General features: G+C 38.4%; 1 protein-coding gene across 4 annotated transcripts; it reads right to left on the bottom strand.

Annotated features, from left to right (window-relative positions):
* Window positions 1-32,478: 32,478 nt before the first annotated feature.
* On the bottom strand, window positions 32,479-126,222 carry SEPTIN14 (septin 14). Of its 4 annotated transcripts, none has more exons than XM_047839536.1 (11): window positions 126,126-126,222; window positions 125,421-125,489; window positions 113,386-113,506; window positions 112,356-112,551; window positions 94,862-95,048; window positions 92,281-92,442; window positions 59,164-59,260; window positions 57,713-57,881; window positions 48,502-48,634; window positions 39,073-39,241; window positions 32,479-32,650 (listed from the first exon to the last, which is right to left on the bottom strand). In XM_047839536.1, the coding sequence occupies exons 2-11, from the start codon at window positions 125,472-125,474 to the stop codon at window positions 32,577-32,579; spliced, it is 1,362 nt and encodes a 453-aa protein (XP_047695492.1). In that variant the 5' UTR covers window positions 125,475-125,489; window positions 126,126-126,222; the 3' UTR covers window positions 32,479-32,576. The 4 variants fall into 4 exon arrangements, with proteins under 4 accessions (XP_047695492.1, XP_047695494.1, XP_047695496.1 ...); XM_047839538.1 differs by having other exon boundaries at window positions 92,299-92,442; XM_047839539.1 differs by lacking the exons at window positions 32,479-32,650; window positions 39,073-39,241 and adding an exon at window positions 49,680-49,755 and having other exon boundaries at window positions 48,521-48,634.
* Window positions 126,223-144,179: the final 17,957 nt, after the last annotated feature.

The raw sequence follows: 144,179 nt of genomic DNA, 5'->3' as shown, positions 1-144,179 counted from the left end.
GTTTGTTCTCCATGTGTAGTGTTTATGTGGTGTTTTTGTGGCACACATGTTGTAGGTATGGTGGGTGTGGTGTATATGTCATGTATCTGATTGTCCTTGCAGTAAATTTGGGCTTAATATTTTTCTTATGTGTGGTGTTTGTATGAAGTGTATGTGCTGTGTGTGTGTATGGTATATGTTTGATTTGTGTGACTGTGGCATGTGCATCAAGTTTGAAGTATGTGATGTGTAAATGGAATGTGGGTGTGGTAGGTTTGGCGTGTTTTTGATATGTGGACTATAGGTATTATATGTGTGTAATGTGTGTGCTGTATATGTTGTTTTTTGTGTGTGTTGTCTGTGTGTGTGGCTTATGTGTGGTGTCTGTGGTCTACAGGTGTGAGGTAGATGGGTGGTATTATGTGACTAGATATGGTGTATATGTGCAATGTGTGCGCAGTGTGTGTGTGTGGTGAAATTGTGTTGTATATGTTTTGTTTGTGGTGTATATTTAGTGTGTGGTTTGGTTTAAATGTGATGGGTTTGTGGAGTAACTATGGTATATGTCTGGCATATATTGGTATGTATTATATGTGTGTTGTTGGTATAGTTTTTGTATGGTAAAATATGACGTATGGGTTATATAAATTCCATGTGTGGTGTGTCATCTATGTTTGCTGTTTGTAGCATGTTTGGTTTCTTTGTCATGTGTGATATATGTATGATTTGTATTTGTGGTATATGTGTGTACGTGTTATGGCTCATAGGTGGTATGTTTTTGATAGGTGGTTTGTCATGTGTGGTTAACATGTGTTGTGTGTATTGTGTATGTATAGTGTGTTTGTGATGTGTGTGTCTAGTTTCTATGTGTGGTATGATTTTGGTGTTTCTGTGGAATTTGTACTACATCTGTAGATATATTCATGTGTGGGCATTGATGTGTATGGCATGTATGTTGCAGTTGTGTGGTGTGTGTCTGGTATTTGTGTGAGACACATATGTCTTGTGTCAGTGTGAAGTAGGTGTGATTTATGTGCAGTATTGTGATGTGCACTTGTGAGGTGAAATTGTGGTGAATATGTTAGGTGTGCGTAGAGTATATTTGTTGCATGTGTGGGGGAATATGTCTGCTGTGTGTGGTTTGTCCATTGTGTATGTGTGTTGTAAAGCTGTTTGTTATTCCTGTAGTGTTTGTGTGGTGTGTCTGGTATTGTGTGGTGTGTTTGTGGTGCATATTTAGTGTGTGTGGTGCATGTATGATATGTGTGAGTTTTATGTTGGGAGTTTTTGGTTGATATGTGGTGTGTCTTTGGTATGTTTGTGGTTGTTTGCTGTATGTGTTTTGGGTGTGTTATATATAATGCTTGCTTGACATGTTTGAGTGATGTGTATGCAGTGGTGTGTGTGGCATGTGTGTGGTCAATGTGTAGTTATGTGTTTTTTTGTGTTGAGGGAGTGGTGTGAGTAATATAAGCATGTCATATGTGTGACATATGTGAGGTATGTGTGCAATATGTGTGCTGTTTGGGTGACATATGTGTATTTTGTGTATGGTGTATTGTGGTGTGTATGTTGTGTGGTGTATATGAAATCTTTGTGGTATATTTGGTTTGTGTGTCACATGTATGGTGCATATGTGGTTGTGATGTTTCTGTGCATATTGGCATGTGTGGTGTTTGTGTGTGATTTATGTAATGTGTGTGGTGTGTGTTGGGGTTCATAAACTGTGTGTGTGGTATATTGGTGGAGCATAAGTAATCCATGTGTTGTGTATGTGTCATCTATGTTTGACATGGGAGTAAAGTGTGTTTCCATGCTGTGTATATGAGGTGAGTGTGGTATGTGTGTGGCATGTGTGTGGAATATCTTGTATTGTATATGTAAAGATTTTTTGGTGTATATGTGATATGTGTGATATTTGTGTGTGTGGTGTATCTATGGTGTGAATGTGGTGTATTTGTATTTGGGGAGGGTGAGCCATATTGTGCAATGTGTATACTGTTCATGTGTGTAAGTTCTGTGTGACGAAAGGTTGTGTGTGTAGTGTGCATGTACCAACATATTATAGGTGAGGTAATAATGAATGTGTAGTGTCTGTGGCATATGTGTGCTGTGTGTATGCATTGTTATACGTGTCAGAATGATTGGTGTATGTGTGATGTGTGCCTTTGGGTATATATATAATGTGTGTGCTGTGACATTGTGGTGAATATGTGTTCTAGTATATATGTTGGGTTCTTGTGTGTGGTATTTGTGAAACATGAGTGTTGTATGTGAAGTATGTTGTGTGTGGAGTGAAATTATGATGTACATGTGGTGTGTGGTTCCTATAGCATGGTTGTATGGAATATAAATAGTGTGCATGTATTAATGTGTAACTATTGTGTATGTGAGGGGAGCGAATGGTGTGTGATATGCATATATGGTGCGTTTTTCTGTGTGTAGTATGTATGAAAAATAAGTGGAACCTGGTATGCATTTATGAAATATGAGTTGTGTGTGGTGTGTGTGTGCTGAGTACATATGAGGTATATGTGTTATGTATTGTGGTGAAGGTGTGGTGTGGTGTGTGTGAGTGTGATGTATGAGTCCCTGTGAGTGGTATTTTTGTAGTGTGAGTGAGAGGGTGTTGAATGTGTAGTGTGTGCACACTGTATGTGTAGGGATTGTGCTTTGTTTATAGTGTGAGTTTGGGTATGTGGGGGTATATCTAAGGAGTGAGAGCTGTGTAGAGGGAGATCACAGTGAGTGTTGGCATTAGGTTGTTTATAGTGTGGTGTAAGTAAACTCAGTGTCATATGTGAGTTTAAAGTGTGGTATATATGTGGAGAATATGTGAGGTGTGGACTTTGCCGTGTAAGTGTATGTATGATTGGCAAATGTATGGTATGTGTGTTTCTGGTACGATCTTGTTTCCCAAAGCTAGAAGTGTTTGAAAACCTATGCGGAGCCTAGCTGAAAACTGCCACATACTGAACTCTGAAACAGCACGGTGGGGAATCACTCTTTCAGCTAAACTGCGGTTTCATTATGTTGGCAGGGTTTGAAAAGCAATGTGGGCAACTAGCAGGGAAGTGCCAATGACTCCACTCTGTGAAACCTCAGTGTGGTACCACCATCTTTCCCTATAAATTTCACGAAGGGGGAAGCATTGGAAAACCTATGCCGAGCCCGCTTGGACAGTGCCAGTTACTGAACTCTGTGAAAGAAACTACACTGTGGGAAACCATCCTTCAATGAACATGTTCTTTCACTAAGGAGGAAGTCTTATTGAAGAGCCCTGTGGGGCCAAAACGGCAAGTCTCCTCGACTCAACTTTGGGAAGGAAACCCATAGGTAGAGTCTCTTTCAACTGACACCCCATTTCCCTAAGGAAGAAGTGTTTACTGAGAAGACCTGCAAAGCCTACAATGCAAACCCTCGACGCTCAACAAGGTAAAGCAAAGAGGCGGGGAATCCCGTTTTCAACTAAAATCTCATCCCTCTAAGTTACTTTGAAGTCATTGCAGGGCCTCACGGTTAAGTGCCCCATCTTCATCTCCGAAAAGCAACATTGTGCGGAAACCGTCCTTCAACAGACCAACATCAGTAAGTACCACGTAGTCAGAAATGTGTCAATAGCTATGTGGGGACTAAGGGAAAGAGTGGCATACACTCATCTTGAGAAACGACACTGTGGTAAAACCACCTTTCCGCTGACAACTCGTTTCACACCGTCAGAAGGGTTTGAAAACCTAGGTTGGCAACACAGGGAAAGTGCCATATACTGAACTCGGTCAAACGAAACTATGGGGAATCCTTTTCTGAGACAGCATCTTCACTCATGTAAGAAGTGTTTGCAAAGGCCTGCGGGGTGGGGAGCCATGAAGAAAGTGCTCTCTCCATTCCTCTCTGAAGAATCAAGGTGGTGACACCATCTTGCAACTAACATCTGATTTGCTAATTTACAAGTGTTGGAAAACTCATTCTGGGTCTAAAAAAGAAAGTCCCCTATGCTGATTTTGAGGAAAGAACACTGTATGAGTGTGTGCATGTGTGTGTGGGGCTGGTATGGAGGGATAAGACCCCTTCTGGAGCGAAAAACTCATGTCATGAAGTTAGAAGTGTTTGAAAACCTATGCAGGGCGTGCATGGAAAGTGGCATCCATGGAACTGTGTGGAAAAATGGTGCGGTGATGCCATCTTTCAACTCACATGGGGTTTCAACAAGTGACAAGTGTCAGGAAAATTACCCGTGGCCTATACAGAGAGTGCCACACGCTTATGTTGTGAAACAACACTGGGGAGAATCCTTCCTGTGACTACCCTCTTGTTTCCCAAAGCTAGACGTGTTTGAAAACCTGTGTGGAGCCTACATGGAAAGAGACACATACTGAATCTGAATTCACATACTGAATTCTGTGAAGCAGCATGGTGGAGAATCCCTCTTTCAGCTGACCTGTGGTTTCACTGGGTTGGCAGAGATTAAAAACCCACTCGGGCAACTAACAGGGAAGTGCCATGGAATCCACTCTGTGAAACTTCAGTATGGTACCAACATATTTCCCTCTACCTTCATGAAGGAGGAAGCCTTGGAAAGCCTATGCCATGCCCGCTAGGAAAGTGCTAGTTACTGAACTCTGGGAAAGAAACTACACTGTGGGGAAACCATCCTTCAATGAACATGTTGTTTCACTGAAGAGGAAGTGCTTGTTGAAGAGCACAGTGGGGCCTACAAGGCAAGTCCCGTCTACTCACCTCTGGGAAGCAGACCTTGAGGGGAAAGCCTCTTTCAACTAACATCTTTCACTAAGGACACTGTGTGTGTTGAAAAGGCCTGCGGGGCTGACACAGCCCATCCCCTGTACTCAATTCCGTGAAGCATACCTGTGGGGAGGGCCTCTTTCAAATGACACCCCCTTTTCACTAAGCAGGAAGTGTCTGTTTACTTTTTTTATTATTTTTTTTCTTTAGGAAGTGTTTGTTTAGAAGCCCTGCAGGGCCTACGAGGCAAGCCCATACGCTCAACTCTGTGAAGCAAACAGGCGGGGAATCCAGATTTCAACTAATTTCTCCTTCACCTAAGTTACACGGGTTTGAAATCCTTGCAGGGCCTCACAGTAATGTGCCCCATGTTCATCTCCCGGAAGCAAGGCTGTGTGCAAACCGACCTTCAACTGGTGTCAGTTGGTACCAGTAAGTCAGAAGTGTGGGAGTAGGTGTGCCGGCCCAATGCGTGGGCTGTCATACACTCATCTTGAGAAATCACACTATGGTGACTCCACCTATCCACTGAAATTTTGTTTCACAGTCAACAGGGTTTGAAAACCTAGGTGGAGCAATACAAGGAGAGTGTCGTATGCTGAACTCGGTCAAAAGACACCCTAGGGAATCCTTCTCTGAGACCCCATCTTGCTTCACTCATGTCAGTACTGTTTGCAAAGGCCTGCGGGGAGTGGAGCTGTGAGGGAAGTGCCGTCTACGTGCCTCTCTGAAGAATCAAGGTGCTGACACCATCTTGAAACTAACATCTGGTTTCGCTAACTTACAAGTGTTGGAAAACTTATGCTGGCCAACAAGGAAAGTTCCTTATGCTGATTTTCAGGAAAGAACACTGTGTGAGTGTTTGTGGGGAGGTGGCGGAGTGGGGCGATAAGACCCCTCTTGGAAGGAACATCTCATTTCACACAGCTACAAGTGTTTGAAACCTAGGCGGGGGCTGAATGCGAGGTGTCAACCATGGAGCTGTGTGGAACCACGGTGCAGCGATACCATCTTTCAACTCACATGGGTTTTCACCAAGTGACAAGTGTCTGGAAAACTACCCACGGCCTATGCGGAGAGTGCCACATACTCCTGTGGTGAAACAACACTGGGGTGAATCCTTGCTGTGACGACCCTCTCATTTCCCAAAGCTAGACGTGTTTGAACACCTGTGCGGAGCCAGGCTGGAAAGAGCCACAGAGTGAACCCGGTGACATAGCACGGTGGGGAATCCCTCTTTCAGCTAACCCCTGGTTTCACTAGGTTGGCAGGCTTTAAAAACACCCATGGGCAACTAGCAGGGCAATGCCATGGACTCCACTCTGGGAAACCTCAGTGTGGTACCACCATCTTTCCCTCTACCTTCACGAAGGAGGAAGCCTTGGAAAACCTCTGCTGTGCCTGCCTGGAGAGTGCCTGTGCCTAAAGTCTGCAAGAGAAACTTCAATTGGGGAGACCAGCTTTCAACGAACATGTTCCACTAAGGGGGAAGTGCTTGTTGAAGAGCACTGCGGGGCCGACATGGCCCGTTCCCTCTACTCGACTCCAGGAAGTAAACTTGTGTGGAGGGCCTCAATCAACTGACACCCCGTTTCACTAAGTGGGAAGTGTTTGCTGAGAAGCCCTGCGAGGCCAACGAGGCAAGCCCCGTACGCTCAACTCTGTGCAGCCAACAGGCGGGGAATCCAGATGTCGACCAACTTCTCCTTCCCCTAAGTTACAAGGATTTGAAATCCTTGCAGGGCCTCACAGTAATGCGCCCCATGTTCATCTCCCAGAAGCAAGGCTGTGAGGTAACCGACCTCACCTGGCCTCAGTTGATACCAGTAAGTCAGAAGTGTGGGAGTAGGTGTACTGGCCCTAGGCATAGACTGTCATACACTCATCTTGAGAAACCACACTATGGTGACTCCACCTATCCACTGACACCTCATTTCACACAGTCAAAAGGGTTTGAAAACCTAGGTGGAGCATTACAAAGACAGTGCCGTATGCTGAACTCGGTCGAAAGACACTATGGGGACTCCTTCTCTGAGACCCCATCTTGCTTCACTCATATCATTAGTTTTTGCAAAGGCCCACGGGGCGCAGAGCTTTGAGGGAAGTGCTGTCTACACGCCTCTCTGAAGAATCAAGGTGGTGACACCATCTTGCAACTAACATCTGGTTTCGCTAATTTACAAGTGTTGGAAAACTTATGCTGGCCGACAGGGAACGTTCCCTATGCTGATTTTCAGGGAAGAACACTGTGTGAATGTGTTTGGGTGGGGGCGATAAGACCCCTCTTTGAACAAACATCTCGTTTCACATGGTTACAAGGGTTTGAATACCTAGGGGGGCGTGCATGGGAATTGGCATCCACAGAACTTTATGGAACATCAGTGCGGCAATAACATCTTTCAACTCACATGGGGTTTCACCAAGTGACAAGTGTCTGAAAAACTACCTGCGCCCCATGCGGAGTTTGCCACACACATGTGAAACAACACTGGGGTGAAACCGTCCTGCAACTCCCTTCTCTTTTCCAAATCTAGACGTATTGGAAACCTATGCGGAGCCTAGTTGGAAAGTAACACCTACTGAACTCTGTGAAACAACAGTGTGGACAATTCTTCTGTCAGCTAACCCCTGGTTTCACTATGTTGGCAGGGTTTGAAAACCCATGTGGGCAACTAGCAGGGAAGTGCCATGGACTCCACTCTGTGAAACCTCAGTGTGGTACCGCCACTTTTCCCTCTACCTTCATGAAGGAGGAAGCCTTGGAACACCTATGCCCTGCCCACAAAGTGCCAGTTACTGAACTCTGGGAAAGATTCTCCACTCTGGGGAAACCATCCTTCATGGAACATGTTGTTTCTCTAAGGAGGAATTGCTTGTTTAAGAGCACTGCGGTGCCTACAAGGCAAGTCCCTTCTACTTCACCTCTGGGAAGCAGACCTTGTGGGGAAAGCTTCTTTCAACTAACATCTCGTTTGTCTAAGGGGCATTGTGTGTTGAAAAGGCTAGCTGGACTGACTAGACCTGTCCCCTCTACTCATCTCCGGTATGCAAACCTGTGGGGAGGGCCTGTTTCAATTGACACCCCGTTTTACTAAGCAGGAAGTGTTTGCTGAGAAGCTTTGCGGGGACTAAGAGCCAAGCCCTGTACTCTCAACTCTGTGAAGCAAACAGGCGGGGAATCCATATTTCAACTAACTTCTCATTTCCCTACATTACAACTGTTTGAAATCCTTGCAGGGTCTCACAGTAATATGTCTCTTGTTCATCTCCGAAAAGTAAGGCTGTGCGGAAACCGACCTTCCACTGGCATCAGTTGGTACCAGTCAGTCAGAAGTGTGGGAGTAGGTGTACCGGCCATATGCATAGAGTGTCATATACTCATCTTGAGCAACCTCACTATGGTGACTCCACCTATCCACTGGTAACTCTTTTCACACAGTCAGAAGGGTTTGAAAACCTAGGTGGGGCAATACAAAGAGAGTGACGTATACTGATCTTGGTCAAACGACACTATGCGGAATCCTTCTCTTAGCATCTTGCTTCACTCATGTCAGTAGTTGTGCAAAGGCCTGCAGGGTGGGGAGCTGTGAGGGAAGTACCGTTTAAGCACCTCTCTGAAGAATCAAGGTGGTGACACCATCTTGCAACTAACATCTGGTTTTACTAATTTACAGTGTTGGAAAACTCGTGCTGGGCCTACAAGGAAAGTTCCCTGTGCTGATTTTCAGATAAGAACTCTGTGTGTGTTTGGGGGGGATAATACCCCTCTTGGAACAAACATCACGTGTCCCTTAGTTAGAAGTGTTTGAAAACCTATTTGGGGCATGCATGGGATTTGTCTTCCACGGAATTGTGTGGAACAACATTGCTGCAATTCCTTCTTTCAACTCACAATGTGTTTCACCAAGTGACTGGCTCCAGGGCCTGGTCATCACAGAAAAGCCCTATTAATGAAGAGGTTACCTATGACCCCCCTCTACACGTTACAGCCCACATGATTTCTTACTGTTCTTCAAAATGAATGGATCTCCATTTGTGAGGGAGGGAGGCCAACTTGATATCCATGTAGACCCTAGCTAGCTAAGCAACACCATGTGCTCAGGGAGAGAAGGGCCAGGTTTCATCTGAGATAAATTGGTTGTGATTTATGGTTTTTGTGTGTGTTTTTTATGTATATGTGACACACATATGTTGTGTGCGTGATTATGTTGTTTGAGTTGTGTGCATGGAGTATGTGTGGTGTGTCAGTGTTATATAAAAGGTTTATTTGTGTTCATGTGTGCTGTATGTATGGCATATGAGTTGTGATAATGGTATATCTTTTGTGTGTTCGTTCTCCATGTGTAGTGTGTGTTTATGTGATATTTTTCTGGCATGCATGCTGTGTGTGATGTTTTTGTGGTGTATGTGTTGTGTGTGTGTGGTACACGTGTGGCGTGTGTGTCTCTTATGTATTGTATGTGGATATGTGTGGTGTTATTTGTCTTGTAGATTTGCTGGTGTGCATTTGGTGTGTGTATTTTTTGGGGGTTATATATCTTGTGAATATTTGGCATCTATGTAGTACATGTGTTGTCTATGTGCTCTGCGTTCTATATTTTTGGTGTATATGTGTGATTGTTGAGTGTGTGGTATTTGGTGGAGTATGTGTGTCCTATATATTGTGTTTCTGGTATATGTATGCTATGCCTGTGTGTTCAGTATGTGTTGTGTGTATCATTGAGTGTGTACTATATGTATAGTGTATATGTGATGGAAGGGTGATATGCGAGGTGTTTTTGACATGTATGTGGTGTGTGTATGCATGCCCACATGTTTGTGGTATATATGCAATGTATGTGCAGTATATGTCTGGTGTGGGTATAGTGTTTGTGTGTTTCTGTGTGACATGTATGATTTATGTAGTGTATATAGTGTGTGTGCATGTGTCTGTGGCATGTGCGTTGTGGTGTGATGTATCGTGTGCATGGAATTTATGTGTGTTGTGTTTCTTGTAAATATATTTTGTCTGTTTAGTATAAATGATATGACATGCTCCATATGTGTCTTTTATGTGCAGGATATGAGTGGTGTGGGTGTTGTGTGTATGTGTTGTATGTATAGTTCATGTGCAGTGTGTGGTATATGTGCAATCTTTGTGTGGTGTTTGTGTGTTTTGTGATGTGTGTAATACATATTTGTGGTGGAATGCAGTATATGCTTTGTGGCATGGAATGGAAGTGGTATAGTTGTGGGTTGCGAAGTGTCTTGTGGTGTGCATGGTATGTATTTGGCGTGTGTTTGTGTAGAATGTGTGCAGGGAAATTGGGTTGTCTGTGTGTGTAGGATAGATGTGTTATGTATGTGATGTGTGGGAGTATGTGTGGTATGAGTTGTGGTATATGTGGGGTTTGTATGCAGTATGTGTGGAGTTTGTGTATATGGTATCTGCGTGGTTTATCTCTGTTGAGTGTGAGGTGTAGTGTCATGATTCTCTGCTTGTAGTATATGTGGGCATATTGTGTTTCATACTTGTGGTGTTCATGTGTGGTACATGTGATGTGTATGTGTGTCTGTGATATGGGTTTGATATGTGTAGTAGGTGCGGCATAGGTGAATCAATTGTGTGTGTGTTGGTTATAGGTAATGTATGTATGGTAGGTGTGATATGTTTTGATGTGTAGAATATGTGTGCTGTATCTGTTGTCTTTGTTGTGTGTGGTTTGTGTGTGCAGTGTATGTGTGGTTTATGTTTATGTGAGGAGTATGTGTTGTATGTGTGAGTTAAGTATGGTGAATATGTGCATGTGTATGTGTGTTGTGTGTGTGGTGAGATATATGCTGTGTGTGGTGTCTATTTAGCATGTGGTTTTGTATAAATGTGATATGTGTTTGTGGTGTAACTATGGTGCATGTGTGACATATCTGTATGTGCTAATATGTGCTGTCGTTTCAGTTTGTGTTACCATATGGGTTATATGAATTCTGTGTCTGGCCTATGTTTGCTGTTGGTAGCCTGTTTGGTTTGTGTGTCCTGTGGGATATATGTATGGCTAGTGTTTGTGGTATATGTGTGCACGTGTTTGGGCTTATGTCATGTGTCATGTGTGGTGTGCATGTCATATGTGTCATTAACATGTGGTGTACGTGTTGGGTGTGTGTGTGTATATATATATAGTGTGTTTGTGATGTGTATGCCGACTTTCTATGTGTGTGGTTCTATGTGTGCTATGTGTTTCTATGTGTGGTATGTTTTTTGTGTATCTGTGGACTTTTACTGTGTCTGTAGATTTTTAAAAATATTTATTTGAGAGACAGAGAGAGCACAAGCAGGAGAGGGGCAGAGAGAGAGGGATTCACAGAATCTGAAGCAGGCTCCAGGCTCTGAGCTGTCAGCACAGAGGCTGATGTGGGCCTCGAACCCATGTGAGACCATAACCTGAGCCGAAGTCGGACGCTTAACTGACTGAGCTGCCCAGGCGCCCCAAGTATCTGGAGAATTTTTGATGCATGTGCCTACATGTGATAGTTGTGTGGTGTGTGTCTGGCATTTGCCTATGAGATATATGTCTTTTTTATGTGTGTATTGGGTGTGATTTTTTTTTAGCAGTGTGTTGTAGTGTGCATTGGTGAATGTGGTGACATTGTGGCAAATAGATTAAGTGAACTTAATGTATTTTTGTCACGTGGATGGTATATATGTGTACATATTTATCTATTGTGCATATGTGGTGTAAATCTGTGCTACACCTGTATTGTTTGTGTGGTGTGTTTGTGGTGCTTGTTTAGTGTGTGTGGTGCATATCTCTTGTGTGTTTTATGTTAGGTGATCTGGTTTATATGTGGTGTGTGTGTGTGGTGAGTGTGGTGTGTGGTTGGTGTTTGTTTTATGTGTGTTGTGTGTGGTATATGCAATCCTTGTTTGAAGGGACTGAGTGATGCGTGTGTGGCGGTCTGTTTGTTATGTGTGTTTTGTGTGCAGTGAGTGTGTAGTTATGTGTTTTTGCGTGTTGGAGTGATGTATGTGAGCAATATATGCATGTCTTAGGTGTGGTGTATGTGAGATGCATGTGCAATATGTGTGGTGTTTGCATGACGTGTATTTTCTGTGTTTTTGTGTATTACGGTGTGGTGTATTTGAACTGTTTGTGATATAATTGGTTTGTGTGTCACATGTGTGGTGTATGTGTGGTTGTTCTTTGTGATGTATGTGTGCATGTTTGCATGTGTGGTGTGTCTGTGGTAGAAGTAATTACGTGTGTGGTGTGTGTTGGTAGGTGTATGCTGTGTGTGTGGTATATTTGTGGTGTGTGTGTAATGTATGTGTTTGTGTATGTGTAGTGTGTGTTTGGCCTGGGTGTAAAAGGATTTTCTTTGTGGTGTATGTAAGTAGTGTGTGTGGCATGTGTGCAGCATTGATGTAGACTAGGTCTATTTGTATCAGTAAGGATTTTTTGGTATGTGTTAATCATGTGTGATATTTGTGTGTGTGGTGTATCTGTGGTGTGAACGTGGTGTTTGTGTAGTTTGTGATTGTGTGCCATGTGGATGGTTATCGTATGACATGTATGTTGTTTGTGCGTGTGGTATATATGTCGTGTGTGGCATATGTGTTGAATATGTGTCATGTGTGTTATATTTTTGTACAGGCATGTTATATGTGCAGTAATACTGTATGTGTAATGTGTGTGGTATATGCATGCTGTATGTATATATTGCTGTATGTGTCATAATGTTGGGTGTATGTGTGGTGTGTGTGCGTTTGTGGTATATGTGGAATGTGTGTGTTGTAACATTTGGAATATGTGTGGTGGTATTTAAGTTGAGTGTCTTGTGTGCGGTGTCTGTGAAATATGAGTGTTGTAGGTGTGGTTCATGGGAAGTATGTGTAGGGTGTGTGGTGAAACTGATGTACCTGTTTGTGTTGGTGTTTATGTGGTGGTTCTGTGGAGTATATGTGGTGTGTGTGTATTTATGTGAAAGAATAGTGTATCTGTTGTGTGAGAGTGGTGTGTGTTTTTGTGTATGGTGCATGTGTTTTCTGTGTGTGTTGTATATGGAAAATAAGTGGAATCTGGTATGTGTGTATGGAATATGTGTTGTGTGTGGGGAGTGTGTGCTGAGCATGCATGAGGTATATGTGTTGTGTATTTGTGGTGAAGGTGGGGTGTGGTGTGTGTGTGAAGTATGTGTTCCTGTGAGTGATATTTGTGTGGTGTATTTGAGTGTGTGTGTGTGTGTTGAATAAGGTGTTGTGTGGTGGGTAGGTGTGAGTGTGAAGTATGTGCCCCTGTGAGTGGTATTTGTGTGGTGCATTTGAGTATGTGTGTTGAATATGTGCAGTGTGTCTGCAGTATAGGTGTATGGTTTGTGATTTGTGTGTATTTGTGTGTGTAACATCTGTGGTGTGTGCAGTGTGTGTATAGATCTTAGTATTGGTTATAGTGTGGTGTATGTGAATTGTCTGTGTGTGTGTGGTATATATGAGTTGTGAATGTGGTTTACATGTGCAGTATACACAGAGTAAGTGTGGTCTGTGTAGTGTGTATAGGTGTTATTTGTGTGTAATTGTGGTACAGTGATTGACATATGTAAGGTATATGTGTTTAAACACACATATTTAAGGTGTGGTGATATTATAATGTCTTTGTGATGTATATGCTGTGGAATTGTGTATGTAAGGTATGTTTGTGAAATATATGTCTTCTATATATGGTACATATGAGTGTATGGTGTTGTGGTGTAAAATTGGGGTGGCTATGCTTTGTGTCATGTCTATTTAGCATGGGTGTGGTATACATGGAGTGTGTGGGAGGTATACCTATGGTGTACATGTGGTGTATGTCTGTGTTGTATGTGAGTTTTTTGGTGTGTGTGTCATATGTATTCATCAGTGTCATATGTATTCTGTGTGTGTGTGTGCATAATGAATGTTTGGTATGTGTGTTGTGCATTTGATGTTGGCTTAGGTGCTTTGTTTCTGTGTGTGTGGTATCTGTGTTCTGTGAGTGGTGTTTCTGTGTTTATATACATGTGGAAACATAAGTTGTGTGATGTGGTGTGCTTTTGCTCTAGAGGTTGTATGTGTGGTCTGTGTGGGGGGGACTTGTGTGGTTATTTTGTGGTATATGTGTCATGTATGTGGTATATATGTTTACCATATGTACGGTGTGTGTCACGTGAAGTATGCGTGTTGTAGATGGGCAGCATCTGGGTGCGTGTGTAGTATATACAATGAAAATGATTGGTTTATGTGTCTTTGTGTGTGGAATTGGCAGTGTGTGTGGTGTCTGTGGTGTAGGTGTTGTGAGTCTGTTCTGTGTATGTCATGTATATTTGTGTCCTTGTGGTATATTTGTGGCATATGGGTAGTGTGTGTGTCATATATTTGTGTGGCATGAGAGCATATGTGTCCTGTATGAGGGATATGGCATATGTGTGGGGTGCGAGAGTTGTACATGTGGAGGTTTTTGTGTGGTATCTGTGCAATGTATGCAGGCTATGTGTGTGTTGTACATGTAGCATTTCTGTGTATGCTTGGTTGGTGTGTCATATGTGTGGTGTGTTCATGGTGTATGGGTAGCATGGGTGTTTGTGTGTGGTGTGTACATAAGGTATATGTGTTGTGTTTCTGTGGTGTGCACAGTGTATGAGTTGTGAATGTCTGGTATATGTGTGTGAGTGCAGTATATGTGTGTATGGGAATGGTATTTGTGTGGTATAAGTTAGGCTGTGTGTGATATATAGGTTTTGTGTCTGTTGTGTGTGCTGTGTGTATTTGAATTCTGTGTGCTGTACATGTGGTGAATGTGACAGACAGGTGGTGTGTGTGCAGTAAAAACGTGATGTACATATTGCTGTTTGTGGCATTTATTTGGCATGTTTTGGAGGGTATATGTGTGGGTGTGGGTGTGTTTCTGTGGTATATGGCGTTGTAAGTCAGTCTAATTTATATGTGTTCTTTGTGTAGCATGTGTGAGGTCAATGTGTGGTGTGGTGGTATAGGTATGGTGTGGGTGATGTAGAGGTGTGTTTGTGTTCTGGGCCTGTGTTTGGAAAAAGTGCGGTTGGTGATTATTCTATGTGTGATGTATGTGTGATATTTGTGTAGTGTGTGAGTGGTGTTTGTGGGATGTCTAGGAGTATATGTAGGATGTGCGGTCTGTGTGTGGTTTATATCATGTATGTGTTTTATGATATGTGGTTAGTGTTTGGTGTGTATGCATTACATATGTGGTGTGTGTATTCACCCAGTGTATGTGCAGTATATGAGTTCTGTGTGTGTGTGCATGTTTCTGGTGAGTGTTGGCATTTTGAAGATTGGGGCATTGTGTATGTGTATATGTATTGTATACTTGATAAACGTGTATTGGATGTGTGGTGTGTCTGTGATAAATGTGTGGTGTGTGGGGAGCATATGCATTTAATCTGTGTTGTATTCATTGGTGTGGTACATTTGAATGGGGTGTGTGGTGTGTGTGATGTAAGTGATATATGTGTGGCGCATGTGTGGTGTGTGTGTGTGTGTCAATGTGTCATGTTGTTTGGTGACACTACTCTGTGTGGTGTTTGTGGTGTATATGTTATGTATCTGTTCTGTGCACATGGTGTGTTTGTGAATATGTTTTCTAATTGTGATGCATATAGAGTTTACTGTGTGTGCAATGAAATTGTGATTTCCATATTGTGCATCTGAGGTGTATATTTGGTGTATGTATGCCCTATATCTATAGTGTATCTATAGTGTCAGTCTGTTTTAGATGTGTGTTGTGTGCATGAGGTGTGTGTTGTAGGCGTGGTGTGTGCAATATGTGTGTGTAATGTTTGTGTTGTATTTTTGTTGATGTATGTGTGGTTGGTGTATATTTGTGTGTGTGTGATATGTGTGGTGTGTGAGTAGTGTTTGAATTGTGTTTGTGAGTGTGTATAGTAAATGTGTGATGTTTGTACTGTGTGTGTGTCATATGTATGTTTGTTTATGTAAGTTTGGTGTGTGTGGGTCTGTGTGTGATGTGAGTGTGATGCATGTGATATATGTGTTGTATGTGGTGTGTATGTAGTTTGTATCTGGTGAGTATGTGAAGATCAGTTTGGTGGTGTGTGTGTTGTATGTGTATATGGAATATATGTGTGCTGTATTTGTGATCTATATGTGGGATGTCTATATGTGTGGTATTTGTATGATTTCTGTGTAGCTCTTGTGTGGTGAAGGTTGGGTGTGTTTGATGGCTATATAATTGTGTATGTGTTGTGGGTGTGACATGTGGCACACATATCACCTGTGTTGTGTATATGTGGATTTTGTATTTGTAATGTGTGTGTGTGTGTGTGTGTGGTTCAGAATTTTGGTATATGTGGAATGTGTTGGAGTTGTGTTTGGTGTGTGGTGTATTTATCTAAGGGGTGTGTGTATGTATATGGTTTATAAGCAGTATTTCTCTGGTGTATGTGTATTCCTGTGCATGTTATATGGAAAACGTGTGCATGGAATATGTGTGCTGTGTATGTGGTGTGATGTACATGTGGCATTTGGTCTGTGTGATTTATGTTTTGTGTATGTGATGCATGTGTGTTGTGTACTTTCCATGTAAACTGTTGGTGTGGTATATATGCGGTGTGTGTCTTTATGTGATTTATAAGCAGTATAAGAAAGAGCACATGAGAGTTCTATGTACGAAGTGTGGCTGTGTGGTACTTTATGTGTGTTGTGGTTTGTTTTGTAAATGTGGTATATGTTGGGGGCTTATGTGTTATATAGGCAGTGTGTAAGGATTATGTGTGCTCTTTGTGGTGTATAAATGCTATATGTCTGGTGTGTGTTTGGTGCATAGATCTTAGTGAGTGTTGGCTACATGTTGGTTATTTTGTGGTATATGTGAAAGACGTTAGTTTGGTGTGTTTGTTGAAAGATGGTTTGCCAAAGTGCTCTTTGACATAGTTGAGTACATGGCACTTTCTGCATAGGCCCTGCATAGGTTTTCAAACACTTCTTAGTTAAACAAGATGTTAGTGAAAGATGGGGTTTCTCTGAAGTATTTTTTCAGGGAGTTGAGTATGTGTCACTTTCCTCATAGTTCCCTGCATAGGTTTTCAAACACTTCAACTTTAGTGAATCAAGAAGTTAGTTGGAAGATGATTTCTCCACAGTGTTTTTTTCACAGAGTTGAGTGTATGGCACTTTCCTTACAGACCCCACATAGGTCTTAAACACTTCAAAATCAGTGAATCAAGAAGCTAGTGGAAATATGGTTTTTCAACATTATTTTACAGAGTTGAGCACATGGTACTTTCCTCGTTTTTCCTCGCAAAATTTACACACACTTCTATTTTAGTGAAAAATTATGTTAGTTGAAACGCGGTTTTTACTCTGTGTTATAGCACAGAGTTGAATGTATGGCACTTTCCCTATGCTTTACCGCATAGGATTTCAAAAACTTCTAACCTACAAAAACAAAATTAGTGGAAAGATTATTTCTCCACAGTGTTGTTCCACAGAGTTGGGTATAGGGGCACTTTCCTTATACTTCCTTGCGAAGGATTTCAAACACTTAATAACTACTTTTATTTTTTTTTTTAATTTTTTTTCAACGTTTATTTTTATTTTTGGGACAGAGACAGAGCATGAACGGGCGAGGGGCAGAGAGAGAGGGAGACACAGAATCGGAAACAGGCTCCAGGCTCCGAGCCATCAGCCCAGAGCCTGACGCTGGGCTCGAACTCACGGACCGCGAGATCGTGACCTGGCTGAAGTCGGACGCTTAACTGACTGCGCCACCCAGGCGCCCCTTAACTACTTTTAAAAGAATTAGTTGAAAGATCCTTGGTTTCTCCAGTATTGTTTCACAAAGTATAGGGAACTTTTCTTGTTTCCCACATAGATTTTCAAATCTAACTTAAGGAAACATGATGTCAGCTTTAAAATAGTTTCTCCCCAGTGTTCTTTCACATAGTTGAGTATATGCCACTTGCCTTGAGTTTCTAATAAAAGTGCTTAAACTCAACTCAGTGACACAATACTATGCAAAAACAATATTTCAACTAAAATCTTGTTTGAATGAGTTAGAAGTGTTTGAAACCCTATGCAGGAAGCTATAAGGAAAGTGGTATACAGAGCGGGCGGGTCAACATTGTGGAGAAGTAGGGGGATCCATACTTCCTGCGTCTCTCAAACAAAGAAGTGCTGAAGCCAAAGGGCTTTGAACCCCAAGAGTCTGGGAGGAAAAGAGACTGAATCTACTGGGAAGAAAATGAGACAACTTGAGAAACCATAGGTGAGTGATAGCAAACTGGGGGAAATAAAAACAGCCATGAAGGCATGGAGGGGAGGGATCGCCTTCTGTGGAGACACAAAGGGAACAGAAAGAGTGGCTGGGAAGTGGAGGACAGTATCTGGATAAGAGAAAAAAACCTCAGTCTGGGACTGAGACGGATGCTATCTCTAACTGCAGGGCTTTCTTTGAACTGGGGCCATCTCCCTGTTCATGCACCTAGGGAGAAGGGGAGCCATCCCTGGGTTTGCTGGTGAAAGAGTGGCACAGTCCACAGTAGGAGAAAGCGGTACCCTCCTTGGAGGGCTGCACAATATGACAAAGCCTGTCTGTGTCTGCCACCCACGGGCTCAGTGGCTAAGTCGAGGAAACAGTCCGCAGTAGGAGAAAGCAGCCCCTCCCTGGAATGCTGTGAGAAAAGACAAAGCCTGCCTGCATCCGCCACCCCCGGGCTCCATGGCGAGTTCAGTGGCACAGTCCACAGAAAGAAAAGGCTGTCCTCCCTGAAATGTGGCAGCACATACAAAACCAGCCAAGATCACATATCGAGCTGCACAGAGAGGGGATTCCGTGCCAGAGCACACAGAGGGGGACTTTGAATCCTAGACAAGCGTTAGGCCAGGGGAGTTGGTGGAGTGAGAAAGACCAACATGTCTGCACCCATGGCACAGTGAGGACGAATCAAAAGGAGTCCATCGGGTCATGGAGAAGAAATGGGGGGATTGCCAGTTTCCCCACTACCACCACCAAAGCGGGGCCTTGGGGATCAATCCTGGGGCCCATAGTGGAGGTGGAACCAACCTACACCAAACCAGACCCCTCTGTGTCAGGTAAATGCGTATCTGCTGGAGCCAGATAAATGCTGTGCAACCATACAGCTCCATCATCCAGATCAGTGATGCTGCATAGCTCATATTAATTGCAGGGCAATTCTTTTTATTTAGATATATTCTCCTTTTCTATCTCTTTCCTCCTCTAGGCTGGTTAATCTGTTGGTTTGTTTAAGCAGACATATTTAATCCATTCCATTGATATATGTTCTACATCTCCTTATGTACTTTCCTTCTCTCTGTCTGGAATAATCAAGACACAGTTTCTCTGGGTAGCTTTATCTTCATTTCTTTTTCCCTGCCTCCTTTATTTTCCTTTCTCTCTGGGTTAAGCCATTTAGTCTCTCTTCCAGTCAATGTTTATTTTCTCTTTGTCCCCGCCCATCATTTCTCTGTGTGTGCTCTTCCATCAGCACTGTCTCCACCCTGCTCTTTATTTGTAGCTGGTATTTCTGTTATTTTGTTTTAGAACTGTTTTTTTTTGTTTGGTTGTTTGTGTATGTGTGTGTGTGTGTGTGTTAATTCATTTGTGTTATTTGTATTTTTTTTCATGTTTCCTGTTTGCCTGTTTTTTTTTTTCCTTTTCAGGGCTACTTCAAGGAACAAATCACAGGACACCTCATGAAGGATCCAAAACATCACTACAAGTAGAGAAATAAAATAGCCAAAGTCACAATAGAGAACAAGTAAAGTTCTCCAAAATCTACCTCCTGAAGGGCCAGGCTCTAGATAGTGTATGACCTCCCTTTAATATAGCAGTGTTTGAAGGTGCAGAGCACAAAAAAACTTTTAAAACTCATAAGGGACAGAAAACTAGCCAAAATGATGAAACAGAAGAATTCTACTCAAAAGGAATTCCAGGACAAGGTGACAGCTAAAGAAGTGATCAAAACAGATATAAGCAATATAACTGAAAAAGAATTTAGAATAATAGTCATAAGACTAATCATTGGGCTTGAAAAAGGCTTAAAAGACAGCAGATAATCTATTACTGCAGAGATCAAGGAAGTAAAAAATAGTCATGAGGAATTAAAAAATGCTATAAATGAGATGCAAAATAAAATGGAGGTGGCCACAGTGCGGATTGAAGAGGCAGAAGGGAGAATAGGTGAATTAGAAGATAAAATTATGGAAAAAGAGGAAGCTGAGAAAAAGAGAGATTTAAAAACTCCAGGAACAAGAGGGAAGAATCAGAGAACTAAGTGGTGCAATCAAACGGAACAATATCCATGTCATAGGAATTCCAGAAGAAAAGAGAAAGGGGTTGAAGGTGTACTTGAAAAAATCACAGCTGAGAATTTCCCCAATCTGGGGAAGGAAACAGACATTGAAATCCAAGAGGCACAGAAAACTCCCTTCAGACACAACTTGAAGCGATCTTCTGCATGATATATCATAGTGAAACTGGCACAGTAAAAGGATAGAGAATTCTGAAAGTAGCTAGGGATAAACAAATCTTAACATACAAAGATTGAAACATAAGAATAGTAGCATACCTATCTACTGAAACTTGGCAGGCCAGAAAGGAATGGTAGGAAATCTTCAATGTGGTGAATAGGAAAATATGCAGCCAAGAATCCTTTATACAAGATTGTCATTCAGAATAGGAAACATAAAGGTTTTCCCAAACAAAAACTGAAGGAATTCATCACCACTAAACCATCCTACAAATATCTTAAGGGGGGTTGTGTGAGTGAAATGTTGCAAAGACCACAAAGTACCAGAGAAATCACTACAAACATGAGACCTACAGATAACACAATGATTCTAAACCCATACCTTTGAGTAATAAAATTGAGTGTGAATGGGCTAAATGGTCCAATTGAAAGTCCGAGGGTATCAGAATGCATAAAAAATAAGACCTATCGTTGGCTCTCTGCAAGAGATTCATTTCAGACCTGAGGACACTTTCAGATTGAAACAGCAGAATATAATTTCTTTATAAGTGCATATGGAATATTCTCCAAGATAGAGCACATACTGGGTCACAAAAAAGCCCCCCATAAATATAAAAGAATTATTAGGGAATACTATGAAAAATTATATGCCAACAAAATGGATAAACTGTAAGAAATGGACAAATTTCTAAACACCCACACACTACCAAAACTCAAACATGAAGAAATAGAAAATTTGAACAGACCCATAAATAGTGAAGAAATTGAATCAGTCATCAAAAATCTCCCAACAAATAGTCCAGGACCAGATGGCTTCCCAGGGGAATTCTACCAGATATTTAAAGCTGAGTTAATACCTATCCTTGTCAAGCTATTCCTGAACATAGAAAGAGAAGCAAAACTTCCAGACTCATTCTATTAAGCCATTACTTTGATTCCCAAACGAGACAGAGACCCAGCAAAAAAAGAACTTCAGGCCACTATCTCTGATGAATATGGATGCAAAAATTCTCAATAAGATACTAGCAAATTGAATTCAACAGCATGTAAAAAAGATTATTCACCATGATCAAATGGGATTCATTCTTGGGCTGCAGGGCTGATTCAATATTTGCAAGTCAATCAATGTCATTCATCGCTTTAATAAAATAAAAGGTAAGAACCATGTGGTCCTGTCAATAGATGCAGAAAAAGCATTTGACAAAATACAACATCCTTTCTTGATGAAAATCTTCAAGAAACTTGGATGAAAGAACATACCTAAATATCATAGAAGCCCACAGCTTTTATGAAAAGCCCACAGCTAATATCATCCTTAATGGGGAAAAACTGAAATCAGCAACACGACAGGGAAGTCCACTCTCACCATTTTGTTTACCATAGTATTGGAAGTCCTAGCATCAGCAATCAGACAACAAAAGGAAATCAAAGGCATCAAAATTGGCAAAGATGAAGTAAAACTTTCACTTTTTGCAGATGACATGATACTCCACATGGAAAACCTGACAGAACCAAAAGTCTGCTAGAACTGATGCATGGGTTCAGCAAAGTAGCAGGATATAAAATCAATGTACAGAAATCAGTTGCATTCTTATACACCAATTATGAAGCAACAGAAAGACAAAGAAACTGATACCATTCACAATTGCACCAAGAAGCATGAAATACCTAGGAATAAACCTAACCAAAGATACAAAAGATCTGTATGCTGAAAACTATAGAAAGCTTAAGAAGGAAATTGAAGAAGACATAAAGAAATGGAAAAACATTCCATGCTCATGGATTGGAAGGATAAATATTGTTAAAATGTCAATAATACCCAAAGCAATCTACACGTTCAATGCAGTCCCAATCAAAATTGCACCAGCATTCTTCTCGAAGCTAGAACAAGCAATCTTAAAATTTGCATGGAACCACAAAAGACCCCGAATAGCCACAGTAATTTTGAAGAAGACCAAAGCAAGAGGCATCACAATACCAGACTTTAACATCTACTACAAAGCTGTAATCATCAAGACAGCATGGTATGGGAAAAAAAACAGACACATAGACCAATGGAATTGAATAGAGACTCCAGAATTGGACCCACAAATGTATGGGCAAGTATTCTTTGACAAAGCAGGAAAGAATATCCAATGGAAAAAAGTCTTTTTAACAAATGGTGCTGGGAGAGATGGAAAGCGACATGAGAAGAATGAAACTAGACCACTTTCTTACACCATTCACAGAAATAAACTCAAAATGGATAAAGACCTGAATGTGAGACAGGAAACCATAAAAACCCTAGAGGAGAAAGCAGGAAAACACCTCTCTGACCTCAGCCACAGCAATTTCTTACTTGACACATCTCCAAAGGCAGGGGGATTAAAAGCAAAAATGAACTATTGGGACCTCATGAAGATAAAAAACTTCTGCACTGCCATCTGGATGTCTTCTTTAGAAAAGTGTCTATTCATGTTTTTTGCCCCTTTCCTGGATTATTTGTTTTCTTGGGTGTGGAGTTTGGTGAGCTCTTTATAGGTTTTGGATACTAGCTCTTTGTCCAATAGGTCATTTGCAAATATCTTTTCCCATTCTGTTGGTTGCCTTTTAGTTTTGTTGATTGTTTTCTTTGCAGTGCAGACGCTTTTTCCTGTGGTTGATTTCAAGCTTCATCGCAGTGTGGTCTGAAATTATGCATGGTATGATCTCAATTCTCGTATACTTATGAAGGGGTGTTTTGTGACCTAGTAAGTGATCTATCTTGGAGAATGTTCCATGTACACTCGAGAAGAAAGTATATTGTGTTGCTTTGGGATGCAGAGTTCTAAATATACCTGTCAAGTCCATCTGATCCAATGTATAATTCAGGGCCCTTGTTTATTGATTCTGTGTCTAGATGATCGATCCAATGTTGTAAGTAGAGTATTAAAGTCCCCTGCAATTACCACATTCTTATCAATAAGGCTGCTTATGTTTGTGATTGTTTTATATATTTGGGGGCTCCTGTATTCGGCACATAGACATTTATAATTGTTAGCTTTTCCTGATGGATAGACCCTATAATTATTATATAAAGCCCTTCTTCATCTCTTGTTACAGACTTTATTGGAAGTCTAGTTTGTCTGATATAAGTATGGCTACTCCAGCTTTCTTTAGACTTCCAGTAGCATGATAGTTCTCCATCCCCTCACTTTCAATCTGATGGTGTCCTCATGTCTAAAATAAGTGTCTTGTAGACAGCAACTTGATGGGTCTTGTTTTTTTTTTATCCATTCTGATACCCTATGTCTTTTGGTTGGTGCATTTAGTCCATTTACATTCAGTGTTATTATTGAAAGATATGGGTTTAGAGTCATTGTGATGTTTGTAGGTTTCATGCTTGTAGTGATGTCTCTGGTCCTTTTTGGTCCTTGCAACATTTCACTCACAGAATCCCCCTTAGGATCTCTTGTAGGGCTGGTTTAGTGGTGACGAATTCCTTCAGTTTTTGTTAGTTTGGGAAGACCTTTATCTCTCCTTCTAGTCTAAATGACAGACTTGCTGGATAAAGGATTCTCGGCTGTATATTTTTCCTGTTCATCACATTGAAGATTTCCTACCATTCCTTTCTGGCCTGCCAAGTTTCAGTAGATCTGTCACAAGTTTTATCAGTCTCCCTTTATGTTAGAGCGTGTTTATCCCTAGCTGCTTTCAGAATGTTCTCTTTATTCTTATATTTTGTCAGTTTCACTGTGATAATGTCACACAGAAGATAGATTCAAGTTACTTCTGAAGGAAGTTCTCTGTGCCTCTTGGATTTCAATGCCTGTTTCTTTCCCCAGATCGGGGAAGTTCTCAACTATGATTTCTTCTAGTACATCTTCAGCCCTTTTCTCTCTCTCTCTTCCTCTTCTGGAATCCCTATTATACGGATATTGTTGTGCTTGATTGCATCACTTAGTTCTCTAATTCTCCCCTCATACTCCTGGATTTTTTTTTATCTCTCTTTTTCTCAGCTTCTTCTTTTTTCATAATTTTATCTCCAAATTCACCTATTCTCTCTTCTGCCTCTTCAATCCGAGCTGCGGTCACCTCCATTTTATTTTGCACCTCATTTATATCATTTTTTAGCTCCTCCTGACGTTTCTTGGTCCCTTGATCTCTGTAGTAATAGATTCTCTGCTGTCCTCTATACTTTTTTCAAGCCCAGCAATTAATTTTATGAGTATTATTCTAAGTTCATGGTCTGTTATATTGCTTAAATCATTTTTTATCAATTCGTTAGTTGTCACTACTTCCTGGAGTTTCTTTTGAGGAGAATTCTTCCATTTCATCATTTTGGATAGTCCCTGCAGTGGCACCAAACTTCAGGGCACTTCCCCTGTGCTGTCTGGAGTAACTTGTGTTGGTGGGCAGGGCCACAGTCAGACCCGATGTGTGTCCCCAGCCCACTGCTGGGGCCACAGTCAGACTGTTGTGTACCTTATCTTCCCCTCTCCCAGGGGCAGGACTCACTGTGGAGTAGTGTGGCCCCTGTCTGGGTTACTTGCACACTGCCAGCTTGTGGTGCTTCTTTGATGGCATCTGGCATATTAGCTGGGGTGGATCTGCCAGGTGCACAGGGGCGGGAGGGGCAGGCTTAGCTCACTTTGCCATTGGTGGTTCCCTGTGGGAGGGGCCCTGCAGCACCAGGAGGGAGGTAGACCCGTCAGAGGGATGGAACCACAGAAGTACAGCATTGGGTGTTTGCGTGGTGCAAGCAAGTTCGGTGTCAGGAACTGGTTCCCTTTGGGATTTCAGCTGGGGGATGGGAGAGAGAGATGGCGCTGGCCAGCGCTTTTCTTCCCCACCAAGCTGAGCTCTGTCTTCCGGGACTCAACAACTCTCCCTCCCGGTGTCCTCTTGCCCTCCCACTCTCCGAGTAGAGCTGCTTTTAACATTCCAGATGTTAAGTCCTGCTGGCTGTCAGAACTCACTCCATCTAGCCCCTCCAGTTTTTCAAGTCAGACTCAGTGGCTCTGCCTTGCCAGGAAGGCTGTCCTTCCACCGCCCCAGCTCCCTCCAGCCAATCTGTGTAGCACGCACTGCCTCTCTGCCCTTCCTACCCTCTTCCGTGGGCCTCTTGTCTATGCTTGGCTCTGGAGAGTCCGTTCTGCTAGTCTTCTGACAGTTTTGTTCGTTATTTAGGCAGATGTCGGTGGAATCTAAGTGATCAGGAGGACACGGTGAGCCCAGCATCCTCCTACACTGCCATCTTCTTATTCTCAGTTTTGTTTTTTTTTTTTTTTTCAAAATCATGGTTATTTTATTGAAGTGTTCCACCATTTGGAGATGTTAAGGCTAAAATAGGACCGGAGTGCCTGGGTGGCTGAGTCGGTTAAGCATGTGGACTCGGTTCCAGCTCAGGTCCTAATCCTCATGTTGCCTCGCATCGGGCTGAGCTGCCAAAGCAGACCACGCTTGGGATTCTCTGCCCCTCCTCTGCTCGTTCAAAGAACCTGAACTAGGACTCAATGTAGAATAAAGGGGTTAAGGCATTCAGAGGGAAAGGCATTCACAGGCATTCAGAGGGAAAACCGGTCCTTGGCTTCTTACTACCCGTGGGCTAAAGGTTGTACACAACACTCCATTAGAACAAATGGCTGTGGGGGGAGCCAGCCTGCTGGAGGGATGGGTGGGCTGGAAGCCGCAGCTCAGGTCCAGGACAGCAGGCTGGGAAGTTAAGCTTTCCAAGCTCTAGGGCATTGAGGATTTCCTCAGACAAGGTTATTCTCAGTTTTTAAGAGTCTCCTATGGTCTGGCTCCCTCCTTCTCTTTTTTTTTCTACCCCTCCCCCATGGTCTTCTGTTAAGTTTCTCAGGATCCACATAGGAGTGAAAACATATGGCATCTGTCTTTGTCTATATGACTTATTTCACTTAGCATGACACTCTCCAGTTCTATCCACATTGCTACAAAAGGCCATATTTCATTCTTTCTCATTGCCAAGTAGTATTCCATGGTGTATATAAATCACAATTTCTTTATCCATTCATCAGTTGATGGATATTTAGGCTCTTTCCATAATTTGGCTATTGTTGAAAGACATGGCATCCATTCAGGTTTGCATCTCAGTTATAACGTTTTTAATTTTGGCCTGTGTAGTTTTTAGTTCTCTTGTCTCTGCAGTAAGGGATTCTTTAGTGTCTTCTATGCTTTTTTCAAATCCAGTTATCCATATAATTCTGGTTTTAAATTCAATTGTGACGTATTACTTATGTCTGTATTGATTAAACACCTGACATCACTTCTTCCTGTGCTTTCTTTATGAATGAATTCTTTTGTCTTGTCAATTAAGAGGTAAAGAATAAAATGAAATAACAAAGAAAGCTATATCCTAGGTTTTGCTTGTTTTGCTTTGTTTTGCTTGTTTAGAAAAGTTTGGTTCAGGAGAGGAGTTAAGATGGCAGGAAGAAGGGTGATGCTGGGCTCTCCATCCTCATTTCTCACTGTTTATTGCAGTCAGTTCACTTGGAACACCCAGGAAATTGATCTGCAGACTGGCAGAAGGATCTCCATTGTTGGAGGAAGACATTGTGGAAAGTTCAAGGTGCATGGAAGTGAATTGGAGAGAAAAAGAGCATTGCCACGGAGGGAAGGGAACCCTTTCTTTGGAAAGGCAAAAGGGAGAGTGATAAACAGGCATTGAAAGAATGTGATATCGGGTTTGCACAAGAGGAAAACCTCTCTGGACCTCAGACTGTGGAGCTAGAGGTACTGAGTACTGCAGGGATTTTTTGCAAGCAGCATGTGGAGTTCAAACCATGAGGTTTTGGAAGTGCATGACTTTCTCCAGAGTGGAACTGTGGCATGCACTCCTGTGCAGAAGGAAGGAGTTGGCCCTAGAGTGCAAATGTGGTGTAGTGATCTCTGGGGCACAATGGGAAAGCACTCTCCTTCCTGGAGTACTTTGGACAGAGGGTATATTTCCTCTCCAAGATCAAAAGACCCTGTAGGTGCCAGAAAAGGGCTTTTCTTTGGCAGGTGACAGAGGCACTCATAGAGGGCTTATTGTTTTAGTGGTGGTACACTTTAAATTCTTCACAATGTGCAGGTGTAGAACTGTTTTTCTGATACAAAGTACATCATACACAGCATGGAGAGGCTCTACTCAAGAGGAGGAGGGCAGTCCATTTAGTTCTGGTCCTTAAGATCTTGAGTTTTAAATCCCAGCCACACGCTGAAGAAAAAAGCACACGAGAGCTGTGGCACAGAGTCAGCTGACTGCCCTCCCTACTTTGTGAGGGCTTCCAGAACAATGGAGGGTGTGAGACCCCTTATCTGGGAATGAGAGATAAGGGTGGCACCATTGTCCCCCAACACCAACATGGTAGGACTTCAGAGGGCAACACAGTGGCCCCCAGTAGAGGCAGGACCCACATACTCCAAACCTGCCTCCCCGTGCCTGGTAACTGCTTATTTACTGGGACAAGATTGACTCTGATCCTCTTCTCCAGAAGACCATCACAGGTAGTGCACCCTATTCACCAAGTGTACTGAAAATAGAGTCCTTCAAGGCATCACTTGATGTTTTGGTGGAAATAGAACCAGTCGTTCTTTCTTTCTTTCTTTCTTCTTTCTTTCCTTCTTTCTTTCTCTTCCTTTCTTCTTTCTTTTTTCTTTCTTTTTCCTTCCTTCCTTCCTTTCTTCCTTCCTTTCTTCTTTCCTTTTCTTTCTTTCTTCCTTTCCTTTCTTCCTTTCTTCTTCCTCTTCTTCCTCTTCCTCTTTTTTTTAATTTTTTAATCAGGTTCATAGTTTTTTGTTTGTTTTTTTTCATTTCCTTTTCTCCCTTGTTTTTTCTTTTTCTTGCTTCTTTCTGTTCTTTTCTTTGGAATCAGGCTTGTAGGTTTTTGATTGCCTGTTTGGTTTTTTATTCAATCATTTTCCTTTTCTCTTTATTTTTGGATAAGGCTTTTTTTCCCCCTACTTTTTCCCGTTTTATTCAAACAAATCAAAGAACACATAGTTAAAGTCCAAACACTCCCAACTACAAGCAAGGAGGAACTCTGCAGTGGACTGACCAGTGAGACGGAGCAGCCAAAACACAATAGCGGATCACACACAGCATACAGCATTCAGGAAAACTTCCTAAAGTGTCAGGCCTGGACAATGTATGAAGTTTTTTAATATAGCACTGCTCTTTGGTGTAGGAAACCCAAGAAACTTTCAAAACATGCAAAAGAGGCTCTTGTGTGGCTCAGTTAATTAAGCGTCTGACTCTTGATTTTTTCCCCAAGTTATGATCTTGCAGTCATGCAATCGAGCCTCACATTAGCCTCCCCACTGGGTATGGAGCCTCCTTCACATTCACTCTCTCTTCCTCTGCCCCTTTCTTTTCTCACTCTTTCTCTCTCTCAATATAAATAAAATAAACATTCCAAACATACAGAAGACAGAAACCTAGCCAAAATCACAAGACAAAGAATTTCTCCCCAAAAGAATAGTCAAGAATAAATCACAGCCAGATTAAGGAAGGCAATTGTTGGGATGACCACTGGGTGTTCCATGTAAGTATATGTTATATGAATCAATAAATTCTACTGAAACCAATACTACACTATATGTTAATTAACCTGAATTGAAATTTTAATAAAGGAAATTACAGCCAGGGACTTGCTCAAAACAGATATAGGCAAAATATGTGAACAAGAACTTAAAACAACAGTCATAAGACTATGAGATGAACTTGAATAGAAAGCATAGAAGACACCAGAGAAACCCTTGCTACTGAGATCAAAGACCTAAAAACTAGTCAGGCTGAGATAAAGAAGGCTATAACTGAGATGTAAAATTGACTAGAAACAGTCACAAGAAGGATTTAAAAATCAGAGAAGAGAATAAATGATAAGAAGATAAAATAATGGAAAACAAGGAAGCTGAAAAGAAGAGGGAAAGGAAACTATTGGATCATCAAAGGGGACTTAGGTAACTCAGTGATTCAATCCAGCAAAACAATATCCATATCACAGGAGTCCGAGAAGAAGAAGAGTGAGAAAAGGGGATAGAAAGCTTATTGGAACAAATTATACCTGAGAACTTCTCTAATCTGGGGAAGGGAACAGGCATTCAAGTCCAGGACGACAGAGAACCCCCCCACACACACAAAATCAACAAAAACAGGTGAACACCATGATATATCACAGTGAAACTTTCAAAATACAAAGACAAGGAGAATTCTGGAAGCAGCAGGGGACAAAAGGCTCTTAACCTACAAGTGTAGACATATAAGGTTAGTAGCAGACCTGTCCACTGAAACTTGGCAGGCCAGAAGGGAGTGGCAGGAAATATTCAACATGTTCAGTAGGGGAAAAATATGCAGCCAAGAGTTCTTTATCCAGCAAGGCTTTCATTCAGAATAGGAGAGATAAAGAGTTTCCCAGAAAAACAAAACCAAACAAGTCTATGACCACTAAAGCATCCTTGCAACAAATTTTAAGTGGGACTCTTTGGGTGGAGAAAAATAAAACCCAACATAACAAAGACTACAAAGAACCAGAGAACATTACCAGAAACACCAGCTCTACAATGGCACTATATTTGTATCTTTCAATAATTGCTCTGAATGTACATGGACTAAAGGCTCCATTCAGAAGATGGAGTATCAGAATGGATTACAAAACAAGATCCATCTATATGTTGCCTACAAGAGATTCACCTTAGACCAAAGACACCTGCAAATTGAAAGTGAGGGGATGGAGAACCATCTATCAGGCTAATGAATGTCAAAAGAAAGATGGAGTAGACAAACTTATATCATACAAGCTAGATTTTAAAACAAGCAACAAAGAAGGGCATTATATTATAATTAAGGAGTCTATCCACCAAGATCTAACAATTGTAAACAATTATGTCTCCAGCTTGGAACACCCAAATATATAAATCAATTAGTAACAAACATGAGAAAACTCATTGATAATTAATGCAATAATAGTAGAGGACTTTAACACCCCACTTACAATTGATAGATCATCTAAGCAGAAAATCAACAAGGAAACAATGGCTTTGAGTGACTCACTGGACTGGATGGACTTAGATATATTCAGAACTTTTCATCCTAAAGCAACAGAATACACATTCTTCTGGAGTGCACATGGAACATTTTCCAGAATAGATTGCACACTTGGTCACAAATCAGCTCTCAATAGGTAGAAAAAGGTTGAGATCATACCATGCATATTTTCAAATCACAATGGTATGAAGCTTGAAATCGCCACACACACAAAATTGGAAAGCCTAAAAATACATGGAGGTTAAAAATCGTCCTACTAAAGAATGAATGGCTCAATCAGGAAATTAAGGAATAAATAAAAAATACATATAAATCAATTAAAATGGAAACACTACAGTCTGGAACCTTTTGGGATGCAAGAAAGACAGTCCCAAGAGGAAAGTATATTATGATTCAGGCCTATCTCAAGAAGCAAGAAAGGTCCCCGATACACAGTCTAACCTTATACTTAAAGGATCTAGAAAAGGAACAGCAAATAAAGCACAAAGTCAGCAGAAGAAAAGGAATATTAAAGATTAGAGCAGAAATAAATGATCTAGAAACCATAAAATACATTAAAACATATCAATAAAACCAAGAGCTGGTTCATTGAAAGAATAAACAAAATTGACAATACCCTAAATAGACTTCTCAAAAAGAAAAGAGAAAGGACACAAATAGATAAAATCACAAATGAAAGAGGCAAGATCACAACCAACACCACAGAAATACAGAAATTATAAGAGAATACTATGAAAAAGTATATGCTAACATAGTAGGCAATCTGAAAGAAATGTACGAGTTCCTAGACACTCACAAACTACCAAAATTGAAATAAGAAGAAACTGAAAATTTGAACAGACCCATAAAGAAATTGAGTCACCATACAAAAATCTTCCAGCAAACAAAATTCCTGGTCCAGATGGCTTCCCAGGGGACTTGTACCAGACATTTAAGGAAGAGTTAATACCTATTCTCAAACTGTTCCAAAAGATACAAATGGAAATAAAACTTTCAAGCTCATTCTATGAGGCCAGAATTACCTTGATTCCAAAACCAGACAAAGACCTCACTAAAAAAAGAATTAAAAGCCAATTCCCTGATGACCCTGGATGCAAAAATTCCCAAAAGGTACTAGAAAATAGAATCCAACAGTACATTAAATGAATTATTCACCATAATCAAGTGGAACTTATTCCTGGGATGTAGGGATGACTCAATATTCACAAATCAATCAACGTGATACACCACATCAGTAAAAGAAAGGATAAGAACCATATGAGTCTCTCAATAGATGCAAAAACAAATGCATTTGACAAATTACAGTATCCATTCTTGATTAAAAAAAAACAACAAAGTAGGGATAGATGGAACATCTTAACATCAGAAAGGCCATATACAAAAGACCCACAGCTAATATCATCCTCAATGGGGAGAAAAACTGAGAGCCTTTCCCTTACAATCAGGAACAAGACAAGGTTATCAACTTTCACCATTACTATTTAACATAGTACTGGAAGTCTTGGCCTCAGCATTCAGACAACAAAAAGAAATAAAAGGCATCCAAATTAGAAAGGAAGAAGTGAAACTTTCACTATCTGAAGAGGACAGGATAATCTATGTGAAAAACCTGAAAGCCTACCCCGCAAAATTGCGTGAGCTAATAGATAAATTCAGCAAAGTCGCAGGGTAAAAAATCAACATGCAGAAATCTGTTGCAGTTTTATACACAAATAATGAAGTGACAGAAAAAGAAATCAAGGAATAGACTCCATATACAATTGTACCATGAATAAGATAACTAGAAATAAACCTAACTAAAGAGGTAAAAGATCTGTACTGATAACTCTAGAAGAATTATGAAAGAAATGGAAAAACTTTTCATGCTTATGGATTGGAAGAACAAACACTGTTAAAATGTCTATATCGCCCAAAGTAATCTACACATTTAATGCAATACCTATCAAAATACCACCAGCATTCTTTGCAGAGCTAGAACAAACAATCCTAAAATCTGTATGGAAACAAAAAATACCCCCAATAGCCAAAGCAATCCTGCAAGAGAGAAAAAAACTACAGGCAGCATGATTCCTGATATCAAGCTATATTACAAAGCTGTAGTCAAGACAGTATGGTACTGGTACAAAAACAGACACATAAATCCATGGAACAGAATAGAAAACCCAGAAATGGACCCACAACTAAATGCTCAACTCATCTCTGACAAAGCAGGAAAAAAGATACAATGGGGAAAAACAGTCTCTTTAACAAACGCTGTTGGGAAAAACGACAGTTACATGCAAAAGAATGAAACTGGACCACTTTCTTACAACATACACACACAAAAATATTCAAAAATTGGATGAACTACCTAATGTGAGACAGGGAACCATCAAACTCCTAGAGCAGAAAACAGGCAGGAACCTCTTTCACCGCAGCCAGAACAACTTCTTACTAGACACGTCACTGAAGACAAGGGAAACAAAAGCAAACATGAACAATTAGGACTTAAAAAGCTTCTGCACAGTGAAGGAAACAATCAACAAAATTAAAAGGCAGCTTACGGAATGGGAGAAGATATTTGCCAACGACATATCTGATAAAGGGTTAGTTTGCAAATCCATCAAGAACTTATCATCAAATTTAAGACCCAAAAAACTAAAATTCCAGTTAAAAAATGGGTAGACCACATGAATAGACACTTCTCCAAAAAAAAATCCAGATGACTAACAGACACATGAAAAGATGCTCATCATCACTCATCATCAGGGAAATACAAATCAAAACCACAATGAGATACCACCTCACACTTGTCAGAATGGCTAACATTAACAACACAAGAAACAACATTGTTGGTGAGGATGCAGAGAAAGGGGAATCCTCTTGCTCTGTTGGTGGGAATGAAACTGGTGTAGCCACTCTGGATAACATTATGGAGGTTTCTCAAAAAACTAAAAATAGAATTATCTTATGATCCAGAAATTGCACTATTAGGCATTTACCCAAAGCATACACAAATACAGATTCTAGGGGTGCCTGGGTGGCTCAGTCAGTTAAGCATCCAACTTCAGCTCAGGTCATGATCTCACAGTTCATGAGTTCAAGCCCCTCTTTGGGCTCTGTGCTAACAGCTCAGAGCCTGGACCCTGCTTTGGATTCTGTGTCTCCCTCTTTCTCTGCCCTTCCCCTGCTTGTACTCATGCTCTCTCTTTCTCTCTCTCTCTCTCAAAATAAACATTAAAAAATTTAAAATACAGATTCTAAGGGGTGCATGCACCCCAATGTTTATAGCAGCATTATCAATAATAGCCAAACTAGGGGAAGAGTCCAAATGTCTATTCTGATGAGTGGATTAAGATGTGGCATATATATACACTGGAATACTAATCAGCCATTTTAAAAAAATGAAATCTTGCCCCTTGCAACATGGATGGAGCTAGAATGTGCTATACTAAGCTCAATAAGTCAGTTAGAGAAAGAAATGCCATATGATTTCGCTCATATGTGGAATTTAAGAAACAAAACGGATGAACATATAGGAAGCAGGGAGATGGGAAGAGGAGACAGGGAAACCACAAGAGAAGGAAACAAATCACTCTATCTTTTAATAATAGAAAACAAACTGAGGGTTGATGGAAGGAGGTGGATGGAAGATGGGTTAGAGGGTGTTGTATGTAAGTGATGAATCCCTGAATTCTACTCCCAAAACCAATATTACACTGTATATTTACTAAAATTTCAATTAAAAATAAATATATGAACAATAAAAAGGAGAGAATCTTGATTCAAAAAATAAGTAAAAATTGGGGTGCCTGGGTGGCTCAGTCAGTTAAGTGTCCGACTTTGGTTCAGGTCATGATCTTGCAGTTCATGGGTTTGAGCCCCATGTAGGGCTCTGTCTGACAACACAAATCCTGGAGCTTGCTTCAGATTCTGTGTGTGTTTCTCTGCCCCTCTTCCACTCACACTCTGTCTCAAAAATAAACATTAAAAAAATTTTAATAAGTAAAAATAATAAAATGTAAAATAAAATAAAGTAAAAAATAAATAACAAAATAAAATTTAAAATGAAAATAATTTGCTTCTTCTGTATCCAAAAAAAAAAAAATCCCCAAGGAAAACTAGATCTTGTTTCCCCTAGAACTGAAGATTTGCAGCACTCTACAATCAGTAGAGTTGGTGCATAGGAGGGATTTGTCCTAGCCCTCTGGGGGAGGGGCCTGCTGCTCTGATTCTCAGGTGGACTTGCCCTAGAGGAGATACACTTGCAGGGTGCTTCCAGTGGTGTTTGGTGAAAGTAGCTCTGGCTTCCACTTGGTGGCACTGTTTTGCTCACTGAACTGGATCAGTGTTGTTGGGGGTGGGGGTAGTGAATGGCTTAGCCTAGCTCTCTTGTCTCTGGAGCAGGGAGCTCTTACCTGCCACTCAGGAAGCCCTTACAGATGAGCAATCATCTTTACTGTGTCCCCAGCTTCCATCAGATCCCCACCCTCACCCTGTCTGTGTCTGAGCTGTCTGCCTTCCAGGCAGCAAGCACTCCTGTATTTTATCTCAGGCATGGCTGTGATTCTAAACTCCAAACATCAGAGACACTTGTGGCGAGGACCGATGCTGATCTTCTGGGGAGGGTCTTGCTGCACTGTGGCCAGTGCAGTCTTGTCCAAAACTATGGTCACACAACCATCCTCCAGTTCGGAGTTTATGGTACATAGCAGCACAAAACTGGTGCCAAGGCTGCTGTCCTCAGCCAGCATCTTTGTTATGTTATTGAACGGGGCAGCTCAATGGCATCCACAGGATCTTTTGTGCACAGAAAGGCCAAATCACCTCTGCCAAATGCACTCCAAGCAGGGGAACTTTTTCCTCCCCATGCAACCCTCAGACCATGCTGTCCACTCCTGGGTCTCTGCCCTCCTTCCCCACTCAGCACTGCTGAGCCCACTGGGTGCGACCCTCCTGGTGGTGCTGACTGCAGAAACTTCAGACTCTGCACTCTACTGTTTATAAAAAACTTGTATTTAAACCCTCTCCTTTTTCCAGTCAGTGGTTTGGGGGAAGTTTTTTTGTGCAATCCCCTGCATTTGTTTTCACTCTTGTTTTCACTCTTTCTCTCTTGCTCCTCTCTCCATGATGACAGGAAGTTTCTTAGCTAATCCTATGTTGGTAATTATTTTGCAATATATAAATGTATCAAATCAACACATTGTACACCTGAAATTTACACAATGTTCTATGTTAACTATATCTCAAAAAAGATGAAAAAATGATAGACTTTGGTGTCTATTTCCTAATATTAAAGAGGTCAACACTTTTACTGAACATTGTAATAAAAGTCATAGTCAACTCAGTAAGGCAAGGAAATAGAAGTAAACTCTTTTGAATCAGAGATGATATGGTCACATACCTAGTAAATCCAAATAAATCTACAAAAAAATCTACTTCAACTTATTAATAAATTTAACAAGTTTTATAAAAGTGACAAAATACAGAATCATTGCATTAAAATTATTGCACTGTATATTACTAGTAGTGATCAAATGGAAACTGAAATTTTTAAAAAGGCAATTTGCATTAATATCAAAATAGTGTAGCAAATAAAAAAAAGGAAAGCCAAATTATACTTATAAGTCTTTAGTAACTCTGACTTATGAAAACTGTGCTACATAAATTTGGAACTTCTGTTTTACATAAAAATGGATCTGAAAGAGAAAAGTAATTGTAATCATAAATTAAAGGATATATGTGAAACACACTATTTTACAAAACTGTTATACAAAGAGCAAATGTATGCCTTATTTTCCTAAATTATAACTTGTTCTCTGCCATTAGAAAAGAAATTGTTTAAATACACAGTTTATGTAAGGTAAACCTTTATAATCTCTAAAAGAAACTATGGACTGTCACATTATTACCAGAAAGTCCATTCTAATGTGCAATAGTGATAATTTTTACAAAGTTAATGTTATTATTTTTTATACATGTCTCAACCTTGCTGACTCCAGTTTTAATAACATTAGATTGTGTTGAAAGAGTAAGAAGATGAAAGTCCCTTAGTAGTATAATCCAGCATTTGAAAAGCACTAAGTTACATTGTCTATCTTCTGAAGATTAATGATCTAGATTAAACTATCCATACCTATAATACAGCTAAAGTATTGTTAACGTATTCATTTATCAAATAAACAGGTGCCAGCCACTGTGTGGTCAGGCAAAGCAAAAGTGAGCAAAATGTAAAAGTGAGCAAAAAAAAAGACCCTAGTCCTAGTACAGTTTCTATTGAAAGCTTATATAGATTTCTTTCCTCTCCCAAATTATAAAATCTGTAAAATGATTTAATATCATATTTAAAAATCCTATGCATGTGGGATGCCTGGGTGGCTCAGTTGTTTGAGCATCCAGCTCTTGATTTTGGCTTGGGTCATGATACCAGGGTCATGGGATCAAGCCCTACATTGGGCTCAGCGCTGAACGTGGAGCCTGCTTAAGATTTTCTCTCTCCCTCTTTCCCTCTCCCCACTCGTGCACTCTCTTTTTCTCTGTTTCTAAAAAAATAATAAAATTAAAATAAAATTAAAATCCTGTGGATGTACCTCCCTTTCCCCATATTTTTAAATAAACTTTTCAATAAGTAAATATAACCAGACACTATTATATTCTGAAGCTAAATTATAATACCCTGATATCCTTTTAAAAAGAAAAAAGTTCTGTCTTTGAAATTATGCAGTAATAAAATTACAACAGAAACAAATATTCTCTTAGGAACATGAGAAAATATCATGCACTATGCCAGATGTTGTTGAAATAAACATATAAATGCCCTCAAATGTAGCATTTTTATTTTTGAGAAAGAGAGAGAGAGCACATGAGCAAGGGAGGGGCAGAGGAAGAGAGAGAACTTTAAGACCACATAGGGCTCAACCTCAAGACCCTGAGAACATGACCTGAGCCAAAATCAAGAGTCAATTAACCAACTTAGCAACCCAGGCACCCCTCAAAAGTAGCATTTTAACAGAAGGAGTCATGGTGAAGGCTAGCTACACAAATATTAGAATATTCAGTCAGAAAGAAAATTTTGAATTAGCAAAAAAAATCCAACTTATTTTCTAAAAGCTTGGTAACTTTAGTTTTAATATATACATAAAATCTATAAATCATCATCCAAATATTACTTATGGTGCTCCATTGTTCTCTGGCTCTACCCAACTTCTAAGACTTTTATTCTAATAGTTTTACAAGGTCTGACCTCAAAGCATAGAAGTTCTAACAAAACTCAGTCTTTTATTGTAATAACTATCAAGAAATTATTAGGAATTTAGTAAAGGAAGTGAGCATAAGATTAGATTTTTATACATATGGCTTGCCAGAAGCCAAGCTATCCAACCAGCCTGATGGCAGGGCCCAGGCGGTGGACGGATCGGGACCATCCCCATCCTAATCTAAATACCTCTTAATTCTAAAATGCCTCCTGGGGGCCAAGTGGGCCTAGGGGTTGGAGTAACCTGTGCCCATAGATACACTCCTTTGTTGCCGGAGTGGGGGTTTTAAATCCATTCGTCCCTCCTTGGCTGGGAAATGTATGAGGCTATCCTTCCTTTAGGTAGAAGAATCTTTATAGGGAGTGGCAAGGGCTAAATGTAGGGCTGCACAATTTCCTTGAGGAACCTTATTTCTTTCCCAAAGGTTCTTTTCCCAGGGGCCTATCAAGGGCAATTCCCCAACAGACAATTCCCCAGGTACTTTATTAAGGCCAAATTACATAAAAGTGGGAGTACAAATGGATTTGAAAGCCCCACTCTGGCAACAAAGGAGTGTATCTATGGGCACAAGTTACTCCAACCCCTAGGTCCACTTGGCCCCCAGGAGGCATTCCAGATGATGATTGAACCTAGTCGGTTAAAGTACAGAATGGTTCATTATTTCCTAGGTGCATTGTCTCTCTGAGAATGTATAAGGCCTGGGTTCCTAAGGCCCTTTTGGCTCCCTCCTGGCACCTCGGACCAAGGCGAACACTTTTGTTCCTCAAACCACAAATGGTTCAGTGAAACAACTAAGAGGTCATGTTCCTGTAACTGTTCCACTTGAGGTGTTGAGAGATAGATGACCTTTCATGAAAACAGCAAAGCAAATGCTTTATAGATTATAGATAAACGTAGATACATAATGAAAATATTGTAAGAAATTAATCAATAAGCAAAGGGCAGGAGGGAATGTTATGAGAAAATAACCATGTTACTCCTTAAAAGGTGATTACACATAGGAACATTTTTAGAATTAGGTAATGCTAGAAAACATAGATGATGCACACTACAAGGTAATTGCTAACAAATATAATGCCACATTTGCCACAATAAAGCAGCCAGTTCAACACACTGCTGTTGTCTGTGTCCATTTTTATTTTTGATTTTTTTTTTCATTTTTTTGCCAACGCTGTTCAGCCTTCAGGAACCCCTGGACCTGCTGGAGCTTGACTCTGGCAATGGCTCATGAACAAATCCCCTATATATATAGTTATAGTTGTTATAGTTGTTATAGTTTTATAGTTATAGAGTAGTTATAGTTATAGTTTTGCACTGGAGCCATAGCCAGAGCTATGGTATTAAAAAAACAAACAAAAACAGCTAATCAACACTACTTACACTATGCTATGCATTTCTTTGATTTTTTTTTTTCATTTTAGCAAATATTTATTGAGTGGAAACTGTGTTAGTTTTTGTTAAAAACACTGAAGACACAAAATTTAATATGATGGCCAGGGTACCTGCTCTTGGGAAGTTCTCATTCTAATTGGGGAAGAGTTAAGTGTTATAAAGATAATCTCACAGAAAGATAGACTTGAGAGCGATAGGGCTCTATAATACACAGAATGGTAAGAGAGGGCTATTTCTTACGATCTTTCTCCTTCTTTATATTGGTGCACACCAGAGTCTGTAATGTTCCAGAAACAGCCTTCAGTTTATAAAAATCCATTATTTCTTCTTCCAATTGTCTTCTCTTCTCCTCAAGTTTCATTGTCTCCTCTTGTTGGACTCGTTTAAGATGCTCAAACTTTTCTTGTAACTGTAAAACAAATGCGCAGCTGTGACTCAATGCACACTATGGTAGCACATTCCCAGGGACTTGATGGTGTTTTCACTGGTTATTAAATATAACCTAATCATCAGAGTAGAGCATGATCTTAGTAACAGTCTCTAAATTTCATGTTTAAAGTAGAAAATCATATATGAAATTTCTTTCTTAATTTTAATTTTAAATGTGTCCCCATTGAGCCAAATGTAATAGATGCAAAATTATGAAAAATACTCAATTTAAAAATTTTTACTAATGTATAATTTTTTACTCTATACTTTTCCACTAATCTCTCTGAGTAAAAATTGATAGATCCATGTCCTGTAAAGATACATACATTAAATTATGACATGGATTATAAGTTTTTTGTCTATACTTTAATTGATAAAGTCATTTCAAAAGAAAGTCTGATAATTTCCTTGTTAAGATTAGTACAATTATAGGAAGAAAAAAACCTCATTCAGTTACTTGTTACTACTGAGATCTTTAATCTGTGGGATTTAAGCCAAATTAATCATAAGAAAGAGATAATACCACCTTAGTTTCCATTAGAGACAGGCCTGGGTCTTTAGTAAGACATTATTCAACATAAGGATTGCTTGTATGCATCAGAGATAGTATATTTTTGAATTTTTGCTAATCCAAAAAAATTATAAAGGACCAACTAATTTTCAGTTTAACTTTTTGAAAAACAGGCTAGGGGCTTAAATTGCCACAATATTAATTAGCTGCCTTATATGGCTGTGAAGAACACAAGCATGGTGTTGATATTACCCTAGATGCCCATTAGAATGGTTCAGTAAGTTTGTAAATCTCCTAAAGCACAGGCTACCCACAGATCAATTGCATCACACTATCTGGAAATGAAACCTGAGCATCAGTCCTTTTAGAAAATCCCCAGGTAATTTTAGTGTGCAGCAAAGTTTGAGATCCATGGTCTTTCTTTTTTTCTTTCTTCCTCTTTCTTTCTTTCTGAGAGACAGAGAGAGAGTGAGTGGGGGAGGGACAGAGAGGGAGAAAGAGAATCTCAAGCAGGTTCCATGCTGTGAGCATGGAACCCAACGTGGAGCTTGATCTCATGAACTGTGAGATTGTGACCTGAGCCAAAATCAAGTCTGATGCTTAACCGACTGGGCTACCCAGGTGTCCCAAATCCATGGTGGGTTTTTTTAAAATTTTTTTTAATGTTTATTTATTTTTGAGAGATAGAGTAGGGGAGGGTCAGGGAAAGACAGAGACACAGAATCTGAAGGAGGTTCCAGGCTCCAAGCTGTCAGCACAGCTGACATGGGGCTTGAACCCATGAGCCATGACATCATAACCTGAGCTGAAGTCAGATGCTTAATCGACTGAGCCACACAGGCACGCATAAGTAAAGATTACATTCCTTCTGCTGAAGTCAGATAGAATTACATTTTCATGCCTGAGAAGGAAATGAATACTGACACACAGTTGAAAAGACTGGGGATGTGAGAGTGTGGTATCTATAAATGATGGCAAAAATCAGTGAGAAAACTCACTTAAAGATGGGAAGGTGAGACTTGGAAGGAAGATGGCAGTGGAGTAGGAGGAACTGAGGCTCACCTTCTCCCACAAACACAACTAATTAACTATCCAATCATCATAAATGTGCCAAAAATAAACCTGAAGACTGACAGAACAAACTCCACAATTAAAGGGAGAGAAGAGATCACATCAAAGAAGATAGTAAGTGTGGAGATGTGATTTAGAGGAGAAATGGATATCAGGTGCTGTGAAGGGAACCTGATATCAACAACCTGATACCAACAGGTAGCTGTTGGTCATGGAAAAGGGAGAGAGTGAGGGGAGCACATGGAGGAACGCACAAGGAGAATGTTTCCTCAAAGCCACTGGCTTGGAAAATAAAATGGGTTGAACTATGTGAGTTCTTACAACTTGTGAGGCTTAGATCCTGGAGTTTTCAAGATCAGGAAGTTTGGCTCTGATAGAGCCCTGAAAGCACTGTCCTGCTCCTGGAGAGAAGATAGGCAAAGAACACAGGGGCAGATGGCATGGAAACAGTGATCTGAAGAACACCTGGGGCACATAATTGGAAAGATTATTTGTCCTTCTTAGAGCTTCTCTGAGAGACAGCGTTCACTAACACATCTCTCCAGGAACAAAGGAGCTGACTGGCACAATTTCCCTTCTCCATCCTTCAGCAAAAACACAGAGCCACCTGCTGGAAGCAGTGCAGCACTGACACTGGCTGCCTAACTTCCATATACCAAGCCCCATGCATTCTACCAGGACTGCCTTCTCAGTCAAGCTTGCCTCAGTCCCAGTGTGGCAGGCCCCTCTCTCAGAACACCAGCACAAACGTCTGCCCAGATCACATCTCCTGACCAAGGAGTACTGCAGGGCCTCACTTCTAGCGGAACTGATGTCAGGTCTCATTTCACAAGCAGACTAGAGCATATCTAGTTAAAACTCACCACATTCAGGCCTGAGACCAAACATTACCTACTGCAGGCAAGGAGAGCCTCTGCAGATGAGTAGCCTGAAGGATAGAGCAGCCAGAAAACAACAGCAGAGTGCACACAGTACAAACTGCACATACTTCAGGAAGTACCAGGCCTGAGCACTACCTGACCTCTTCTTTATTAGGCCATTACTTTCAGGAGGAGGAGACACAACTGGCTTTTCTAACACAGAGAAAAAAGGAGAGATTTAGACAAAATGCCAAAACAGAGTAATTTATCCCAAATGAAAGAACAAGATAAAGCCAAATCAGAGAGCTAAGTAAAACAAATATAGGTAACATGCCTGACGGAAACTTTAAAGGAACAATCATAAGGATACTCTATTCAGAAAAGAATAGAAGACATCAATGAGACCCTTACCACAGAGATAAGAGAGTTAAAAAGAACCAGAGATGAAGATTGAAATAAACACGATGGGAAAGAAGCTTGATGCAATGAAGAGCAGACTGAAAGAAGCAGTGGAATAATATAGTGTCCTAGAAGGGAGAATAATGGAAAATAAAGAAGCTGAAGAAAAGAAAGAATTATGCAACACAAGAATAGAATCAGGGAACTCAATGAATCCATCAAATGTAATAACATTCATTTTATGAAAGATATGAATCTCGTTCATCAGCGTTGTATAGTTTCTCTTCTTATAGAAGAATAGAAACAATGGGGGGTGGGGTTAGAAAATTTATGTGAGGAAATAGCTGAAAATTTCCCTAATCTGGGGAAGGAAACAAATATCTAGATCCAAGAGGCACACAGAACTCCCATCAAAATCAACAAAAGCAACTCAACACCAAGACATATTGTAATAAAATTTGTAAAATATAAAGACAGAGAAAACATCTTACAAGCAGAAGTCTTTACAAGGGAAGACCCATAACGCTAGCTGGATATTTCTCAATATAAACTTGGCAAGCCAGAAGGAAGTGGCATGATATATTGAAAGTGATGAATGGGAAAAATCTGTGGCTAAGGATACTCTATCCAGAAAAGCTTTCATTTAGAATAAAGAGATAAGGAGTTTCCCAGCAAACAAAACCAAAGGAGTTCGTGGCCACTAAACCAGCCCTGCAATAAATATTAAATGGAACTCTTTGAATGGAAAGGAGGGACCAAAAGTGACAAAGAAGAAAGGATCAGAAAAAATCTTCAGAAACAGTAACAAAACAAGTAATGAAATGACACTGACTACACATCTATCAATAACTACTTTGAATGTAAGTGAACTAAGTATTCCAATCAAAAGATATAGGGTGACGGATAAAAAAGAAAAAACCGAGACCCATCTATGTGCTGTCTTCAAAAGACCCATTTTCAACTTAAAGACACATACAGATTGAAAACAAGGGGATGGAGAAACATCTTTCATGCAAATGGATGTCAAAGAAAGCCAGAGTAGCAATACTTGTATCAGACAAAATAGACTTAAAACAAAGACTATAACAAGAGATGAAAGAAGGCACAATATCAAAATACAGAAGACATTCCAAATATAATATCTAACAGTTGTAAATATTTATACACCCAACATGATAGCCCCCAAATATATTAAAAATTGAAACAAACATAAAGGTACTCATTGATAATACAATAATAGTAGGGGACTTTAACACCCCACTTTATACCATTCAGCTACTGGAAGACATTTCAGTTGTTCCAAGTTTTGGCAATAATGAATACATCTCTTTTAAACATCTGTGTATAGGTTTTTGTGTGGACATAAGTTTCATTTCCTCTAGGTAAATACCAAGGAGTACAATTGTTGAATTATAGTGAAAAGGGCATGACTAGTTTTTTAAGAAAACACCAAACTCTTTCAAAGTACATGAAAACGTATGAGAAAACAAGAGTCCAAAACATCTGGAATGCAGCAAAAGCAGTTCCAGAGGGCTGTTTATAGCAATATAGGCCTACCTCAAGAGAAAGAAAAATCTAAGCAACTTAACCTTACACTAAAGAAACTAGAAACACAACAGCAAACAAAACCCCAAACTAGCTGAAGGAAGGAAATAATCAAGATTATAACAAAAATAAATGATATAGAAACTAAAAACAAAACAAAACAGGTCACAGCAATGAAACTGGGAACTGGTTCTCTGAAAAAAAAATAAAATTGATAACCCCCTAGCCAGAATTATCAAAAAGAAAAGAGAGAGGAAAGGACTCATATAAATAAAATCACAAATGAGACAGGAGAAATAACAACCAACACCACGAAACACAAACAATTACAAAAAAATGTTATGAAAAATTATATGCCAACAAATAGGATAATTTGGAAGAAATGGATAAATTGCTTAACATATTAACCGCCAAAGCTGAAACAGCAAGAAATAGGAAACTTGAACACATCGATAACCAGCAAAGAAATTGTATCAGTAATCAGAAAACTCCCAGCAAACAAAAGTCCAGGGCCAAATGGCTTCACAGGAGAACTCTAGCAAACATTTTAAAAAGAGTTAATACCTATTCTTCTCAAATTAGTCCAAAAGAGTAGAAATGGAAAGAAAACTTCCAAACTCATTCTATGAGGCCAGTGATTACCCTGATTCCAAAACCAGACAAAGACTCCACTAAAAGAGATCTACAGGCCAGTATCTCTGATGGTTGCAAAATTTCTCAAAAAATATTGTTAAATCCAATCCAACAATACATTAAAGAATAATTCATCGGGGCGCCTGGGTGGCACAGTCGGTTAAGCGGCCGACTTCAGCCAGGTCACGATCTCGCGGTCTGTGAGTTTGAGCCCCGCGTCAGGCTCTGGGCTGATGGCTCAGAGCCTGGAGCCTGTTTCAGATTCTGTGTCTCCCTCTCTCTCTGCCCCTCCCCCCATTCATGCTCTGTCTCTCTCTGTCCCAAAAATAAATAAACGTTGAAAAAAAAAAAAAATTAAAAAAAAAAAAAAAAAAAAAAAAAAAAAAAAGAATAATTCATCATGACCAAGTGGGATTTTACCTGGATTAATGGTGGTTCAATATTTGCAAGTCAATCAATGTGACACATTACATTAATAAAAGAAAAGATAACCATATGATCCTCCCAATCGATGTAGAAAAAGAATTTGACCAAGTACACATTCATTCTTGATGAAAACCCTCAACAAAACAGGCATAGAGGGTATAGACTTCAACATAATAATGGCCATATAAGAAAAATGTACAGCTAACATTATCCTTAAAGGGGAAAAACTGAGAGTCCTAGCTACAGCAATCAGATAACAAAAAGAAATAAAAAAGAATTCATATAAGCAAGGAAGAAGTAAAATTTTCACTAAATGCAGACTGCATGAAACTCTAGAAAACCCAAAAGACTCCACGAAAAAAACCTGCTAAAATGAATAAACAAATAAATGAATTTAGTAAAGTTGCAGGATACAAAATCAACATACACAAATCTATTGCACTTATACACAAATAAAACAGCAGAAAGAAATTGAAAACAATCCCATTTATAATTGCACCAAAATAATAAGATACCTAGGAATAAACCTAAACAAAGAAGTAAAACAATTGTATTCTGAAAACTAATGCTGATGAAAGAAATTGAAGATAACATCAAGAAATGGATTGGAAGAACAAATGTTAAAATGTTTATACTACCCAAAGCAATCTACACATGTAATGCAATCCCTATTAAAATATCAACAGTTTTTTTCATAGATAGAACTAACAATCCTAAAATTTGTATGGAACCACAAAAGACACCAAACAGCCAAAGCAATCTTGAAAAAGAAAAGCAAAGCTGGAGATACCACAATTCCAGACTTCAAGTTATATTACATATTTTCAGTGATCAAAATGCTTTGTTACTGGCACAAAATAGATACATATATCAAGAGAAAAGAATAGAAAACCTAGAAATAAACCCACAACCATATGGTGAATTAATCTTCAACAAAGCAAGAAAGAATATCCAGTGGAAAAACATAGTCTTTTCAACAAATGGTGTTGGGAAAACAGGACAGCAACATGCAAATGAATGAAACGGAACCGCTTTCTTACACCATACACATAAAACAGTTCAAAATGGATTAAGGACCTAAATGTGAGACCAAAAACCATAAAATCTGAGAAAAGAACATAAGCAGTAACCTCTTTGACATCAGCCATAACAACTTTTTTCTAGATATGTCTCCTGAAGTATTGGAAACAAAAGCAAGAATAAACTCTCGGGACTTCATCAAGATAAAAAGCTCCTTCACAGTGAAGGAAACAATCAACAAAATTCAAAGGCAACTTAAGGAATGAGAGAAGATATTTGCAAATGACAAATCTGCTAAAGGGTTAGTATCCAAATTATATAAAGGAATTATAAAAGTCAACATCCCCCCAAAAAACAAACAATCCAATTAAAAACTGGGGAGAAGACATGAACAGACAATTCTCCAAAGAAGGCATGCAGATGTCCAACAGACAGGTGACAAGATGTTCATCATCACTTAGCATCAGGGAAGTGCAAGTAGAAACTACAATGAGACATCACCTCACACCTGTCAGAATGGCTAAAATCAACAACACAAGAAACAAGTGTTAGTGAGGATGTGGAGAAATAGAAATCTTCATGCACTGTGCAAAGGTGCAGCCATTCTGGAGAAAAGTATGGAGGTTCCTCAAAAAGTTAAAAATAGAACTACCCTATGATCCAGCAATTGCACTACTGATTTTTACCTGAAGAATACAAGAACACTAATTCAAAAGGATACACACAGCAGCATTATTTACTATAGCTAATATATGGATGCAGTCCATGTGCCCATTCATTGATTAATAAATAAAGATGGGGTATATATATTGCAATGGAATATTATTCTGCCATGAAAAAGAATGAAATCTTGCCATTTGCAATGACATGGATGTAGCTAGAGACTACAACTAAGCAAAGTAAGTCAGAGAAAGCCAAATACCATATGATTTCACTCACATGTGGAATTTGTTAAACAAAACAAGTGAGCGGAGAGAAAGTTCAAGAAACAGACTCTTAATTATAGAGAGCAAACTGATAGAGACAGGAGGGTGTGGGGGGATTGGTTAAAGAGGTGATTGGGGATTGGGAGTGCACTTGTGATGATCCCAGGGTAGCATATGGAAGTGTTGAATCACTATATTGTACACTTGAAACTAATATAACACTGTATGCTGGGGCGCCTGGGTGGCTCAGTCAGTTGAGCGTCCGACTTCAGCTCAGGTCATGATCTCATAGTTTGTGAGTTAGAGGCCCACATCAGGCTCTGTGCTGACAGCTCAGAGCCTGGGTCTCCCTCTCTCTCCGTCCCTCTCCCGTCATGTTCTGTCTCTTTCTCTCAAAAATAAGTAAACGTTAAAAAATTTTTTAAAAATAGCATTGTATGCTAACTGAAATTAAAATAACAGATTTAAGAAGATGAGAAGAAAGATGATGAAATCTCTAGTAATGTGGGAAATGTACAAACATCAATTTTAAGTATTTGTAAATTATAAAGTTGTAAGTTTGAATTCTAATTTATCTGCTACATGTGCTTAAAAAGTTTGCTTTACCTCTGTGAGTCTCCACTTTCCTTGTCAGTTAATCATAACTTCTGTCTACTTATCATGTTTTCAATAACTAAGCTGCTCCTTTTGTGAGCAAGTCTGGTGGGCCCATTTCCTTTCATTTTACTCTTTGTGGTTGCTTTTACTATCCCGGTCATTTTATTTCTACCAGAAATTTAATTTTTTTTCTACAAAAATTAATCTCTGTTCTCTGTTAAGAATTTCATCACTCTGCCAACCAATTTTAAGTTATGTTTGGTTTTTCTTGAAGGAAATATAACTGAAGAATGGGAGAATAACTGATGACCAGAGGACAAAAATGAAACAGATGTACACAGTTAAGTGCCATAACTAAGGGGAATAATGTAGGGAAGAAATAGAGAATGTAAATGGCTGATTTGGTTTCTGATAACCTCCTACTTTGGGTTTAAGTTATCATGAGATCCAGTTATGCTTTCTGTTCTTGGATTCCATAAGATACCCTTGAATAATTCCAAAATTTTACCTTTATACTGAAGCTAAAAGAATTTTTATTACCTATAATTCAACTGTCCATGATTGAGACATCTGTTACAGAACACCTAATCACTACATTGTTTCTATTGAGAAAGAAGTTCATGTTCAATGTACCTATTTCTGCTCAAAACTAAAATATTAAGTTAAAACCACAATCATTTGAAAGGTATTTATGATTCCAAATATATTTTTTGTTAAAAAGGTATTGGTGCAAATAATCAAAACTATATAAGTTGTCTTTTTTTTTCAATTTCTTGGAAACATAAAGGAATGAAATGAAAAAAAAAATCCAAATAATTCACCAACTTAATGTTTTCTAATTAATTAAGATGTGTGTTATTCAACACTTACCTGCTTATTTATAAAAGTGAAAATTTTTTATAATGCAGTAGTAGCATTAGAAAGTAATAACTCTTCACACATATCAATAGCTTGAATTTTTTATAAATTAAAATTTATTCATGAAAATTCATATTATAAAATAAAATAAAGGTAAATAGGTTTTACAAAATTATTTTCATTTTTTCTAAAAATACAAATTGTCTATATGTTCTAAAAAATAAAATTGTTGACTATAATTTTTAAAGCTTGTATTCAAAACCTATACTGTAAACAGCTACTTCAAAAGTAGCAAGTCTCCTCCAAAATCATCAACTAAACCTTTGATATTAAAACTCCAAATTAATAATACACATTAAAATGAACACAAATTGGATTATATCAGTGTACTTGCCTCTTTTTCAGATTCTTTAAATGTTGTTTCTTTATCCTTTACTCGCTGCATAAACTTTTGTTTCAATTCTTCTTCTTCCCTCTGACATTGATCATGGAACTTTTGTCTTTTATCTTCATAGATCTCTTGAAAACTATAAAAAATATTTTATTATTGTCATATTAAAATGGTATATAAATAAACCTGTAAAAATATATACTGTACAGTACATAAACTATATACTGTAAAATATAATGTAAAAAAATTTATATCATGAGATGTAAAAAAGTGGAGTGCAGTATTGAATACATGGACAGCCTACCTAAAGAGTACTAGAATTTTGAAACACTTATATCAGTGATTTCTTATTATCAACACTTTTCATTATATCACAACTCTTCACATCTTTTGATAATAAAATTTCAGGACCTCTACTTTATAAAATTCTTATTTAAAATGAAGCATCATCATCCTCCTCCTCATCATTATCATCATCATAGCTATAATTATCAAAACAGTATGGTACTGGCACAAAAATAGACAAATAAATGGATCATAATTAAGATCCCCAAAACAAACCCAAGTTTATATGGTCAATTAATCTATGACAAAGGAGGAAAGAATACACAATGGGTAAAAGTCTCTTCAATAATTGGCACTGAAAAACTGAACAGCTAGGTGCAAAAGAATGAAAATGGACTACGTTCATATACCATACACAGAAACTCGAAATTAATTAATTACCTAAAGCGAAACTTGAAACCATAAAACTCCTAGAAGAAAACATAAGCAATAATCTCTTGGACATTGGTCAACATTTTTCTGCCAACATTTTTCTAGCTATGTCTCCTCAGGGAAAGGGAACAAAGGCAAATATAAACTATTTTGACTACACCAAAATAAAAGACTTTTGTACAGTGGAGGAAACCATCAACCAAATTAAAAGGCAACCTACTGAATGGGATAAAACATTTGCAAATAATATATCTGATATGAGGTTAGTAACAAAAATATATAAAGAACTTCCACAACTCAACACCAAAAAGAAAAAAATAAACTGATAAAAAATGGGCAGAGGATGTGAATAGACATTTTTCCAATGAAAATATACAGATGGCCAACAGACACATGAAAAAATGCTCAACATTACTATCATCAAGGAAATGCAAATCAAACCACAATGAGACATAATCTTACACCTGTCAGATGTTGGTATGATGTGGCAAAAAGGGAATCCTCATGCACTGTTGGTTGGAATGTAAATTGGTACAAGTGCTGTGGAAAAAAAATATGGAGGTTCCTTAAAAAGTTAAAAATAGAAATACCATAGGTTCCAGTAATTCCACTACTGGTTATTTACCCCCCAAAATGAAAACATTAATTCAAATATATATATTATATAAATATATATAATATATTATATATATAATATAAATATATATTAAATTTATTATATATTATATATATTTATATTATATATTATATATTATATATTTATATATATGAAATCAAATATATATTTGGATATATATTTGATTATTTGGATCTAAATAATATATATTTGGATCCATATATATTCAAATATATATATTTGAATCCTTAAGTGTGTTTCAGCATTATTTACCATAGCCAAGACATGGAGGCAACCTGTTTCCATCAATAGATGAATGGATAAATAAGATGTGGGGTATGTCTGTGTGTATGCATGTGTGTGTGTGTAAATAATATTACTCAGCCTTAAAAAAGAATAAGATCTTGCTATTTGTGACAACAGGGATGGACCTAGAGGGTACTAAGTGAAATGTCATAGAAAGAAAAATACCGTATGATTTCACTTATATGTGGAATGTAAAAAACAAAGCAGATGAACAAACAAGCAAACAACAAAAGGAGGAACCGACAAATAAATATGAACAAACTGGTGCCTACCAAAGGCCAGGGGAATGGGAGATGGGAAAAACGGGTGAAAGGGAGGGGGTAGAGGCTCCTGGTTATGAAATAAGTAAGTCAAGTGGGTGATAGGTACACCATAGGAAATAAAGTCAATGGTATCATAATGGTGTTGTATGGTGACAGATGGTAACTACACTTGTAGTGAGTGTAGCAGAATGTAAAAGTTGTCAAGTCATTATGTGTACACCTTAAACTAATGTAACGTGTATCACTATAGTTAATTTTTAAAAATTATTTTATGAGTGAGAAAAATCTGGTTTTCACATCTTACTTTTTAAAAAAAATTTTTTTAACGTTTATTTATTTTTGAGACAGAGAGAGACAGAGCATGAACAGGGGAGGGGCAGAGAGAGAGGGAGATACAGAATCTGAAACTGGCTCCAGGCTGTGAGCTGTCAGCACAGAGCCCGACGCGGGGCTTGAACTCACGGACCTGAGATCATGACCTGAGCCGAAGTCAGACGCTTAACCGACCAAGCCACCCAGGCGCCCCATGGTTTTCACATCTTTCTTAGAAAGTCTACCTCTTCTCCCAAAATAAAAATTAAATATTAAGTCAGACATCTTTCAAAATATAATTCAGTTAAAATAACCAGTTCAATTTTGTTTGTCTTCAAAATACCTGAAAAAAGCAGCATACCTGGATCATACCACACTCTCATCATTTGCAGCACAAAAACTATTCTACTTAAATATCACTAAATACACCTACTCTCAAACTATTTTCACTTGAATTCTACAACATTCCACTGTGGCTTTTCCTCTCTCTTTCGTCCAACATTCAATGTCCTTTGTCATCCTTCTTAATATTCTTTGCCAGCTTTTATCAATAAAGGCTTTGCCAATATTTGGAAACCTCCTTCATGTACATCTATTTCATATAAAATACAAAATTAAAAACAATATAATGTTTTTCTTTTGGATACACATTTCAGCATATATACATATTGGATACATTGGATACTCTTTTTTGAGCATATAAATGAGCCCTTTAATTATGTTGCTCCTAACAACTCTCTCCAAGTCTGAAGATGATTAAAAAACAAAATTTGAGATGATCCATTTGGATACAACATGGCAGAGAAGTAGGGGGATCTGAAGTTCCTTCATCTCTCAAACACAGCAGTGTTGAGGCCAAAGGACTTTGAACTCCAAAAGTCTGGGCGACCAAGTAACAGAGATGCCTCCAGGCACCCACTGGGACAAACTGGCAGGCCATTGGTGTGTGATTACAAACTGGGAGAGATAAAACGGGCAGCAGAGGAATGGAGGGGAAAGATCACCTTCTGTGGAGAGACAAAGGGAAGAGAAAGAGAGGGTGGGAAAGCATAGGACTGTATCTGGACAAGAGAAAAACCACAGACCAGGACTGAGAAAGATCCAATCTCTTAACTGTGGGGCTTTCTCCGGATTGGACAAGCTGCCCTGTTTGCACACCTGGGGAAGAGGAGAGCCAGTCCCAAGCTCAGTAACTAGTTCAGAGGTGCAGTCTACAGAGGGAGAAAGCAATTCCCTCCCTGGAGTGGTGTGGGAAGAAGGTATATAGCCATTCAGAGGAAAAAGACTGCCTGCACCTGCCAGCCAGAGACCATATATCTGGCAGTGCAAAGAGGCACTTCCCAAAACTTAGGGTGTATAGAGTGGGAACCTTTAGACATCGGGGTTTAAGTCCCAGCCAAGATGCAGGGAGGCACAGAAGTCAGTGGAGCAGGACAAACCACCTTGTTTGAGCCCATAGCACAGTGAAGACAGCCTGAACAGAGTGGTTTGGGACACACTGTCCATGGAGGAGAGACTAGGGTGCCATTTTTCTCCCCATCACCAATAACGTGGGGCTTCAGGGAATGAACAGTGAGCCCAGAGTGGAAGCAGGACCCGCCTACACCAAACCATGCCCCTCTGTGCCTGGTAACTGTGTATCTACGAGAGCAGGATTGACACTGATGAACCAGACAGCCCCTCCTCCAGACCAGCACTGTTGCATTGCCTGATTTAATTTTCAGACAATTCTTATTATATAGACACAGTCTTCCTTCTTTTTCTCCTTCTTATCTCTCCCCTTCTCGAGTCTGGTTATTCTGATTGTTGGTTTGTTTAAGCAGACATATTTAATCTATTGGCTTTATATATGTTATACACCTCCTTCTTTATTTTCCTTTCTCTCTCTCTGGATTAATCCATTCAGTTTCTCTGGTCAATTTTCCTTTCTTTCTCCCCAACCCTGTCATTTCTCTCTTAGTATGGGATAAGGCTTCTTCCATAAGCACTACCTCCACCATATTGTTTACTTGTGGCTGGTGTTTCTGTGGGCTTTTCTGGGTTTTTTTGTTTGTTTGTTTGTGGGTTTGTGTTTTGTTTGTCTGTTTTCCTTTCCAGGGTTACTTCCATCAACAAATCAAAGTAAACCTGGTGAAGGGTTGAAGCATCACTATGAGAAGTAGAGAGATAAAGTAAACCAAAGTCACAACAACTGAGAGCAAGTAACACACTCCAAAAGACACCTATGGAAGGGACAGACCCTGGACAGTGTATGACACCTCTTTAATATAGTACTTCTCGCAGGTGCAGGGCATGTAACAAACTTTTAAAACACATAAAGGAGAGAAAACCAGTCAAAATGACAATTCTCCTCAAAAGAAATTCCAGGAAGAAATGACAGCTAAAGAATTGATAAACGTTATAACTGAACAAGAATTTAGGATAATCATCATAAGATTAATCGCTGGGCTTGAAAAAAACGTACAACAGAGAAGCTATTGTTGCAGAGATCAAGGAACTAAAAAATAGCCATGATGAATCTAAAAAAGCCATAAATGAGGTGCAAAATAAACTAGAGGTGATGACAGTGAAGATTGAAGAGGCAGAGGGGAGAATAAGTGAAATAGAAGATAAAATTATGGGAAACAATGAGGCTGAGAAAAAGGGAGTTTTAAAAATTCAGGACCACAAGGGAGGAATTAGACAAAGTGATTCAAAGAAAAGGAATAATATCCCTATTATAGGAGTTCCAGAAGAAGAAAGAGAGAAGGGGGTGGAAAGTGTACTTGAACAATCATAGCTGAGAAATTCCCCAATCTGGGGAAGAAGATAGACATTGAAATCCAGGAGGCACAGGGAACTCCCTTCAGAGATAACTTGAATTGATCTTGTGCACAACATGTCATAGTGAAACTGGCAAAATACAAGGATAAAGAGAAAATTCTGAAAGAAGCCAGGGACAAACGAGTCTTGACATACAAACAGAGACATATAAGGGTAGTAGGAGACCTATATACTGAAACTTGGCAGGCCAGAAAGGAGTGGCAGGAAATTTTCAATGTGCTGAATAGGAAAAATATCCAGTCAAGAATCCTTTATCCATCAAGCCTGCCATTCAGAACAGAAGCAGAGATAAAGGTTTTCCCAGACAAAGACTGAAAGGAATTCATCACCACTAACCAGCCCTACAAGAGATCCTAAGGGGACACTGTAAGTGGAATGTTGCAAAGACCACAAAGGACCAGAAACATCACTACAAGCATGAAACCTACAGATAACACAATGACTCTGAATCCATATCTTTCGTTAATAACACTTAATGCAAATGGACTACATGCCACAATCAAAAGACATAGGGTATCAAAATGGATTAAAAAAAAAAGACCCATCTGTTTGCTGTCTACAAGAGACCCATTTGAGACCTGAGACCTTTCAGATTGAAAGTGAGGGGGTGAAGAACCATGTATCATGCTCCTGGAAGTCAAAAGAAAGCTGGAGTAGCCATACTTATGTCAGACAAACTACACTTTCAATTAAAGGCTGTAACAAGAGATAAATATAAATGTCTATGTACTGAATTCAGAAACACCCAAATATATAAAACAACTAATCACAAACATAAGCAACCTTATTGATAAGAATGTGGTAATTGTAGGGGACTTTAATACCCCACTTACAACAATGGACAGATCATCTAGGCAGAGTATCAGTAAAGAAACAATGGCCCTGAATGATACATTGGACCAGATGGACTTGACAGATATATTCAGAACTTTTCATGCAAATGCAGAATACACATTCTTCTCGAGTGCACATGGAACATTCTCCAAGATAGATCACATACTGGGTCACAAAACAGCCTTCAATAAATATAAAAGTGAGATCATACCATGCACACTTTCAGATCACAATGCTATGAAACATGAAATAAACCACAGGAAAAAGACTGGAAAACCTCCAAAAGCATGGAGGTTAAAGAACATCTTGCTAAAGAATGAATGGGCCAACCAGGCAATTAGAGAAGAAATTTAAAAATACATGGAAACAAATGAAAATGAAAATACAACAATCCAAATGCTTTGGGATGCAACAAAGGCAGTCCTGAGGGGAAAATAAATTGACATCCAGGCCTATCTCAAGAAACAAGAAAAATCCCCAAAACAAAATCTAACAGCACACCTAAAGGAACTAGAAGCAGAAGAGAAAAGACACCCCAAACCCAGAAGAATAAGAAGAGAAATAATAAAGATCAGAACAGAAATAAACATTATAGAATCCAAAAAAAAAAAAATAGTAGAACAGATCAATGAAACGAAGAACTGGCATTTTGAAAAAGTAAACAACATTGATAAACCCCTAGCCAGACTTCTCAAAAGAAAAGAGAGGGGACCCAAATAGATAAAATCATAACTGAAAATGGATTTATTACAACCAATCCCTCAGAAATATAAGCAATAATTAAGGAATACTATGAAAAATTATATGCCAACAAAATGGACAACCTGGAAGAAATGGACAAATTCCTAGATACACACACACTACCAAACTGAAACAGGAAGAAATAGAAAATTTGAACAGACCTATAACTAGTGAAGAAATTGAATCCGTTATCAAAAATGTCTCCCCCAAATATGAGTCCTGGACCAGATGGCTCCCCTGGGGAATTCTAGCAGACAGTTAAAGCAGAGTTAATGCCTATCCTTCTCAAGCTGTTCCAAAAAAAATAGAAACAGAAGGAAAAATTCCAGACTCATTCTATGAAGCCAGCACTACTTTGATTCCTAAACCAGACACAGACTGAGCAAAAAAAAAGAGAACTACGGGCCAATATCCCTGATGAACATGGATGCAAAAATTCTCAACAAGATACCATCATATCCAATTCAACAGCATATTAAAAGAATTATTCACCATGATCAAGTGGGATTCATTCCCGGGCTGCAGGGTGGTTCAATATTCACAACACAATCAATGTGATACATCACATTATTAAAAGAAAAGATAAGAGTCATATGATCCTGTCAATCGATGCAGAAAAAGCATTCGACAAAATACAGCATCGTTTCTTAATAAAAACCCTCGAGAAAGTCGCAATAGAAGGAACATACTTAAACATCATAAAAGCCATTTGTCAAAAGCCCATAGCTAATGTCATCCTCAGTGAGGAAAAACTGAGAGCTTTCCCGCTGAGATCAGGAACACGACAGGGATGTCCACTCTCACCGCTGTTGTGTGATATAGTGTTGGAAGTCCTAGCACCGGCAATCAGACAACAAAAGGAAATAAAACTCATCAAAACTGGCAAAGAAAAGTCAAACTTTCACTTTTCGCAGACGACATGATACTATACATGGGAAACCTGACAGACTCCATCAAAAGTCTGCTAGAGTGGATAGATCAATTCACCACAGTTCCAGGGTACAAAATCAGTGTACAGAAATCGGCTGCATTTTTATACATCAATAATGTAGCAACAGAAAGAGAAATAAAGAATATGATCCCCTTCACCTTTGCACCAAGAATCATAAAATACCTAGGAATAAACCTAACCAAAGACATAAAAGATCTGTATGCTAAAAACTATAGAAAGCTTATGAAGGAAATGTCAGAAGATACAAAGAAATGGAAAAACATTCCATGCTCATGGATTGGAAGAGTAAATATTGTTACAATGTCAATACTACCCAAAGCAATCTACACATTCAATACAATCCCAATCAAAATTGCACCAGCATTCTTCCCAAAGCTAGAACAAACAATCCTAAAATTTGTCTGGAACCACAAAAGACCCCAAATAGCCAAAGTAATTTTGAAGAAGAAGACCAAAGCGGGAGGCATCACAATCCCAGACTTTAGCCTCTACCACAAAGCTGTAATCATCAAGACAGTACGGTATTGGCACAAAAACAGACTCCTAGACCAATAGAATCGAAACCCAGAATTGGACCCACAAATGTATGGACAACTAATCTTTGACAAAGATTAGTGCAGCCACTCTGGAAAACAGTGTAGAGGTTCCTCAGAAAATTAAAATAGATCTACCCTATGACCCATCAATAGCACTGCTAGAAACTTACCCAAGGGATACAGGAGTGCTGATGCATAGGGGCACTAGTACCCCAATGTTTATAGCAGCACTTTTATTTTTTTTTTAAATTTTTTTTTCAACGTTTATTTATTTTTGGGACAGAGAGAGACAGAGCATGAACGGGGGAGGGGCAGAGAGAGAGGGAGACACAGAATCGGAAACAGGCTCCAGGCCCTGAGCCATCAGCCCAGAGCCCGACGCGGGGCTCGAACTCCCGGACTGCGAGATCGTGACCTGGCTGAAGTCGGACGCTTAACCGACTGCGCCACCCAGGCGCCCCAAGCAGCACTTTTAACAATAGCCAAATTATGGAAAGAGCCTAGATGTCCATCAACTGACGAATGGATAAAGAAGATGTGATTTATATATACAATGGAATACTACTTGGCAATGGGAAAGAATGAAATCTGGCCATTTGCAGCAACATGGATGGAACTGGAGGGTATTATGCTAAGTGAAATAAGTCAGGCAGAGAGAGACAGATACCATAGGATTTCACTCATATGTGAATCTTGAGAAACTTAACAGAAGACTGTGGGGAAAGGAAGGGGGAAAATAGTTATAAACAGAGAAGAAGGGAGACAAAACATAAGAGACTCTTAAATACAGAGAAGAAACTGAGGGTGTTCAAGAGGGGAAAATGGGTGATGGGCTTGAGGAGGGAACTTGTTGGGATGAGCACTGGGTGGTGGATGTAAGCAATAGGCCACAGGAATCGACCCTAAAAACCAAGAGCACACTTTACACACTGTATGTAAGCCAATTTGACAATAAATTATATTTTGAAATAAAAATAAAAAATAAGACATTAAAAAAATCAGTATGACCCAGAATGTGAAAAGTAGTTAATCTCATTCCCAAATGATTGCATATCATCGTTGTAGGGGGTTTCTAAATCACCCATTAGCTTGTTCTGACATGATCTCTACTCACCTAAGTGGCTTGTTGTCTGGGCCCACATCAGTAAAGCCCATTTTCTCCAGTTTGCAGCACCTATAACGTTCATAGTGCTGAGTGTGAGTTTGTTCTTTCAGGTCTTCCATATTTATACAAAGAAGCATATCCCGGAGCTTGACAAAGTCACAGTGATTTTCATTTTCCACTAGGTAGAAAAATAAGAAAGTAACAACACTCATTATCAATCCTTTGCACCCAATCAGTATTCTAGAGTGGATATGTGCATGAAAAACATTTAAAATAACAACTAAGAGATCGTTCTGTTAAATAGCTATAATTCTTTGTAACTATAATTATATGGGACATATCTATTATAGGCAGAGTTTATTTTGGGACCAGGAAAGTTGCTTTAAGTTTATTAGTCAAAGAATAAATAAAAAACAGTGAAATAATGTTATATTAGTGTACACAGTTTTCATTAATAATTGTTAGTATTTTACAAACTGTCCCCCAAGGTATTTCACTGAGTGCTAACACAGAATATAATATTTCACTAATGAAACACTTTAATTAATGTAAATCCTGCTGACATGAAAACATTAAAAGTTATGCATGTTTGAGTTCTCTATTTCTATTTATACCCCATATTTATGAGACCAAATTAGTCAATATTCAAAATCAACCAATTAGTTTATATGGCTCTTTCCTGTGTTTGTCATATCCAGACTACTGGGCACAATATATACTTTATTGTGCATGATATTGTAACCAAATTTAATATACATTAAAATATATTGTTTTTAAGTGTGCTTCATAAGTTTAATTTTTAATATATCAATTAAAACATTTTTGAAACTAGTATAAGTGGAGATAATCCAATCCCCAATAATCTGTATTACAATCATATAAACCAGAGAATAAATGACTGCCTATTAGAATATTTCAATTCATCATGATGTTAGATAGCTAATATAAGTATATAGGTATGAATTTTCCAAAAGTAAATCACATTTCTTTTTTTTTTTTTAAATAGCTTACCATCCTTTTTCTTTGGTGGCCACTTAAAAATGCTTTACAAATTAAGTAGTCATTAATTCATGTAACAGGTTTTAAAGACTGGCATTTATACTTTAATAGTGTTCAAAGTTCTTTCGTTCAAAGCACTTTCCAACATTCTGAATGTAGTAGTTTATGCAGAGAGAGATACTATGTATATGTCAGGTTGGGGTAAATGAGGAGGTTCTACCAAACCTCTAAGAAATTTTGTCTAAAGCATCACCTGGTAAACTGTGAGAATGAATTATAGTCAAAGTGAGAATTCAGTTAAATGTAAAAGAATCTGTGCTTCTAATTAGTAACTCTCAATTTACTATTTAGCAGCAATTACCACTACTGACTCAAGTTAAAATATTTTAGGACTATGAGAATACACACACACACACACACAGTCTTTCCAGAGCAAGCCTGCTCACTTTTATCACATTTACCTTGTAAAACTCCCCAAGGGTACTGACGGCCTCTGACCATTCTTTTTCCAACTTTCACTTCATCCATACTCCCTACTACAGCAAAAGGTAATTGTCCCTAGAAAGTAAGAACAACTTTCATTATGTTCCCTTATACCAATAAGGCCTACTCTGTTACCTATTTCCGTTGTGAAAATCAAAAGAAATAATATTATATTTACTCAAACAAGTTTATCTACCCTGCCTCAGATTTTGTGACTTGCAGTAAATTTGTGCAAATTAATTTCTGCAAGCATTATTGTCAGGTCATGCACATAAATGAAAACTACCGAGTAGAGGCTAAAGCAAGGCATTCTGCTGTGGGGAATACAAATAAAAAATATTTTTACTAGACACATTTTTTTCACATTGTCTTTACCCCAAAACAAAAAATGTTGAGGAAATAATATGTAAACCACTTTTTAAAATGTTTATTTATTTTTAAGAGAGAGAACAGGGTAGGGGCAGAGAGAGGAAGATAGAGGATCTGAAGTCAACTCTTTGCTGACAGCAGAAAGCCCAAGGTGGGGCTCCAACTCATTAATTGCAAGATCATGACCTGAACCTAAGTTGGACACTTAAACGAGTCACCTAGGTGCCCTATCTGTAAACCACTTTTAACTCCAATATACAAGTTAAATGGAAAATATTGAGAAAAAACTGTAATAATTAATGGATATACAATTAGGGTATATTAATAAATACCACCATACATGTATCAATAAATTCTAAACATAATTAAAGTGTCTTTCTGGGAGGTGAGAATCAGAGAGATTCTGAAAATTAATGTGCAACCAAACGGAGATTTGGGAAGATAATAAGCAAAGTAGGAAGAATAATCACAGGTAAAAATGAGGTTTTCAACAGGCTGTAAAGACAGCAGAAATATTCAAGATAAATTCATGATCTGTCAGAAGTTATATAGATTGAATAGAAAGGTTGATATACAAGAAATGTCTAAGATAAAAATTAGTCAGCATCAATATAAATACTTAATACCTAACAATATTTAATTTATTAATTGATTTTGATGAAAAAGTATTCCCTATGAATTCTTAGAGGTACAATTAGATAGGAAAGGCCAAAATATTTAGGACAAAATCTGAAGAAAATTTAACACAGAAGAATAAATATAAATTTTACAGTACTCAGCTTTTCAATTCAGAAGTCTGTTTAGTTTGTGAAATCTTACAATAAATGGTGTATGAAAAATACCAAAAGAGAAATGGAAGAAACATAATTTTTATCAATTATTTGTTATAGATAGACCCTGTGTATCAGGCACTTCACAAAGACTATGGCATTTATACCTCACAAAAAGCCTCAATAGTCATATGAATAATCCCATAGTGTAGATACATTAAAAACCTCAGGGAATATAGAAATTCTATAAATTCTACAGGATTTTATTAATTTTTTAAAATAGTTTTCCTCTTTTTTAAAGTTTTTATTTAAATCCCATTAGTTAACATACAGTGTAATATTAGTTTCAGGTGTACAATATAATGATTCAACACTTCCATACAGCACTTAGTGGTCATTCCCCCTACCCATTCCCCTCTGGTAACCATTGGTTTGTCATCAATAGTTAAGAGTCTGTTTCGTGGCTCCTATCTTTTCCTTTGCTCATTTGTCTTGTTTCTTAAATTCTGCATATGAGTGAAATTTTATGGCATTTGTCTTTCTCTGACTTATTTCCCTTAGCACTATACTCTCCAGCTTCATCCATGTCATTACAAATAGCAACATTTCACTCTTTCTATGGCTGAATAATATTTAATTTTATATATGTACCATATCTTCTTTATCCATTCATCTATTGATGGATACTTGGGCTGCTTCCACAATTTGGCTATTGTAAATCATGCTAAAATAAAAATAGAGGTGTATGTATCCATTTGAATTAGTGTTTCTGCACTTGGGGCGTTCATACCAGTAGTGTGATTGCTAGATTTTACGGTACTTCTATTTTCAACTTTCTAAGTGAACTCCATACTGTTTTTCTGTTTTGCTTCTTAAAATCCCATATTATTTTTGCTTCCATTTACATGGTAAATGTTTTTCATAGTCCACTTTTATTTACTTTAAAATTTTTATTTTAATTTTTAATTCTTTTTTAATTAAATATAATTTATTGTCAAATTGATGTCCATACCACACTCAGTGCTCATCCCAACAGGTGCCCTCCTCAATGCCCATCACAAAATTTCCTTCTCCCCCCATCCCCCATCAACCCTGAGTTCTCAGTATTTAGAACCTCTTATGGTTGGTGTCCCTCTCTCTAACTTCCCCCCCTTCACCACCCCCCTAGTTGCCTGTCAAGTTTCTCAGGATATATGGTGAAATCCTATGGTATCTGTCTCTCTCTCTGCCTGACTTATTTCACTTAGCATAATACCCTCCAGTTCCATCCATGTTGCTGCAAATGGCCAGATTTCATTCTTTCTCATTGCCAAGTAGTATTCCATTGTATATATAAATCACATCTTCTTTATCCATTCGTCAGTTGATGGACATCTAGGCTCTTTCCATAATTTGGCTATTGTTAAAAGTGCTGCTATAAACATTGGGGTACTAGTGCCCCTATGCATCAGCACTCCTGTATCCCTTGGGTAAGTTTCTAGCAGTGCTATTGATGGGTCATAGGGTAGATCTATTTTAATTTTCTGAGGAACCTCTACACTGTTTTCCAGAGTGGCTGCACTAATCTTTGTCAAAGATTAGTTGTCCATACATTTGTGGGTCCAATTCTGGGTTTCGATTCTATTGGTCTAGGAGTCTGTTTTTGTGCCAATACCGTACTGTCTTGATGATTACAGCTTTGTGGTAGAGGCTAAAGTCTGGGATTGTGATGCCTCCCGCTTTGGTCTTCTTCTTCAAAATTACTTTGGCTATTTGGGGTCTTTTGTGGTTCCAGACAAATTTTAGGATTGTTTGTTCTAGCTTTGGGAAGAATGCTGGTGCAATTTTGATTGGGATTGTATTGAATGTGTAGATTGCTTTGGGTAGTATTGACATTGTAACAATATTTACTCTTCCAACATTTATTTATTTTTGGGACAGAGAGAGACAGAGCATGAACGGGGGAGGGGCAGAGAGAGAGGGAGACACAGAATCGGAAACAGGCTCCAGGCTCTGAGCCATCAGCCCAGAGCCTGACGCGGGGCTCGAACTCCCGGACCGCGAGATCGTGACCTGGCTGAAGTCGGACGCTTAACCGACTGCGCCACCCAGGCGCCCCAATATTTACTCTTCCAATCCATGAGCATGGAATGTTTTTCCATTTCTTTGTATCTTCTGACATTTCCTTCATAAGCTTTCTATAGTTTTTAGCATACAGATCTTTTATGTCTTTGGTTAGGTTTATTCCTAGGTATTTTATGATTCTTGGTGCAAAGGTGAAGGGGATCATATTCTTTATTTCTCTTTCTGTTGCTACATTATTGATGTATAAAAATGCAGCCGATTTCTGTACACTGATTTTGTACCCTGGAACTGTGGTGAATTGATCTATCCACTCTAGCAGACTTTTGATGGAGTCTGTCAGGTTTCCCATGTATAGTATCATGTCGTCTGCGAAAAGTGAAAGTTTGACTTTTCTTTGCCAGTTTTGATGAGTTTTATTTCCTTTTGTTGTCTGATTGCCGGTGCTAGGACTTCCAACACTATATCACACAACAGCGGTGAGAGTGGACATCCCTGTCGTGTTCCTGATCTCAGCGGGAAAGCTCTCAGTTTTTCCTCACTGAGGATGACATTAGCTATGGGCTTTTGACAAATGGCTTTTATGATGTTTAAGTATGTTCCTTCTATTGCGACTTTCTCGAGGGTTTTTATTAAGAAACGATGCTGTATTTTGTCGAATGCTTTTTCTGCATCGATTGACAGGATCATATGACTCTTATCTTTTCTTTTAATAATGTGATGTATCACATTGATTGTGTTGTGAATATTGAACCACCCTGCAGCCCGGGAATGAATCCCACTTGATCATGGTGAATAATTCTTTTAATATGCTGTTGAATTGGATATGATGGTATCTTGTTGAGAATTTTTGCATCCATGTTCATCAGGGATATTGGCCCGTAGTTCTCTTTTTTTTTGCTCAGTCTGTGTCTGGTTTAGGAATCAAAGTAGTGCTGGCTTCATAGAATGAGTCTGGAATTTTTCCTTCTGTTTCTATTTTTTTTGGAACAGCTTGAGAAGGATAGGCATTAACTCTGCTTTAACTGTCTGCTAGAATTCCCCAGGGGAGCCATCTGGTCCAGGACTCATATTTGGGGGAGACATTTTTGATAACGGATTCAATTTCTTCACTAGTTATAGGTCTGTTCAAATTTTCTATTTCTTCCTGTTTCAGTTTGGTAGTGTGTGTGTATCTAGGAATTTGTCCATTTCTTCCAGGTTGTCCATTTTGTTGGCATATAATTTTTCATAGTATTCCTTAATTATTGCTTATATTTCTGAGGGATTGGTTGTAATAAATCCATTTTCAGTTATGATTTTATCTATTTGGGTCCCCTCTCTTTTCTTTTGAGAAGTCTGGCTAGGGGTTTATCAATGTTGTTTACTTTTTCAAAATGCCAGTTCTTCGTTTCATTGATCTGTTCTATTTTTTTTTTTTTTTTGGATTCTATAATGTTTATTTCTGTTCTGATCTTTATTATTTCTCTTCTTATTCTTCTGGGTTTGGGGTGTCTTTTCTCTTCTGCTTCTAGTTCCTTTAGGTGTGCTGTTAGATTTTGTTTTGGGGATTTTTCTTGTTTCTTGAGATAGGCCTGGATGTCAATTTATTTTCCCCTCAGGACTGCCTTTGTTGCATCCCAAAGCATTTGGATTGTTGTATTTTCATTTTCATTTGTTTCCATGTATTTTTAAATTTCTTCTCTAATTGCCTGGTTGGCCCATTCATTCTTTAGCAAGATGTTCTTTAACCTCCATGCTTTTGGAGGTTTTCCAGTCTTTTTCCTGTGGTTTATTTCATGTTTCATAGCATTGTGATCTGAAAGTGTGCATGGTATGATCTCACTTTTATATTTATTGAAGGCTGTTTTGTGACCCAGTATGTGATCTATCTTGGAGAATGTTCCATGTGCACTCGAGAAGAATGTGTATTCTGCATTTGCATGAAAAGTTCTGAATATATCTGTCAAGTCCATCTGGTCCAATGTATCATTCAGGGCCATTGTTTCTTTACTGATACTCTGCCTAGATGATCTGTCCATTGTTGTAAGTGGGGTATTAAAGTCCCCTACAATTACCACATTCTTATCAATAAGGTTGCTTATGTTTGTGATTAGTTGTTTTATATATTTGGGTGTTTCTGAATTCAGTACATAGACATTTATATTTATCTCTTGTTACAGCCTTTAATTGAAAGTGTAGTTTGTCTGACATAAGTATGGCTACTCCAGCTTTCTTTTGACTTCCAGGAGCATGATACATGGTTCTTCACCCCCTCACTTTCAATCTGAAAGGTCTCAGGTCTCAAATGGGTCTCTTGTAGACAGCAAACAGATGGGTCTTTTTTTTTTAATCCATTTTGATACCCTATGTCTTTTGATTGTGGCATGTAGTCCATTTGCATTAAGTGTTATTAACGAAAGATATGGATTCAGAGTCATTGTGTTATCTGTAGGTTTCATGCTTGTAGTGATGTTTCTGGTCCTTTGTGGTCTTTGCAACATTCCACTTACAGTGTCCCCTTAGGATCTCTTGTAGGGCTGGTTAGTGGTGATGAATTCCTTTCAGTCTTTGTCTGGGAAAACCTTTATCTCTGCTTCTGTTCTGAATGGCAGGCTTGATGGATAAAGGATTCTTGACTGGATATTTTTCCTATTCAGCACATTGAAAATTTCCTGCCACTCCTTTCTGGCCTGCCAAGTTTCAGTATATAGGTCTCCTACTACCCTTATATGTCTCTGTTTGTATGTCAAGACTCGTTTGTCCCTGGCTTCTTTCAGAATTTTCTCTTTATCCTTGTATTTTGCCAGTTTCACTATGATATGTTGTGCACAAGATCAATTCAAGTTATCTCTGAAGGGAGTTCCCTGTGCCTCCTGGATTTCAATGCCTGTTTCCTTCCCCAGATCAGAGAAGTTCTCAGCTATTATCTGTTCAAGTACACCTTCAGCACCTTTCTCTCAATTTCTTCTGAAATTCCTACCATACAGGTATTGCTCCATTTCATCGCATCATTTAGTTCTCTCTCACCTTGTACTCCTGGATTTTTTTATCTCTCTTTTTCTCAGCTTCCTCTTTTTCCATAATTTTATCTTCAATTCACCCATTCTCCCCTCTGCCTTTTCAATCCACGCTGTGGCCACCTTCATTTTATTTTTACCTCATTTATAGCATTTTTTAATTCATCATTATTATTTTTTCGTCCCTTGATCTCTGTAGCAATAGATTCTCTGCTGTCTTCTATGCTTTTTTCAAGCTCAGCAATTAATTTTATAACTATTATTCTAAATTCTTAGTTATATTGCTTAAGTCGGTTTTGATCAATTCGTTAGCTGCTGCTACTTCCTGGAATTTCTTTCCAGTAGAATTCTTCCATTTCATCATGTTGGCTAGTTTTCTGTCCTTTATGTGTTTTAAAAGCTTGTTGTATTCTCTGCACCTGCAAGCACTGATACATTAAAAGGGGGGAGGTCATACACTCCAGGGCCTGGCACCTCAGGAAGTGGTTTTTTTGAGATTGTTGCATGCTCTCTGTTGTGACTTTGGTTATTTTATTACCCTACTCATAGTGATATTTTGGACCCTCCACCAGATGTGCTTTGATTTGTTCCTTGGTGTAACCCTGTAAAGGAAAACAAACAGGAGACAAAACACACAAACACCCAAACCAATAAAGAAAAACAAAAAAATTTAAAACAAAAAACCCAAAAACACCTACTACAAGTAAAGAACAGGGTGGAGGCGGTGCTGATGGAAGAGCACATACAAAGAGAGAAATTACAGGAGCAGTGACCAAGAAAAAATAAACATTGATTAGGCAGAGAGAAAGGCTTAATCCAGAGAGAAAGAAAGGAAAATAAGGAAGGAGGCGGGCAAAAAGAAATGAAGATAAAGTTACCCAGACAGAGACTATATGGCTTGATTATTCCAGAAAGAGAGAAAGGAATATAAAGAAGGAGGTGTAAAACATGTATCAAGAGAATGGATTAAATATGTCTGTTTAGACAGACTGCTAACCAGAGTAACCAGCCTAGAGGAGGGAAGAGATAAGGAGGAGAAATGGGGTTTGGGGGGGAGTATATATTCATATATCCAGAATTGATGTAGAATTAATCTAGACAGTGCTGCATCACTGGTGTGGGAGAACTGTGCACAGGGTCTGTCAGTTTACACAGTTACCCAGTGCGAAGGGGCATGGTTTGGTGTAGTCTGGACCCACCTCCCCTATGGGCCCTGGCACTGATTCCTGAGGCCACGTTAGTGGTGGTGGTGGGGGAGGGGAATGGTGATACCCCAGTCTCAACAGACCTGGACCCTGTGGACTCCATTTGAGTCATCCTTACTGTGCCATGGGCACAGATGTAGTGGTCCTTCTCTCTCCTCCAACTCCCCTGACCCTGCGCTTGGCTAGGATTCAAAGTCCCACTCCATGCACTCTGGCACTGGGGAAGCCCCTCTCAGTGCGGCCTGATATGTGGTCCCAGCTGGCTTTTTCTGTATCACTGCACTTCAGGGAAGACCGCCTTCTCCTACTGTGAACTGCACTGCTGACCTCACCACCAAGCCCCAGGGGTGGCGGATGCAGGCAGATGCAGGCAGGCTTTGTCTTTTTCCACAGCACTCTAGGGAGGGGCCACTTTCTCCTACAGTGATCTACACCCTCGGCCCAGCCACTGAACCCAGAGGTGGTGGGTGCAAGCAGGCTTTGTACTATTGTACAGCCCTCCAGGGAGGGGACCGCTTTCTCTACCTGTGGATTGTGCCCCTGACCTACCACCTAACCCAAGCCTGACTCCCTTCCTCCCCAGGTGTGTGAACAGGGATCCAGCACCAGTCTGAAGAAAGCCCCCCAGTTAGAGATAGGATCACTATCAGTCCCAGTCCGAGGTCTTTCTCCTGTCCAGATATGGTCCTACACTTCCCTAGCCACTCTTTCTCTTCCCTTTGTCTCTGCAGAAGGGAATCCCTCCCCTCCATGCCCATGTGGCCTTTCTTATTTCCCCCAGTTTGCAATCACCTGCCTATCATTTCTCCAGTTTTCCCATTTTCTTCCTGGTAGATTCAGTCTCTTTCCCTCCCAGACTCTGGGATTCAAAGTCCTTTGGCTTCAGCACCTCTTTGTTTGAGAGATGAGGGAAGTATGGATCCCCTTACTTCTCCGCCATGTTGGCCTCTCCACCTTTAATTCTTTTCCATACCTCCTCTGTTAAACTGTGTGTGTCTTTAGGTCTGAAGTGAGTCTTTTGTAATCAATATATAGATGGGTCTTGCCTTTTTAACCATTCAGTCATTCTATGTCTTTGAATCCATTTATTTTAATCCATTTATCATTAAAGTAATATTGACAAATGTGTTTATTGCCAGTTGTTACTTGTTTTACAGTCATTTTTATGGTTCTTCTCTGTTCTTTCCCTCTTCTCTTGCCCTCTTCCCTTGTGATTTTTGGGTTCCTTTAGCATTATTCTTGACTATATTTCTTTTTTTTGTTTGTTTGTTTTGGGTCTAATATAGGTTTGTGATTTTTGTTTATTTATTTTTAATATGAAATTTATTGTCAAATTGGTTTCCATACAACACCCAGTGCTCATCCCAACAGGTGACCTCCCTCAATACCCATCAACCACCCACCCCTGCTTCCCCCCCATAAACCCTCAGTTTGTTCTCAGTTTTTAACAGTCTCTTATGTTTTGGCTCCCTCCCTCTCTCACCATTTTTTTCCTTCCCCTCCCCCATGGTTTCCTGTTAAGTTTCTCAGGATCCACATAAGAAAGAAAACATATGGAATCTGTCCTTCTCTGTATGACTTATTTCACTTAGCATAACACTCTCCAGTTCCATCCACGTTGTTACAAAGGGCCATATTTCATTCTTTCTCATTGCCACGTAGTATTCCATTGTGTATATAAACCACAATTTTTTTATCCATTCATCAGTTGATAAACATTTAGGCCCTTTCCATAATTTAGCTACTGTTGAGAGTGCTGCTATAAACATTGGGGTACAAGTGCCCCTATGAACAGCACTCCTGTATCCCTTTGGTAAATTCCTAGCAGTGCTACTGCTGGGTCATAGGGTAAGTCTATTTTTAATTTTTTGAGGAACCTCTACACTGTTTTCCAGAGCGGTTGCACGAGTTTGCATTCCCACCAAGAGTGCAAGAGAGTTACCTTTTCTCCACATCCTCGCCAGCATCTAGTCCCCTGATTTGTTCATTTTAGCCACCCTGACTGGCGTGAGGGATATCTGAGTGTGGTTTTGATTTGTATTTCCCTGATGAGGAGCAACATTGAACATCTTTTCATGTGCCTGTTGGCCATCTGGATGTCTTCTTTAGAGAAGTGTCTATTCATGTGTTCTACCCATTTCTTCATGGGATTATTTGTTTTTCAGGTGTGGAGTTTGGTGAACTGTTTATAGATTTTGGATACTAGCCCTTTGTCCAATATGTCATTTACAAATATCTTTTCCCATTCCGTTGGTTGCCTTTCAGTTTTGTTGATTGTTTCCTTGGCAGTGCAGAAGCTTTTTATCTTCATGAGGTCCCAATAGTTCATTTTTGCTTTTAATTCCCTTGACTTTGGGGATGTGTCAAGTAAGAAATTGCTGCAGCTGAGGTCAGAGAGGTTTTCCGCTGCTTTCTCCTCTAGGGTTTTGATGGTTTCCTGTCTCACATTCAGGTCCTTTATCCATTTTGAGTTTATTTTTGTGAATGGTGTAAGAAAGTGGTCTAGTTTCATTCTTTTGCATGTCACTTTCCAGTTCTCCCAGCACCATTTGTTAGACGTTTTTTCTATTGGATATTCTTTCCTGCTTTGTCAAAGAATACTTGCCTATACATTTGTGGGTCCAATTCTGGAGTCTTTATTCTATTCCATTGGTCTATGTGTCTGTTTTTGTGCCCATACCACGCTGTCTTGATGATTACAGCTTTGTAGTATTGGCTAAAGTCTGGGATTGTGATGCCTCCCGCTTTGGTCTTCTTCTTCAAAATTACTTTGGCTATTCGGGGTCTTTTGTGGTTCCATACAAATTTTAGGATTGCTTGTTCTAGCTTTAAGAAGAATGCTTGTGGGGCGCCTGGGTGGCGCAGTCAGTTAAGCGTCCGACTTCAGCCAGGTCACGATCTCGCGGTCCGGGAGTTCGAGCCCCGCGTCGGGCTCTGGGCTGATGGCTCAGAGCCTGGAGCCTGTTTCTGATTCTGTGTTTCCCTCTCTCTCTGCCCCTCCCCCTCTCATGCTCTGTCTCTCTCTGTCCCAAAAATAAATAAACGTTGAAAAAAAAAATTAAAAAAAAAAAAAAGAAGAATGCTTGTGCAATTTCGATTGGGATTGCATTGAATGTGTAGATTGCTTTGGGTAGTATTGACATTTTGACAATATTTATTCTTCCAATCCATGAGCATGGAATGTTTTTCCATTTCTTTATATCTTCTTCAATTTCCTTCATAAGCTTTCTATAGTTTTCAGCATACAGATATTTTACATTTTTTGTTAGGTTTATCCCTAGGTATTTTATGCTTCTTGGTGCAATTGTGAATGAGATCAGTTTCTTTGTCTTCCTGTTGCTTCATTATTAGTGTCTAAGAATGCAACTGATTTCTGTACATTGATTTTGTATCCTGCGACTTTGCTGAATTCATGTATCAGTTCTAGCAGACTTTTGCTGGAGTCTATCAGGCTTTCCATGTATAATATCATGTCATCTGCAAAAAGTGAAAGCTTAACTTCATCTTTGCCAATTTTGATGCCTCTGATTTCCTTTTGTTGTCTGATTGCTGATGCTAGCGCTTCCAACACTATGTTAAACAACAGTGGTGAGAGTGGACATCCCTGTCATGTTCCTGATCTCAGGGAGAAAGCTCTCAGTTTTTCCCCATTGAGGATGATATTAGCTGTGGGCTTTTCATAAATGGCTTTTATGATGTTTATGTTCCTTCTGTTGCGACTTTCTCGAGGGTTTTTATTAAGAAAAGATGTTGAATTTTGTCAAATGCTTTTTCTGCATTGATTGACAGGATCATATGGTTTTTATCTTTTCTTTTATTGTGATGTATCACATTGATTGATTTGTGAATGTTGAACCATCCCTGCATCCCAGGAATGAATCCCACTTGATCATGGTGAATAATTCTTTTTATATGCTGTTGAATTTGACTTGCTAGTATCTTATTGAAAAATTTTGCATACATATTCATCAGGGATATTGGCCTGTAATTCTCTTTTTTACTGGGTCTCTGTGTGGTTTAGGAATCAAAGTAATACTGGCTTCATAGAATGAGTCTGGAAGTTTTCCTTCCCTTTCTATTTTTTGGAATAGCTTGAGAAAGATAGGTGTTATCTGTGCCTTAAATGTCTGGTAGAATTCCCCTGGGAAGCCATCTGGTCCTGGACTCTTATTTGTTGGGAGATTTTTGATAACTTATTCAATTTCTTTGCTGGTTATGAGATCTGATCAAGCTATTTCTTCATGTTTGAGTTTTGGAAGTGGATGGGTGCTTAGGAATTTGTGCATTTCTTCCAGGTTGTCCAGTTTGTTGGCATGTAATTTTTCATAGTATTCCCTGATAATTGCTTGTATTTCTGGGGGATTGGTTGTAATAATTCCATTTTCACTCATGATTTTATCTATTTGGGTCATCTCCCTTTTCTTTTTGAGAAGCCTGGCTAGAGGTTTATCAATTCTGTTTATTTTTTCAAAAAACCAATTCTTGGTTTCATTGATCTGCTCTACAGTTTTTTTAGATTCTATATTGTTTATTTCTGCTCTGATATTTATTATTTCTCTTCTTCTGCTGGGTTTGGGGTGTCTTTGCTGTTCTGTTTCTAGTTCCTTTAGGTGTGCTGTTAGATTTTGTATTGGGGATTTTTCTTGTTTCTTGAGATAGGCCTGGATTGCAATGCATTTTCCTCTCAGGACTGCCTTCGCTGCATCCCAAAGTGTTTGGATTGTTGTATTTTCATTTACATTTGTTTCCATATATTTTAAAATTTCTTTTCTAATTTTCTAGTTAGCCCATTCATTCCTTATTAGGGTGTTCTTTTTTTTAAATTTTTTTTCAATGTTTTTTATTTATTTTTGGGACAGAGAGAGACAGAGCATGAACAGGGGAGAGGCAGAGAGAGAGGGAGACACAGAATCGGAAACAGGCTCCAGGCTCCGAGCCATCAGCCCAGAGCCTGACGCGGGGCTCGAACTCACGGACCACGAAATCGTGACCTGGCTGAAGTCAGACGCTTAACCGACTGCGCCACCCAGGCGCCCCTAGGGTGTTCTTTAACCTCCATGCTTTTGGAAGGTTTCCAGATTTTTCTTGTGGTTGATTTCAAGCTTCATCACATTGTGGTCTGAAATTATGCATGGTATGATCTCAATTCTCGTATACTTATGAAGGGCTGTTTTGTGACCCAGTATGTCATCTATCTTGGAGATGGTTCCATGTGCACTTGAGAAGAAAGTATATTCTGTTGCTCTGGGATGCAGAGTTCTAAATATACCTGTCAAGTCGATCTGATCCAGTGTATCATTCAGGGCCTTTGTTTCTTTATTGATCCTATGTCTAGATGATCTATCCAATGTTGTAAGTGGAGTATTAACTCCCCTGCAATTACCACATTCTTATCAATAAGGTTGCTTATGTTTGTGATTAATTGTTGTATATATTTGGGGGCTCCCTTATTTGGCGCATAGACATTTATAATTGTTAGCACTTCCTGACGGATAGACCCTGTAATTATTATATAATGCCCTTCTTCATCTCTTGTTACAGCCTTTAATTTAGAGTCTAGGTTGTGTGATATAAGTATGGCTACTCCAGCTTTCTTTTGACTTCCAGAAGCATGATAAATACTTCTCCAACCCCTCACTTTCAATCTGAAGGTGTTCTCAGGTCTAAAATGAGTCGCTTGTAGACAGAAAATAGATGGGTCTTGTTTTTTTTTTATCCATTATGACACCCTATGTCTTTTGGTTGGTGCATTTAGTCCATTTAAATTCAGTGTTATTATAGAAAGATATGGGTTTAGAGTCATTGTGATGTCTGTAGGTTTCGTGCTTGTAGCAATGTCTCTGGTACTTTGTCTCACAGGATCCCCCTTAGGATCTCTTGTAGGGCTGGTTTAGTGGTGATGAATTCCTCAGTTTTTGTTTGGGAAGACCTTTATCTCTCCTATTCTAAATGACAGACTTGCTGGATAAAGGATACTTGGCTGCATTTTTTTTTTTTCTGTTCATCACATTGAAGATTTCCTGCCATTCCTTTCTGGCCTGCCAAGTTTCAGTAGAGAGATCCGTCACGAGTCTTAGTGGTCTCCCTTTATATGTTAGAGCATGTTTATCCCTAGCTGCTTTCAGAATTCTCTCTTTATCCTTGTATTTTGCCAGTTTCACTATGATATATCTCACAGATCGATTCAAGTTACATCTGTAGGGAGTTCTCTGTGCCTCTTGGATTTCAATGCCTGTTTCCTTCCCTAGTTCAGGGAAATTCTCAGCTATAATTTCTTCAAGTACACCTTCAGCACCTTTCCCTCTCTCTTCCTCCTCTGAAATCCCAATTATGTGTATATTATTTCGTTTAATTATGTCACTTAGTTGTCTAAGTCTCCCCTCATCCTCCTGGATTTTTTTTATCTCTCTTTTTCTCAGCTTCTTCTTTTTCCATAATTTTATCTTCTAAATCACCTATTCTCTCCTCTGCCTCTTCAATCCGAGCTGCGGTCACCTCCATTTTATTTTGCAGTCATTTATAGCATTTTTTAGCTCCTCCTGACTGTTTCTTAGTCCCTTGATCTCTGTAGTAATAGATTCTCTGCTGTCCTCTATACTTTTTTCAAGCCCAGCGATTAATTTTATGACTATTATTTTAAATTAATTTTCTGGTATATTGCTGAAATCGTTTTTGATCAGTTCATTAGCTGTCGCTACTTCCTGGAGTTCCTTTTGAGGAGAATTCTTCCTCCTCATTTTGGATAGTCCCTGGAGTGGTGGGGAACTGCAGGGCTCTTCCCCTGTGCTGTCTGGAGTAACTTGTGTTGGTGGGCGGGGCCGCCATCAGACCTGATGTCTGCCCCGAGCCCACTACTGGGGCCACAGTCAGACTGGTGTGTACTTCATATTCCCCTCTCCCAGGGGCAGGACTCACTGTGGTGGTGTGGCCTCTGTCTGGGCTACTTGCACACTGCCAGGATTGTGGTGCTGCTTCGATGGGATCTGGCATATTAGCGGGGGTGGATCCACAAGGTGCACAGGGGTGGGAGGAGCAGGCTCAGCTCGCTTTGCCTTTGGTGGTATGCTTTGGGAGGTGCCCTGTGGCACCAGGAGGGAGGCAGATCCGTCGGATGGATGGATCCACAGAAGCACAGCATTGGGTTTTTGCGTGGTGCAAGCAAGTTTGTGACGGGAACTGATTCTCTTTGGGATTTTGGTTGGGGGGTGGGCGAAGGAGATGGCGCTGGTGAGTACCTTTGTTCTCCACCAAGCTGAGCTGTCCTCTGGGGCTCAACAACTCTCCCTCCCATTGTCCTTTAGCCCTCCCACTCTCCGAGAAGAGCTGCTGACTTATAACATTCCAGATGTTAAGTCCCACTGGCTGTCAGAACACACTCCGTCTGGCCCCTCCACTTTTGCAAGCCAGACTCGGGGGCTCTGCCTTGCCAGGTGTGCTGACTGCCCACCGCCCTGGCTCCCTCCTGCCGTTCCATGTAGCATTCACCACCTCTCTGCCCTTCCTACCCTCTTCTGTGGGCCTCTTGTCTACGCTTGGCTCTGGAGAGTCTGTTCTGCTAGTCTTCTGGTGGTTTTCTGGGTAAATTAGGCAGATGTGGGTGGAATCTAAGCAATCAGTAGGATGCAGTGAGCCCAGCGTCCTCCTACGCCGCCATCTTCCCTGTGATTTTTGTTTAACATTAGGTTTATACATATAACATCTTAAGTATATAGAAGTTTGTTTTTTGTTTGTTTGTTGTGGGGAATAAGATTAGAAATTCACTCGGCTTACACCAATGGGTTAACAAGGCATAAAGAATTACAAAGCCATAGGGTGCTCTCACCCAAACTTGCGTGAACAAGATAAGACCCCAGAATGTAGTAGGGTGAGGCAAAGGCCCCAGAATAAAATAGGGAGTGGCTAGCGCCCCCAGAATAAAGAGGGATGGGCAAAGTCCCCAGAATAGAGAGGGGGCAAAGTTCCCCAATACAAAGGTATATGAGGTAAGCAAGATTAGGCATTCAGGGCAAAAGTGCCCCCCAATTTAGTACTATAGAAGAAAGCTGCTTTCACAGGAGGGAAAGGCCAAGTTAGGTAAACAGGTAAATAGGGCTATAGACCACTGCACTGTGGGCAAAGCTGCCCAGAGCAGAGTTCATTAACAAAAGAAAAGTTGCCTTGTTAATCCTGAGGTTATTTGTTCTATCTGTCTTATCCCCTAGGCTAGCTAAGATAAACAGACATGGCAGCACCTCCTGTCTGCCTTTAACAACTATTTGCCCATCTGCCTGGTGCCAGGATTTTGTTTTATATTGACCCAAACCCCAAACACTGTATATCTTCAAAACTCCATTTTCCCTCATGCCCATGAGTTAATGTTCACCAATTCATTGTCTCTTTGTGCACACCCATCACATTTGTAAGCCTTCTGATCTTAATAAATACGGGTCAAGGACGCTTATTTGGTGCTCTTGTCTTTTCCTGGACATTAGCCACCTCTCACTTTTAATCCATCCCACTCTCTTGCTAGACAACAGAGAACTTTAGACTTAGAGTGTAATACAATTTTCAAATTTTTTAAATGTTTTTTTGAGAGATAGAGACAAAGAATGAGCAGGGGAGGGGCAGAGACAGAGGGAGACACAGAATCCGAAGTAGGCTCCAGGCTCTGAGCTGTCAGCCCAGAGCCTGACATGGGGTTTGAACCCACAAATGGTGAGATAATGACCTGAGCCAAAGTTGGACACTCAACCTATTGAGCCACCCAGTTGCCCCAGTATATAGTAGTTTATTTTATGTTGACCAAGTTAAGTTTGAACCCAAACTAAAAGCACTAAATTTCTATTTCCCCTCCCCACATGTTATATATTTTTGATGTCATACATTACACTCTTTTATATTGTGGATTCCTTGACTCATTTTTGTACATAGAGTCCTACAGCTTTTAAGTAGAGAAGGCAGAATTGAAGTTTCAGTCTAACTACAATGTTTAATTTTCAAAATATGGCTTGATACATTAGATATTTATTATCATGAAGAATTTACACAAATAAAACTTAGTCATTCAATATTGCCATAATACCAAAATGATAGAAATACAGTATAACATTTCTGATTCAGTCCCCACCTACCTGTTTCTGAAACTAAGCCTCTGGGAGTTGCATTTGCAAAATAAGCCTCCCTTCTACTATTCAAGCTGTATTTGTGTACTAAAATCTCTATTTTGGTTAGACGAGTTTTGGACGAAATTGAGGCCCTCATCACCCTCACCTTGGGTATAAAGAGATAGCTCAATGACTAACGAAGCAAGCAAAAGTACCTCATGCTGCTGCCCCTCCCCACTGAGAACTCCCCACTGACAGTATGCTCACACTAAGGAAATAAATTGCTAATGTTGCCACATCCAATTTCACATCCCTTTTTCAGAAAATTTTCTTGGAGGGAAACATAAAGAAAAGGACATCTAATCTCTTCCTAAATGAGCTGATTTAATTTACAGCAACCATAGAGAAAGAAAAGCCTAAGGGCACTCAAGAAAAGTAGAGCTGAACTCTGGTTTCCTTTGTGGCATGTAAAGAGCTTGTAGGTTATCATTTCTGTCCAAACACCAAGCAAAAAGCTGAACAAAGTAAATACAAAGAGAAAGCAATAGCAGAAAAAATAGAAAACCCATGATTATGTACAAATTAAGTAATACATTCAAACAATCAATGGATGGGTGTAAAAAGAAATTACAAAAGAAATTAGAACTGCCTTCAGACAACCAAAAGAAAACACAAATTTATGGGATACAGCCAAAGTACTGTTAACAGAAGACTTTAGAGCTATAAACATATTTAAAACAAAGAAACACTTCAAATCTACAATCTCATTTTACAGCTCAATGAACTAGAAAGAAGACAAACAAAACCCAAACATAGTACAATGAAGGCAACAATAAACATTAGAGCAGGGTATATGATATAAAGAATAGAATCACAATAGAAAAAAAATCACTGTTCTTTTTTGAAAATATTAACAAAAATGATCAGTCTTTAGCTAAATTAATAAAGAAAAAAGAATACTCAAATAGAATCTGAAATAAAAGGAGAGACATTACAATTGATGTTACAGAAATAGCAATATTAAACACAAACCCAAGAAAAATGGCAAAGTGATACATAAAAAGTGCCCCAAATTACTAATCATCAGAGAAATGCATATCAAAACCTCAATGAGATATTTTATGCTCGTCAAAATCATTAGAATAAAAAAAAAGAAATTAGAAGTGTTGATGAGGATAAGGAGAAAAGGAAATCTTATGAACCGTTTGTGGGAAGGTAAGTTTGTGCAGCCACTATGGAAAACAGTATAGAGGTTCCCCCCAAAATTAAAAATAAAAATACCATAGGATCTACTAACTCCACTATTGGTATTTATCCCAAATAAATGAAAACACTAATTTGAAAAGGTATGTGCACCTTTATGGCTTTTTGCAGCATTATTTACCATAGCCAAGGCATGGAAACAATCTAAGTTTTTATCCATAAATGCATGGATAAAAAAGATGTGATGTGATATATATATATATATATATATATATATATCCCTGATGAACGTTGATGCAAAAAAAATTTGAACAAAATACTAGGAAATGGAATTCAACAACATATTAAAGGATCTGTCCACAGAAACCTGGCAGGCCAAAAGGGAGTGGTAGAATATATTCAACGTGCTGAATGGAAAAAATATGCAGCCAAGAATTATTTATCCAGCAAAACTGTCATTCAAAATAAGAAAGATAGTTTCCCAGATAAACAAAAACTAAAGGACTTTATGACCACTAAGTAAGCCCTATAAGAAATTTTAAGGGTGACTCTTTGAGTGGAGAAAAATACAAAACAAAGCAAAAGAGACCAAAAGCAACAGACTAGAAAAGACCAGAGAATATTACCCCAAAACACCAATTCTACATGCAACACAATGGCACTAGATTCATATCTTTTGATAATCACTCTAAATGAAAATGATTAAATGCTCCAATTAAAAGAAATAGGTATCAGAATGAATAAAAAAATAAGACCCACCTATATGCTGCCTACAAGAGACTCATTTTAGACCTAAAGACTCCTGCGACTTGGAAATAAGGGAAAAGAGAACCATCTATCATGCTAATGGATGTAACCACTAAACCAGACCTGCAAGAAATTTTAAGGGGGAATCTTAGAGTAGAGAAAAAATAAGACCGATGTAACAAAGACTATAAAGGACCCAGAGAACATAATCAGAAATACCAACTCTATGGGTAACACAATGGCACTAAATTCATATCTTCCAATAATCACTCTGAATGTAAATGGACTAAAGGCTCCAATCAAAAGACAGAGGGTATCAAAATGGATTAAAAAACAAGACCCATCTATATGCTGCCTACAAGAGCACACTTGTAGACCTACAAGAGCATACTCATTTTAGACCTAAAGACACCAGCAGATTGAAAGTGAGGAGATAAAGAAACATCTATCATGCAAATGAATGTTGAAAGAAAGCCACAGTAGCATATTTGTATCAAAGTAGACTTTAAAACAAAGACAGTAACAAGAGACAAACAAGAAGATATCAGAGATGGAAATATTTATGCACCCAACAAGAAAACACATAAATGTATAAAACAGTTAATAAAAAATAAAAAGAAACTAATTGATAATTATACAATTATTCCAGTTGCCTTTAACACTTAACATTAATGAATAAACCATCTAAACAGAAAACCTACAAGGAAACAATCACACACTGAAACAGACATATTTAACAGATATATTCAGAACATTCCATCTTAAAACAGAATACACAGTCTTTTAAAGTGTACACATATTCTCCAGAAGAGATCACATATTAAGCCAAAGCAAAAACCTCAACATATCAAAAAGAGCCAAGTCCTGTTGTACATCTTTTTTGACCACAACTCTGTGAAACTAGAAGTCAACCACAAGAAAAATCTAGAAAAACCACAAATACATGGAGGTTAAATAATATGCCACTATAAAATAAATGAGTCAAACAGGAAATCAAAGAGAAAATTAAAGAATATATGAAGAAAAATGAAAATAAGAACACAATGACCCAAAATCTTTGGGATGTGACTAAAGCAGTTCTAAGAGAGAAGTTAATACTAATATAAGGCCCTCCTCAAGAAGCAAGAAAAATCTGAAATAAACAACTTAACTTTGCACCTACAGGGGCCAGTAAAAGAAAAAAAAACAGCATAAGAAAAGAAATAATAAAGATTAGATCAGAAATAAATGATATAAAAACTTTTAAAAAAAGAAAAAGGAAAAAGAACATATCAATGAAACTAGGAGATGGTTCTTTGAAAAAGTCAACAAAATTGATAAGCCTGTAGCCAGACTCATGAGAGAGAGACAGAGAGAGAGAGAGAAAGAGAGACAAAGAGAACCCAAATAAAATTACAAATGAGAGAGGAGAAATAACCAACACCACAGAAATAAAATTGTAAAAGAATGTTATGAAAGTGAATTGGCAAAAAAAATGGACAAACTAGAAGAAATGGATAAATTCCTAGAAAATAGAACCTACAAAATATTGAAGTAGAAAAAAATAGAATTTTTTTGTATTAGTGTATTCTTTGTTTTGTTTTGTTTTTAGTTTACTTTTATTTTTTAATTTATTAGTTTATTAATTTTTAATTTATATTCAAGTTAGCATATACTGCAACAATGATTTCAGTAGATTCCTTAATGCCCCTTACCATTTAGCTATAGAAACCTTATGAAAGAAATTGAAGAAGACACAAAAAAAATGGAAAAAGATTCCATGCTCCTGGATAGGAAGAACAAATATTCTTAAAATGTCAATACTACCCAAAGCAATCTACATATTCAATGTAATCCCTATCAAAACAACACCAGCATTATTCACAGAGCTAGAACAAACAGTCCTAAAATTTGTATGGAACCAGAAAAGACAAAGAGCCAAAGCAATCTTGAAAAAGAAAACCAAAGCAGGAGGCATCACAATCCTGGACTTCAAGCTGTATTACAAAGCTGTAATCATCAAGACAGTATGGTACTGGTACAAGAACAGACACTCAGATCAATGGAACAGAATAGAGAACCCAGAAATGGACCGACAAACGTATGGCCAACCACTCTTTGACAAAGCAGGAAAGAATATCCAATAGAATAAAGACAGTCTCTTCAGCAAGTGGTGTTAGGAAAACTGGACAGTGACATGCAGAAGAATGAACCTGGACCACTTTCTTACACCATATGTAAAAATAAACTCAAAATGGATGAAAGACCTAAACATAAGATGGGAAGCCATCAAAATCCTCGAGGAAAAAGAGGCAAAAACCTCTTTGTCCTTGGCCGCAGCAATTTCTTACTCAACAAGACTCTGGAGGCAAGGGAAACAGAAGAAAAAATGAGCTATTGGGACCTCATCAAATTAAAAAGCTTCTGCAAGGTGAAGGAAACAATCAGCAAAACTAAAAGTCAACTAGTGGGATGGGAGAAGATATTTGCAAATGACATATCAGATAAAGGGTTAGTATCCAAAAATCTATAAAGAACTTATCAAACTCAACACCCAAGAAATAGAAAATTTGAAGTGACTGATTACTAGCAAGGAAGTTGAATTAATCAAAAAACTCTCAACAAACAAAAGTCTGGGACTAGACAGCTTCATAGGCAAATTCCACCAAAGATTTAAATAAGAGTTAATACTTAATCCTCTCAAAATATTCCCAAAAAAAGAGGAAGGAAAACTTCCAAATTCATTCTATAAAGCCAGCATTACTCATAACACCAAAACTTGTTAAAGACACCACTAAAAAAGTACTACAGGCCAATATCACTGATGAACATACAAAAATCTGCAATAAAATGCAAGCAGACCAAATTGAAAAATACATTTAAAAAATCATATACCATGATCAAGTGGAATTTATTCCTGGCATGCAAGGGAGGTTTAATACACAAATCAATCAAGGTAATACATCACATCTATATGAGAAAGTATAAAAATGATATGATCATTTCAATAGATGCAGAAAAAGAATTTGTCAAAGAGCAACATGATAAAATCTTTCAACAGGGTAGGTACAGAGGAAACATACCTCAACATAATAAAGGTAACATATGAAAAACCCACAATGAATATCATACTCAATAGGGAAATAACCAAGAGAATTTTTCCTAAGGTCAGGAACAAGATAATGATGTCCACCCTCACCACTCCTATTCAAAATAGTACTGGAAGTCCTAGCTACAGCAATAAGACAACAAAAAGAAATAAAAGGCATAAATATCAGTAAATCATAAATATCATAAATATCAGTAGGAAAGCAGTAAAACTTTGACTATTTGCAGATGACATGATACTCTATATAGAAACCTACAAGACTCCACCAAAAAACTACAAGAACTGATAAATGAATTCAGTAAAGTTGCAGGATATAAAATCAATATACAGAAGTCTGTTGAATTTCTATATACTAATAATGAAGCATCAAAAAGAGAAATTAACAATCCCATTTATAATTTCACCAAAGTAATAAAATACCTAGGAAAAAACCAAAGAGGGAAAAAAAACCCTATACTTTGGAAATTATAAAATATTGATGAAAGTAGTTGAAGATGACACAAATGGAAAGACAGTCAATGGTCATGGATTAGAAGAACAAATATTCTTAAAATGTCTATACTACCCAAAGCAATCTATACATTTAATGCAATCCCTGTCAAAATACCAACAACACTTTTCATGGAACAGAACTAGAACAAACAATCCTAAAATTAGTATGGAACCCCAAGATCCCAAACAACCAAAGCAATATTAAAAAAGAAAAACAAAACTGGAGGTCTCACAATTCTAGACCATTTTATTTACAACAAACCGTAGTAATCAAAATAATATGGTATTGGCACAAAAATAGACACATACATCAATGGAGCAGAATAGGAAACCCAGAAACAAACCCACAATTATATGGTCACATAATCTTTGACAAAGGAGGAAGGAATATACAATGGAAAATGATAGTCTCAGGGAGCCAAGATGGAAGAACAGCATGAAAGTTTTTTGTGTGTCCCGCGTCCATGAATACAGCCAGACCAACACTAAACCATCCTGCACACCTAGAAAACTGATCTGAGGATTAACACAAAAATATGCACAACCTGAACCACAGAATTCAGCAGGTACATGACGCCAACAGGTGAATTTGGGAAGAGAGAAGCAGCAGAAGGCAGGGAGCCACTTTTGCGTGCAGAAAGAGGACAGAAACAGGGGTGGCGGAGGGGAGAATATGGGAAAAGCCCTCCTCCCCAAAAGCAGCTGGAGAGAAAGTTGAAATTAGGAAACAGCCACAGGGACTAAACTAAAAAGGGAGAAAGGAGAAAGAAGAAAAAAGAAAGGAGAAAGGAGAGGGTTTAAATTTCATCAAGACTGTAAACAAGGGGAATGCAAAGTCTGCAACTCCGCAGCTTGATACCTCGTGGTGCTATGGTGAGAAGGGTGAATCCCCAGGAGAAGAGTGGGGTCTGGGAGGTTCTTGGGCCACACGGAGAAAAGCAGTTCCACTGCTGGGAGGACATTTGTTAGAGACTATTGAGGCCACCTGGTCCCAGAAGACCCCAGAGAATGGCCACATTCACTGGTGCTGGAACAAGGTCATTAAGGGTGAAGCCTGGCACCAAATGTGTGTTGTTATTTTCCACAATCCCTGAAATGGTGCTGCTACACTGTCTCATGAATTTGTCCTGGGGTGGCCTGGCACCTGGCCACAGTCTCTGGGCACCAGCAGAGGCAGGGTCCAGCAAGCGTTCCTGGGTGCAGCCGGCATTCAGCCATTGCTCCCTGAGAACCTCTGCAGAGGGGCAGAACAGGTCAAAGACAAAGTCCCTCAGATGTAAGGGGCTGGGGGAAACAGCTGCATCTGAGACAAAACTCAGGAGAGAGGTACTACCTGGGGCTTGGATATGGACAGCGTAAAAGTGGGGCGTGGTCAAAAGCTGAAGACAAAGGACAGTTGTGCGATTGCTGATCGGAGAGTGTGGAGTTCCGATACTAGACACTGGGTAGCTGTGGGACACCATTTTCACTACTCCTGCGCATGCGCATACACACCTACGAGCCCCACAACAATCCACCTCAGTAAGCTAGCCGCACCATCTAGTGGAGAATGGAGCCATTACACTAAGCCCAACCCAACTGGGCCAACCTCGCTCTTCAAGAACACAAGTCTCACTGCCTGCTTAATTTGTGGACTATAAAGCGCTTTATAGTCTGACTTCTAGGGGAAAACAAAGTAATTTTAGTTGTATGTCTGCTGTTAGCAGGTCCATCTATTCAATTTTCTTTTTTCCCGCTTTTCATTTCTTCTCTTTTTCTTGAATACAGAAAGAGAAAATTTTTACTTTTATTTTCAATTTTTATTAAAACTATTTTTCTTTAATATTTTTACTATGTGTTTTACTTTTGTGTAATTTTTTTCAAATTCTATTTTTCTTCCACCATTTTATATTAGTCTACTTCAGGGTATTCACTTTTTCTAATTTTCAAACGATTTCCTTTTTTTCTTTTTCTTTTTTTCTTTTTCATTTCATTTCTTTTTCTTGAATACAGAAAGAGAAAAAATTCATTTTTATTTTCAATTTTATTAAAAATATTTTTCTTTAATTTTTTCTATATTCTTTACTTTTGTGTACATTTTTTCAAATTCTGTTTTACTCCATTTCATTTTAGTCTACTTCAGTGTATTCATTTTTTCAAATTTTCAAATGATTTCTTTTTTTTTCTTTTCTCCCCCTTTTTTCTCTAATCTATCAAGCCACGTTCAACATCCAGACCAAAATACACCTAGGATCTAGCATCATTTATTCAATTTTTGTGTGTGTGTGTTTCTAATTTTTTAATTTTAATATTTTTTAATTTTAATTTTTTTAATTTTAATATTTTCACCTCATTAATTCCTTTTCTCCCTTCAAAGTGACAAAACAAAGGAATTCACCCCAAAAGAAAGAGCAGGAAGAAACGACAGCCAGGGACTTAACCAACACAGATACAAGCAAGATGTATCAAGCAGAATTTAGAATCATGATAATAAGAATACTATCTGGAGTTGAAAATAGATTAGAATCCCTTTCTGTGGAGATAAAAGAAGTAAAAACTAGTCAGGATGAAATAAAAAGTGCTTCAACTGAGCTGCAATCATGGATGGATACCCCGGCAGCAAGGATGGATGAGGCAAAACAGAGAATCAGTGATATAGAGGACAAACTTATAGAGAATAATGAAGCAGAAAAAAAGAGGGAGATTAGGGCAAAAGAGCACGATTTAAGAATTAGAGAAATCAGTGACTCATTAAAAGGGAACAACAACAGAATCATAGGGGTCCCAGAAGAGGAAGAGAGAGAAATAGAGGTAGAAGGGTCATGTGAACAAATCATAGTGGAAAACTTTCCTAACCTGGGGAAAGACACAGACATCAAAATCCAGGAAGCACAGAGGACTCCCATTAGATTCAACAAAAACTGACCATCAACAAGGCATGTCATAGTCAAATTCACAAAATACTCAGGCAAGGAATCATAAAACCAGCAAGGGTAAAAAAGTCCTTAACCTACAAGGGAAGACAGATCAGGTTTGCAGCAGACCTATCCACAGAAACTTGGCAGGCCAGAAAAGAGTGGCAGGATATATTCAGTGTGCTGAATCAGAAAAATATGCAGCCAAAAATTCTTTATCTAGCAAGGCTGCCATTAAAAATAGAAGTAGAGATAAAAAAATTTCCCAGCCAAAAAAAATTAAAGGAGTTTGTGACCACTAAACCAGCCCTGCAAGAAATTTAAGGGGGGACTCTCTGAGGGTAGAGAAGATAAATAAATAAATAAATAAATAAATACCAAAAGCAACAAAGATTAGAAAGGACCAGAAAACACCACCAGAAACTCCAACTCTACAAGCAACATAATGGAAATAAATTCATATCTTTCAGTACTCACTCTAAACATCAATGGACTCAATGCTCCAGTCAAAAGACTGGAGTAACAGAATAGGGTAACAGAATGGATAAGAAAACAAGATCAATCAATATACTGTTTACAAGAGACCCACTTTAGACCTACAGACACCTTCAGATTGAAAGTAAGGGGATGGAGAACCATCTATCATGCTAATGGTCAACAAAAGAAAGCCCGAGTAGCCATGCTTATATCAGACAATCTAGACTTTAAAATAAAGACTGTATCAAGCGATGCAGAAGGGCATTATATCATAAATAAGGGGTCTATCCACCAAGAAGCCCTATCAATTGTAAACATTTATTTGTCAAATGTGGGAGCAACCAAATATATAAATCAATTAATCACAAACATAAAGAAACTCATTGATAATAATACCATAATAGTAGGGGCTTCAACAACCCACTATCAGCAATGGACAGATCATCTAATCATAAAATCAACAAGGAAACAATGGCTTTGAATGCCACACTGGACCAAATGGACTTAACAGATGTATTCAGAACATTTCATCCCAAAGCAGCAGAATATACATTCTTCTCCAGTGCACATGGAACATTCTCCAGAATAGACCACATACTGGGACACAAATCAGCCCTCAGCAAGTACAAAAAGATTGAGATCATACTGTGTATATTTCCAGACCACAATGCTATGAAACTCGAAATCAACCACAAGAAAAAATTTGAAAAGGTAACAAATACTTGGAGACTGAAGAACATCTTACTAAAGAATGAATGGGCTAACCAAGAAGTTAAAGAGGAAATTAAAAAGTATATGGAAGCCAATGAAAATGATAACACCACAACCCAAAACCTCTGGGAAGCAGCAAAGGCGGTAGTAAGAGGAAAGTATATAGCAATCCAGGCCTTCCTAAACAAGGAAGAAAGATCTCAGATACACAACCTAACCTTATTACTCAAAAAACTGGAAAAAGAACAGCAAATAAAAGCCTAAACCAGCAGAAGACAGGAAACTATAAAGATTAGAGCAGAAATTAATGCTATCAAAACAAAAACAGTAGAACAGATCAATGAAACCAGAAGCTGGTTCTTTGAAAGAATTAACAAAATTGATCAACCACTAGCCAGTTTGATCAAAAACAAAAAGGAAAGGACCCAAATAAATAAAATCAGAATGAAAAAGGAGAGATCACAACCAAAACAACAGAAATAAAAACAATAATAAGAGAATATTATGAGGAATTATATGCCAATAAAATGGGAAATATAGAAGAAATGGACAAATTCATAGAAACATATACACTACCTAAACTGACAGAGGAAGTAGAAAATTTGAACAGACCCGTAACCAGTAAGGAAATCAAATTAGTAAACAAAAATCTTCCAAAAGTCAAGAGTCCAGGGCCAGATGGCTTTCCAGGGGAATTCTACCAAACATTTAAGGAAGAGTTAGCACCTATTTTCTTGAAGCTGTTCCAAAAAATAGAAATGGAAGGAAAACTTCCGAACTCATTCTATGAAGCAAGCATTACCTTGATTCCAATACCAGAGACCCCACTAAAAAGGAGAACTATAGACCAATTTCCCTGATGAACATGGATGCAAAAATCCTCAACAAGAGGAGCCAACTGGATCCAAAAATACATTTAAAAAATTATTCACCACGACTAAGTGGGATTTATACCTGGGATGCAGGGATGGTTCAATGTCCTCAAAACAATTAATGTGATTCATCACATCAATAAAGAAAGGACAAGAACCATAGGATCCTCTCAATAGATGCATAGAAAGCATTTGACAAAATACAGCATCCTTTCTTGATAAAAACCCTCAAGAAAGTAGGACTAGAAGGATCATACCTCAAGACCATTAAAGCCATATATGAGGGACCCAACGCTAATATCATCCTCAATGGAGAAAAACTGAGAGCTTTTCCCCTAAGGTCAGGAACAAGACAGGGATGTCAACTCTCACCACTGTTATTCAACATAGTATTTGAGGTCTGACCTCTGCAATCAGACAACACAAAGAAATAAAAGGCATCCAAATTGGCCAGGAGGAGGTCAAACTTTCACTCTTCGCAGATGACATGATATTCTATATGGAAAACCCAAAAGATTCCACCAAAAAATTGCTAGAACTGATTCATGAATTTAGCAAAGTTGCAGGATATAAAATCAATGCACAGAAATCAGTTGCATTCCTATACACCACAATGAAGCGACAGAAAGAGAAATCAAGGAATCGATCCCATTTACAGTTGCACAAAAAACCATAAAATACCTTGGAATAAATCTAACCAAAGAGGTGAAAAATCTATACACTGGAAATTATAGAAAGCTTATGAAAGAAAATGAAGAAGACACAAAAAAAATGGAAAAAGATTCCATGCTCCTGGATAGGAAGAACAAATATTGTTAAAATGTCAATACTACATATTCAATGCAATCTACATATTGAGTGAAATCCCTATCAAAGTAACACCAGCATTCTTCACAGAGCTAGAACAAATAATCCTAAAATTTGTATGAAACCAGAAAAGGCCCTGAATAGCCAAAGCAATCTTGAAAAAGAAAACCAAAGCAGGAGGCATCACAATCTCGGACTTCAAGCCATACTACAAAGCTGTAATCATCAAGACAGTATGGTACTGGCACGAGAACACTCAGACCAATGGAATGGAATAGAGAACCCAGAAATGGACCCACAAACATATGGCCAACTAATCTTTAACAAAGCAGGAAGGAATATCCAATGGAATAAAGACAGTCTCTTCAGCAAGTGGTGCTGAAAAAATTGGACAGCGGCATACAGAATAATGAACCTGGACCACCTTCTGACACTACACACAAGAATAAACTCAAAATAGATGAAAGACCTCAATGTAAGACTGGAAGCCATCAAAATCCTCGAGGAGAAAGCAGGCAAAAACCTCTTTGACCTTGGCCGTAGCAACTTCTTAGTCAATACATCTCCAGAGGCAAGGGAAACAAAAGCAAAAATAAACTACTGGGACCTCATGAAAATAAAAAGCTTCTGCACAGCAAAGGAAACAATCCACAAAACTAAAAGGCAACCGACAGAATGGGAGAAGATATTTGCAAACAATGTATCAGCTAAAGGGTTAGTATCCCAAATCTATAAAGAACTTCTCAAATTCAACACCCAAAAAACAAATGATCCAGTGAAGAAATGGGCAAAAGACATGAATGGTCAATTCTCCAAAGAAGACATCCAGATGGCCAACCAACACATAAGAAAATGCTCCACATCACTCATCATCAGGGAAATACAAATCAAAACCACAATGAGATACCACCTCATCTCACAATGAGATACCACCTGTCAGAATGGCTGACATTAACAACTCAGGCAACAACAGATGTTGGCAAGGATGCAGAGAAAGAGGATCTCTTTTGCATTGTTGGTGGGAATGCAAGCTGGTGCAGCCAGGAAAACAGTATGGAGGTTCCTCAAAAAACTGAAAAAAGAAATACCCTACGACCCAGCAATTGCACTACTAGGTATTTATCTAAGGGATACAGGTGTGCTGTTTCAAAGGAACACATGCATCCCCATGTTTATAGCAGCACTATCAACAATAGCGAAAGTATGCAAAGAGCCCAAATGTCCATCGATAGATGAATGGATATAGAAGATGTGATATATATCTATATATATATATCTATATATATATATCTGTGATGTGATATATATATGTGATGTGATATGTGTGTGTATACACACACACACACACACACACACACAATGGAGTATTACTTGGCAATCAAAAAGAATGAAATCTTGCCATTTGAAACTACATGGATGGAACTGGAGGGTATTATACCAAGCAAAATTAGTCAGAGAAAGACAAATATCTATGACCTCACTCATATGAGGACTTTAAGACACAGAACAGATGAACATAAGGGAAGGGAAACAAAAACAGTATAAAAACAGGGAGGGGGACAAAACATAAGAGACTCTTAAATATGGAAAACAAACAGAGGGTTACTGGAGGGGGTATGGGCTAAATGGTTAAGGGGCACTAAGGAATCTACTCCTGAAATCATTGTTGCACTATATGCTAATTTGGATATAAATTTAAAATAAAAAATTTAATTATAAATAAATAGCACACACACACAAAAAGGAACGATAGTCTCTTCAGCAACTGGTGTTTGGAAAAGTGAACAGCTATATGCAAAAGAATGATACTGGTCCACTTTCTTACACCATGCATAAAAATAAATTCAAAATGGACTAAAGATTTAAAAAAATGTTTTAAACATTTTTTTTGAGAGACAGAGACTGACGGAGCACAAGCAGCAGAGGAGCAGAGGAAGAGGGAGACACAGAATCCAAAGCTGGCTCCAGGCTCCGAGTTGTCAACACAGAGCCCAACATAGGACTCGAACTCACGGACCATGAGATTATGACCTGAGCTGAAGTCAGCCATTTAACCAACTGAGCCACCCAGGTGCCCCAAAATGGACTAAAGATTTAAACCTGAGACCTGAAACCATAAAACAAGAAGGCAGCATAGACAATAATTTCTCTGACATGGGTCATAGCAACATTTGTCTAGATATGTCCTCTGAAGCAAGGGAAATAAAAGCAAAAATAATCTAGTAGGACTACCTCATAATAAAGACTTTCTGCAGGGACACCTGGATGGCTTAGTTGATTAAGCTATTGACTTTGGCTCAGGTCATGATCTTGCAGTCTGTGAGTTTGAGCCCTGCGTGGGGCTCTACCCTGACAACTCAACCCTGGAGTCTGCTTCAGATTATGTGTCTCCCTCTATCTGCCCTTCCCCTGCTCGTTTCCTCTCTCTCTCTCTCTCTCTCTCTCTCAAAAATAAACATTAAAAACAAGTTTTTAATAAAATAAAAATTAAAAAATAAAAAGCTTCTGTACAGGAAAGAAAACAATAAAACTAAAAGCCAAGCTACAGAATTGGAGAAGATATTTGCAAATGACATATCTGCTAAAGGTTTAGTATCCAAATTATATAAAGGACTTATAAAACTCAACACCCAAGAAAACAAATAATCTAATTAAAAATGGACAGAATATATTAACAGACGTTTCTCCAAAGAAAACACTCAGATAGTCAACAGACACATGAAAAGATGCTCAACATCATTCATCAGGGAAATGCAAATCGAAACTACAATGGTATATTATCTCACACCTGTCAGAAACAAGTGTTGGCAAGTATGTGGAAAAAAAGGAATACTTGTGCACTGTTTGGTGAGAATGCAGTGATTCAGCCATGGTGGAAAATGGTATGGAGGTTCCTCAAAAAGTTAATCACACTTATCAGTAATCACACTACAAGGTATTTACTCAAGGAATACTAAAATACTAATTCAAAGAGATATATGCACCCCAATGTTTATGGCAGCATTGTTTATAATAGTCAAGATTTGAAAGAAGCCCAAGTGTCCATCGATTGATGAATAAAGAGCAAGTGATAGATATGTAGACAATAGATGGATGATAGGTAAATGATAGAGATATACATATACACATATATACATATATACAATGGAATATTTTCAAGCATAAAAAAGAACGAAATCTTGCCATTTGCAATAACATGGATGGAGCTAGAGAGTATAATGAGAAGTGAAATAAATCAGAGAAAGACAAATACCATATGATTTCATTAATGTGAAATTTAAGAAACAAAACAAATGAGCAAAGGGAAAAAAGAGGGAGGAAGAAACCAAGAAGGAGACTCTTAATTATAGAGAACAAACTGATGGTTACCAGAGGAGAGTTGGGTAGTGGATGGGTTAAATAGGCGATGGGGATGAAGGAGTACACTTGTTCTGATGAGCTCTGGGTGATGAATGGAGTTGTTGAATCACTATATTGTACACCTGAAGCTAATAGAACACTATATGTTAAATATGCTGAAATTAAAATAAAAACAACAAAAATAATAAAATACAATAAAAATACTAAAAAAATTGTGTGAGGTAGCCAAAGCAATGACTGGATGGAAATTTATAGCCATAAATCCCTATAAAGAAAGAAGATAGACGTCAAATCCACAAATTAACCATTCATTTTAAGACAGTTACAAAAGAAGAAAGAGCTAAACCTAAAGCAGACAGAAGGAAGAAAATAATACTGGTTACATTGGGAATTAATGACATAAGGAATAATAAGATATAGGAAAATCAAAGAAATTTAAAGTGGGTTCTTTGGGGAAAAAAAACAACAAAATTGACCAAACTTTAGCTCTATCAACCAAGATAAAAAAGGAGATTCAAATTATTAGAATCAGAAATGAAAGAGACACATTACTACCAACATTTCAGAAATAAAAATAATTATAAATGAATATTATGAACAACTGAACACCAACAAATTAGACAACTAAATAGAATGGAAATGTACATATTTCTCCACTGAAAGTATACAAATACCAAAAGCACAATAAAAGATGCTTAACATACATAATCATTAGGAAAATTCAAATAAAAACTACAATGAGATGCCACTTCATATCCATTAAGATTAGCTATTTAAAAAAATAGAAAATAACAAGCATTGGTTAGGATGTAGAGAAACTGGAATCCTTGCACACTATAGTTGATAATGGAAAATAGTGCAGACACTATGAAAACAGTATGACAGTTCTTCAAAAAAAACTAAACATATAATTACCATAAAATCTAACAATTCCACTTCTTGGAATATATTCTAAGTAATTCAAAGAGTTATTTGTACATCCATTAAAGGACAAATATTATATAATTGTGTTTTCAGGAAGTACCTTGAGTAGTCAAATTTATAGATAGAAAGTACAATGGTGGTTTCCAGGGGCTAAAGGGAAGGGTAATGTGGAGTTACTGTTTCTTAGATACAGGGCTTCAGTTTTACAAGATGAAAAGGGTTCTGTAAATAGATAATGGTGATGGGAGCACAAAAATGTGAATGTATAATACAACTCCACTGTACAGTGTAGAATATTTAAGATGGTAATTTTCATGCTATGTGTATTTTACCATAATTTTTAAACTCTTAGAAGAAGGTAAATATTTATTACCTTGGATTTTGCAAAATATTCTTAGATATGACACCAAAGATACAAGTAACAATAACAAAAATACATAAATTGGACTTCATCAAAATTAAACCTTTTGTGTTTCAAATGATAGCAAAAAGAAAGTGAGGAAATGACCAACAGCTTGGAAGAAAGTACTTGCAAGCCATATTTCTCATAAGGAACTTGTATCCAGAATATATAAAAAAAAAACTTACAATTCAATGATAAAAAAGACAAAACCTCAATTAAAAAATGGATGTTTTTTCCATTTTCCAATCCTTGTAAAAAGGATATAAGCAAACATTTCTCGTAGGAAGACATACTAATAGCCAATATGTACACGAAGAGACCAAATATTATTAAATTTATTCATATGCTAATTCCATAACAAAAAAATCTACATAGAGAGTTGATTAGTAGTTGCTTAGCATCGGTGGCAAGGTCTGACAGGTGGGAGAAGAGAAGAAGGGAAAGGAAGGGAAGACAGGAGGGGAAGGGAAGACAAGGCAAGGTTTCCCACAATAAATTTTGGGGGAAAATGCCTTATTTAAAGTCTCTTTGTCAGATACGAGTGACAATTTATTACTAATATTGTTACTTATAAATTATATTTTTATTCCCACACAAAATAGAAATGATATTCAATAGTTAGAAGCTTACATTCATTGAGGAATTCACCTGAGCAGTAGTTTCATCATCTGTTGGGAACTGATATATCTGGATGCCATTACTAACCAATTCACTCACTATTTTACACTTGAATTTCTGTAAGTCGTTTTTAGAAATTGTATCTGCTTTGGCAATCAATGGTATAATGTTCACCTGTAAATAAAGAAGCAAATAAAATATCACCATTGAGGATGTGTTGTTAATCCTGGAATTTTTACAGTCAAAACCTCACTCTGACAATAAATTTTTACAACTAGATAATCAGTGGCTACCATACCTTCATCACAAAATTGCTTCCCAAAATCATCAGTACTTTTGAAGATGAATCTTTTCTCAGAATTCAGGTTTAAAAGTTTCAAACTTTTTTTCTCAAACTTTCTTATACTTTCAACACATTTGGAGTTAGTAAAATGTAAGTGGTATAATGAAATAGTCTATTTAACTCATTATCGATTTGATTTCTTATTAAACTGAGTGCTAAAAGACAGAAGAGACCTTTCATCAAAACTATATATGAGATTTATTTTGTCCATCTACCTGTCATTCATTTGAATCACCCTCTTCATAAATTCATCTTAATCAATGTCCCATTTTCACAGATCCTTGATCTACCTACATGTCTTTGCAGATATATTTGCTTCTGTTTTCCAAAGACCACGTAAAAATAATAGACTTTTTTCTGTTACCATATTCTAAAGGCTGAATGTATGTATACATTTGTGTAATATCTTGCTCACAAAACTCTTCATTCATATTTTGTAAAAAAGCACTATTTCCATATTGCATATTTGAGGTTGAAATTTTATTCATAAACTTTTCTTCATAGTTCTACAACATGATCCCTCCTGTCTCCATGCATTTATATCTTAATAATTAAACTTTGCAGAAAGTAAAAATATGCAAAATTCTAAAACATGTTTTATTACTGTTAAACTAAGATATTTTATTAAATAATAGCTACATAATGTCAAGGCTTGTAATATAGTGTGAATGCATAAGAATCAGTTCTATGTATTTTGCTTTTGTTTTAGATTCTTCAAAATACATTTTAAAAAATCCTTGTACAAATCTAGGGCTTCAATATAACATTGATGCTCAAATTTTTATCTAGCTTTCGAAACTTAAATAATAGTTTCCACGGTAAAAAACAGACAACTACTAAGATAGATTCAAGTCTAACATAAATATCTTGGATTATACTGCTGAGAAAGCTATCCTCTAATGATAGTAAATCCTTAACACATAACAAGTGGAAATTTTCCATGTTAATTTGTTAGGTGTTCAGATTTGAGGAATGAAAGTCACTTATTGCAGAAGGGAACTGAGCAACCTAGAAGACAACAGACACATAGGCATGGTTACCCACCCCTTTATGTAATGTCCTTGCGGGAAAAAATAGCAATTTTCTATATCTGGAAATTCTTTGATGATAACAGCTGCCCATAAGATTAAAAATAAAACTTTGTGCCTCAGGCTATTGAATACACTAATAATAAAGAAATTAAGTCAGCTCTTGATTTTAAGTAAAAATCTAACTTCTTTCAACAACTTGGTGACATATATGATTAGGTACAAAATTTCTTTCCAGTTTGAACAATATATAGCAAAAGTCAGGCCTTCTTTGATAAAAAGAAACCAAATTTTAAAAGTTCTTCTCTCTTCAACTTCATAAAGTACAGAAAAGAATCTCATGAAATAGAAGTTTCTTTCATATGTATATTTACCTTCTATTGGAAAAAATATACATGAACATACTGCATTCTGAATCCCTCTGATAGGATCACTAGCCAGGATCATAAAAACTTCATGTTTCACACAATCAATGGTGTCAAGTAAATGTTAATGGGATTGTTTTATAGTACAATAGAATAAATTCAAATTTACAAATACAGGCAAATCACCACAATCTGTATGATCTTTAATCACAAGAAAAAACCTGTAAGTTTTTTAAAAATATTTTTTAACCTGTATCTTATTTTCCTAACACATACTTAATTAAATTTATCTGTAAAGCAAACTAAGGTTGAAATTTATCAAATGCTATTATGGGCTGAATGTATCATTCCTCCCTTAATGCATATGTTGAGGTCCTAACACCCAATATCTCAGAACAAGACTGTATTTGGAGAATCTTGAAAGAGGTGATTAAGTTAAAATAAAGCCATTAGAATAGGGGCTAATACAATGTAACTGGTATCCTTAAAAGAAGAGGAAACATAGACATACAACAAAAAGACATCAGATACGTGCAAAGAGTACAGAACATGTGAAGATACATTGGGAAGGTGATGGTCTACCACTCAATAAAAAAGGTTTCAGAAGAAAACAATGCTGGCAGCATCTTCATCATGGACTTCTACTTTCCATTACTGTGAGAAAATTAACTTCTGTTGTTTAAACTACTAAGTTTGTGGCATGTTGTAATGCTATCCCTTTTAACATATTAAACATATTTTAAATATATTAAACATATTAAAAAATAATAAATTCTTGTATGCAAATACCTTCAAATTATATATTATCATAAAATAATTATCAAATCCTGACAGGTTAATGGATTTACCTAACACACCTTATTGTCAATGTTCTTCATAGTTAATAGATCAATGGACTTCAAAGAATGTCCTGTAGGTGAAATGAAGTAAAGGCACACATGTATACGGGAATCATGGTAGTCAATGAAGGAACGTTTAATTTTCAATTCTTCTTGAAGATAGGCCTCAAATTGAGCATCTACATATTCAACTATAGGTTGGTAGCTGGGGAAAAAAAGGTTATTTCAACATATTAGTATAAAAGATTAATAACATCTATAGTCTGTCTTTTCACCACTTAATAAATAGCTAATATGGGGGAGCTTGGGAAGATGACATAGTAGGAGGACCCTGAGCTCACTACATCCCATGTTTACAAATATATATCGTCTACATCCAAGTCAATAAACCAGAGAGTGATCCAAAGATTGGCAGAACAAACTCCACAACTAAATACAGAGAAGAGGCTGCATCTGAAAGGTTAGGCAGGCCAGAATGATGGAGGGAGACTTCCCACAGGAGGAAGGGAGCTGCATATGCAGAAGGGTAGAGAAATAGGCCCTTGCACCAGGGAGTTCACACAGGGAAGACAAATCCCCATAAAGTTCAGTTTTAAAAACCAGAGGGGTTGAATTCTTGAGTTTGTGTAACCAGTGGAACTTGGAACCTGGACCTTTAACTGCTGGCTGGCTCAGCACTGGGCGAGCCCAGAGGGCTAGTGATAGCTGTGTCATTGCCTTTAAAGAGACAGCAGCCTGTGCATAGAAGCAACATAAAAAATGGCAATTTATACACCAGGGGCAAACAGGAGACACAGCTGTTTATACTTATTCAGAGCATGTTAGGGGACTTCACCAAAGACAAAGGAGATGGCAGGTGCCACTTGCCTTCCCCAGCTGCCAACATAAACATAGGGCCATCTGCAGGAGGCCAGGATGCACAGACACTAGCTAAATAACTTGCTAGCAATGTGCCATGCCCACAAATTCTCCTGAGGACACTCACACTCCAAGCCTGCTAGCCTCAGCCCTGGGCCCAGGGAAAATTTTGTCAAGCTGCATACAAGCCCCACCCAGCTACTGGGTGCACATCCACCATGGCACACCTGACCAAGCCATGCCCAAATATCATCATATGCTGTGCCCAGTCTCACAAAACTTCTCACCCTAATGCCCAGCCCCCCAACGCCCCAGCACTTTGAGGGATCCAGCATAGGACTAGTGGCACCAGGCAAATTTGCTAAAACTGGCACCCCACCCCCACATTCCCCAGCAGGCAGAACCCTTAAGAGCTGCCCTGTATCGGTCCCACTAATGCCACAGAGAATAAATACAGTCCACAATAGGCAGAGAGTCAGTGCTGATGACTGAACTGAAAGGAAGAGTGGTTCAGACACAAAAGCAGGATGTAAGCAACACACAAAGGATAATTCTCCTGAAGTACCAGGTTCTGGTGCATAGGAGACACTGCACAGCAAATCACTCCAGGACCTCTTCTTCATAAAGTCACTACTTTCAAGAGCAGAAGACATAACTGACATTCTTAACACACACAAACAGACACAGAGAGGCATACAAAATCAGGAGACAAATAAATTTACCAACTGAAAGAATAGGACAAGGCAACAGCAAAATCAAAGTGGGACAGATAAAAAGAACATGCTTAATAGAGAATTTAAAGTAATGATCATGAAGATTCACTGGAATTGAGAAAAGAGTGCAATACATGAGTAAAACTCTTAACAAAGATATAAGGAACAAAGAGAAGAAATAAAGGACACAATAAACTAAATAAGAAACATGCTTAATGGAATGAACAGCAGGATGAAAGAAGCAGAGGAACAAATTAGTGACCTAGAAGATAGAGTAATGGAAAGTAACCAAGCTGAACAAAAGAGAGAAAAAGAATTGTGCAAAAGGAGAATAGACTTAGGAAACTCAGTGACTCCACCAAACATAATAACATCCACAGTATAGGAATCCCAAAAGCAGAAAAGACAAAGGAAGGCAGAAAATTTATTTGAAGAAATAATAGCTGAAAACTCCCCTAATGTGGGGGAAAAAATACACCTCTCCAGATCAAAGAGGCATGGAGAACTGTCATCAAAATCAACAAAACCAGACCAGAAGCAAAACCTATTGTAATTAAATTGGCAAAATACAATGATAAAGAACAAATTTAAAGAAGCAAGACAAAAGAAAACAGTAACTAACAAGAAAAAGTCCATAAGACTAGCAGGAAATTTTTCAGCAGAAACTTTACAAGCCAGAAGGGAGTGGCATGATACATTCAAAGTGCTGAATGGGTAAAATTCGCAGCCAAGAATGGATCATAAAAGGTGGAAAAGACAAGAAAGGGTTGGAAAAAAATCTCCAGACACAATGACAAGTAATAAAATGGCACTAAATACTTATCTATCAATAATTACTTGGAAAGTAAATGGATTAAATGCTCCAGTCAAGAGACATAGAGTGTGAGAGTATATTTAAAAAAAAAAAAGACTCATCTATATGCTGCCTACAAGAGATTCATTTTATAGCTAAAGTCACGTGCAGACTGAAAATGAGGGGAGAAAGAAATATTTATCATGCAGATGGATGTCAAAAGAAAGTCAGAGTAATAATACTTACATTGGACACACTAGACTTTAAAACATACTGTAACAAGACACAAGAAAGGGCACTATATAATCATAAAAGGTATAATCCAACAAGGAGATATAACAATTATAAATATTTATGCACCTGACACGGTAACACTCAAATATATATGTGTAATAAACATAAAGGAACTAATCAATAATAATACCAAAATCATAGCGGACTTTAACACTCCACTTACCAATGGACAGATCATGTAAACAGAAAATCAATAAGGAAACAATGGCTTTGAATGACACACTGGACCAGATGGACTTCACAGATATATTCAGAACATGCCATTTTATAATATCAGAACACACATTCTTTTCAAGTGAACATGGAACATTCTCCAGAATAGGTCACATATTAGGTCAGAAATCGGGCCTCAACAAATACAAAAACATTGAAATCATACATTGCATCTTTTCTGACCACAACACCATAAAATGTGAAGTCAACCCAACAAAAAAAAAATCTGGAAAGAGCCCAAATACATGGAGGATAAACAACATGCTACTAAATAATGAATGGATGAAACAGGAAATCAAAGAGTAAATAAAGAAATACATGGAAACAAATGAAAATGAAAACACCATGGTCCAAAATTTTGGGATGCAGCAAAAGCAGTATACTTTTCCTAAGAGGAAATTGTATGGCAATATAAGGCTACCTTAAGAAGCAAGAAAAATCTCAAACAACCAAACCTTACACCTAAAGGAGATAGCCAAAGGACAACAAATGAATCCTAAAGCCAGAAGTAGGGAAATACTAAAGATTAGAACAAAAATAAATGATATACAAACTAAAAAATTTTTAAACAGATCAATGAAACCAGGAGCTGGTTCATTGAAAAATTTAATAAACTATATAACCCCCTAGCCAGACCTATCATAAAGAAAAGAGAAAGGACCCAAATAAAATCACAAATGAAAAGGAAGAAATAACAACCAACACCACATAAATACAATAATCAGAGAATACTATGAAACATTATATGCCAACAAATTGGACAACCTGGAAGAAATGTATAAATTACTAGAAACATAATCTACCACCACTGAAACAGGAAAGAATAGAAAACTTGAACAGACATATAACCAGCAAAGAAATTGCAACAGTAATCAGAAAACTCCCAACAAACTAAACTTCAGGGCCAAATGGCTTCCCAGGAGAATTCTACCAAACATTTAAAGAGTTAGTACCTATTCTTCTCGAACTATTCCAAAAATATAGTAGAAAAGAAAACCTCCAAACTCATTCTCTGAGGCCAGCATTAGCCTGATACCAAAATCAAATAAAGACTCCACTAAAGAAGAAAACTACAAGGGAGGGGCCAAGACAGCAGAACAGCATGGAAGGTTTTTTTTGTGTCTCTCATCTCTTAAATGCAGCCAGATCACTAAACCCTCTTGCACACCTAGAAAACTGATTTGAGGATTAACACAATATGCACAACCTGAACCATAGAACTCAGCAGGTATGTGGTGCAGAGAGGTGAACTGGGGGAGAGAAAAGCCGCAGAGAGCAGGGAGCTGTTTTTGCTTGTGGAGAGATGAAAATGGGGGCAGGAGGAGAGTATGGGCAAAGCACACCTGGAAAGTAGCTGGAGAGAAAAAGGGAGAGTGGAAAGAGCCACAAGGGACTGAACAAAAAAAGGAGAAAGGAGAAAATAGAGGGTTTAAATTCCATTAAGACTCTATAAACAGGGGGAGCCCAGAGTCTGAAACTCTGCAGGTCGATACCTGGTGGTGCTCTTGGGGGAAAGACAAATCCCTAGGAGCAGAAAGAGAGGTCCAAGGGGTCCTTGGGCCACACAGGGAGAGGCAGTTCCCTGCTGGGAAGACATTTGCAGCAGTGCGGCCTCCACAAAGACAAAGGTCCCAGTGGACCCAAAGAATGGCCACATTTGCTGGTGTTGGAGCAAGGACATTTAGGGTGAAGTCTGGTGCCAGATGTGTGTTGTGATTTGCCATAATCCTTGAAACACTGTTGCTATATGATCACACGAACTTATTCTGGGGCGGGCTGGCACCTGGCCACAGTTGCTGGGCAGAGGCAGTGGCACAGTCTCATGAACATTCCTGGGGACAGACCAGCACCTGGCCATTGCTCAGCAAGACCCTCCCCCAGAAGGTGGGAGTGAGTCAAAGTTGCAGTCCCTCAGAAGTGAGGGGTTGGGAAACAGACCCATTGAGATAAAACTCAGGATGGAGGTGCCCCTGGCAGCCTGATAGCTTTGTCACAGACAGTGTAGAAGCAGGTGGTGGATGGAAGCCAGAGACAAAGGAGACGTGCTTGATTGCAGGTTGGGGAGAGCACAGAGTTCTGATAAGAGACACTGGGTAGCTGGGTGACTCCATTTTCACCCTCCGGCATATTCACATACACACCCACAAGTGCCACAACAATCCACCCCAGTAAGCTAAGCAACGCCATCTAGTGGAGAACGGAGCCATTACATTAAGCCCTGCACAACTGGGCCAACTGCCCTCTTGAGGAACAGAAGTCTCTCCACCTGCTTAGTTTACAGACTATAAAGTGCTTCATAGTTTGACCTCTAGGGGAAACCGGATGTAATTTCAATTGTACTTGATTCTGTTCATTGGTCCATCTATTCAATTTCTTTTTCTTTTTCTTTTCTTTCTTATTCTTGTATATAGAAAGAGACACTATTTTTATTTTCCATATTTTTAAAAAGATTTTTAATTTTTTCCTACTATATTTTTTACCTTTTTGTAAATTTTTTAAATTCTATTTACTTCCATCATTTCATTTTATTTATTTTATTGTATCCATTTTTTCTTTTTTTTTTTTTATTTTTAAAAAAAATTTTTTTTTCAACGTTTATTTATTTTTGGGACAGAGAGAGACAGAGCATGAACGGGGGAGGGGCAGAGAGAGAGGGAGACACAGAATCGGAAACAGGCTCCAGGCTCCGAGCCATCAGCCCAGAGCCCGACGCGGGGCTCGAACTCACGAACCGCGAGATCGTGACCTGGCTGAAGTCGGACGCTTAACCGACTGCGCCACCCAGGCGCCCCTGTATCCATTTTTTCAAAATTTCAACCTATTTCCTTTTTTTGTCCTCTTTTTTCTTTTCTTTTTTCCCCCTTTTTTTCTCTGATCTATCAAGTGTTTTTCAACAAGACCAAAACATACCTAGGATCTATCATCCTTTATTTGATTTCTTTGTGTTGTTTTTAATTTCTTAATTTTAATTTTAATTTTTTTAATTTATTAATTCCTTTTTTCCTTCAAAATGATGAAAGGAAGAAATTTACCCCAAAAGAAAGAACAGGAATAAATGACAGCCAGGGACTTCATCAACACACATACAAGCAAGATGTCTGAAACAAAGTTTAGAATCACGATAATAAGAATACTATCTGGGGTTGAAAACAGACTAGAGTCCCTTTCTGTGGAAAAAAAAGAAGTAAAATCTAGTCAGGATGAAAATAAAATTATACTGCTATAACTGAGCTGTAATCTCGAATGGACACCACAGTGGCAAGGATGGATGAAACAAAGGAGCGAATCAGCAATACAGAGGACAAACTTATGGAGAATACTGAAACAGAAAAAAAGAGGGAGACTAATGCAAATGAGAACGAAATAAGAATTAGAGAACTCAGTAACTCATTAAAAATGAATAACATCAGACTCATAAGGGCTCCAGAAGATGAAGAGAGAGAAATAGGGGTAGAAGGTTTACATGAGCAAATCATAGCAGAAAACTTTTTAACTTGGGGAAAGACATACACATGAAAATCCAGGAAGCACAGAGAACTCCCATTAGATTCAACAAAAACTGACCATCAACAAGGCATGTCATGGTCAAATTCACAAAATACTCAGGCAAGGAGAGAATCATGAAAGCAGCAAGGGAAAAAAAGTCCTTAACCTACAAGGGAAGACAGATCAGGTTTGCAACAGAGCTATCCACAGAAACTTGGCAGGCCAGAAAGGAGTGGCAGGATATATTCAATGTGCTGAATCAGAAAAACATGCAGCCAAGAATTCTTTATCCAGCAAGGCTGTCATTCAAAATAGAAGGAGAGATAAAAATTTTCCCAGACAAACAAAAATTAAAGGAGTTTGTGACCATTAAACCAGCCTGGCCAGAAATTTTAAGGGGGACTATCTGAGGGGAGAAAAAAATGAAAAAAAAATTACCAAAAGCAGCAAATACTAGAAAGGACCAGAGAATACCACCAGGAACATCAACTCTACAGGCAGCATAATGGTATAAATTCATATCTTTCAGTACTCACTCTACTTCAGAACGTCAATGGACTCAATGCTCCAATCAAAAGACATAGGGTAACAGAATGGATAAGAAAACAATATCCATCTATATGCTGTTTACAAGATACCCACGTTAGACCTAAAAACAGCTTCAGATTGAAAATAAGGGGATGGAGAACCATCTATCATGCTAATGGTCAAAAAAAGAAATCTGGAGTGGCCATACTTATATCAGGCAATCTAGATTTTAAAATAAAGACTGTAACATGAGGGGTGCCTGGGTGGCTCAGTCGGTTAAGCGTCTGCCTTCAGCTCAGGTCACGATCTCGTGGTCCATGAGTTCGAGCCCCACGTCGGGCTCTGGGCTGATGGCTCAGAGCCTGGGGCCTGTTTCAGATTCTGTGTCTCCCTCTCTCTCTTCCCCTCCCCCGTTCATGCTCTGTCTCTCTCTGTCTCAAAAATAAATAAACGTTTAAAAAAAAAGACTGTAACATGAGATGAAGAAAGGCATTATATCATAATTAATGGGTCTATCCACCAAGAAGACCTATCAATTGTAAACATTTATGCTCCAAATGTGAAACCATCCAAATATATAAATCAATTATTCACAAACATAAAGAAACTCATTGATAATAATACCATAATTGTAGGGGACTTCACACCACACTTATAGCAATGGACAGATCATCTAAACAGAAAATCAACAAGAAAACATGAATGACATTGTTTGGCTTTGAATGACACACTGAACCAGATGGACTTAACAGATAATATACAGAACATTTCATCCTACAGCAGTGAAATACAAATTATTCTCCAGTGCACATGGAACATTCTCCAGAATAGGTCACATACTGGGAGACAAAGCAGCCCTCAACAAGTACAAAGAGATCAAGATCATACCGTGCATATTTTCAGACCACAATGCTATGAAACTTGAAATCACCCACAGGAAAAAATTTGGAAAGATAATAAATACTTGGAGACTAAAGAACATCCTACTAAAGAATGAATGGGCTAACCAAGAAGTCAAAGAGGCAATTAAAAAGTACATGGAAGCCAATGAAAATGATAACACCACAGCCTCAAACCTCTGGGATGTAGCAAAGGCTGTCATAAGAGGGAAGTATATAGCAATCCAGGCCTTCCTAAAGAAGGAAGAAAGGTCTCAGATACATAACCTAAACTTACACCAGAAGAGCTGGAAAAAGAACAGCAAATAAAACCTAAAATCAGCAGAAGACAAGAAAAAAAGGATTAGAACATAAATCAATGCTATCAAAACCAAACAAAGAAGCAAACTAAAAAAAACAACAACAATAGAACAGATAAATAAAACCAGGAGCTGGTTCTTTGAAAGAATTAACACAACTGATAACCCCCTAGCCAGTTCGACCCCAAAAAAATGAGAAGGAAAAGACCCAAATAAATAAAATCAAGAATGAAAGAGATCACAACCAACTCTGCAGAAATACAAACAATAATGAGCTAATATTATCAGCAATTATACACCAATAAAGTGGGCAATCTGGAAGAAATGGACAAATTCCTACCAAAACTAAAACAGGAAGAAATAGAAAATTTGAACAGACCCATAACCAGCAAGAAATCAAAATAATATTCAAAAATCTCCCAACAAAGAAGAGTCCAGGACAGAATGGCTTTCCAGGGGAATTCTACAAAACATTTAAAGAATTAATACCTATTCTTTTGAAGCTGTTCCAAAAATTAGAAATGAAAGGAAATCTTCCAAACTCATTCTATGAAGCCAGAATTACATTCATTCCAAAACCAGACAGAGCCCCCATTAAAAGGACAACTACAGACCAATTTCCCTGATGAACATGGATGCAAAAATCCTCAACAAGATACTAGCCAACCGGATCCAACAATACATTAAAAGAATTTTTCACCACGACCAAGTGGGGTTTATACATGGGATGCAGGGCTGGTTCAATATCCACAAAACAATAAATATGATACATCACATCAATTTTAAAAAAAGGACAAGAAGCACATGATCCTTTCAATATATCCAGATAAAGCATTTGACAAAATATAGCATTCTTTCTTGATAAAAAACCCTCAAGAAAATAGGGATAGAAGTATCATACCTCAAGATCATAAAAGCCATATATGAAAGATCCACGGCTAATATCATCCTAATGGGGAAAAACTGACAGCTTTCCCCTAAGGTCAGGAACAAGACAGGGATGTCCACTCTTACCACTGTTATTCAACATAATATTGGAAGTCTTAGTCTCAACAATCAGAACACACAAAGGAATTAAAGGCATCCAGATCAGCCAGGAGGAAGCCAAATTTTCACTCTTAACAGATGACATACTACTCTATATGGAAAACCCAAAAGATTCCACCAAAAACTGCTTGAACTGATTCATGAATTCAGCAAAATTGCAGGATATAAAATCAATGCACAGAAATCGGTTGCATTCCTATACACCAACAATGAAGCAACAGAAAGAGAAATCAAGGAATCTATCCCATTAACAATTGCACCAAAACCATAAAATACCTAGGAATAAACCTAACCAAAGAGATGAAAAATCTATGTACTGAAAACTATAGAAAGCTTATGAAAGAAATTGAAGAAGACACAAAAAAATGGGAAAAGATTCCATGCTCCTGGATAGGGAGAATAAATGTTGTTAGAATGTTGATACTACCCAAAGCAATCTACATAGTCAATGCAATATCTATCAAAATAACACCAGCATTCTTCACAGAGTTAGAGCAAACAATCCTAGAATTTGTATGGAACCAGAAAAGACCCTGGATAGCCAAAGCAATCTTGAAAAATAAAACCGAAGCTGGAGGCATCACACTCCAGGACTTGAGATATATTACAAAGCTGTAATCGTGAAGACAGTATGGTACTGATACAAGAACAGACACTCAGATCAATGGAACAGAATAGAGAACCCAGAAATGGACCCACAAACGTTTGGCCAACTAATCTTTGACAAAGCAGGATAGAATGTCCATTGGGATAAAGACAGTCTCCTCAGCAAGTGGTGCTGGGTAAACTGGACAGCAACATACAGAAAAATAAATCTGGACCACTTTCTTACATCTTACATAAAAATAAATTCAAAATGGATGAAAGATAAACGTAAGACAGAAAGCCATCAAAATCCTTGAGGGAAAAGCAGGCAAAAACCTCTTTAACCTTGGTCACAGCAACTTCTTACTCAGCATGTCTCCAGAGGCTAGGGAAAGAAAAGGAAAACTGAACTACTGGGACCTCATCAAAATAAAAAGCTTTTGCACAGCAAAGGAAACCATCAGCAAACCTAAAATGCAACCAACAGAACGGGAGAAGATATTATCAAATGACATATCAGGTAAAGGGTTAGTATCCAAAATCTATAAAGAACTTACAAACTCAGCACTCAAAAAATTCAAATAATCCAGAAAAGAAATGGATAAAAGACATAAATAGACACTTCTCCAAAGAAGACATCCAGATGGCCAGCTAACACATGAAAAGATGCTCAACATCACTCATTATCAGAGAAATACAAATCAAAACCACAATGAGATACCACCTCATACCTGTCAGAATGGCTAACATTAACAACTCAGGCAAAAACAGATGTTGGCGAGGATGCAGAGAAAGAGGATCTCTTTTGCATTGCTGGTGGGAATGCAAGCTGGTGCAGCCACTCAGGAAAACAGTATGGAGGTTCCTCAAATAGTTAAAAATAGAACTACCCTATGACCGAGCAATTGCACTACTAGGTATTTATCCAAGGGATACAGATGTGATGTTTCGAAGGGGCACATGCACCCCAATGTTTATAGCAGCACCATCGACAATAGCCAAAGTATGGAAAGAGCCCAAATGTCCATGGACGGATGAATGGATAAAGAAGATAGATAGATAGATAGATAGATACACACACATATATATATACATACACACACACACACAATGGAGTATTACTTGGCAATCAAAAAGAATGAAACCTTGCCATTTGCAACTACATGGATGGAATTACAGGATATTATGCTAAGTGAAATTAGTCAGAGAAAGACAAATATCATATGACTTCCCTCATATAAGGAATTTGAGACACAAAACAGATGAACATAAGGGAAGGGAAGCAAAAATAATATAAAAACAGGGAGGAGCCAAAATAGGGGGTTTCTGGAGGGGTTGTGTGAGGAGGGGATGGGCTAAATGGGTAAGGAGCATTAAGGAATCTACTTCTGAAATTATTATTTTACTATATGCTAACTTGGATGTAAATTTAAAAATTAATTAATTAATTTAAACAATAAAATAAATGTTAAAAAGTAAATAATCTACTACATTTACTATATATTCACCTTTCTAGTGAGATTTATTCTTTCACATGTTTTCTTGTTGTTAGTTAACACCCTTTCTTTTCAACTTAAAAAAAAATCCCATTAATACTTCCTGTAAGGCTGGTTTAGTGCTGATAAACTCCAGCTTTTCTTGCCTGGAAAACTGTTTCTCCTTCAATTCTGAATATATTCTTGGTTAGGAGTTTTTTTTTCAGTATTTTGAATATGTCATTCCACTTTCCTCTGACCTGCAAATTTTGTGCTGAAAAATCTATTAGTCTTATGGGGATTCTCTTTTACCCCAAAAGTTATTTTTCTCTAGCATAATGTATAAGCTTGTCAAATCACTATGTTGTGCACCTGACACTAATGTAACATTGTGTTTCAACTATGCTTCAATAAAAAATTTGTTTTCCTTTTTTTTTAAAAAAAAAAAGAGAGAACTATAGGGAAATATCCCTGATGAATAAGGCTACAAAAACTCTCAACAAAATACTAGCAGAAAGAATTCAACAATACATTAAAAAATCATTCACCATGATCAAGTGGGATTTATACCTGGGTTGCAAGGGTGATCCAATATTCACAAATCAATGAATGTGATACATCACATAAATAGGACAAAGGATAAGAACCGTATGATCATTTCAATAGACAAAGAAAAACCATCTGACAAAGTACAACATCCATTCATGATAAAAACCCTCAACAAAGCAGGTTTGGAGGAAGCTTACCTAAACATAGTAAAGGCCTTATATGGAAAACCCACAGTGAATATCAAAGGTGATGTTTAAAAATGGAGAGGTTATCCTCTAAGGACAGGAAAAATACAAAGATGTCCATCCCCAAACTTTTTTCAACATAGTACTAGAAGTCTTAACCATATCAATTAGACAACAAAAAGAAATAAAAGGCATACAAATTAGTCAGGAAGAAGTAAAACTTTCAGTATTTGAAGATAACATGACGGTATATAGAAAACTCATAAGACTCCATTAAAAAACTGCACAAACTGATAAATGAATTTAGTAAAGTTGCAGAATACGAAGTCAATACATAAATCTGTTGCATTTCTAGATAGCCCTAATGAAGCTATCATTACAGAACAGAGAAACTAAGGACTCAATCCCATGTACAATTGCACCAAGCACAATAAGATAGCTAGTAAGAGACCTGAACAAAGAGGTGAAAGACCTGTATTCTGAAAACTATTTAAACACTGATGAAAGAAATTGAAGATGACACCAAGAAATGGAAAGATATACCATGCTCATGGATCAAAAGAACAAATATTGCTAAATGTCTATACTACCCAAAGCAAGTTACACATTTAACTAAATCCCTAAAAAAAATACCAACAGCATTTTTCACAGAACTAAAACAAACAATTCTAAATTTTATATGGAACCATAAAAGACCCCAAATTCCCAAAGCAATCTTGAAAAAGAAAAACAGGGGCACTTAGGTGGCTCAGTCAGTGAAGCATCTGACTCTTGAGTTCGGATCAGGTCATGATCTCATGGTCATGGGATTGAGCCCTGCATCAGGCTGTGAGCTGACAGCACAGAGCCTACTTGGGAGTCTCTCTCTCCTTCTCTCTCTGCCTCTCACCCACTTCTGTATACGTGCTCTCTCACTCACTCACTCTCTCTCTCAAAATAAATAAATAAACATAAAAAGAGAAAGAAAAGCTGGAGGCATCACAACTCCACATTTCAAGTTATATTACAAAGCTGTAGTAATCAAAACAATATGGTACTGGTACAAATATTGATATGTAGATCAATAGAACAGAATAGAAAACCCAGTAATAAACCCACATCTATATAGTCAATTAATCTTTGACAAAGCAGGAAAGAATATCTGATGGGAAAAGGACAGTCCTTTCAACAAATGGTATTGGGAAAACGGCTCAGCTACACGAAAGAGAAAGAAACTGGACCATTTCTTACACCATACATAAAAACAAATTTAAAATGGATTAAAGACCTAAATTCGAGTCCTAAAACAATAAAAATCATAGAAGTGAACACAGGAGGTAACCTCTTTGACATCAGCTATAGCAACCTTATTTTCAGTAAGTCCCCTGAGGCAAAGGAAACAAAATAAAAAATAAACCATTGCAACTACATGAGAATAAAAAGCTTCTGCCCACCAAAGGAAACAGGCAACAAAACTAAAAGGCAACCTGTGGAATGGGAGAAGATAGTTGCAAATTACATATGTGATAAAGGGTTAGTATCCAAACTGTATAAAGAACTTATACAATGAAACATCCAAAAAACAAATAATCTAATTTTAAAATGGGTAGAAGGGGTGGGGCACCTGGGTGGCTCAGTAGGTTAAGCGTCTGACTTCAGCTCAGGTCATGATCTCACAGTTCGGAGGTTCGAGCCTTGCATCAGGCTCTGTTCTGACAGGTCAGAGCCTGGAGCCTACTTTGGATTCTGTGTCTCCCTCTCTCTCTCTGGCCCTCACCTGCTCACACTCTGTCTCTCTCTCTCTTTCAAAACTAAATAAACATTTTTTAAAAATTAAAAATGGGAAGAAGACATAGACATTTCTTCAAAGAAGACATCCAGATGGTCAACAGACACATGAAAAGATGTTCATCATCACTTACCATCAGGGAAATGCAAATCAAACCTACAATGCGGTATCACCTCACACCTGTCAGAAAGGCTAAAATTAACAACACAAGAAACAACAGGTGTTGGCAAAGATGTAGAGTAAAAGAACACTCATGCACTGTTGGTGCAAATGAAAACTGAGGCAGCCACTCTGGAAAACAATATGAAGTTTTGTTTGTCAAAAAGTTAAAAATAGAACTAGCCTAAGATCCAGCATTTGCACTACTGGGTATTTAAGCAAAGAATACAAAAACACTAATTCAAGGAGCTATATGTACCCCTATAATTATAGCAGCATTGTTTACAATAGCCAAGATATAGAAGTAGCCCAAGTGTCCATAGATTGATGGATAAAGAAGAGGCATATATATTTTATATATATATATATATATAATTCATATATGCATTCATATATTTTTATGCTGAATAAAAAATATATATGTAATTCCATATAATGTATGGAATATATTATATATTTATTATATATTATATATGGAATATTATGTATTATATATGGAATATTATATATGGAATATTATTCAGCATAAAAATAATGAAATCTTGCCATTTTCGATAAGATAGAGGGAGCTAGGGAGTATAATGCTAAGTGAAATAAGACAGAGAAAGACAAATACCATATGATTTCACTCATATGTGGAATTTAAGAAACAAAACAAAGGGAAAAAAACTGGGCATTGTTTGGAAATGTGGAATCATAATATTGTACACCTCAAACTAATATAATACTGTACGTTAACTAACTAGAATTAAAATAAAAACTTAAAAACCCAACATCTACAAATTAAATTTCCTGTCTTTTGTGGACACAGCTCATAGTGCCCCAAAACAATTACAAAGTAACATCAGAGATCTCTGATCATAACAATATATAATCATGAAAAATTTTTAAATATTGCAAAGTTACCAAATGTGACACAGAGACACAAAGGCATCAAATGCTCTTGGAAAAGCCAGGCTGATAGACTTGTTTTACACAGAGCTGCAATAAACTTTCAATTTGTAAAAAAAATACATAAAAAGAAAAATATCTGACAAGCACAATAAAGTAAGTCTAGTAAAATCAGGTATTCTTGTACAAATAAGGAGGCTAAATAAGTAATCAAAAATTTACCAACACAGAAAACTCAGGCTTCAGTATTGAATTCTAATAAACACTTAAAGAAGAATTGACACCAATACTTAAAATCTTCCAAAAGGATTAAAGAAAAGGGAAAATTTCCAACTCTTTTGAAGGCCAGAATTATCCTGATATAAAAAAAATTACAGATAAATATCCCTAATAAACACAGATGCAAAATCTTCAACAAAATACTTAGCAACGTGAATTCAACAGCAAATTAAAAGGATCATACACAATGAGTAGGTGGGATTTATCCTCAGAATGCAAGGATTATTCAATATAAGTAAGTTGATTTATAAACACCACATTGATTGAAAAAGAAAAATTACATAACTATTTCAATAGTTGCAGAACAGGGGCGCCTGGGTGGCGCAGTCGGTTAAGCGTCCGACTTCAGCCAGGTCACGATCTCGCGGTCCGTGAGTTCGAGCCCCGTGTCAGGCTCTGGGCTGATGGCTCAGAGCCTGGAGCCTGTTTCCGATTCTGTGTCTCCCTCTCTCTCTGCCCCTCCCCCGTTCATGCTCTGTCTTTGTCCCAAAAAATAAATAAACGTTGAAAAAAAAACTAGTTGCAGAACAGATACTTGATGTAATTTAACACCTTTTCATCATTTAAAAAATAGCAAAACTCTTGAAACTATGTATAAAAGAATTTATGTCAACACAATAAAAGCTATATATGAAAAGCCCATGGCTAACCTCTAAATTGTTGACTTTATGGGCATTGAATTGTTTGTTGTATTCTTATCTTTTTAATATTTGTAAAGTCCTTAATAATGTCTTCTTTCTTATTCCTGATGTTGGTGGTATTTGGCTTCTCATTTATTTTTCTTGCTCGGTCTAGTTAAAGGTTTTCAATTTATTGATTTTCTGACATTTTTTCTGTTTTCATCAATTTCTGCTGTAGTATGATTTTTCCTTTCTTTTTCTTGCTTTAGGGTAAATTTGTTCTTATTTGGCTAGTTTCTTAACATTGAAATTTATAATACTTGAGATTGTCGTTTTTTCTAACATAAGTATCTTACGCTATTAATTTCCCTAGGTGGCTTAGTCGGTTGAGCATCCAACTTTGGCTCAGGTCATGATCTCATGGTTCGTGGGTTCGAGCCCCACATCGGGCTCTGTGCTGACAGCTCAGAGCCTGGAGCCTGCCTCGGTTTCTGTGTCTTCCTCTCTCTCTGCCCTTCCCCCACTCACTCTCTCTCTCTCTCTCTCAAAAATAAACATTAAAATTTTTTTTTAATTTCCCTCTAAGTAAAACTCCTGTGGCATTCCTATAGCTTTTTTTTTAATTGCAGTAAGATCGCTTAATGGATATCTACTCTCATAACAAGTTTTTGAATGTAATATAAAGTACTGTTACATACACTGTTAAATCTTCTGTTGTACAGCAGATCTCATCTTGCATGATTAAAACGTTATCAATTGAACAATAACTCTTAATTCCTCCTTCTCCCCAACCATTGGCAAACATTTTACACTCTTCTTCTATGAGTTTGGTGAGGGGTTGTGATCAAGAAAAGGAAATGTCTTGGGGCACCTGGATGGCTCAGTCGGTTGAGTGTCCGACTTCAGCTCAGGTCATGATCTCACGGTCTGTGAGTTCGAGCCCTGCATTGGGCTCTGTGCTGACAGCTCAGAGCCTGGAGCCTACTTCAGATTCTGTGTGTCCCTCTCTCTCTGCTCCTCCCCCGCTCATGCTGTCTCTCTCTCTATCTCTCTCTGTCAAAAATAAATAAATATTAAAAAAATTTTTATAAGAAAGGGAAATGTCTAAGGCCCATGGGAATCAGACCACAATTTGAATAGAAAAGTGATTACATAGGATGTTTGTTTCAGAATTATCTATTAACCTGTTCATAAATGTTTTATGCATTTTATATTATACATAATATAGTTTAAGGAAACTTGTTCTGTATTATTTCAAATGTATATTAATTACTATAAAAATGCAACATAAGGTCTGAGAGTACACTTACTAAACTTACAATAGTGGCTATTTTTGGGAAAAGAAAAGGCTCTAAGTACTTACATTTGGCTAAGTGGATTTTCATTTCATCTGGATCGTTTAAATTTTTACAGAAATAAATTTACTTATAACTTGGGTAAGTGATTTTAAAAATGAGAATATCCAACAAGTAAATAAATGGGGAAAATCTATTTGAAAAATTTATAGGAATCAACCTTATATATAGGATATCTATATTGATATTGATATAGACATATAAGAATATACCCTTATATAAAGGATTCAATGGTGAGAATCAGATGGATATGTCTGCATCCTAATCTATAAAACCAGTAAATTTAATCTTATTGGGAAAAAAAAAGAGTGTTTGTATAAACAAGATCATCCTGGATTTTCTGGATACATCTTAGTTCAAACAACAAATGTCCTTAAAAGAGACATAAGGAGAGCAGAGAAGGCTATATAAAGGTGGAGGCAGATGGAAGTGATATAGCCAGAGGAAATGTCAGTAAAGAAGGTAAATTCCTTGAAAGAATAAAATCTTTTGTAATTAAAATAAGAAAACACTAACCTGGCTTCTTTGTTTATTTGATCACCGTATCCCACTGTTTTCACAACAGTTAATTTCAGTTGAACATTACTTTCCTGAAGTTCATATGTCTGAATTTTAAGTCCAACATTTGAGTAAAAATGTGAGGATTTTTTGTCTTTCAAATTAGTATTGAATAATGTGTCGATGAGTGTTGATTTTCCAATTCCAGTTTCCCCTGTAATAAACATAGATACATTATCTAGGGACATAAAATGGCTAAGAAGAAGTAACGCTTAACCCAAATACATCAATGACTATAATGTCCTTTAAAGTATACATGTTTAGGGGCTCCTGAATGGCTCAGTTGGTTGAGTGTCCAACTTCAGTTCAGGTCATGATCTCACAGTTCATGGGTTCAAACCCCACACTGGGATCTATGCTGACAGCTCAGAACCTGTAGCTTGCTTCAGATTCTGTCTCCTTCTCTCTCTGCCCTTTCCCCTGCTTATGTGTGTGCACTCTCTCTCTCTCTTTCAAAAATAAATAAATAAAATGCATTTTAAAAATATTGTGAATAAAAATGAGGTATACATGTTTCTCTTGACTCTCTCAGTCATTAATATAATATAGAAAAAATATACACAAAAACATATCAGATTTTGAAGAGCACTGAAACATCCAAAGAAAATAAAAGTCTAGGGGCACCTGGGTGGCTCAGTCACTTAAGCGTCCAACTTTTGGTTTCAGCTCAGGTCATGATCTCATGATTCATGGATTCTAGCCCCACATTGGCCTCTGTACTGATAGTGTGGAGCCTGCTTGAGATTCTCTCTCTCCATCTCTCTCTACCCCCCCCACTCTCTCTCTCTCTCTCTCTCTCTCTCTCAAAAACAAATAAAAATTTATTTGTATAAAAAGTCTAAGTAATGTGACTAACATGATGGGAACAAATACAGATAGAAGGACATGGTCTTGAATTAGCAGCACCAGTGTTACACTACTTTAGATAAGTTGAAGTAAGCATTTGAGAAAATTAAGTACTAATTCAGATGAGGAATCAGGCACTTACCCACACAGAGAATATTAAAAGAAAATCCTTGTTGAATAGATTGGTTTACCAACTGATGAGGCAAACATTCAAAACCAAAATGACCAAGCATTGTTAAGCAACGGACACTATCTCCTTTTTGCTTAAAAACACAAGAATAAAACAATTAATTAAAATTAGTAATATCATTTGAAAAAATAATTTTAATAATAGGTTTAAGAAATTAGAATTATCATTTGATTATCATAACTCAGACAAGATTTGAATTAAGTAAATTTGTGAGCAAGTAAGTCTTGTCCAGACACACAGTTTTTGCTTTCAATTTTAAAAATAGTAAATCTGGAGGAGGGAGAGGAAGATGGCAGCAAAGTAGGAGGACCCTAGCCTCATCTTGTCTCTTGAACACAAATAGATAACTATAAAATCATCCTAAATACTCCAGAAATCAATCTGAAGACAGATCAAACTCCACAACGAAGTGAGAGAAGAGGCCACATCAAAGAAAGTATGAAGTGCAGAGAAGTGGTATAGGGGAGAAAAAGATTATGGGTGCTTCAGAAAGGAGGGAGCCAGCATCAGAGAGAAGGGTGAGAAAGAGAGGAGCACAGAGGGGAACACCCAAGGAGAATATTTTACATAAGTCATTGGTTTGGAAAACTAGAGGGGCTGAATTTCATGAGTTCTTGCAACCAATGGTGCTTAAAACCTGGAGTTTTAAAGGTGAGCTGGCTTGTCTGGGAGAGAGCCCCAAGGGCATTTTTCTGCTCCTGGATATAAGGCAGGCAAACAACCCAGGGGCAGATCCCATGGAAACAGAACTCCAAAGAATGCCTGGACACATAGTGGGGAAAGTATTTGCTCTTCTCTGAGCACATACCAAAGAGACATCATTCACAGATGCCTCTGTGGGAACATAAGAGCTACCTGGCACCATTTCAGTCCCCTGCCCCTCAGCATAAACAAAGAGCCACCTGTGGAAGCAATGCAGTTCCCACACTAACTTGCTTGCACAAAGCCCACTCCCTGCACTCTGATGGGACTGCCCTTCTCATTCAAGCTCGCCTCAAGCACAATGGGGTGGACCCCTCCCTTAGAAGGCAAGCACAAACCCCTGTCCACATCATGTCTCCTGACCAGAGAATTTTATGGGCACTTAGTTCTGGTGGAGGTAGTGTCAGGTCTCATTTCATAAGCAGACCAGAACACACCTAATTAAAACTCACAACATTTAGGCCATGGACCAAACAATGCCCACAACAGGCAAGGAGAACCTCTGCAGATGACTGGCCTGAAGGATAGAGCAGCCAAAACACAATAGCAGAGTGCATGCAGCACACATCCAGACACTTACTGAAATGATAGGCTGGGGATGTTACATGATCTTTTCTTCATAAGGCCATTATTTCAGAATAGAGACATAGCTGGCTTTTCTAACAGAGAGAAGGCAGATACATAAACAAAATGCAAAGATGGAGTGATTGATCACAAATGAAAGAACAAGATAAGGCCATGGCCAGTGAAACAGATATAAGTAACATGTCTGATGGAAAAAAAATTTTTTTTTATTTTTTTTTCAACGTTTTTTATTTATTTTTTGGGGGACAGAGAGAGACAGAGCATGAACGGGGGAGGGGCAGAGAGAGAGGGAGACAGAATCGGAAACAGGCTCCAGGCTCCGAGTCATCAGCCCAGAGCCTGACGCGGGGCTCGAACTCACGGACCGCGAGATCGTGACCTGGCTGAAGTCAGACACTTAACCGACTGCGCCACCCAGGCGCCCCTCTGATGGAAAATTTAAAGCAACCATCATAAGAATACTATCAGGGCTTGAGAAAAGAATGGAAGACATCAGACACCCTTACCACAGATATAAAAGACTTAAAACGAATCAGTCAGAGATAAAGAATACAATGAATGACGTTAGAAACAGGCCTGATGCAATGAACAGTAGGGTGGAAGAAGCAGAGGAATGAATTAGTGACACAGAAGACAAAATAATGGAGAAGATGGCAGCAAAGTAGGAGGACCCTAGGCTTGTCTCATCCCTTGAACACAATTAGATAGCTATCAAATCATTCTAAATAATCCAGAAATCAACCTGAAGACTGGCAGAACAAGCTCCATAACTAAAGGGAGAGAAAGAAGCCACATCAAAGAATGTAGGAAGTGTGGAGACATGGTTTAATGGAGAAATGCTGCAGAGAAGTGCTGCAGAGGGGAAGCAGCTGTGTTCACAGGAAAAAGCAAGAGAGAATGAGCACACAAGGGAAAGAACACACAAGGAGAACATTTCCCCTAAAGCCATTGGCTGGAAAAACAAGAGGGGTTGATTTTTTGTGAGTTCTTGCAACCAGCAGGGTTTAAAGATGAGTTTTAAAGGTCCACAGGCTTTGCTGGGATTGAGCCCTGAAGACACTGATTTATTCCTATAGATAAGGCAGGCAAACAACTGGGGGGTGGGGGGAGGAGACGGTGAGGGGAATGGGGAGGCAGAAGGCATGGGATCAGTAATCTGAAGAATGCCTGGGGCACACAGTGGGGGAGGTTATTTGCTGCTCATGGAGTGCATCTCTGAGAGTCAGCATTCACAGAGTTGACTCTCTGGGGACAAAGGAGCCAGCTGGTGCTATTTCCCTCTGCAGCCCCTCAGCATATACACAGAGCCACCTGCTGGAAATAGCACAGCACTGACACTGGCTGCCTAACTTGCTTATACCAAGTCTCACCCTCTGTGCTCTGGTGCAACTGCCCTTCTCAGTCAAACTTGTCTCAGTCCCAGTGAAGTTGGCTCCTCTCCAAGAAGACTACTACAAGCCTTTTCCCACACCGTGTCCCTAAAGCCTGGAGGTTTTTTTAAAAAATTTTTTTAACGTTTATTTATTTTTGAGACAGAGAGAGACAGAGCATGAATGGGGGAGGGTCAGAGAGAGGGAGACACAGAATCTGAAACAGGCTCCAGGCTCTGAGCTGTCAGCACAGAGCCCGATGTGGGGCTCGAACTCATGGACCGTGAAATCATGACCTGAGCCAGTTGGCCGCTTAACCGACTGAGCCACCCAGGCACCCCTAGCCTGGGGTTTTAAAAGTCAGCAGGCTTGGCTGGGAGAGATCCCAGAGGGCACTGTGCTGCTCCCGGATAAAAGGTAAGCAATAATCCAGAAGCAGAGAGTCTGGACACAGACATCTCAAAAATGCCTGGGTCAAACATGGAGAGATTATTTGCTCTTCTTGGAGTGCTTCTCTGAGAGGCAGCATTCAAGGAGTCACCTCTACAGGAACAAAGGAGACAGCTTATGTCAGTTCCCTCCTTCAACCCTCATATAAACATAGATACACCTGCAGTAAGCAGGCAGTACCAAGACTGGCTGCCTAACCTGCCTGCACCAAATCCCACACCCCTACACTCTGGCACAACTGCCCTTCTCAGTCAAGCTTACCTCGGTACCAGCACAGCAGGCCCCTTCCCCAGAAGAAAGACCAGCATAAACACCTGGCCACACCATGTCTCCTGACCAGGAAGATCTGCAGGGCTTCAGTAGTATCAGGTCTCATTCAACAAACAGATAAGGCCATACCTAGTTAAAACTCCACATTCTGGCCAGGGACCCAACATTGCCCACTGCAGGCAAGGAGAGCATGCAGACGCATGGTATGAAGAATAGAGCAAATAGCAGTGCATGCAGCACACACCAGAGACACTTCCTAAGGTGACAGGCCCTGGACATTTATGACCTCTTCTTCATAAGCTATTACTCTAGGGAGCAGGAAACATACAGGCTTGTAACACACAGAAGAAGGCAGAGACTTAGACAAAATGCCATGACAGAGGAATTCATCCCAAATGAAACAACAAGATAAGGTCACAACCAGAGATCTAAGAAAGGCAGATATAAGTAACATGTCTGATGGAGAATTTAAAGCAAAAATAATAAGTATATTCTCTGGGTTTAAAAAAAGAATAGAAGAAGAGCACCTTGGTGGCTCACTCAACTAATTGTCTGACTCTTGATTTTGGCTCAGGTCATGATCTCATGGTTCATGAGTTCAAGCTCTGCATCAGGCTCTGTGCTGACAGTATGGAGCCTGCTTAGGATTCTCTCTCTCTCTCTCTCTCTCTCTCTGTCTATTTCAAAAAAAACTCAAAAAAAATAAAAATAAAATGAATATTTTAAAAGAAAAGAAGAGAGGAGCGCCTGGGTGGGTCAGTCGATTGAGCATCCGACTTCAGCTCGGGACATGATCTCGCGGTCTGTGGGTTCAAGCCCCACGTCGGGCTCTGTGCTGACAGTGCAGCCTGGAGCCTGCTTCAGATTCTGTCTCCCTCTCTCTCTGCCCCTTCCCCGCTCATGCTCTGTCTCTCTCTCTCTCTGTCAAAAATAAATAAACATTAAAAAAAATTTTTTTAAAGAAAAGAAGAGATCGGTGAGACCATTACCACAGATATAAAAGAGTTCAAAAAGAATCAATCAGAGATGAATAGTGCAATAAATGAGATTGGAAACAGGCTTGATGCAATGAATAGCAGAGTGGAAGAAGCAGAGGAATGAATTAGTGATAGAAGACAAAGTAAGAGAAATTAAAGAAGCTAAACAAAATAAGAAAGAATTATGCAACATGAGATAGACTTAAGGAACTCAATGACTGCATCAAATGTAATAACATTTGTATTACAAGAGTCCCACAAGAAGAAGACAGAGAAGAGGGAGCAAAACATTTATTTGAAGAAATAGTAGCTGAAAACTTCCCTAATTTGAGGAAGGAAACAGACATCCAGATCCAGGAGGCACAGAGAACTCCCATCAAAATCAACAAAATGGGGCCTCTGGGTGGCTCAGTTGGTTAAGCATCCAACTTCAGCTCAGGTCATGATCTCACGGTTTGTGAGTTCAAGCCCTGCATTGAGATCTGTACTGACAGCTCAGAGTCTGGAACCTGCTTCAGATTCTGTGTCTCCATCTCCCTTTGCCCCTCCCCCACTCACACTCTGTCTCTCTTTCTGGCTCTCAAAAATAAACAAACATTTTTAAAAAATTTTTTTTAAATTTTTTTTTCAACGTTTATTTATTTTTGGGACAGAGAGAGATAAAGCATGAACGGGGGAGGGGCAGAGAGAGAGGGAGACACAGAATCGGAAACAGGCTCCAGGCTCTGAGCCATCAGCCCAGAGCCTGACGCGGGGCTCGAACTCACGGACCGCAAGATCGTGACCTGGCTGAAGTCGGATGCTTAACCGACTGCGCCACCCAGGCGCCCCTAAAAAAATTTTAAATCAACAAAAGCAAGCCAACAGCAAGATATATTGTAATTACATTTGCAAAGTAGAGTGAAAGAAAACATCTTTAAAGCAGCAAGACTAAAGAAGTCCATAACTTACAAGGGAAAACCCATAAGGCTAGCTGGAGATTTCTCAGTAGACACTTGACAAACCAAATGGGAGTGGCATGATATATTCAAAGTGCTGAATGGGGAAAACTGCAGTCAAGAATATTTTCCAGCATGGCTATCATTCAGAATAGAAGGAAAAAATAGAGTTTCCCAGACAGACAAAAACCAAAGGAATTACTGACCACTAAACAGCCCTGAAAGAAATATTAAAGGGGATTCTTTGAGTGGAAAGACCAAAAGTGGCAAAGAAAGAAGAGACCAAAGGTGGCAAAGACAAGAAAAGATCAGGAAAAATCTCCAGAAACAATGACAAAACAAGTAATGATGTGGCACTGAATATATCTATCAATAATTACTTTGAATATAAATGGACTTAACACTCCAATCAAAAGCCATAGGGTGTCAGAATGGATTTAAAAAAACAAGACCCACTTATATGCTGCCTATGAGACTCATTTTAGACCTGAAGACACCTGCAGATTGAATGTGAGGGGATTGAGAAATATTGACATGCAATGGACATGAAAAGAAAGGTGGAGTTGTCATACTAATACACGAAAAATAGACTTTAAAAAAAAAGTCAGTAGTGGGCGCCTGGGTGGCGCAGTCGGTTAAGCGTCCGACTTCAGCCAGGTCACGATCTCGCGGTCCGTGAGTTCGAGCCCCGCATCGGGCTCTGGGCTGATGGCTCAGAGCCTGGAGCCTGTTTCCGATTCTGTGTCTCCCTCTCTCTCTGCCCCTCCCCCGTTCATGCTCTGTCTCTCTCTGTCTCAAAAATAAATAAACGTTGAAAAAAAAATTAAAAAAAAAAAAGTCAGTAGTAAGGACCAAAAAGGGCACTATGCCATAATAAGGGGGACAATCCAACAAGGTCTAAAAATTATAAATATTTATGCACCCAACATGAAACACCAAAATATATTTTAAAAGTTAACAACAAATATAAAAGTACTCATTGAGGGGCGCCTGGGTGGCGCAGTCGGTTAAGCGTCCGACTTCAGCCAGGTCACGATCTCGCGGTCCGAGTTCGAGCCCCGCGTCGGGCTCTGGGCTGATGGCTCGGAGCCTGGAGCCTGTTTCCGACTCTGTGTCTCCCTCTCTCTCTGCCCCTCCCCCGTTCATGCTCTGTCTCTCTCTGTCCCAAAAATAAATAAACATTGAAAAAAAAATTAAAAAAAAAAAGTACTCATTGATAATAATACCATAATATTAGGGGATTTTAACACCCCATTTATATCAATGGAGAGAATATCCAAACAGAAAATCAACAAGGAAACAATGGCTTTGAATGACACACTGGACCAGATGGACTTCACAGATATATTCAGAACATGCTAATCTAAAATAGCAGAATACAGATTCTTTTTAGTCTACATGGGAGATTCTCCTGAATAAATCACATACTAGGTCAAAAATCAGGCCTCAAAAGGACAAAAATATTGAGATCATACCATGCATATTTTCTGACCACAACACTATCAAACTTGAAGTAAATCATGAGAAAAAGTCTGGAAAGAGCTGGAACACATGGAGGTTAAACAACATGCTACTAAACCATGAATGGGTCACACAGGAAATAAAAGAATAAGGAAATACATGGAAACAAATGAAAATGAAAACAGAACGGTTTAAAACCTTTGAGATGTGGCAAAGTGATCCTAATAGGGAAGTAGATAGTAATACAGGCCCACCTAAACAAGCCAGAAAAGTCTCAAATAAACAATCTAATCTTACACTTAATGGAGCTCAACAAAGAACAACAAATGAAGCCTGCAGCCAGCAGAAGAAGGGAAATAACAAAAATTAGAGAAGAAATAAATGACATAGAAACTAAAAGACAACAAAAAACCCACAATAGAACAGATCAATGAAACCAGGAGCTGGTTCTTTGAAAAAAATAATAAAATTGATAAACCCCTAGCCAGACTTACAAAATAAAAAAGACCCAGATAAATAAAATCACAAATGAAAGAGGAGAAATAATAGCCAACACCACAGAAATACAGTTATTGGAAATATTATGAAAAATTATATGCCAACAAATTGGACAAACTGGAAGAAATGGATAAATTCCTAGAAGTATATAAGCTACCAAAACTGAAACAGGTAAAAGGAAAACTTCGACAGACCAATAACCATAAGAGAAATTATATCAGTAATAAAACATCTCCCAACAAACAAAAGTCTAGGGCTAGATGACATCACAGGTGAATTCTACCAAACAATTAAAGAAGAGTTAATATCTATTCTTCTCAAACTATTCCAAAAAATAGAAGTGGCAGGAAAACTCCAAACTCATTCTCTGAAGCCAGTATTAGCCTGGTACCAAAACCAGATAAAGACTCCACTAAAAAAATAACTACAGGACAGTATAACTGATGAATATGGGTGCAAAAATTCTCAATAAAATACTAGCAAATCGAATCCAACAGTACATTAAAAGAAATCATTCACCATGATCAAGTGGGGTTTATTCCTGGCTACAAGCATGGTTCAATATTCACAAATCAATCAACCATATATATCACACTAAGAAAAGAAAGGGTAAGAACCATATAATCTCAATGGATGCAGAAAAAGCATTTGACAAAATATAGCAACCGTTCTTGATGAAAACCCTCAGCAAAGTAAGGGTAGATGGAACATACCTCAACATCATAAAGGCCATATACAAAAGACTCACAGCTAATATAATCCTCAGTGAGGAAAAACTGAGAGCTTTTCCTCTATGGTCAGGAACAAGACAGGCATGTTCTCTCCCACTATTACTACTTAATATAGTACGGCAATCTTATCCTCAGCCATCAGGCAACAAAAAGAAATAAAAGACATCCAAATCAGCAAGGAAGAAAGCAAACTTTCACTATATGCAGATGACATAATACTCCATATAGAAAACCCAAAAGATTTGACCAAAAGCGTCTAGAACACACGAATTCAGTAAAGTCTCGGGATATAAAATCAACATGCAGAAATATGTATTTCTATACACCAATAAGGAAGAAGCAGAAAGAGAAATTAAGGAATTGGGCCCATTTACAATTGCACCTAAAATAATAAGATATCTAGGAATAAACCTAACCCAAGAGGTGAAAGACCCGTACCCTGAAAGTTATAAAACACTGATGAAGGAAACAAAAGATGACACAAAGAAATAGAAAGACATTCTATGACCTGAATCAAAAGAACAAATATTGTTTAAATGTCCATACTACCCAAAGCAATCTACACACTCATTGCAGTCCTTATCAAAATAACAATAGCATTTTTTAATTGAACCAGAAAAAAAACTATCCTAAAACCTGTATGGAATGAACAAGGACTAAAAATAACCAAAGCAACCTTGAAATAGAAAAGCAAAGCTGGAGCCATCACAATTCTGGACTTCAAGTTATATTACAAAGCTGTAGCACCAAAATACTATGATACTGGCACAAAAATATATACATAGATAAATGGAACAGAATAGAAAACCCAGAAATAAACCCACAACTATGTGGTGAATTAATATTCAACAAAGTAGGAAAGAATATCCAATGGAAAAAAAGACAGTCTCTTCAACAAATGGTGTTAGGAAAACTGTTCAGCAACATGCAAAAGAAAGGAACTGGACCACTTCCTTACACCATATACAAAAATAAATTCAAAATGGATTAAAGACTTAAATGTGAGATAGGAAAGACCTAAATATGAGATAGAGAATAACATATGCAATAACCTCTTTGACATTAGCTATAGCAACTTCTTTCTAGATATGTCTCCTGAGGCAAGAGAAACAAAATCAAGAATAAACTATTGGGACTCAACATATAAAAAACAAATAATCCAGTTAAGAAATGGGTAGAAGACATGAATAGACACTTTTCCAAAGAAGACATCCAGATGGCTAACAGACATGAAAAAATGCTCAACATTGCTCAACATCAGGGAAATACAAATCAAAACCACAATGAGATACCACCTCACACCTGTCATAATGGCTAAAATTAACTACTCAGGAAACAACAGATGTTGGTAAAGGATGCAGAGAAAGAGGAACCCTCTTGCACTCTTGACAGAAATGCAAATTTGTGCAGACATTTTGGAAAATGGTATGGAGGTTTAAAAATAGAACTACTCAATTATCCAGCAATTGCACTCTTGGGTCTTTACTCAAAGGATACAAAAATACTAATTCAAAAGGATACATGCACCCTGATGTTTATGTTTATAGCAGCATTATCAACAATCACCAAATTATGGAAAGAGTCCTAATGCCCATTGACTACGAATGTATACAGAAGAATTGGCCATATATATATATGGAATATATGGAATATTACTCAGCAATAGCAACAATGAAATCTTTCCATTTGCAATAACATGAATGGAGCAAAAGAGTATTGTGCTGGGTGAAATAAGTCAGTCAGAGAAACACAAACACCATATGATTTCACTCATATGTGGAATTTAAGAAACAAAACAAATGAACATAGTGGGGGAAATAGAGGCAAATAGAAAAACAGACTCTTAACTATAGAGAACAAATTGATGGTTACCAGAGGGGAGGTGGGAAGGGTGATGTGGTAAATAAGTGATGGGGATTAAGGAAGATACTTATTGTGATGAGCACTGAGTGTTGTATGTAAGTGTTGAATCACTAAATTTTACACCTGAAACTGATATTACACTGTTTGTCAACTAACTGGAATTTAAATAAAAACTTGGTGTAAAAAATGATGTGGCATATATACACAATATAATATTACTTGGCTGTAAAAAAGAATGAGAACCTGCCATTTGCAACAACATGGATGGACCTAAAGTGTATAATGCTAACTGACATGAGTCACTTAGAGAAAGACATATCTCATATGATTTCACTTATATTTGGAATTTAACAAACAAAAAACATAAAGAAAAAAAGACATACAAAAAAACAGACTCTTAAATACAAAGAAGAAACTGGTGGTTATCAGAAAACAGGAAGGTGGGAGAATGAATGAAATAGATAAAAAGGGACTAAGAGTTCATTAATTATTATGAGCGCTGAGTAATGTATTGAATTGTTTAATCATATTGTATGTCTGAAACTAATATAAAACAATATGTTAATTACACTTCAATAAAAAACAATTAAATGAGTCTACTTAAGCCTTGAATTCCAATACAGGAGAGAGATTTAAAAAAAAAACAAGATAGACATCCTCACATATTGATGGTTGTAGCATAAATTGACATAATATCTTTATAGAGTGACTTACTAATTACTATCAAATTTTAAATTGCATATACTTTCTGATCCAATAATTTCATTTCTAACAAAATACATGAAACATATATATGAAAAAGTATGTAGGAGGATATTCAATGCAGCATTATACAGAATTGTGAAGACGAAAAAGAAGAAGAAAAAATGAGGAGGAGGAAGAAGAAAGAGAAACAGAAAAAAAAAGCCCAGAAGTTACCTTACCACTACTTAGAGGGTCTGGCTATTGAAAAAAAGTACATTTATAATAGCAAAAGTACAGAGCTATTAAAAAGAATAAGGTTGATCTGTGTGCTGATATGAAAACTTGTCCAAAGATTAGTTACTGCTGGTGAAAAACTAGGTTGAGAGGAGTGTTTTCTCTTTCCTATTGTTTGAGCATGATAAAGGAACAAACTAAGTTGCCAATTGTAAAATGGTTAAAAAAAGTTGAAAGGTTACTTGCTAAAGGGTGTGTACTGAGCATTTCTACCTTAGCTTAAAGTGTGACTAATTGGCCTTTGGTATCCCTTCTAATTCTAAAATTTTATTATTTTAATATCATGTAAACAAAGGAATGTTCACCATGATTTAATGCAAAAGAGGGGCCAAAGATATTATGTCATGGACATAAGTCAGTGGTTTCGTTACTGAGACATGACTTTGACAGTAGTTTAAAAAGCAGTGAAGATGAAAGGTGGATCAAGTGTGATTTTAAGCATGTGACTGATTGAAAAACAAATATTGAATAAGCCATTCTCTTCAGAGGAGTAACAGTGAGAAGGAAAAGAGAAAAAATATGGTAGTTTGGATATGCATGTTTGGGGGAAGAGAAAATACCAAGAAGAGAGCCATTAGGTACTAAGACATAAATGAGCACTATTTAACATAGATCAATGTTCACATATGTATTCGACATTCTGCACAAAAGGAATTCTAAAACTCACTTTTCACTCATTTAGGCATACTACTCTGTTTTTTAGTGTAAATTTGTATGTGAATTATTGTAAGTTGTCCCTAGTACAGAGGCTCATCTTAAAAAGTAACTTGTTTCAATCTCCCACTGAGCAAAGAAATAAACAGCCACCCAACCACTTCCTAAAATAACTTCACTTAAAAGTTATTTATTATCAGCACATAAATTTCCACCAACACATGCATCAAAATAGTGCTATTCTTCCCACCTAATGGGAGGTTTGTTATTCTTTGGTGTTAAATAAGAATACTACCAAAAAGGTCTGCAAACTCAAGAAACAGGGAACAGTTATTTAAACCAATATTGGTATTTAACTCCAATCAATGTAAAATTTAATTCTTGTGCAAGCATAACAAACACGAATCTTTATGACCTATGTCTATATCATTTTACTGAATCAATATTTTGAAATTACCCAATCTTGTTAAAGTACAAAATTAGAAGTTCTATTTGAAAGATATACTCAACTGTATCTTCATCATGGGGTATTTGTGTGGGCATGCACAATGGTTTTTCTGCCATACCAGGCTGAAAGACCTGAAAATGAGGAAATAAAAATCTGTTAAAAATTACTTTATAAGACTATATTCCTTCAATATAGTTTAAATCAAAAGACAGTCTAATAGAGACATTATCCCAGGTTTTGGCTTTCAGTCCACACTATTGATCTGTTTTAAATTGTAACTGTTTTGCTAGACAGCCTCCTATATAATATGTAATATTCAACTTAAAATGCACAGTGATACATTTAACCATAAACATGCAGAATAATCTAAAGAAAGGGTAAACTCTCTTTTGAAATCAAGAGGACAGAGAGCATTCTTCTTTAAAGCACTGAGTGTAAAATAGGTAATTTTGCTTTAAAAAGTGCTTAAAAGAACCAGGAAAGGCAAAATTACTTAACTTTCCAGAGAAGCTTACCAGGGAAGGCTGGGGTGATACAGCTCAAGGAGAGTTGGAAAAGAAGAGCTTATAAAATCTAAACAAGTCCCTTAAACATTGTACTAAATTAATAAAAACTGTCATTTATGAAGCACTTATTATGCACCTAGCATTGTGCTGAGTGCTTATGTGCTTTAGCTCCTTTAGTCATCATAATAGATAGATATAGACATATTTTTGTTGCCATATGCCAGTTAAGAAAATTCATATTCAGAAAAATAAGTAACTTACTTGCCCAAGATTTCAGCAATGCAGCAGACACAGGTCTGAACTGACTCCAAAGCTGGTGTTCTTCCTACTGTCCACAGTTATGAACCAAATATTCACTGTGCTTGCAACACTGTGGAACAAGGGAGGGGAGGTACAAAAGAGCATGTGCTGATTTCTAAGCAGAACTGTCTGAGAAGGACATGCTATCCTACTTTTGAGTAGAGCACAAAGATATGAGAATACGGGGCATGATTTAAAAGGAAATATTATATACAAGTATAGCAAAAAGAAAAGTAAACAGTATCAAATAATGGCTCTGTATCATGGTTTCTTCACTTGAGAATAATAATTCCTGAGAATTATTCCACTTTCGTGTATATGTTGACTTCATTTTTTCCTTAATAGTAAATAGTATCCTCTAAAACAGATAGTGTTCTGTGTTATGGTATTGTTTACTCTGGTCTATATATGCAAGTTCTGTATTAGCAGAACTTTAATGTTGGATATTGCAGTCATTTCTAGCCTTTAACTGAAATCAACAATAAACATCTAAACCACTAAAAAAAAAGAATTGTTTCTTAACTTTCCCTGCCTATTCTGTCTCAGAATTTGAAGTAAGTTACTATAAATTCAAGAGTCTCAAATTTTAATTATGCAAAGGATAAAGTTCTGGAGATCTACTCTATAGCATGGTGATTATAGTTAATAATACTGTATTGTGTACTTGAAATTTGCTAAAAGAGATCTTAATTGTTCTTATTCCCCACATACACACACACACACACACACATGCAAACACACACACACACACAGTGTGTTAACTATGTGAGGTAAGGGATATGTTAACTAGCTTATTGGGATAATCATTTCACAATGTATATGTATATCAAAACATCACATTGTACACCTTAAATATATACAATTTTTATTTTTCTGTTACATCTCAATAAAGCTATAAAAAAGAGAAAAGTATTTTCAGAAAAGAATATCTCTAATTGCTGCCTTTTGGCAAACTTGCACAAGATGGTTTGAAAACTAGAGATACAAATTATCTTGTGTTTTAAATGAAACTGCGTCTTTTTTATGTTTATTTTTGAGAGACAGAGAGAGACAGCATGAGCGGGGGAGGGGCAGAGAGAGAGGGAGACCCAGAATATGAAGCAGGCTCCAGGCTCTGAGCTGTCAGCACAGGCTTGAACTCACAGCCGTGAGATCATGACCTGCAAAGTCGGACGCTTAACTGACTGAGCCACCCAGGCGCCTCCAAACTAACGGTGTATTAAATAGTGGTTTACTTATGTCACATAAATCTGGAGCAAATATTCTGAAAGCATGTTCCCTGGGACTCTGGGGATCACTGACCCTCTTACGGGGAACCCATAATATGAGTATAAATATGAATAATATGAAGGTGATTTGCTTTTTCCAATGTGTTGACGTTTGCACTGGTGGTTCAAAAGCAATGGTGGATAAAACTGTTGCTACTTTAATCAAGGCAGTGTCACCAAATAGTCACTTGTGTTTTAGTCACTTCACACATTCACACAAAAAGAAAAAGAAGGCAAGTACCCATAAACATTTATACTGTAGACAAGTGTGATGGATGTCTTAAAGTAAAACAAGTTGTGATTATGAGATATAATAACTCCTTTTGTCAAGGCATGTCAAATTCAGTTGCAAAACCAACTAACATCACTAGTTTTTAAGGTTTTGTTATATCTAGGACAGTTTTTTTTAATTTAACAAATATTTATATTTTTTAATTTTTAAAAATTTTTAATTGAGGTATAATTGATATACAACATTATATTTCAGGTGTACACCATAATGATTCAATATTTGCATATAATGTGAAATAATCACACAATAAATCTAGTTAACATCAGTCACCACATATATAGTTGCAGAATTTTTTTTCATTTGCTGAGAACTTTTTTTTTTTAATTCAAGTTAGTTAACATACAGTGTAGTATTGGTTTCAGGAGTAAACCCGGTGATTCATCACTTACATATAACACCCAGTGCTTATCCCAACAAGTGTCCTTCTTAATGCCCATCACCAGTTTAACCCATCCCACATGCACCACCCCTCTACCAACTCTCTAACAACTCCTCTTCTCATATTTAAGAGTCTCTTATGGTTTGCCTTCCTCTCTGATTTTATCTGATTTTTCCTTCCCTTCCCCTATGTTCATCTGATGTGTTTCTTAAATTCCACATATGAGTAAAATCATATGATATTTTTCTTTTGTTGCCTGACTTATTTCACTTAGCATAGTACACTTTAGTTCCACCCACGTTGTTGCAAATGGCAAGATTTCATTCTTTTTGATTGCTAAGTAGTATTCCATTTTTTATATACACCATATATTCTTTATCCATCCATCAGTTGATGGTCATTTGGGCTCTTTCCCTAATTTGGCTATTGTTGATAATGCTGCTATAAACATTAGGGTGTATATATCCCTTTGTGTAAGTATTTTCAGATTCTTTGGGTAAATACTTTGTAGTGTAATTCCTGGATTGTAGAGGAATTCTATTTTTAACTTTTTGAAGAACCTCCATAATACTGTTTTCCAGAGTGACTGCACCAGTCTGCATTCCCACCAACAGTGTAAGAAGGTTCCCTTTTCTGCGCATCCACATCAATACCTGTTGCTTCCTGAGTTATTAATTTTAGCCATTCTGACAGGTGTGAAATGTTATCTTATTGTGGTTTTGATTTGTATTTCCCTGATGATGAGTGATGTTGAGCATCTTTTCATGTGTCTGTTAGCCATCTGGATATCTTCTTTGGAAAAGTATTCATATTTTCTGCCCATTTCTTAATGGGTTGTTTGCTTTTTGGGGGTTGAGTCTGATAAGTCTTTTTTTATGAAATTTATGTCAAATTGGTTTCCATACAACACCCAGTGCTCATCCCAACAGGTGCCCTCCTAAATACCCATCACCCACTTTCCCCTCCCTCCCACCCACGATCAACCGTCAGTTTGTTCTCATTTTTTAAGAGTCTCTTATGGTTTGCCTCCTTCTCTCTCTGTAACTTTTTTTTCCTCTTCCCTACCCCCTAGTCTTCTGTTGAGTTTCTCAGAATCCACATAAGTGTGAAAACACGTGGTATCTCTCTTTCTCTGCCTGACTTATTTCACTTGGCATAACACTCTCCAGTTCCATCCACGTTGCCATAAATGGCCAGATTTCATTCTTTCTCATTGCCACATAGTACTCCATTGAATATGTAAACCACATCCTCTTTATCCATTTGTCAGTCGATGGACATTTAGGCTCTTTCCATAATTTGGCTACTGTTGAAAGTGCTGCTATAAACATTGGGGTACAAGTGACCCTATGCATCAGTACTCCTGTATCCCTTGGGTAAATTCCTAGCAGTGCTATTGCTGGGTCATAGGGTAGGTCTATTTTTAATTTTTTGAGGAACCTCCACACTGTTTTCCAGAATGGCTGCACCAGTTTGCATTCCCACCAACAGTGCAAGAGGGTTCCCGTTTCTCCACATCCTCTGCAGAATCTATAGTCTCCTGATTTGTTCATTTTAGCCACTCTGACCGGCATGAGGTGGTTTCTCGGTGTGGTTTTGATTTGTATTTCCCTGATGAGGAGTGACGTTAAGCATCTTTTGATGTGCCTCTTGGCCATCTGGATGTCTTTTTTAGAAAAGTGTCTATTCATGTGTTCTGCCCATTTCTTCACTGGATTATTTGTTTTTTGGGTGTGGAGTTTGGGGAGTTCTTTATAGATTTTGGATATTAGCCCTTTCTCTGACATGTCATTTGCAAATATCTTTTCCCATTCCGTTGGTTGCCATTTAGTTTTGTTGATTGTTTCCTTTGCAGTGCAGAAGCTTTTTGTCTTGATGAGGTCCCAATAGTTCATTTTTGCTTTTAATTCCCTTGACTTTGGGGATGTGTCAAGTTAACAAATTGATGGGGCTGAGGTCACAGAGGTTTTTTTCCTGATTTCTCCTCTAGGGTTCTGATGGTTTCCTGTCTCACATTCATGTCCTTCATCCATTTTGAGGTTATCTTTGTGAAAGGTGTAAGAAAGTGGTCTAGTTTCATTATTCTGCATGTTGCTGTCCAGTTCTCCCAACACCATTTGTTAAAGAGACTGTCTTTTTTCCATTGGATGTTCTTTCCTGCTTTGTCAAAGATTAGTTGGCCATACATTTGTGGGTCCAATTCTGGAGTCTCTATTCTATTCCATTGGTCTATGTGTCTGTTTTTGTGCCAGTACGATGCTGTCTTGATGATTACAGTTTGTAGTAGAAGCTAAAGTCTAGGATTGTGATGTCTCCCACTTTGGTCTTCTTCTTCAATATTACTTTGGCTATTCGGGGTCTTTTGTGGTTCCATACAAATTTTAGGATTGCTTGTTCTAGCTTCGAGAAGAATGCTGGTGCAATTTTGATTGGAATTATACTGAATGTGTAGATAGCTTTGGGTCATATTGACATTTTAACAATATTTATTCTTCCAATCCAAGAGCACAGAATGTTTTTCCATTTCTTTATGTCTTCTTCAATTTCCTTCATAAGCTTTCTATAGTTTTCAGCATACAGATCTTTTACATCTTTGGTTAGGTTTATTCCTAGGTATCTTGTGCTTCTTGGTGCAGTTGTGAAAGGGATCAGTTTCTTTATTTGTCTTTCTGTTGCTTCATTATTAGTGTATAAGAATTCAACTGATTTCTGTATATTAATTTTCTATCCTGCCACTTTGCTGAACCCATGTATCAGTTCTAGCAGACTTTTGGTGGAGTCTATTGGGTTTTCCATGTATAATATCATGTCGTCTGCAAAAAGTGAAAGCTTGACTTCATCTTTGCCAATTTTGATGCCTTTGATTTCCTTTTGTTGTCTGATTGCTGGTGCTAGAACTTCCAACACTATGTTAAACAACAGTGGTGAGAGTGGACATCCCTGCCGTGTTCCTGACCTCAGGGGGAAAGCTCTCAGTTTTTCCTCACTGAGGATGATATTAGCTATGAGCTTTTGACAAATGTCTTTTAGGATGTTTAAGTATATTCCTTCCATTGCGACTTTCTCAAGGGTTTTTATTAAGAAAGGATGCTGAATTGTATTTCCCTGATAAGGAGCGACGCTGAACATCTTTTTATGTGCCTGTTGGCCATCTGGATGTCTTCTTTAGAGAGGTGTCTATTCATGTTTTCTGCCCATTTCTTCACTGGGTTATTTGTTTTTCGGGTGTGGAGTTTGGTGAGCTCTTTATAGATTTTAGATACTAGCCCTTTGTCCGATATGTCATTTGCAAATATCTTTTCCCATTCCATTGGTTGCCTTTTAGTTTTGTTGGTTGTTTCCTTTGCTGTGCAGAAGCTTTTTATCTTCATAAGGTCCCAGTAATTCACTTTTGCTTTTAATTCCCTTGCCTTTGGGTATGTGTCGAGTAAGAGGTTGCTACGGCTGAGGTCAGAGAGGTCTTTTCCTGCTTTCTCCTCTAAGATTTTGATGGTTTCCTGTCTCACATTTAGGTCCTTTATCCATTTTCAGTTTATTTTTGTGAATGGTGTGAGAAAGTGGTCTAGTTTCAACCTTCTGCATGTTGCTGTCCAGTTCTCCCAGCACCATTTGTTAAAGAGGCTGTCTTTCTTCCATTGGATGTTCTTTCCTGCTTTGTCAAAGATGAGTTGGCCATACTCACGCCAGTCAGAGTGGCCAAAATGAACAAATCAGGAGACTATAGATGCTGGAGAGGATGTGGAGAAACGGGAACCCTCTTGCACTGTTGGTGGGAATGCAAATTGGTGCAGCCGCTCTGGAAAGCAGTGTGGAGGTTCCTCAGAAAATTAAAAATAGACCTACCCTATGACCCAGCAATAGCACTGCTAGGAATTTATCCAAGGGATACAGGAGTACTGATGCATAGGGGCACTTGTACCCCAATGTTCATAGCAGCACTCTCAACAATAGCCAAATTATGGAAAGAGCCTAAATGCCCATCAACTGATGAATGGATAAAGAAATTGTGGTTTATATACACAATGGAATATTACGTGGCAATGAGAAAAAATGAAATATGGCCTTTTGTAGCAACGTGGATGGAACTGGAGAGTGTGATGCTAAGTGAAATAAGCCATACAGAGAAAGACAGATACGATATGGTTTCACTCTTATGTGGATCCGGAGAAACTTAACAGGAACCCATGGGGGAGGGGAAGGAAAAAAAAAAAAGAGGTTAGAGTGGGAGAGAGCCAAGCATAAGAGACTGTTAAAAACTGAGAACAAACTAAGGGTTGATGGGGGGTGGGAGGGAGGGGAGGGTGGGTGATGGGTATTGAGGAGGGCACCTTTTGGGATGAGCACTGGGTGTTGTATGGAAACCAATTTGTCAATAAATTTCATATATATATATATAAAAAAAAGAAAAAAAAGAAAGGATGCTGAATTTTGTCAAATGCTTTTTCTGCATCGATTGACAGGATCATATGGCTCTTACCTTTTCTTTTAATAATGTGATGTATCACATTGATTGTGTTTGAATATTGAACCACCCTGCAGCCCAGAAATGAATCCACTTGATCATGGTGAATAATTCTTTTATATGCTGTTGAATGCTTTTGCTAGTATCCTGTTTAGAATTTTTGCATCCATATTCATCAGGGATAGTGGTCTGTAGTTCTCTTTTTTTGCTGGGACTCTGTCTGGTTTGGGAATCAATGTAATGCTGGCTTCATAGAATGAGTCTGGAAGTTTCCTTCCCTTTCTATTTTTTGGAATATCTTGAGAAGGATAGGTATTATCTCTGCTTTAAACGTCTGGTAGAATTCCCCTGGGAAGCCATCTGGTCCTGGACTCTTATTTGTTGGGAGATTTTTGATAACTGATTCAACTTCTTCACCAGTTATGGGTCTGTTCAAGTTTTCTATTTCTTCCTTTTTGAGTTTTGGAAGTGTGTGGGTACTTAGAAATTTGTCCATTTCTTCAAGGTTGGCCAGTTTGTTGGCATACAATTTTTCATAGTATTCTCTGATGATTGCTTGTATTTCTGAGGGATTGGTTGCAATAATTCCATTTTCATTCATGATTTCATCTATCTGGGTCCTCTCTCTTTTCTTTTTGAGAAGCCTGGCTAGAGGTTTATGAATTTTGTTTATTTTTTCAAAAAAAGAACTATTGGTTTCATTGATCTGCTCTACTGTTTTTTTAGATTCTATATTGTTTATTTCTGCTCTGATCTTTATTATGTCTCTTCTTCTGCTGGGTTTGGGGTGACTTTGCTGTTCTGCTTCTATTTCCTTTAGGTGTGCTGTTAGATTTTGTATTGGGGATTTTTCTTGTTTCTTGAGATAGGCCTGGACTGCAATGTATTTTCCTCTCAGGACTGCCTTTGCTAACCCCAAAGCATTTGGATTGTTTTATATTCATTTTCATTTGTTTCCATATATTTTTAAATTTCTTCTCTAATTGCCTGGTTGAACCATTCATTGTTTAGTAGGATGTTCTTTAACCTCCATGCTTTTGGAGATTTTCCAGACTTTTTCCTGTGGTAGATTTCAAGTTTCATAGCATTGTGATTGGAAAGTATGCAAGGTATCACCTCATTTCTTTTATATTTATTGAGGTCTGTTTTGTGACTCAGTATCTGATCGATCTTGGAGAATGTTCCATGTGCACTCAAGAAGAAAGTATATTCTGTTGCTTTGGGATGCAGAGTTCTAAATATATCCGTCAAGTCCATCTGATCCAATGTATCATTCAGTGCCCTTGTTTCTTTATTTATTCTCTATTTAGATGTTCTATCCTTCTCTGTAGCTGGAGTATTAAAGTTTCCTGAAATTACCACATTCTTATCAATAAGGTTGCTTATGCTCGTGATTAATTGTTTTATGTATTTTGGTGCTATCGAATTCGGTGCCTAGACATTTATAATTGTTAGCTCTTCCTAATTGATAGACCTTTCAATTATTATATAATGCTTTCTTCATCTCTTGTTACAGCCTTTAATTTAAAGTCTAGTTTGTCTGATATAAGTATGGCTACTCCAGCTTTCTTTTGACTGCCAGTAACATGATAGGTAGTTCTCCATCCCCTCACTTTCAATCTGAAGGTGTCCTCAAGTCTAAAATGAGTCTCTCGTAGACAGAAAAGAGATGGGTCTTGTTCTTTTATCCATTCTGATACCCTATGTCTTTTGGTTGGAGCATTTAGTCCATTTACATTCAGTGTTATTATTGAAAGATTTGTGTTTAGAGTTATTGTGATATCTGCAGGTTTCATGCTTGTAGTGGTGTCTCTGGTACTTTGTGGTCCTTGAAACATTTCACTCACAGCATCCCTTTAAGATCTCTTGTAGGGCTGGTTTAATAGTGATGAATTCCTTCAGTTTTTGTTTGGGAAGACCTTTATCTCTCTATTTTGAATGACAGACTTGCTGGATAAAGGATTCTCGGCTGCATTTTTTTTCTGTTCATCACATTGAAGATTTCCTGACATTCCTTTCTGGCCTGCTAAGTTTCAGTAGATACGTCTGCCACTACCCTTATGTGTCTACCTTTGTATGTAAAGGCCCGTTTATCCCTAGCTGCTTTCAGAATTCTCTCTTTATCCTTGTATTTTGCCAGTTTCACTATGATATGTGGTGCAGATCTATTCAAGTTACATCTGAAGGGAGTTCTCTGTGCCTCTTGGATTTCAATGCCTTTTTCCTTCCCCATATCAGGGAAGTTCTCAGCTATGATTTGTTAAAGTACACCTTCAGCCCCTTTCTCTCTTCTGCTGAAAATCCTATGATATGGATATTGTTCCATATGATGGCATCACCTGGTTCTCTAATTCTCTGCTCATCTCCTGGATTTTTTTTTATCTCTCTTTTCTCAGCTCCTCTTTTTCCATAATTTTATCTTCTAAATCACCCATCCTCCCCTCTGCCTCTTCAATCCGTGCTGTGACCATCTCCATTTTATTTTGCACCTCATTTATAGCATTTTTAATTCATCATGACTATTTTAGTCCCTTGATCTCTGTAGCAATAGATTCTCTGCTGTCCTCTATGCTTTTTTCAAGCCCAGTGATTGATTTTATGACTGTTATTCTAAATCCTGGTCCCTTTTAATGCTTAAATTGGTTTTGGTCAATTCGTTAGCTGTCGCTACTTCCTGGAATTTCTTTTAAGAAGAATTCTTCCGTTTCATCATTTTGGCTAGTTTTCTGTCCCTTAAGCATTTTAAAAGCTTGTGTTTTCTGCACCTGCGAGCACTGCTACATTAAAGGGGGAGCCATACATCCAGGGCCTGGCCCCTCAGGAGGTGGTTTTTTTTTTTTTTTGGAGAGTGTTACTTGCTCTCTGTTTTTGTGACTTTGGTTATTTTATTACCCTACTCGTAGTGATAATTTGGACCCTCCACCAGATGTGCCTTAATTTTTTCCTTGGAGTAGCCCTGTAAAGCAAAACAGGCAAACAGGAGACACAAAAACACAAACAAATAATACAAACAAATAATCAAAAACAAAAACCTAAAGACTAAAAACAAAAATCCCAAAAACACCGGCTACAAGTAAAGAAGAAGGTGGAGGTGGTGCTAATGAAAGAGCATATACAAAGAGAGAAATGACAGGAGCGGGGCATGGGGAAGAAAAAATAACCATTGATTAGGCAGAGAGACTAAAAGCCTTAATCCAGAGAGAGAGAAAGGAAAATAAGGAAGGAGGTGGGGAAAACAAGACGAAGATAAACTTACCCAGACAGAGAAACTATATGGCTTGATTATTTGAGAGAGAGAAAGGAGTGTAAAGAAGGAGGTGTAGAACATGTATAAAGACAATGGATTAAATATGTCAGTTTAGACAGACCAATAACCAAAGTAACCAGCCTAGGGGAGGGAAGAGATGAGGAGAAATGGGGGGGAGAGAATATATCTATATATCCAGAATTGACCTAGGGTTAATCCAGGAAATTCTGCAGCACCTGTAGGTAGTAGCTATCCGCAGGTTCTGTGCCGCTCCAGTGGATAGGCAGTTACCCAGTGCAAGGGGGCATGGTTTGGCATAATCTGAACCCACCTCCACTATGGGCCCTGGAAGTGATCCCTGAAGCTCCTTCCTTGGTGGTGGTAGTGGGGGGGGGGGTAATCCCCCAGTCTCTTCTCCATGGAGCCAGACAGGTGGGCTCAATTTGAATCACCCTCACTGTGCCGTGGGTGCAGATGGGGCAGTCTTTCTCCACCAACTCCCCTGACCCTGTGCTTGTCTAGGATTCAAAGTCCCACTCCGTGCGCTCTGGCACTGGGGAAGCCCCTCTCAGTGTGGCGATATGTGGTACTGGCTGGCTTTGTCTGTGCCACAGCACTTCAGGGAGGTCCACCTTCTCCTACTGCAGACTGAGCCATTGCCCTCGCCATGAGCCCCAGGGTGGCAGAAGCAGGTTGGCTTTGTCTTTTCCCAGCACTCCAGGGAAACAGCGGCCTTATCCTCCTTCAGACTGTGCCTTTGGCCCAGCCACTCCACCCAGAGGTGGCAGACACAGGCAGATTCCATACTATCGCACAGTTCTCCAGGGAACCACTTTCTCCAGCTGTAGACTGAGCCTCTGACCTACCACCGCACCCAGGGCTGGCTCCCCTCCTTCCCAGATGCACAAACAGGGAGAAAGGCACAGTCTGAAGAAAGCCCCATGGTTAGAGATAAGATCCCTCTCAGTCTCAGTCAGAGGTCTTTCTCCTGTCCAGATACAGTCTGCACTTCCCTAGCTGCTCTTTCTCTTCCCTTTGTTTCTCCACAGAAGGGGGGTCCCTCCTCTCCGTGCACATGCAGGTTTTTTTTTTATCTCCCCCAGTTCACAGTTACCCACCTATCTTTTTTCCAGCTTTCCCATTTTCTTCCTAGTACATTCAGTGTCTTTTCCTCCTATGCTCTGGTGTTCAAAGTCCTTTGGCTTCTACACTTCTCTTTTGAGAGATGCAGGAAGTATGGATTCCCCCTACTTCTCCTCCATGTTGGCCCCCATCTCCGAGTCTGATAAGTTCTTTATAGATTTTGGACACTAACTCTTTATCAGATATGTCACTTGAAAATATCTTCTCCCTTTCTGTAAGCGGCTTTTTAGTTTTGTTGATTGATTCCTTCAGTATGCAGAAGCTGATCTTGATGAAGTCCCAATAGTTTGTGTTTAGTTTTGTTTCCTTTGCCTTCAGCCACATCTGTAGTATGGGGTTGCTCTGGCCAAGGTAAAAAGGTTGCTACCTGTGTTCTCCTCTAGGATTTTGATGGTTTCCTGTCTCACATTTAGGTCTTTCATCCATTTAGATTTATTTTTGTGTATGGTGTAAGAAAGTGATCCAGTTTCATTCTTCTGCATGCAAATATTGAACCAGGCCTGCAGCCCAGGAATAAATTCCACTTGATCATGGTGAATATTTCTTTTAATGTACTGTTGAATTTGATTTGCTGGTATCTTATTGAGAATTTCTGTATCCAGTTTCATCAGGGATATTGACCTGTAATTTTCCTTTTTAGTGGGTCTTCGACTGGTTTTAGGATTAAGGTAATGATGGCTTCATAGAATGAGTTTGGAAGATTTCCTTCCATTTCTATTTTTTGTTCCATTTCTATTTTTTGGAACAGTTTGAGAAAAATAGGCATTACCTCTTCTTTAAATGTCTAGTAGAATTCCCCTGGGAAGCCATCTGGCACAAGACTCTTGTTTGTTGGGAGACATTTGATTACTGATTCAATTTCTTTGCCAGTTATGAGTTTGTTCAAATTTTCTATTTTTTCTTGTTTCAGTTCTGCTACTATATGAGTTTCTAGGAATTTGTCCATTTTTTTCCAGAGTGCTCAATTTGTTGGCATATAATTTTTCATAGTATTCTAATTGTTTGTATTTCTGTGGTGTTGATTGTGATCTCTTCTCTTTCATTCATGATTGTATCTGTTTGGATCTTTTCTCTTTTCTTTTTGATAAGTCTGGGTAGAGGTTTATCAATTTTGTTAATACTTTCAAAGAACCAGCTCTAACTTTTGTTCATCTGTTCTACTGGTTGTTTTGTTTGTTTGTTTCTATATAATTTATATCTGCTTTAGTCTTTATTATTTCCCTTCTTCTGCTGGATTTATTTGCTGTCCCTTTTCTAGGTCCTTTAGGTGTAAGGGTAGGTTGTGTATTAGGGACCTTTCTTGCTTCTTGATATAGGCCTGAATTGCAATATACTTTCCTCATAAGAATGCCTCTGCCTCATCCCAAATGGTTTGTACTGTTGTATTTTCATTTTCATTTGCGTCCATGTATTTTTTCATTTTTTTTAACTTCTGGGTTAACCCATTAGTTCTTTAGTAGGATGTTCTTTAACCTCCATGTATTTGATAGCTTTCCAAATTTGTTCCTATCATTGATTTCAAGTTTCATAGTGGTCTGAAAATATGAATGGTGTGATCTTCTTTTTGTATCTGTTGAGGGATGATTTGTGGCCCAGTATGTGATCTAGTCTGGAGAATGTTCCATGTGAGCAAGAGAAGATTGCGTATTCTGATGCTTTAGGATGAAATGTTCTGAATATATCTGTTAAGTATATCTGGTCCAGTGTGTCACTCAAAGCCACTGTTTCCTTGTTGATTTTCTGCTTAGATAATCTGTCCACTGTTGTAAGTGGGATATTAAAGTCCCCTACTGTTATTATTATCAATTAGTTTATTTATGTTTATAATTAATTGATTTATACATTGGGGAGTTTTCATGTTGGGGGCTAAATATTTACAATTCTTAGATATTCTTGATGGATAAGCTCTTTAATTATGATATAATGTCCCTCTTCATCTCTTGTTATAATCTTTGTTTTAAAATCTAGTTTGTCTGATATAAATATAGCTAATCTGGCTTTCTTTGACATCCATTAGCATGATAGATGATTCTCCACCCCCTACTTTCAATCTGCAGGTGTCTTTCGGTCTAAAATAAGTCTTATGTAGGCAGAATATAGATGGATCTTGTTTTTTATTCATTATGATACCCTATGTTTTTGATTGGAGAATTAGTCCATTTACATTCAGAGTGATTATTGAAAGACATCAATTTAGTGCCATTGAGTTACCTGTACAGTTGGTGTTTCTGGTGATGTTCTCTGGTCCTTTGTAGTCTCTTATGTTGGTCTTGGTTTTTTTCCACTCAAAGAGTATCCCTTAAAATTTCTTGCAGGGCTGATGTAGTGGTCACCAACTCCTTTAGTTTTTGTTTGTCTGGGAAGCTCTTTATCTCTCCTTCTATTCTGAACGACAAACTTTTTGGATAAAGAATTCTTCACTACATATTTTTCCTACTCAACACATTGATTATTTCATGCCACACCCTTCTGGCCTTCCCAGTTTCAGTGGACAGGTCTGCTGCTAACCTCATGTGTCTACCTTTGAGGTTAAGGACATTTGTCTCTAGCTGCTTTCAGAATTCTCTTTATATTTGTATTTTGCAACTTCCACCATGATATGTTGTGCTGTTGACCTGTTTTTATTGATTTGGAAGGGAGTTCTTTGTGCCTCTTGGACTTGAATGCCTGTTTTCTTCCCCAGATTAGGGAATTTCTCAGCTATAATTTGTCAAATAAACCTCTGCCCCGTTCTCCCACTCTTCTTCTGAGACTCCTATGATATAGATGTTTCATTTTAGATAATCACTAAGTTTTCTGAGTCTCCCCTTGTGATCTAATAATTTTCTTCTCTTCTTTTCAGCTTCATTATTTTCCATAAGTTTATCTTTTATTTCACCTATTTCCTCTGCTTCTTCAATCCTTACTGTGACTGTGTCCAATAGGTTTTGCATTTCATTTATAGCATTTTTTTTATCTCAGCCTGACCAGTTTTTAGGTTTTATGATCTCGCTGCAGCAATAGTTTCTCTGGTGCCTTCTATGCTTTTTTCAAGCCCAGATGGTAATCATATAACTGTTGCTCCAAATTATTGTTCAGATATATTGCTTATATCTGTTTTGAGTAAGTCCCTGCTATGATTTCTTCTTCACCTGTTTTTTAGGGAGAATTCTTTCATCTTGTCATTTTTTTCTAAGTTTCTGTCTTTTATGTGTTATGAAAGCATGTATTGTTTCCTGCACCTGAGAGTACTGCTATATTTAAAAGGGATCATACTGTATCCAGGGCCTGGCACTTCAGGAAGTGTTTCCAGTGTATTCTGTGTGCACTTCGCTATTGCATTTTGGCTGCTGTTTCCCACTGGTCAGCACTTTAAGAGCTCCTCTTGCTTGCAGTGCTGGAGTGTTTGAACATTTAACTCAGTGTGTTTTGATTTGTTTGTTAAAATAAGCCTAAAGAAGAGAAGAGCAGAGCAAGGAGGGGAGGGGAAGGGGGAGGGGAGGAGGGAAGGGAAGGGAGGGGAAGGGAAGAAAAGCCTGACTACCCCCCACAAAAAAAGGGAAAAAAGGAAAGGGAATGAAAAAAAAAAACAGACAATCAGAAACTTAAGGCTGATTCCAAAGAAAGATAAAAAAAGAAAAAAATGGTGAAAAAAGAACAAAGACTGATTTAAAAAAAACAGAAAATGAAATGGAAAAAAAATACTATGAACATGGTTGCAAAGAAAAAAAAGAACAAAGAAAAGAGGAAAGAAAAAGAAAAGAGAAGAGAACAGAAAAGAAAAAAGAAATAAAGTAAGCCTGGTCCTCTTTCCACCAGAACTACAGGTGTCATTTTGAAGCACTCTGTTTCAGTACATTTGGTGCATGTGGGGTCCTGCCTATACTGGTCTTCTGGAGAAGAGACCCACTTCACACTCTCAGTGTCAACCCTGTGCCAGTAAATAATCAGTTGTCGGGCACAGTGGGGCATGCTTGGTTTAAGTGGGTTCCTCCTCCATTGGGGGACACTGTGTTGCTCTATGAAGCCCCACCATGTTTGTGTTGGGGGGAAAATGGCACTGTCCCAATCTCTCCAGGGGATCTCACATACCCCACTGTTCACGCAGTTCTCACAGAATACAAGAGCAGTCAGCTCACCCTGGGCCACAGCTCTTCTTCATTTTTTCTTTGGCACACAAGTGGGATTCAAAACTTGAAGTTTTAAAGGACCCAGAACCACTCAGACCTTCCCCCTTCCTCTGGAGTAGAGCCTCTCCATGCTCTGTCTGATGTCCTCTGGCCCAGAAAAACAGCCCCATGTCTGGGCTGTGTGCAGAATCTATAGTGGTACACTGGTAAAAGCAGCAATAAGGTTATATGTCTTCTGGGCTCACCTCTGTCATCTGCCAGTAAAAGGCCTTTTGCTGGAGCCTACAGGATCTTTTGTCCTTGGAAAGGCAATATACCATCTTCTGAAAGTATTCTGGAAATGGGTAATGTTCTCTTCCAGTGTGCCCCCAGAGATCCTTACACCACACTATGCACTCAAGAACCAGCTCCCTCCTTCCCCCTAGTAGCTCTGCTCTGGAGAATGTCACACACTTCCAAAACCTCAGAGTTTGAGTTCCAAGTGCTGTTTGCAAAAAACCCTGCAATACTCAGTACTTCTCTCTCCTCAGTCTGTGGTCTACAGAGGTTTTCATCTTGTATGAACCCAACGCCTCACTCTTTCAACCCTTCTTTCTTTCTCTCCCTTTTGTGTCTCCACAGAAACGTTCCCTGCCCTCCATGGCACTGCTGTTTTTCTCACCCCCAGTTCTCTTCCATGCACCTCACACCTGCCACACTGTCTCCCCTCAACCATGGAGATCCTTTGGCCAGTACACAGATTGATTTTCTAAGTGTTCCAAGTGATATGATCTTTTTTTTTTTTTTTAAATTTTTTTTTTTAACATTCATTTTTGAGACAGAGAGAGACAGAGCATGAATGGGGGAGGGTCAGAGAGGGAGACACAGAATCTGAAACAGGCTCCAGGCTCCGAGCTGTCAGCACAGAGCCCGACGCGGGGCTCAAACTCACGGACCGCGAGATCGTGACCTGAGCCGAAGTCGGCTGCTTAACCGACTGAGCCACCCAGGCGCCCCGTGATATGATCTTAATACAGCTGTGTTTGAAGGACAGGAAAGCCCAGGGTACCCTACTTCTCTAACATCTTAACTCCTCTCTGTTGCCTGTGCTTTTGACGTCAAATACAAGAAATCATTTCCAGGAACACATCATGAGGTTGTACTCCTATTGTTTCTTCTAAGAGTTTTATAATTTTAACTCTCACATTTAGGTCTTTTATCAATTTTGAATTAATTTGGCTGGGGGAGAAAGATGGCGGCATAGGACGCTGGGCTCACTGTGTCCTGCTGATCACGTAGATTCCACCCACACCTGCCTAAATAACCCATAAAATCACCAGAAGAATGGATTCTCTGGAGCCAAGCATAGACGAGAGGCCCATGGAAGAGGGTAGGAAGGGCGGAGATGTGGTGCGTGCTACACGGACTGGCGGGAGGGAGCTGGGGCAGAGGGGCAGCCCGCTGGCCAAGCAGAGGCCCTGAGTCTGGCTGGCAAAAGCGGAGGGGTCAGATGGAGTGTGTTCGGGCAGCAAGCGGGACTTAACATCTGGAAGGTTATAAGCTAACAGCTCTGCTCGGAGAGTGGGATGGCTGGAGGACAATGGGAAGGAGAGTTGTTGAGCCCCGAGACAACAGAGCTCAGTCTGGCGGGGGGGAAAGGCGCTCACCAGCGCCATCTCCCTCGCCCATCCCCCAGCCAAAATCCCAAAGGGAACCAGTTCCTGCAGGGAACTTGCTTGCACCACGTAAACACCCATTGCTGTGCTTCTGTGGATCCATCCCTCTGGCGGCAGGTCTGACTCCCTCCTGGTGCTGCAGGGCCCCTCCTGAAGTGGATCACTGAAGGATAAGTGAGCTGAGCCTGCCCCTCCTGCCCCTGTTCACCTTGCCCATCCACCCCAGCTAATACACCAGATCCCCAGCACCACAAGTTTGGCAGTATGCAAGTAGCCCAGACGGGCCAACCCACCCCACAGTGAATTCCATTCTTAGGAGAGGGGAAGAGAAGGTACACAAGTCTGACTGTGGCCCCAGTGGAGGGCTGGGGGCAGACATCAGGTCTGACTACGGCCCCACCCACCAACGCAAGTTATTCAAGACAGCACAGGGGAAGTGCCCTGCAGTTCTGCACCACTCCAGGGCCTATCCAAAATGACAAAACGGAAGAATTCCCCTCAAAAGCATCTCCAGGAAATAATGACAGCTAATGAACTGGTCAAAAACGATTTAAACAATATAACAGAAATTGAATTTAGAATAATAGTCATAAAATTAATCACTGGGCTTGAAAACAGTATAGGGGACAGCAGAGACTCTTGCTACAGAGATTAAGGGACTAAGGAACAGCCAGGAGGAGCTAAAAAATGCTATAAGAGCTGCAAAATAAAATGGAGACAACCACAGCTAGGATTGAAGAGGCAGAGGAGAGAATAGGTGAACTAAAAGATAAAATCATGGAAAAAGAGGAAGCTGAGAAAAAGAGAGATTAAAGAAAATCCAGGAGTATGAGGGGAAAATTAGAGAACTAAGTGATGCACTAAAGAGAAATAATCTACGCATAATTGGTATTCCAGAGGAGGAAGAGAGAGGGAAAGGTGCTAAAGAAATTATAGCTGAGAACTTCCCGGATCTGGGAAAGGAAAAAGACATTGAAATCCAAAAGGCACAGAGACTCCCTTCAGACGTAAATTGAATCGATCTTCTGTGAGACATGTCATAGTGAAACTGGCAAAATACAGCGATAAAGAGAAAATTCTGAAAGCAGCTAGGGATAAACGTGCTCTAACATATAAGGGAGACCACTAAGACTCGTGACAGATCTCTCTACTGAAACTTGGCAGGCCAGAAAGGAATGGCAGGAAATCTTCAATGTGATGAACAGAAAAAAAATGCAGCCTAGAATCCTTTATCCAGCAAATCTGTCATTTAGAATAGAAAGAGAGATAAAAGTCTTCCCAAACTTACAAAAACTGAAGGAATCCATCACCACTAAACCAGCCCTACAAGAGATCCTAAGGGGGATCCTGTGAGACAAAGTACCAGAGACATCGCTACAAGCATGAAACCTACAGACATCACAATGACTCTAAACTCATATCTATCTATAATAACACTGAACGTAAATGGACTAAATGCA

This window comes from Prionailurus viverrinus, chromosome E3, assembly GCF_022837055.1.
Source record: "Prionailurus viverrinus isolate Anna chromosome E3, UM_Priviv_1.0, whole genome shotgun sequence".
Classification (NCBI taxonomy): Eukaryota; Metazoa; Chordata; class Mammalia; order Carnivora; family Felidae; genus Prionailurus; species Prionailurus viverrinus.
Note: the sequence above shows the minus strand (reverse complement) of the source record. Positions and strands in the feature narration are given on the sequence as shown.

Coding starts and splice junctions, on each gene's coding strand:
- SEPTIN14 (XM_047839536.1), bottom strand. CDS start 125,474: ATGGCAGAAAAACCATTGTGCATGCCCACACAAATACCCCATGATGAA. Junction 92,443..94,861: donor TGAAGAACATTGACAATAAG/GTGTGTTAGGTA, acceptor CTTTATTTACAG/GTGAACATTATACCATTGAT. Junction 39,242..48,501: donor TTAAAGAATCTGAAAAAGAG/GCAAGTACACTG, acceptor TTTGTTTTACAG/TTACAAGAAAAGTTTGAGCA.